Here is a 144,179-nt window from a genome sequence, read left to right on the forward strand (position 1 = left end):
CCACTCCCTATCATTCTGGTGTGCTCCATGTGCCTATCCAATAACTGCTTGAAAGTTCCGAAAGTGTCTGACTCCACTATCACAGCAGGCAGTCCATTCCACACCCCAACCACTCTCTGAGTAAAAAACCTACCTCGTACTTCCCTCCTATCTTCCACCACGAACCTTATAGTTATGGCCCCTAGGAACAGCTACATCCACCCGAGGAAATAGTCTCTGAACGTCCACTCTATCTATCCCTCTCATCATCTTATAAACCTCTATCAAGTCTCCTCTCAACCTCCTCCGCTCCAAAGAGAAAAGCCCAAGTTCCCTCAACCTTTCCCCATAAGACCTACCCTCCAAACCAGGCAGCATCCTGGTAAATCTCCTTTGCACTCTTTCCAGTGTCTCCACATCCTTCTTATAGTGAGGTGACCAGAACTGCACACAATATTCCAAATGTGGTCTCACCAAGGTCCTGTACAGTTGCAGCATAACCCCACGGCTCTTAAACTCAAACCCCCTGTTAATGAACGCCAACACACTATAGGCCTTCTTCACGGCTCTATTCACTTGAGTGGCAACCTTCAGAGATCTATGGATATGAACCCCAAGATTTCTCTGTTCCTCCACATTCTTCAGAACCGTACCTTTGACCCTGTAATCCACATTTAAATTTGTCCTACCAAAATGAATCACCTTGCATTTGTCAGGGTTAAACTCCATTTGCCATTTTTCAGCCCAGCTCTGCATCCTATCTATGTCTCTTTGCAGCCCTCCACCTCATCCACGACTCCACCAATCTTGGTGTCATCTGCAAATTTACTGATCCACCCTTCAGCCCCCTCCTCCAAGTCATTAATAAAAATGACAAATAGCAGAGGACCAAGCACTGATCCCTGTGGCACTCCGCTGGTAACCGGTTTCCAGTCCAAAAATTTTCCATCCACCACCACCCTCTGTCTTGGGACCTCTGCTGTTCGTGATTTATATAAATGATCTGGAAGAAGGTGTAGTTGGGGTGATCAGCAAGTTTGAGGACGACACGAAAATGGCTGGACTTGCAGATAGTGAGGAACATTGTCAGAGGCTACAGAAGGATATAGCTAGGCTGGAAATTTGGGCAAAGAAATGGCAGATGGAGTTCAATCCAGATAAATGCGAAGTGATGAATTTTGGTAGAACTAAAGTAGGGGGGAGCCATACGATAAATGGCAGAACCATAAAGGGTGTAGATACGCAGAGGGACCTGGGTGTGCAAGTCCACAGATCCTTGAAGGTGACATCACAGGTGGAGAAGGTAGTGAATAAGGCATATGGCATGCTTGCCTTTATAGGACGGGGCATAAAAGTTGGGGTCTGATGTTGCAGTTGTATAGAACGTTGGTTCGGCCGCATTTGGAATACTGCGCCCAGTTCTGGTCGCCACACTACCAGAAGGCGTAGAGTGCAGAGGAGGTTTACCAGGATGTTGCCTGGTATGGAAGGGCTCAGTTATGAGGAGAGATTGGGTAAACTGGGGTTGTTCTCACTGGAAAGACAGAGGATGAGGGGTGACCTAATAGAGGTGTATAAAATTATGAAAGGCATAGATAGGGTGAACGGTGGGAAGCTTTTTCCCAGGTCGGTGGTGACGTTCACGAAGGGTCATAGGTTCAAGGTGAGGGGGGGGAGGTTTAACACTGATATCAGAAGGACATATTTTACACAGAGGGTGGTGGGGGCCTGGAATGCGCTGCCGGGCAAAGTGGTGGAGGCGGACACACTGGGAACGTTTAAGACTTATCTGGATAGCCACATGAACGGAGTGGGAATGGAGGGATACAAAAGAATGGTCTAGTTTGGACCAGGGAGCGGCGCAGGCTTGGAGGGCCGAAGGGCCTGTTCCTGTGCTGTTTTGTTCTTTGTTCACCACCACCCTCTGTCTTCTGAGATAGCCAGTTACCTATCCAATCGGCCAAATTTCCCTCTATCCCACGCCTCCTTACTTTCTTCATGAGCCGACCATGAGGGACCTTATCAAACGCCTTACTAAAATCCATGTATATGACATCAACTGCAATACCTTCATCGACACACTTAGTTACCTCCTCAAAAAATTCAATCAAATTTGTGATGCAAGACTTTCCCTTCACGAATCCGTGTTGACTATCCCAGATTAAGCTGCATCTTTCTAAATGGTCGTAAATCCTATCCCTCAGGATCTTTTCCATTAACTTACCGACCACCGAAGTAAGACTAACCAGCCTATAATTACCAGGGTCATTCCTATTTCCTTTCTTGAACAGAAGAACAACGTTCGCCACTCTCCAATCCTCTGGCACTATCCCCGTAGACAGTGAGGACCCAAAGATCAAAGCCAAAGGCTCTGCAATCTCATCCCTTGCCTCCCAAAGAATCCTAGGATACATTTCATCTGGCCTTCAGGTTTTTCGACCTTATCGACCTTCAGGTTTTTCAAAATTGCTAATACATCTTCCTTCAGAACATCTGCCTCCTCCAGCCTATCAGCCTGTATCTCACACTCATCCTCAGAAACATGGCCCCTTTCCTTGGTGAACACTGAAGAAAAGTATTCATTCATCGCCTCTCCTATCTCTTCTGACTCCATGCATAAGTTTCCACGACTGTCCTTGACCGGCCCTAACCTCACCCTGGTCATTCTTTTATTCCTCACATAAGAATCTGTGACACTTTTTGGTGTTTTGCTACTTGCAGTTTTACCACTCAGCACACGTTTCCTTCCTGGCTTCTTTCTCTCAAAATGTACATCTTGCACTGCACTTCATTATTCCAGTTCTTGCAAAATACACTCTTGATTATTATACTTTATGAAGTGTGGTCACTATTGTAAGAAATATGCCTGGAAGGGCATAAATATTCTGGCCGGGAGGTTTGCTAATGTCACATGGGAGGTTTTAAACTCGTTTGGCAGGGGGATGGGAACCAAAGCAAAGGCGCATTAACTGAAGGGGAACCAGAGAGTCGGGCCAGTAAGACTCAGAGAAAGAGCAGGCAGGGTGTGGTTGCGAATCAGAGGGTCTGGTGGACTGATAGAACATAGAACATTACAGCGCAATACAGGCACTTCGGCCTTCGATGTTGCGCCGACCAGTGAAACCAATCTCAAGCCCATCTAACCTACACTATTCCAATATCATCCATATGTTTATCCAATGACCATTTAAATGCCCTTAATGTTGGCGAGTCCACTACTGCTGCAGGCAGGGCATAGATATAGGACAGATGTTAGAGGTAGGTTCTTTACTCAGAAGAGAGTAGTAAAGAACCTACCTCTAACATCTGTCCTATATCTATCACCCCTCAATTTAAAGCTATGGCCCCTCGTGCTAGCTATCACCATCTGAGGAAAAAGGCTCTCACTGTCCACCCTATCTAATCCTCTGATCATCTTGTATGCCTCTATTAAGTCACCTCTTAACCTTCTCTCTAACGAAAACAACCTCAAGTCCCTCAGCCTTTCCTTATAAGACCTTCCCACCATACCAGGCAACGTCCTAGTAAATCTCCTCTGCACCCTTTCCAATGCTCCCACAACCTTCCTATAATGCGGCAACCAGGACTGTACGCAATACTCAAGTGCACCAGAGTTTTGTACAGCTGCAACATGACCTCCTGGCTCCGAAACTCAACCTGTCTACCAATAAAAGCTAACACTCCGTACGCCTTCTTAACAACCCTATCAACCTGGGTGCCAACTTTCAGGGATCTATGCACATGGACACCGAGATCTCTCTGTTCATCCACACTATCAAGTATCTTACCATTAGCCCAGTACTCTATAATCCTGTTACTCCTTCCAAAGTGAATCACCTCACACTTTGCCGCATTAAACTCTATTTGCCACCTCTCAGCCCAGCACTGCAGCTTATCTGTGTCCCTCTGTAACCTGCAACAACCTTCTGCACTGTCCACAACTCCACCGACTTAGTGTCATCCGCAAATTTACTAACCCATCCTTCGACGCCCTCATCCAGGTCATTTATAAAAATGACAAACAGCAGTGGCCCCAAAACAGATCCTTGCGGTACACCACTAGTAACTGAACTCCAGGATGAACATTTCCCATCAACCCCCAACCTCTGTCTTGTTACAGCTCGCCAATTTCTGATCCAAACTGCAAAATCACCCTCAATCCCATGCCTCTGTATCTTCTGCAATAGCTTACCGTGGGGAACCTTATCAAACGCTTTACTGAAATCCATATACACTACATCAACTGCATCACATCAACATGTATACCCTTATCCACCTCTTTGATCACCTTCTCAAAGAACTCAAGGTTTGTGAGGCACGACCTACTCTTCACAAAACCGTGTTGACTATCCCTAATCAAATTGTTCCTTTCTAGATGATTATAAATCCTATCTCTTATAATCCTTTCCAAAACTTTGCCCACAACAGAAGTAAGGCTCACTGGTCTATAATTACCAGGGTTGTCTCTACTCCCCTTCCTGAACAAGGGGACAACATTTGCCAGTCTTCTGGCACTATTCCTGTAGACAATGACGACATAAAGATCAAAGGCTCTGCAATCTCCTCCCAGAGAATCCTAGGATAAATCCCATCCGGCCCAGGGGACTTATCTATTTTCACACTTTCCAGAATTGCTAACACCTCATACTTATTAACCTCAATCCCGTCTAGTTCAATAGCCTGTATCTCAGTATTCTCGACAACATTGTCTTTTTCCTGCGTGAATACTGACGAAAAATATTCATTTAGCACCTCTCCTATCTCTTCAGGCTCCACGCACAACTTCCCACTACTGTCCTTGACTGGCCCTAATCTTACCCTAGTCATTCTTTTATTCCTGACACACCTATGGAAAGCTTTAGGGTTTTCCTTGATCCTACCTGCCAAAGACTTCTCATGTCCCCTCCTGGCTCTCCTTAACTCTCTCTTTCGGTCCTTCCTGGCTAACTTGTAACTCTCAAGCACCCTAACTGAGCCTTCACGTCTCATCTTTACATAAGTCTCCTTCTTCCTCTTCACAAGAGATTCAACTTCTTTAGTAAACCACGGTTCCCTCACTCGACCACTTCCTCCCTGCCTGACAGGTACATACTGATCAAGGACCCCCAGTAGCTGTTCCTTGAACAAGCTCCACATTTCAATTGTGCCCATCCCCTGCAGTTTCCATCCCCAACCTATGCATCCTAAATCTCGCCTAATTGCATCATAATTTCCTTTCCCCCAGCTATAACTCTTGCCCTTCGGTATATACCTATTCCTTTCCATCGTTAAAGTAAACATAACAGAATTGTGGTCACTATCACCAAAGTGCTCCCCTCCCTCCAAATCTAACACCTGGTCTGGTTCATTACCCAGTACCAAATCCAATGTGGCCTCGCCTCTTGTTGGCCTATCTACATACTGTGTCAGGAAACCCTCCTGCACACATTGGACAAAAATTGACCCATCTAAAGTACTCAAACTATAGCTTTTCCAGTCAATATTTGCAAAGTTAAAGTCCCCCATAACAACTACCCTGTTACTTTCGCTCCTATCTGGAATCATCTTTGCAATCCTTTCCTCTACATCTGGGACTTTTCGGAGGCCTATAGAAAACTCCCAACAGGGTGACCTCTCCTTTCCTGTTTCTAACCTCAGCCCATGCTACCTCAGTAGACAAGTCCTCATCAAACGTCCTTTCTGCCACCGTAATACTGTCCTTGACTAACAATGCCACACCTCCACCTCTTTTATCACCTTCCCTGCTCTTATTGAAACATCTAAGCCCCGGAACCTGCAACAACCATTCTTGTCCCTGCTCTATCCATGTCTCCGAGATGGCCACAACATCGAAATCCCAGGTACCAACCCATGCTGCAAGTTCACCCACCTTATTCCGGATGCTCCTGGCGTTGAAGTATTTACACTTCAAACCACCTTCCTGCCTGCCAGTACACTCCCGCGATGTTGAAACCTTATCCATGACCTCACTACTCTCAACCTCCTGTACACTGGATCTACAATTCAGGTTCCCATCCCCCTGCTGAGTTAGTTTAAACCCTCCCAAAGAGCATTAGCAAATTCCCCCCCCCCCCCCCCCCCCCCCCCGGACATTGGTACCCCTCTGGTTCAGGTGTGGACCATCCTGTTTGTAGAGATCTCACCTATCCCAGAATGAGCCCCAATTGTCCAGGTATCTGAATCCCTCCCTCCTGCACCATCTCTGTAGCCACGTGCTCTCTCTCCCTATTCCTCTCCTCACTAGCACGTGGCACGGGTAACAAACCAGAGATGACAACTCTGTTTGTTCTCGCCCTAAGCTTCCACCCTAACTCCCTGAATTTCTGCCTTACATCCCCATCCCTTTTCCTACCTATGTCTTGGGTGCCTATGTGAACCACGACTTGGGGCTGGTCCCCCTCCCTCTTAAGGATCCCGAAAACACGATCCGAGACATCACGGACTCTGGCACCTGGGAGGCAACACACCAGCCGCGAGTCCCTCTCGCTCCCACAGAATCTCCTATCTGTCCCACTAACTATGGAGTCCCCAATGACTAATGCTCTACTCCTCTCCCCCCTTCCCTTCTGAGCAACAAGGACAGACTCTGTGCCAGAGACCTGTACCCAATGGCTTACCCCTGTTAAGTCCCCCCCCCAACAGTATCCAAGACGGAATACTTGTTATAAAGAGGAAGAGGGGATCCAGGGGTTTGCTGCTCTGACTGCTTCTTACCCCTTCAGCTGTCACCCACGTGTCATCATTTCTAGGAGTAGCTACCTCCCTGTAGCTTCTATCTGTAGCTGCCTCTGCCTCCCGAATGATCCTGAATTCATCCAGTTCCAGCCCCAGATCCCTAATACGGTCTTCAAGGAGCTGGAATTGGGTGATCTTCCTGCAGGTGTACTCAGCTGGGACACTGGTGTCCCTCACCTCAAACATCCCACAGGAGGAACATTGCACTGCCTGCACTGACATCCCTGCTAACTTCCCTTACTAAGAAACAAAAGAGAAAAAAAAAGCTTACCTGTTCTCACTCCGAGTCTTTTTTTTTAGGTTAGAGGAGGGTGGGGGACTCTACACGTGTAGAGTCTCGGGTTACCTCCCCGTTCAAATTTGTTGGGCAAAACAAATCCTCCCCAGGCCTCTCCGCGGCCTACTTCCAGTTTCCTGTTTAACTGGGAAAAAAAACTCCGCCAAAAAGTAAGGTAAAAAAAAATCACTCATACCCTCAGCACTCCTGACACGAATCGCTCCCTCTCTGCTTTGCTCTGGTGGAACAATGACTGAAGTGCATTTGTTTCAATGGAAGAAATGTAACAGGTCAGGCAGATGAACTTGGAGCTTAGATGAACTTAAAACTATGATGTTGTTGCTATTACAGAGACTTGGTTAAGGGAAGGGCAGGATTGGCAGCTTAACGTTCCAGGTACAGATGTTTCAGGCGGGATAGAGGGGGATGTAAAATGGGTGGTGGAGTTGCACTACTGGTTAAAGAGAATATCACAGCTGTACTGCAGGAGATCACCTCGGAGGGCTCATATAGTGAGGCAATAGGAAGGGTGTAGTCACAATGTTGGAGGTTTACTATAGGCCGCCCAACAGCCAGCGGCAGATAGAGGAACAGATATGTAGGCAGATTTTGGCAAGGTATAAAAGTAACAAGGTTGTTGTGGTGGGAGATTTTAACTTCCCCCTATATTGACTGGGACTTACTTAGTGCTCGGGGCGTGGATGGGGCAGAGTTTGTAAGGAGCATCCAGGAGGGCTTCTTGAAACAGTGTGTTGATAGTCCAACGAGGGAAGGGGCCATGCTGGACCTGGTATTGGGGAATGAGCCCGGCCAGGTGGTCGACGTTTCAGCAGGGGAGCAGTTCGGGAACAGTGACCACAATTCAGTAAGCTTTAAGGTACTGATGGATAAAGATAAGTGTAATCCTCAAGTGAAGGTGCGAAATTGGGGGAAGGCTAATTACAACAATATTAGGCAGGAACTGAAGAATGTAGATTGGGGGCAGATGTTTGAGGGCAAATCAACATCTGGCATGTGGGAGGCTTTCAAGTGTAGGTTGATAGGAATTCAGGACAGGCATGCTCCTGTAAGGATGAAGGATATGTATGGCAACTTTTGGAAACCTTGGATAACAAGAGATATTGTGAGCCTATTCAAGGAGAAAAAGGAAACTTTTGTCAAAGCTGGGAACACACAAAGCAAATGTGGAATACAAGGAAAGTAGAAAGAAACTTAAACAAGGAGTAAGAAGAGCTAAAAGGGGTCAGGAAAAGTCATTGGCCAGCAGGATTAAGGAAAATCCCAAGGCTTTTTCTACGTATATAGGGGCATGGACAGAGTGGATAGTCAGAGTCAATTACTGGAGGGCATAGGTTTAAGATGCGAGGGGCAAGGTTTAAAAGAGATGTACGAGGCAAGTGTTTTACACACAGGGTGATGGGTGCCTTGTTGTTCTTTGTTCTTTCATAGCCAGGGAGAGGGTTGGCCCACTCAAGGACAGGGGAGGGAATCTGTGCACAGAGCCGGAGGAAATGGGCGAGGTATTAAATGAGTACTTATAAAATAAAGAACAAAGAACAGTACAGCACAGGAAACAGGCCCTTCGGCCCTCCAAGCCTGTGCCGCTCCTTGGTCCAACTAGACCAATCGTTTGTATCCCTCCATTCCCAGGCTGCTCATGTGACTATCCAGGTAAGTCTTAAACGATGTCAGCGTGCCTGCCTCCACCACCCTACTTGGCAGCGCATTCCAGGCCCCCACCACCCTCTGTGTAAAAAACATCCCTCTAATATCTGAGTTATACTTCGCCCCTCTCACCTTGAGCCCGTGACCCCTCGTGAACGTCACTTCTGATCTGGGAAAAAGCTTCCCACCGTTCACCCTATCTATCCCCTTCATAATCTTGTACACCTCTATTAGATCTCCCCTCATTCTCCGTCTTTCCAGGGAGAACAACCCCAGTTTACCCAATCTCTCCTCATAGCTAAGACCCTCCATACCAGGCAACATCCTGGTAAACCTTCTCTGCACTTTCTCTAACGCCTCCACGTCCTTCTGGTAGTGCGGCGACCAGAACTGGACGCAGTACTCCAAATGTGGCCTAACCAGCGTTCTATACAGCTGCATCATCAGACTCCAGATTTTATACTCTATACCCCGTCCTATAAAGGCAAGCATACCATATGCCTTCTTCACCACCTTCTCCACCTGTGTTGCCACCTTCAAGGATTTGTGGACTTGCACACCTAGGTCCCTCTGTGTTTCTATACTCCTGATGACTCTGCCATTTATTGTATAACTCCTCCCCACATTAGTTCTTCCAAAATGCATCACTTCGCATTTATCCGGATTAAACTCCATCTGCCACCTCTCCGCCCAATTTTCCAGCCTATCTATATCCTGCTGTATTGCCCGACATTGCTCTTCGCTATCCGCAAGTCCAGCCATCTTCGTGTCATCCGCAAACTTGCTGATTACACCAGTTACACCTTCTTCCAAATCATTTATATATATCTCAAATAGCAGAGGTCCCAGTACAGAGCCCTGCGGAACACCACTGGTCCAGCCGGAAAAAGACCCTTCGACCACTACCCTCTGCCTCCTATGGCCAAGCCAGTTCTCCACCCATCTAGCCACTTCTCCTTGTATCCCATGAGCCTTAACCTTCTTAACCAACCTGCCATGTGGGACTTTGTCAAATGCCTTACTGAAATCCATATCGACGACATCCACGGCCCTTCCTTCATCAACCGTTTTTGTCACTTCCTCAAAAAACTCCACCAAATTTGTAAGGCACGACCTCCCTCTTACAAAACCATGCTGTCTGTCTCGAATGAGATTGTTCCGTTCTAAATGCACATACATCCTGTCTCTAAGAATCCTCTCCAACAACTTCCCTACCACGGACGTCAAGCTCACCAGCCTATAATTTCCTGGGTTATCCCTGCTACCCTTCTTAAACAACGGGACCACATTCGCTATCCTCCAATCCTCAGGGACCTCACCCGTGTCCAAAGAAGCGACAAAGATTTCCGTCAGAGGCCCAGCAATTTCATCTCTCGTCTCCCTGAGCAGTCGAGGATAGATGCCATCAGGCCCTGGGGCTTTGTCAGTTTTAATGTTCCCTAAAAAACCTAACACTTCCTCTCTTGTAATGGAGATTTTCTCTAACGGGTCAACACCTCCCTCCGAGACACTCTCGGTTAACATGCCCCTCTCCTTCGTGAATACCGATGCAAAGTATTCATTTAGGATCTCCCCTATTCCCTTGGGTTCTAAGCATAATTCCCCTCCTTTGTCCCTGAGAGGTCCGATTTTCTCCCTGACAACTCTTTTGTTCCTAATGTATGAATAGAATGCCTTAGGATTCTCCTTAATCCTGCCTGCCAAGAACATCTCGTGACCTCTTTTTGCCCTTCTAACTCCCCGTTTGAGTTCTTTCCTACTCTCTCTGTATTCCTCCAGAGCTCCATCTGCTTTCTGTTGCCTGGACTTAACGTACGCCTTCCTTTTCATTTTAATCAGATCCTCAATTTCCCTGGTTATCCACGGCTCTCGAATCCTACCTTTCCTATCTTTCCTTTTTACAGGCACATGCCTATCCTGCAGCCTTATCAATAGTTCCTTAAAAGACTCCCACATGCCAGACGCGGACTTACCCTCGAACATCCTCTCCCAATCAACATCCACCAATTCCTGCCTAATCCGGCTATAGTTAGCCTTCGCCCAATTTAGCACCCTGCCCGTCGGACAGCACTCATCCTTGTCCATTACTATCCTAAAGTTAACAGAGTTGTGGTCACTATTTGCCACATGTTCCCCTACCGAAACTTTGACGACCTGACCGGGCTCATTTCCCAGAACTAGGTCCAGTATAGCCCCCTCTCTAGTTGGGCTATCTACATACTGTTCCAAAGAACCTTCCAGTACGCCTTTTACAAATTCCTCCCCGTCCGGACCCTCAGCTCTAAGCACTTTCCAGTCTGTGCCAGTGAAATTAAAGTCCCCCACTACAACAACCCTTTTTTTCTGCACCTATCCAGAATCTCCTGACATATCCTTTCCTCCACTTTCCGTGGACTGTTGGGTGGTCTGTAGTACACCCCCAGCATAGTGACTGCACCCTTCCTGTTTCTGAGTTCCACCCACAGCGACTCAGTACATGACCCCTCTAAGTTGTCTACCCTCTGCACCGCGGTAATATGCGCCTTAACTAATATCGCTACTCCCCCATCTTTTTTAGCCCCTCCTCTGTCTCGCCTAAAACACTTATACCCCGGAATATTCAGCTGCCAGTCCTGTCCTTCTTACCAAGTTTCCGTCACTGCAACCACATCCAAATTCCACATAAGCATTAAGGCCCTAAGTTCGTCTGTTTTACCCGTTACGCTCCTCGCATTGAAGCAGATGCACTCCAGACCTCCAGGCCCCAATCAGGTCATCCTCCTCCAGAGTGCTCCTCTTCTTAGCTAGCCTTGTCCTGGCCCCCAGCTCAACCCCAGCCTCAGTATTTACTGACCGACTGTTTTGTTCCCCACCCCCCTGCCACACTAGTTTAAATCCTGCCAAAACACTCTAGCAAAACTCCCAGCCAGGATATTTGCTCCCTTCCAGTTAAGGTGTAACCCATCCTTTCTGTACAGTTGCCATCCTGACTTGAAGATTTCCCAGTTATCTATGAATTTAAAACCCTCCCTCTTGCACCAGTCCTTTAGCCACACGTTCAACTGTAGAATCTCCCTGTTCCAAGCCTCACTTGCACTAGACACTGGGAGCAGTCCAGAGATTGCTACCCTGGAGGCCTTACTTTTTAGCCTAGCACCCAACTCCCTGAATTTTTCTCGTATGACCCCCCTGCTCTTCCTACCTACATCATAGTCAGTATTCACCAAAGAGAAAGGCTTGGTGGATGGTGCGTCTGGGAAAGGATGTGTAGTCAGTTTGAATCATGTTGAGATCAAAAAGGAGGTTCTTGAGAAACATTAAGGTAGACAAGTCCCCAGAGCCTAACCCAGAATATATAACCCAGAATACTGAGAGAGGCAAGGGCAGAGAGAGGCAAAATTGCTGGGGCCTTGAGAGAAATCTTTGTATCCTCACTGGCTCGAGGGGAGGTCCCAGAGGATGGGAGAATAGCCAGTGTTGTTCCTTTGTTTAAGAAGTGTCACAAGAATAATCCAGGTAATTACAGGCGGTGAGCCTTACGTCAGTGGTCGGGAAATTATTGGGGAGGATTCTTCAAGACAGGAATTACTCCCACGTGGAAATAAGTGGACGTATTAGCGAGAGGCAACATGGCTTTGTGAAGGGGAGGTCATGTCAAACTGGTACAGAAGGTGAAGTCGCACGAGATCAGAGGCAAGATGGATATCATAGAAACCCTACAGTGCAGGAAGAGGCCATTCGGCCATCGAGTCTGCACCGACCACAATCCCACCCAGGCCCGACCCCCATATTCCTACATATTTTTACCCGCTAATCCCTCTAACCTACACATCTCAGGACACGAAGGGGCAATTTTAACATGGCCAATCAACCTAACCTGCACATCTTTGGACTGTGGGAGGAAACCAGAGCACCCGGAGGAAACCCACGCGGACACGAGGAGAATGTGCAAACTCCACACAGGCAGTGACCCGAGCCGGGAATCGAACCCAGATCCCTGGAGCTGTGAAGCAGCGGTGCTAACCACTGTGCTACCGTGCCGCACGGTATATAAAATTTGCTCGGTCATAGAAGACAGAGGGTAGCAGTGGAAGGGTGCATTTCTGAATGAAGGGCTGTGACAAGTAGTGTTCCTCAGGGATCAGTGCTGGGACCTTTGCTGTTTGTAATGTACATAAATGATTTGGAGGAAAATGTAACTGGTTTGATTGGTAAGTTTGCGGACGACACAAAGGTCGTCACAAAGATTTGCGGATAGCGATAAGAACCATCAGAGGATACAGCAGGATATAGATCGGTTGGAGACTTGGGCGGAGAGATGGCAGATGGAGTTTAATCCGGACAAATGTGAGGTAATGCATTTTGGAAGGTCTGATACAGATAGGAAACATACAGTAAATGGCAAAACCCTCGAGTATTGATAGGCAGAGGGATCTGGGTGTACAGGTACACAGGTCACTGAAAGTGGCAACGCAGGTGGAGAAGGTTGTCAAAAAGGCACATGGCATGCTGGCCTTCATCGGCCGGGGCATTGAGTTTAAAAATTGGCAAGTCATGTTGCAGCTTTATAGAACCTTAGTTAGGCCGCACTTAGAATATAGTGTTCAATTCTGGTCGCCACACTATCAGAAGGATGTGGAGGCTTTGGAGAGGGTACAGAAAAGATTACCAGGATGTTGCCTGGTATGGAGGGCATTAGCTATGAGGAGAGGTTGGAGAAACTTGGTTTGTTCTCACTGGAACGACGGAGCTTAAATACATGAATAGGATGGGAATAGAGGGATATGGTCCCTGGAAGGGTTGGGGATTATAGCTCAGTCGGGCAACATGGTCGGTGCAGGCTTGGTGAGCTGAAGGGCCTGTTCCTGTGCTGTAATTTTCTTTGTTCTTTTGAGTATGTTAAAGTCACGACATAAATGCAGATTGTTTTTTCTCCTATGTCCCACAACAACAACATGATAATGATCAGATTATCTCTACAGTAACATTCGTGGTAAAGTGGTATTGTTGCGAGACTAGTAATCCAGAGATCTGGGGACGTGGGTTTGAATCCCGTCATGGCAGATGGTGAAATCTGAATTAAATAAAGATCTGCAATTAAAAGTTTAATGATGACTAATGTCCTTTAGGGAAGGAAATCAGATGTCCTAACCTAGCCTGGCCTACATGTGACTCCAGACCCACAGCAATGTGGTTGACTCTTAAATGCCTTCCGGGATGGGTAATAAATGGTGGTCCAGCCAGCAACGCGCTCATCCCATGAATGAAGAAAAGATAATTAAGTGTTAAGTATTGACACCAGGAAATAATGTCAATGGATCTTTTGCATGCAGTTGAGTGGGCAGATAGGTTTCTATTATAAGACCATCAGAGATAGGAGCAGAATTAGGCCACGCAGCCCATCGAGTCTGCTCCGCCATTCACTCATGGCTGATATTTTTCTCATCCCCATTCTCCTTCCTTTTCCCCAATAACCCCTGATCCCCTTATTAATCAAGAATCTATCTATCTCTGTTTTAAAGACACTCAATGACCTGGCCTCCACAGCCTTCTGTGGCAGAGAGTTCCACAGATTCATCACTCTCTGGCTGAAGAAATCCTCCTCATCTCTGTTTTAAAGGATCGTCCCTTTAGCCTGAGGTTGTGCCCTCTGGTTCTAGTTTTTCCTACTAATGGAAACATCCTCTCCACGTCCACTGTACCCAGGCCTCGGAGTATACTGTGAGTTTCAATAAGGTCCTCTCTCATCCTTCTAAACTTCAACGAGGACATACCCAAAGTCCTCAACCGTTCCTCATACGACAAGCTCTTCATTCCAGGGATCATTCTTGTGAACCTCCTCTGGACCCTTTCCAAGGCCAGCACATCCTTCCTTTGATAAGCCCAAAACTGCTCACAGTACTCCAAATGGAGTCTGACCAGAGCCTTATACAGCTTTAGGCGTACATCCCTGCTCTTGTATTCTAGCCCTCTCGACATGAATGCTAACATTGCATTTGCCTTCCTAGCTGCCGACTGAACCTGCACATTAACCTTAACAGAATCTTGAACAAGGACTCCCAAGTCCCTTTGTGTTTCTGATTTCCTAAGCATTTCCCCATTTCGAAAATAGTCCATGCCTCAATTCCTCCTTCTAAAGTGCATAATCTCACACTTTTCCACATTGTATTCCAACTGCCACTTCTTTGTCCACTCTCCTAACCTGTCCAAGTCCTTCTGCAGCCCCTCTGTTTCCTCAATACTACTGTCCCCTCCATATTTTTCGATCATCTGTAAACTTAGCAATGGTGCCTTCAGTTCCTTTTTCCAAATCGTTAATGTATATTGTGAAAAGTTGTGGTCCCAGCACCGACCCCTGAAGCATACCACGAGTCACTGGCTGCCAACCTGAAAAAGACCCCTTAATCCCCACTCTCTGCCTTCTGCCAGTCAGCTAATCCTCTATCCATGCCAGGATCTTACCCTTAACACCATGGGCACTTAACTATTTAACAGTCTCCTATGCGGCACCTTGTCAAAGGCCTTCTGGAAATCTAAATAAATCATGCCCACTGGTTCTTCTTTATCTAACTTCCTTGTTACCTCCTCAAAGAACTTTAACAGATTTGTCAGACATGACCTCCCCTTGACGAAGCCATGCTGACTCAATCCTATTTTATCATGCACTTCTAAGTACTCCGCGATCTCATCTTTAATAATGGACTCTAAAGTCTTGCCAATGACTTAAATCACACTAACAGGCCGATAATTTCCTTACTGCTGCCTCCCTCTCTTAAACAGAGGTGTTACATTCGCTACTTTCCAGTCCTCTGGGACCCTCCCTCCTCCAGTGATTTTTGAAAGATCACCACCAATGCCTCCACAGTTTCCTCAGCTATCTCTTTTAGAACCCTGGGGTGTAGTCCATCCGGTCCAGGTGATTTATCCACCTTCAGACTTTTTAGTTTCCCCAGAATCTTCTCCTTCGTGATGGCCACTGCACTCATCTGTGCCCCCTGATTGTCTTGGAGCTCTGGGCATCCCACTGGTGTCTTCCACATGAAGACTGATGCAAAGTAACTATTCAGTTCCTCTGCCATTTCTTTATTCCCAATATTACGTCTCCAGCCTCACTTTCCAGTGGTCCAATGTCTATTTTTACCTCTCTTTTATATATTGAAAAAAATACTCTTCCTATCTTCTTTTATATTCCTAGCTAGCTTACACTCATGTTTCATTTCTCCCCCCCTTATTGCTTTTTTAGTCATCCTCTGCTTGCTTTTAAAGGCTTCCCAATCCTCCAGCTTCCCACCAATCCTCAGCACTTTATATGCTTTTTCTTTTGCTTTTATGCTGTCCTTGACTTCCCTTGTCAGCCATGGATGCCTTGCCCTCCTCTCAACATGTTTCCTCCTCCTTGTGATGAATTTCTGTTGTGCCTCCCAAATAATCCCCAAAAACTCCTGCCATTGCTGTTCCACTGTCTTCTCTGCGAGGCTCCCTTTCCAATCAACTCTGGCCCACCCCTCACTCATGTCTTTGTATTTAATTGCAATACTGTTACGTCTGATTCCAGCTTCTCCCTCTCAAATTGCAGGGTAAATTCTATCATATTGTAGTCACTGCTCCCGAAAGGTTCCTTCACCTTAAGTTCCCTAATCAAATCTGCCACATTGCACATCACCAAACCCAGAATTGCCTGTTCCCTCGTCGGCTCTGTCACAAGCTGCTCCAAAAAAACCATCTCTTAGACATTCCACAAATTATTTTTCTTGGGGTCCACTACCTACCTGATTTTACCAGTCCACCTGCATGTTGAAGTCCCCCATGATTATTGTAATATTGCCTTTTTTATATGCCTTTTTTAATCTCCTGATTTATTTTCTGCCCCACATCCTGACTACTGCTCGGGGGCCTGTATATAACTCCCATCAGGGTCTTTTTACCTTGGTGATTCCTCAACTCTACCCACAGAGATTCTATGCCTTCTGATCCTATATTGCTTCTTGCTATCGATTTAACTAAATTGCTTACTAACAATGCAACACCGTCCCCTTTGCCCATCTGCCTGTCCTTTCAATAGGACACATATCCTTGGATATTTAGATGTCAGCCCTGATCCCCTTGCAGCCACGTCTCTGTGATGCCCACAATATTGTACCGGCCAATTTCACGTCTCATTTGAAAATTGGCACCTCTGAGGCTCAGCACTCCCTCAGCACTTTATGTAATGTTAGACTGGCTATTTGCTCCAAACCACACTGACAGCTTACTCCCACTATCATTTTCCTCTGGCCTGGGTCAATCTCGGTTCCTCTGGTCGGTGTTTCTGGAGCAGCCACCACCTCCCCTGTGGCTGTTGAGCAAAAGAACTGCTGGTCCCTACTACTGCTGTAGCTCTTAGTGAGTGGGATGTCCCTACACCTGGTGTCCTGATCTTGTGGAAGACCTGTCAATGGCCTGTTAATTACCTAATTGCTCATAATTTGGTTGACTTTCCCCAAAGTGGGCAATGTGGGTGATGTCAGTTTTCTGGTCAGGTTTTCAAAATATATTTTGGAGCCAAGAAGCGACCTGAAGGTCAGAAGCAGCAATGAGGTGAAAGTGGCCTGACAGTCATGGACTAGGCAGTAGAATTTAGTGTGAGGTACAGTGCTAATCAGTGCATTGTAGGTGTCTAGGACAAATATAAATGAGTTGATCAGGATTATACCATAAAGAGACTTTTGCTCCACTGTTTAAGATGTTTTATTCATGAAAAAAAGAGGCTCAAAATGATGGGAAATTACAATTTAGTTGGATTAGCAGCAGACCCTCTTCACACTTTAACAACCAACAGTTTGTTTCTGGTTTGAGTGATTTTAGGAAACCATAACAATAAAGAGCCAGAGGTTTGGAAACTTTATGTAAAAACAAAATGACATGACCTCTGCACTCTGATTCAAAGAATGAAAGAGGAACCTGAGATCTATGATTTCACCCACAAAAACATCAAACTTTTTAGCACTGAGGTTACTAATTCAGAACCAGTAACGTTGTTTAAAAGGACACTGGATTGTTGTCGAGAGATAACTGATAGAAAGACATATTGCTGAGAAAAAAGAATTGTGTACCAATTTAAGATGATCGGTTGAGCTTGTAACGTGAAGTGATACATTCATACACAGGGACCCATACTCTGTAAATTAAAGGAATATCTTCAATCCTCGAGGCTTTTTTGAATTGCCCAGGAGCTTGGGGATCCCAAATTCTCCATGGCAATGTCTCAGCCAATCGGAGTTGATTTGTTAACTATCAGCTCCTTTTCTCCTGTCATATAAATTGTTGTGATCGTTTGAAATTTGGCATTCTTGTGTTTGTCCTGATGAATGCAAGATGAAAAGCCTCAGCAGCAAGTCTCTCTTTTCAGCAATGTTCAAATTCTGTCATATCAATAGAAGGATAGTGGAGATATGGGATTAAAGGAAATGGTTTCTGGTCTGATAATGTTCCCTTGGTCTTCATTGTGATGCAGCACAGGAAATAATGTATACATCTTACACATGAACATGACGTTTTCTCATTCACACTGTCACTCTCTCCCACCCTTTCTCTCTCTCACACACGTGTTGGGGTTCACAAAGAAAAACAAAGCCAGACTTATTTGCAATATTTATAAACTGGTCCAAGACTATGACTGGTGTATTACATTTTGTTAACCAGTCTCTGATAGAAATTGACAAATTAGGAGAGTGTTTTTGTAAAAAGACAATACTTCCCAGACAAACTGCCAATTATTTACAGGACTCCTGCCAAAATAATTTCTGTTCATTCCTAAGTGGTACTTTATACGGAAGATTCGAGAACCAATTCTGCTTGCGCAGATTTGTTGCCTCTGGTATTGAACATAGTTATAGGAAGGTGTTCTGTTGACTACAGGCCAAAACCTCTAATAATGATGTGTTAAAATGAGGTTGTGGGGTGAGGAAGGTGGAGTGAGTGAATCAGGAATAACCATTTCACAGAAACATGGAATCTTTCTCTGCCCCTCTCAAAGTTGCTACACTCTGCGCTCTCAGGTTTAACCCTAACTTTGTTATTAAACCTGCGGACAAGGGTTGTTGTCTGGTGTGCTGACCTCTACCTTTTAAAGACTGAATGCTAGCTCTCTAACTCTTCTTCCTACCTCTCCTGGATCATGACTCCACTGCTGAACGTCAAGCCATTGTTTCCAGAACTGACCTCATCGACTCTGGAGATCTTCCCTTCGCAGCTTTCAATCTCACAGTTCCCCTGTCATAGACACTTCTACCTCCTTCCCAAAATCTATAAACATTGTTTAAGTCTATTCCTGCTCCAATGAACTTATTTCTTCCTATCTCAACTCTTTTTGTTTGCTTCTCTCTCCCAGTCCCTTCCCATCTGCATCCATGACTCTTCCGATGCCCACTAAGTTTCCTGGCCCTTCACTGTGGATTCCCACTACACCTCCATTCTCCATTGGGACAGTCCCAGAAGTCTCCACTTTTTCCTCAAATGGAGTCCCAACCAGCCCTCATCCACCACCACTCTACTCCCCCAGCTGAACTTAACTCTACTCACTTCATTCAAATAAACGGTTTTGCCATGGTATCTGCCTGGTTGCTATGGGTACCAGCTATGTCTGCCTTTTTATTCTTCGTTTAAATTCTGCTCAGGCCTTGCCCTCATCTATTTTCTCATACATTGACAAATCAGTTTCTTGCTCTAACTCGGAACTGGAAAGTTCCATCAACCTTGTTCCAATTTTTCCCTTCCTTTGCCTTCACGCGGTCCATCTCCCAGTCTTCCTGTGCCTTTCTTGATTCTGACTCTATTCCAGAGGATAGGCTATCCTCCCTCAGCTACCTTGGCTATACTTCCCCATTCCTCACATTTGAAAGGACTTGTTGTGGGAAAAATCCACTAGTAGTCAGATCTCGAGATTCAAAACACAATTTATTCAACGGAGCTCCGTGGAGACAAGGCACATGTCTGTAGCAAACCTTCTCTCAGTAAAATGTCGGGAACAGTCCATCTTTATACTTTTTACACAATAGATGGACCGGTGATTTGAACATTATCACATCGTTATAGGCAGATACAAACAGATACAGACATTTAACATAGTATTGTTCTTATGAATGGGTACATTTCCTATGTCTGTGGCTATCAATGGTTGGTTTCAGCTCATTCAAGTGCTAATCGGTTTCCCTGCATTCATATTTTCCCGCTCTTCCTATGACTAGTCTATTCCCTTTGTCTCGGGTTTTTCCTTATCTAAAAGATGTCTCGATCCTTGGCTTGGCTTCCTGAGGTGTTTGTTTACTTTAAGTCACTGTCTGTGATTTAGAAATGGCTTGTCTGTTGGGTTTGATTTGAAGTGATCTTTGTATAAGTGGAAGCCGGTGTCTGCTTTATGGTTCCTTTCCCAGTTAACTCTTTGTGTGCCAGGCAGCCATTTTAAAGTGTGCTTTCCTTACATTTTCCCCTTACAGACTCCATTCCCTTCTCCAGTTTGTTGGTCTCTGTTGCGTCTGTTCTGATGATGTAAACGTCCACACCAGTGTTCCTCACATGTCTTCCTTTTCCCTCAGCTGAATATTCTGTCCCTCCCTCCCCAAACCCCCTCCAATTTAGTTGAAGAGTGTGACCCATTTCCTGCCCTTCAGCTCTCGACCTTTTCTCTTCATCCCAGAACCATGATCATGTTCCTCTTGTTCTCACCTTTCAGATGAAGCAGCAATTTACTTGTATTCCTTCAACTTTGTCTACTGTATTCACTGCTGATAACACAGCCTCCTCTACACTGTGGAAACAAAACACAGACTGGGTGCCCACTTTACAGAATGCCTCCACTCAGACCCTGAGTTGCCGGGCGGCACGGTAGCACAGTGGTTAGCACTGCTGCTTCACAGCTCCAGGGTTCCAGGTTCGATTCCCGGCTCGGGTCACTGTCTGTGTGGAGTTTGCACATTCTCCTCGTGTCTGCGTGGGTTTCCTCCGGGTGCTCCGGTTTCCTCCCACAGTCCAAAAGATGTGCAGGTTAGGTTGATTGGCCAGGTTAAAAAAAAAATTGCCCCTTAGAGTCCTGGGATGCGTAGGTTGGAGGGATTAGCGGGTAAAATATGTGGGGGTAGGGCCTGGGTGGGATTGTGGTCGGTGCAGACTCGATGGGCCGAATGGCCTCCTTCTGCACTGTAGGGTTTCTATGATTTCTCTGATGACTTGTCATTTTAATTCTCCGCTTGCAGTTTGCATTGAGTTCATCCCGGTTACTCTGATCTTTTACAGAGCGATGATAAAGCTGACACATCTTTCAAGCCAAAAAGAAGTTTCTTTGCTGCCAGAGACTTGTACATGTACCGACATGGCTACCCAGTAAGTGGCCATTTTGCTGTTCCCGGGATTGCATACAATGGGTTCCGTGGGAAATTGTCAATGTCGTTACTGCAAACTAATTCCGTTGTTTCGCACTCCTCCACCCCTCCCACACAACACCCCCTTTTTTGTATTAATTAGTGTCACAAGTAGGCTTATATTAATACTGCAATGATGTTACTGTGAAGTTCCCCTGGTCGCCACACTCCGGTGCCTGTTTGGGTACATTGAGGAAGAATTTAACATGGCCAATGCACCTAACCAGTACGTCTTTTGGACTGAGTGGAAATCGGAGCACCTAATGGAAACCCACGCAGACACAGGGAGAATGTGTAGACTCCACACAGGCCCAAGCCAGGAATTGAATCCAGGTCCCTGGCGCTGTGAGGCAGCAGTGCTAACCACTGTGCCATCTCTCTGATCACAAAGACTGGGGTGGGATTTTCCAGCTGCAGATCCTATAAATGGTCTGGGTCATCTGATGGCCATGTGTTATTCTGGACACCATGTCAATGTCTTGAATAGGATACAAAAGAGATCCACCAGAATGATACCAGTGATGTGGGACTACAATTATGTGAAGAGACTAGAGATGCTAGAATTGTTACCGTTAAAGGGAAATTTGAAAAAGAGGGGTTTTGATAGCTAAATGGAGTGAAACTCTTTTCACCAGAAGGAAGGTGGTAACAACATGTCTCAGATTTCAGATAATTAGCAAAAAGGCAGAGGGAAGATAATTTTTTTTAATGCAACAAATTGCTCTGGAATAAACTGCCTGAAAAAGTGGTTTAAAAAAAACAAATTTGGTTATAACTTTCATAAGGGAATTGTAAATGAGAGGAATTGAAAGTTCTGTCTAAGATGGGCTGAAAGGCCTTGTTTTTGTGCTGTTGTTCTGTAATTTGGGTTTGTGATCTGCTTCAGTATTGGTGGGTTAGTTGTTTGTGGGGCCAATTGTAATTGTGCATTTTTCTCTGTGACACATCCATGAGCCAGCCGGAACAGTGCTTATTCCCCCAGCTTTCAGGAGCTCAGGGTGAGAGCTTGGAATTCAGCACAGAGCAGGAACTCAACTCTGCATTTCAGGGTATGAAGAGCTCCACAGGCCGAGTGTATTGAAAGTCACATAGAGCAGTTGAGGAATCAGATGTGTAAGGTGTGTCAGAGTATTGGGAAGAAACTAGTGTGGCATCTCTATTTAAGAGTGGAGACAAAATAAGTAACTAACTACAGACCAGTTCGTCCAACTTTGGTTGTGGGCAGGATCTGGTATAAAGAAAGGGTTAATTATGGGTTAAATATCTACCCCTCCTACTCCATATGCTCGCATGCAAGATTTGACTGAGGTGAACAAGATTCTGACAGCTTTAGATAAGGTAGACAAAGAAAAGCTGTTCCCATTTGCTGATGGCATACTGATTGCTTATATTTTGGACAAGTGATGAAGGGGGAATGTGAGGAATTACTTTTTTTTTTACCCAGTGAGTGGTAAAGACTTGAAACTATGAGGATGGTGGAAGCATAATCAATTAATGATTTCAAAAGAAAATTGGATGGGCACAGGGAAACATAAATGTACAAACCACAATTAGACTGTGCTGTGTGTCATTGTAGAAAGAATATTAATCATTAGAGAACATACAGTAGAGATTCAGTGGGATAACGTCACAGCTAGAAAACTAGGATTGAAGAGAGAGGCATAAGAAGCTCCCTGACTATTTCCACTGGAGGCTGAGAAGATTTAAGATTTTTTTTTAAAGCGATGAATGCTTTGATATGCAGAATGCTTTGGTAGGTGCAGAAAAATTGGAAAAACGTTTGAAGTGAAAGAATGCAGAGAGAGCAGGACAGTCAGACTGTGTGTCAGGACAGACTTGGGTAAGAATGGTCACACTACAAAGGTCAGAGGATACCTGATGCCCTTCCGACTAGATTTCAGCAACAGCTAATTCCTTCACGAGAAGAGATAAGGAAATAACTGGAATCATCCTCAGCTTGTGCATCTTCCCACTCCCACAGTCCAGAGGTGTGCAGGTTAGTTTGATTGACAATGCTAAATTACCCCTTAGTGCCCCAAGATGTGTAGGCTTGGGGGATGGTAAAAGTGTGTGGTTACGGGGATCGGGCAGGGAGAGGGCCTGGCTAAGATACTTTGTCAGAGAGTTAGTGTAGACTTGATGGACCAAATGGCCTCCTTATGCACCGTAGGGATTCTATGAACTTTCCAGTCATCTCAAGAAGATCTGGGTTCATTGACTGGTTTTGTAGGCACTGTTGGCAAATGGATGTTCAGAATGAGTGGGGGAAGTGGAGAGTGCAGAGGTTGGTGTTTCTGGGTTCGCACTTGAATCCCAGGGGGACCAATATCTTGGCAGGAAGGTTGTCTAAGGCTACTGGGGAGAGTTTAAACTAGATAGGTTGGGGGGAGGGGATCAAGACGAGGTGACTGGGAGCGAGGAAGTTAGCTCGCAAACAGAGAAGGGTTATAGACGGTGCAAGAGGGAGGATGGACGGGGGATAGAGAAGAGGAGAGCTCAGACCAAAGGATTGAGATGTGTTTACTTTAATGCCAGGAGTATAGTGAATAAAGGGGATGAGCTCAGAGCGTGGATCGATGCCTGGGAGTGTGATGTGGTGGCCATTACGGAGACTTGGATGTCTCAGGGACAGGACTGGATACTACAGGTGCCAGGATTCAGATGTTTCAGGAAGGACAGGGAGGGAGGCAAGAGAGGGGGTGGAGTGGCACTGCTGATCAGGAATAGTTTCACAGCTGTAGAGAAGGTGTATGCTGTGGAGGGATTGTCTATAGAGTCTCTGTGGGTGGAAGTTCGGAGTGGGAAGGGGTCGATCACTTTGCTGGGAGTTTTCTATAGGCTGCCCAATAGTGACAGGGAGGTGGAGGAGCAGATAGGGAAACAGATCCTGGAGAGTTGCAATAATAGCAGAGTTGTTGTGATGGGAGACTTTAATTTCCCAAACATAGATTGTAATATCCCGAGGGTAAGGGGATTGGATGGGGAGGAGTTCGTTAGGTGTGTTCAGGAGGGTTTTCTGACACAGCACGTGGACAAGCCTACAAGAGGAGAGGCTGTACTTGATCTGATACTGACCAATGAGCCTGGACAGGTGTCAGATCTCTCAGTGGGAGAGCATCTTGGGGATAGCGATCATAACTCTATCTCCTTTATGCTTGCATTGGAAAAAGAGAGGATCAGGCAAGCTAGGAAAGCGTTTATATGGAGTAAGGGGAAATCATAGAAATCATAGAAACCCTACAGTGCAGAAGGAGGCCATTCGGCCCATCGAGTCTGCACCGACCACAATCCCACCCTGGCCCTACCCCCACATATTTTACCCGCTAATCCCTCTAACCTACACATCCCAGGACTCTAAGGGGCAATTTTTTTTTTAACCTGGCCAATCAACCTAACCCGCACATCTTTGGACTGTGGGAGGAAACCGGAGCACCCGGAGGAAACCCACGCAGACACGAGGAGAATGTGCAAACTCCACACAGACAGTGACCCGAGCCGGGAATCGAACCCGGGACCCTGGAGCTGTGAAGCAGCAGTGCTAACCACTGTGCTACCGTGCCGCCCTTAAATATGAAGACATAAGGCAGCAAATTAGAGGAGTAAGTTGGAAGGAGGTATTCTCGGGGAAATCTACTGAAGAGGGGTGGCAGTTTTTCAAGGAATGTCTGTCTAGGGTTCTACAGGACAATGTTCCGAGCAGACAGGGAGGAGTTGGTAGGTTAAAGGAACCGTGGTGCACAAATGCTGTGTGGGACCTAGTTGAGAAGAAAAGGAAAGCGTACAAAGGGTTCAGAGAGCTTGGCAAAGATAGGGATCTAGATGAGTATACGGCTTGTAGGAAGGGACTAAAGAAGGAAATTAGGAGAGCCAGAAGGGGTCACGAGAAGGCCCTGGAAAGTAGAATTAAGGAAAACCCTAAGGCGTTCTATAAATATGTGAAGAGTAAAAGGATGAGACGTGAAGGAATAGGGCCTATAAAAGGTGAAGGTGGGAAAACCAGTACGGAACCAGTAGAAATGGCAGAGGTGCTTAATGAGTATTTTGCCTCGGTTTTCACAGAGGAGAAGGACATGGGTGGATGTACTGTGGGCTTGCGGTGGACTGAAAAGATTGAGTATGTGGACTTTAACAAAGAGGTTGTGCTGGAATCATTGAATGGCATCAAGATAGATAAGTCGCCGGGTCCGGATTGGATGTACCCCAGGTTACTGTGGGAGACGAGGGAAGAGATTGCAGAGCCTCTGGCGATGATCTTTGCGTCGTCGATGGAGATGGGAGAGGTGTTGGAGGATTGCGGATGTGGTTCCTATTTTCAAGAAGGGGAATAGGGATAGCCCAGGAAATTACCGACCGGTGAGTCTAACCTGAGTGGTTGGTAAGCTGATGGAGAAGATCCTGAGGGACAAGATTTATGAGCATTTAGAGAGGTTTAGTATGCTCAAGAATACTCAGCATGGCTTTGTCAAAGGCAGATCGTGCCTTACGAGCCTGGTGGAGTTCTTCGAAAATGTGACTAAACACATTGACGAAAGGAAAGCGGTAGATGTGGTTTGTATGGATTTTAGCAAGGCGTTCGATAAGGTCCCCCATGCAAGGCTTCTAGAAAAAGTGAGAGGGCATGGGATCCAAGGGGCTGCTGCCCTGTGGATCCAGAACTGGCTTGCCCAAAGGAGGCAGAGAGTGTGTATAGATGGATCTTTTTCTAAATGGAGGTCGGTCACCAGTGGAGTGCCCCAGGGATCTGTTCTGGGACCCTTGCTGTTTGTCATTTTCATGAATGACCTGGATGAGAAAGTGGAGGGATGGATTGGTAAGTTTGCCGACGACACGAAGGTTGGTGGGGTTGTGGATAGTCTGGAGGGATGTCAGAAGTTACAGAGGGACATAGATAGGATGCAAGACTGGGCGGAGAAGTGGCAGATGGACTTCAACCCAGATAAATGCGTCGTGGTCCATTTTGGCAGGTCAAATGGGATGAAGGAGTACAATATAAAGGGAAAGACACTTCGTACTGTGGAGGATCAGAAGGACCTTGGGGTCAGGGTCCATAGGACTCTAAAATTGGCCTCGTAGGTGGAGGAGGTAGTTAAGTAGGCGTATGGTGTGCTGGCCTTTATCAGTCGAGGGATTGAGTTTAGAAGTCCGGGGATAATGATGCAGCTATATAAGACTCTCGTCAGACCCCACTTGGAGTACTGTGCTCAGTTCTGGTCGCCTCATTACAGGAAGGATGTGGAAAAGATTGAAAGGGTACAGAGGAGATTTACAAGGATGTTGCCTGGATTGAGTTGCTGCCTTATGAGGATAGGCTGAGGGAGCTCGGTCTTTTCTCCTTGGAGAGACGTAGGATGAGAGGAGACCTAATAGAGTTATATAAGATGTTGAGAGGCATAGATCGGGTGGACTCTCAGAGGCTTTTTCCCAGGGTGGAAATGGCTGCTACGAGAGGACACAGGTTTAAGGTGCTGGGGGGTAGGTACAGGGGAAATGTTAGGGGAAAGTTTTTCACACAGCGGGTGGTGGGCGAGTGGAATCGGCTGCCGTCAGTGGTGGTGGAGGCAAACTCAATAGGGTCTTTTAAGAGACTCCTGGATGAGTACATGGGACTTAATAGGATGGAGGGTTATAGGTAGGCCTAAAAGTTGTTCGGCACAACTTGTGGGACCGAAGGGCCTGTTTTGTGCTGTAGTTTTCTATGTTCTATGATACAGACTCCTGTCTCAGTGGGCTCACACCCCGAAGGCCTACGCTATTATACTGCCTCCAGCACGTACATTTTGTTTTTACAGAGGAAATCAATGAATCAAATACAATTTCAATGAGTGGTGATAGCAGGAGTGCTGTGTGTATGTTTAATTGTTTGTGATTTATACTCAGGCAAAATCACGAGAAACCAAATTCTTCAGTACTTACGCCAATCTAAAGTTTTATACACAGGAAATTGCCATGAAGCCGGATGGTAAGTGCAGAGTTCTGCAGATCACAGCTCTGTAAAGCAACAGGGTGATTACCAGTTAACTCATATATTTATCAAACGTCTCAACATTCTACCCACTCTAAGTAAAGAGCTTTCACTTGAATTCCCTGCTCGATTTATTAGTAACTGCTTTATATTTTTCACCCCTATTTTTTAATTTCCCATTAGTTGAGACATCTTCTATACATCTAATCTATCAAACCCTTTTATAATCTCTACATCTGCGATATTAAACCCTCATATAACCTTTACATCTGCGATATCAAACCCTTTTATAATCTTTACATTTGCGATATTAAACCCTTTTATAATCGTTACATCTGTTATATAAAACCCTTTTTAAAATCCCTGCATCTACTTCAGCAAGGTCCCTCATGGGAGACGGGTGCAGAAGGTGAAGTCGCTTGGGATCAGAAGTGAGTTGGCAAGGTGGACACAGGACTGGCTCGATCATAGAAGACAGAGGGTAACAGTGGAAGGGTGCATTTCTGAATGGAGGGCTGTGACAAGTGGCGTTCCTCAGGGCTCAGTGCTGAGACCTTTGCTGTTTGTAATATATATATAAATGATTTGGAGGAAAATGTAACTGGTTTGACTAGTAAGTTTGCGGAGACACACAGGTTGGTGGATTTGCAGATAGTGATGCGGACCATCAGAGGATACAGCAGGACATAGATCGGTTGGAGACTTGGGCAGAGAGATGGCAGATGGAGTTTAATCCGGACAAAGGGAGGTAATGCATTTTGGAAGGTCTAATACAGATAGGAAATATACAGTAAATGGCAGAACCTTTAAGAGTATTGATAGGCAAAGGGATCTGGGTGTACAGATACAGAGGTCACTGCAAGTGACAATGCAGGTGGAGAAGGTAGCCAAGAAGATATACAGCGTGCTTGCCTTCATCGGTTAGGGTTTAAAAATTGGCAAGTCATGTTGCAGCTTTATCGAACCTTAGTTAGGCTGAACTTGGAATATAGTGTTCAATTCTGGTTGCCACACTACCAGAGGATGTGGAGGCTTTGGAGAGGGTACAGAAAAGATTTACCAGGATGTTGCCTGGTATGGAGGGCATTAGCTATGAGGAGAGGTTGGAGAAACTTGGTTGGTTCTCACTGGAACGATGGAGGTTGAAGGGCGACCTGATAGAAGTCTACAAGATTATGAGGGGCATGGACAGAGTGTATAGTCAGAAGCTTTTTCCCAGGGTGGAAGAGTCAATTAGTGGGGGGCATAGGTTTAAGGTGTGAGGGGCAAGGTTTAAATGAGATGTTCGAGGCATCTTTTTTACACAGAGGTTGGTGGGTGCCTGGAACTCGCTGCCGGGGGAGGTAGTGGAAGCAGATACGATAGTGACGTTTAAGGGGCATCTTGACAAATACATGAATAGGATGGGAATAGAGGGATATGGTCCCCGGAAGGGTGGGGGTTTTAGTTCAGTCATGCAGCATCGTCGGTGCAGGCTTGGAGGGCCGAAGGGCCTGTTCCTGTGCTGTAATTTTCTTTGTTCTTTGTACTCCATCAAAACCTTTTATAATCTCTGCATTTGCTCGATCAAACCCTTTTATAATCTCTACATCTCCTATTCAAACCATTTTATAATACTCTGCATCTACCCTATCAAACACTTTTATAATCTCTACATCTACTATATCAAACCCTTTCGTAACCTTAAAACCTGAATCTCATCACCTTTCAACTTTATCCCCAGCCTGTTCAAGCTTTCCTGATCATTTTAGTTAATAATTCCTCAATATTTTTTGTTGTGTTTGGCCTGTTTTTTAACGCTTGGCTCCTTTAAATATTTCAGCACTGTCACGCGTGTGGTAACTTAAAGGGACCAATTTGTGAGCAGCCTTTGGTGGCGACCCTCAAGAGATGCTGTGCTTAGAGGGAAAATTAGCTATAACCTTGCATTTCTGGTATCATTTTTGTAAATCTTTCATGTGCCTTCCCCAGTGTCTCTCACAATCCTGTTGCAGACAGTTAAAATGTTGCTTCTTTGTATATTTTGTGTACAGGTGTTTATATCAATGAAATCCTCACCAAGTGGAAAGGAGATTATGACAAGCTCGAACACAACCACACCTATATTCAATGGTTGGCATCATCTTTTTGACTCTTGCAATGTAATTAATTTTTCCCTCATCTTTACATGCAATTTGTAACAAATGTTTTGCAATCATTAACTAGGCTGTTCCCATTGCGAGAACCTGGCCTGAACTGGCATGCTGAAGAACTGACTGCAGAAGAGATTAAGGTAAATTCATGTGCATTGACCTGGTTTGAACTTATTGTCTCTCATTCTCCTCATCCTTGTTCTTTACATCTGTCCCTTCCTCCCTGAGCTGCTGATATATGTTTAAATGAACACCAGTTGCTCCTTGCACCAAAACGTTTGCAATGTGAGCCCAGTTCGGAACGATCAGAGTGCCATATGAGGGCTTACAGTTCAGCCCAATGCTGGTCCTCGTCCAGCATCGAAATAAGTCCATTTTCCAGCAAGGAGGATTGGAACCATTAGTAAGACTGGGGCTCATTAGTGGACTGGGGCTTCCTCTCTCTCTGTCTTTCACCACATTTTCACAGCATCATCATATGCACTGTGACATGAATCACAGTCAACACAAAGTCATGGATTAAATCAGCTTTCTCCAATTTGTATGGTCCATTCACTGAGGAATGGACAGAGCCTGAAAGCACTGTCATTGAAGGGATTAAATATCCATGAACCTTTTCATACACAGGTTAAACATGTCTGCACTTTCACACACATTAAACGTCCCTGCACTCTCACGTATGTTAAACATCTCTGCACTTTAACGTGCATTAAACATTCCTGCACTCTCACCCGTGTGCTAAACATCCCTGCACACTCTCACGTGTGTTAAACGTCCCTGCACTCTCACACGTATGTTAAACATCCCTGCACTCTCACCTGTGTGCTAAACATCCCTGCACACACTCACGTGTGTTAAACATCCCTGCACTCTCACACGTATGTTAAACATCCCTGCACACTCACACATATGTTCCTGCACTCTCACAGATGTTAAATGTCCCTGCGCACTCTCATGTGTAAGATGTCCCTGCACCCTCACACTCTCGCACTCGCATACATATTAATGTCCCCGTGCACTCGCATACATGTTAACACCCCCATGCACTCTCACACAGATTAAATGACCTTGCACTCTCTGAGACGTGTTGAATGTCCCTGCGCTCTCTCGCGTGTTGAACATCCCCGTGCCCCCTCGTGTGTTGAATGTCCCCGTGCGTGCTCTCACATAGAATCATAGAAAAATCATAGAAACCCGACAGTGCAGAAAGAGGCCATGTGGCCCATCGGGTCTGCACCGACCACAATCCCACCCAGGCCCTACCCCCATATCCCTACACATTTACCCACTAATCCCTCTAACCTATGCATCTCAGGACACTAAAGGGCAATTTTAGCATGGCCAATCAACCTAACTCGCACCTCTTTGGACTGCGAGAGAAAACCAGAGCACCCGGAGGAACCCCACGCAGACACAAGGAGAACGTGCAAACTCCACGCAGACAGTGACCCAAGCCGGGAATCGAACCCAGGTCCCTGGAGCCGTGAAGCAGCAGTGCTAACCACTGTGCTACCGTGCCGCATGTTGGATGTTGTCACGCGACGCTCTGGCGCGTTGGAAGTCGCCGCCGGCGCTCTGGTGCATTGGATGTCGCCGCCGCCCGGCGCTCTGGTGGGTTGGCTGCTGGCGCGTTGGCCGCTGCCGCCCGGCCCTCTTGCGCGTTGGACGGTGCTGCTGCCCGGCGCTGCGGTGGGTTGGCTGCTGCCACCTGGCGCGTTGGCCACTGCCGCCTGGCGCATTGGCCGGCGCTGCCCGGCGCGTTGGCTGCCGCTGCCCGGCGCTCTGGCGCGTTGGCCGCCGCTGCCTGGCACATTGGCCGCCGCTGCCTTGCGCTCTGGCGCGTTGGCCGCTGGCGCGTTGGCCGCCGCCGCCCGGCACATTTACCGCCAACGCGTTGGCCGCTGCCGCCTGGCACATTGGCTGCCGCCGCCCGGCGCTCTGGCACGTTGGCCGCCGGCGCCCGGCGCGTTGTTGGCAGCCACCACCCGGTGCGTTGGCCGCTGCCGCCACCACAATGCGCGTTGGCTGCCGGCGCATTGGCCGCCCGGCGCGTTGGCCGCCGCCGCCCGGCGCGTTGACCGCCGCCGCCCGGCGCGTTGGCACTTTGGCCACCGCTGCCCGGTGCATTGGACGCCGCCCCCTGGCGCGTTGGCCGCCGCCGCCCGATATTAGCAATCACTTGGAAACACCTCCTCTATCCAATCAGTAAAATAATTGTTTCTCTCCGCTGCCTGCTCACTCTCTCTTTGCCAGTCAGTTCTATTGCGAACTAATGTGGTACATCCTTTTATAATTTCATATTTACACTTTAACCCCACAGCCTTCATCAACTCTTTCTGTGAGCTCATCACAGAATTTGATGAAGTTAGTCAAACACGATTTGCATATTGCTTCTTGGCCTTTTATCTAACAGACGTCAGATGAAGCCTAGGATGGAGTGCGTTATCTTGTCAGTTTTGATCTTGTTAATCTCTCTTGTGGAGACCGTGAATTGGATTCAATTTGAATTTGAATTGACTTTTGCAGTAAGCGAGAAGATGGATTCGGGTCTTCCAGGTCCAGTCTGAAAAGGCTTTGTAACTTTAAGAATGGAATGAAAATTTTAAAAAAACAAATCCATGTTGAATCATAGAACAATCCCTAAGTGCAGAAGGAGGCCATTTGGCCCAAAAAAGCATCTTAATCGGGCCCATGTCCTCCCCTATCCAGGAAACCCCCATGTATTTACCATGGCCAATCCACCTGACCTACACATCTGTGGACACTAAGGGGCAATTTAGCACGGCCAATCCACCTGACCTACACATCTGTGGACACTAAGGGGCAATTTAGCATGGCCAATCCACCTGAGCTTTCATTGACTGGGCTGTACTTGCCAGATTATCCCCCTGCTGTTTTTTGAAGGAGGTGCAACATTTCCAGTTTTCTGGCATCACTCCCACATTCAGGCCGTGATTCTTCCAAAAGTGCTGAATTCGTGGGAGAACGGTTCTAAATCCCGACTGTTCTGTCAGGTCAGCTTCTCACCTGAATCTCCGCACTCTGTGCGGTGAAGAGGTCCCAGTCGGGAATATCATTAAAAACCCAGGGGGGGGCGGGTCCTATTCACGCCGGAGTTTTACAGTTCTGGAACTGTGCGCATGCGCAGTGTTCCCTATCTGTCAGTCTCCCTGTTTGCTGTCCAGCTCAATCGCTGGCCAGCCCGGGACCTCCACAGTGCTGCCGCCAACTTCCCCACCCACCCACCACCCCCCCACGGCCTGATTGTGGCCCTCACAGCAATTTGCAGCCAGCCCTGACCCTCCGCCACCACCCCGGAGCACAGCCCAGACCCCCCAATCTCCCCCAGCAGTGGCAATCCCCGCACCCCAGCAGACCTCCCCCGGGGTCAGACTCACCCATCCCCTGGGGTGGCCACACCCTCCCAGCAGACCACCACCACCACCACCCCCCCCCCCCCCCCCCCCCACCCCAGCCCACCCCAATCGCTGCCTTCTCTCCATCTCAGATTGATCTTGTCTGCAGAGTGGCAGCAGACCCCCTATCCCCTTGGCACTGATGGGCAATGCCAAGGTCTCCCCTGGGCATGGGCATTTTTCCCCTTGGGCAGTGCCGGGGCACAGGTTTGCACTGTCAGGGTGCCCATGCCCAGGGGGGGCCGCCCCACTGTTGCCCGACCCCCTGGAGTGCCCTGATTGCCCATCCTTCATTCTGATGAGATCTCTTCCACAAGTTTCCCGAACGTGGGGAGCTAGCCTGAACCCCGCTGGAATGAAGTACTCCTGGCGGAGTGAGAGATTCAATCGGGACCTGAAAGATCCCAATAATTAACTGATGAACATATTTAAAATACATGCAGGAAAGATTTAAATGACTTACCTGCCTTCCCGCTGGTTTCCAGCATGGTCTGGCCGGCGACTATTCTCTCCCGGAGCATGCGCAAATCTCTGTTCAAAGGCCGGAGATGCGCGTCTCCCATCGCAACCCAACAGAATAGTTGTGGATGGCGATGGGAAAATCATGGCCCCAATTTCAAGGTGGGTGGCAGGGATTTGTGTCATGAGATGATTAAAGTGAGGTTTCACTAACGTAGTCAAACTTGGTTCTGATTTGGAAGCAAATATATTTATTTATATATTAAAGTTTTATTGTACTTTTCTTTAACAGGAATTTCTTAAAACTAAAAAAGCAAAGAGTAACTATCTCCAAGTCTATGAAATTATGCTGGATTTTTTTGGAATGAAACTTGAGAACAGGATCACTGGGAGACTGGCTCGAGCCTCCAATTGGAAAGAGCGATTTCAGCACCTGAATGAGTAAGTGGAGTTCAATGGCCTCTCGGTGGAAGCTACACATACCCCATGAATGTCAGAGATACCTGGCAGATGTAATAGGGTGTCATCAAGGGCAGAGGCAGGGAAAGGGGATTGGGGAAGAGGAATTGAACAACAGAGGAAACCTGTGATGGGGTGGCAGAGTGTAATGAATATCAAAATAAAGGAATTATGATGCAAGGCAAAGGGGTGATAATGCGCTAAATAAAGAAACTGGTGAGTAGGAACATCAGGACCATGTACAGAAGATTGACAGACTTTTGACTGGTCAATAACGCGTAATAGACATCTGCGATTGCCATGGAAGTTGCTTCCCCACAAGAGACCAGTCTCGCTGAGAGTGGATCATTGGTAGAAAAACATGAAATGGCAGGGTAAAAAAATCAGAAGAAAATGCAGGCTTTGCTGTGAGGAATTCATTGTCGATAATAGAATCCCAACAAATGGTGTGTACCACTGCTCCAATTCTGTACTCCACTCTCGACAAAAGATGAGTTCTATGGGAAGCTTGACACTGCTATCAGCAGAATACCTAAGTCAGAACATTTACTGGGGAATTTCAGCACAGAGTGGGGGGTGATTCATGAGGCATGGTCCTCCTGCTTCGGAAATCATGAACTTAGAATAATAAAGGAGAAAAGACAGAGACTACTTGAGCTTTGTGTAACACTTTCTTTCCGAACAATTCATGACACAAGGTGCCCTGGAGACATTGGCACCAGCTGGATCTTATCATCAACATACATAGAATCCCTACAGTGCAGAAGGAGGCCATTCGGCCTATCGAGTCTGCACTGACCTCAATCCCACACAGGCCTTGCTCCCACATATTTACCTTGCTAATCCCCCGACACTAGGGTAAATTTAGCATGGCCCATCAACTTAACCCGCAAATGTTTGGACTGTGGGTGGAAACTGAAGCACCCAGAGGAAACCCATGCAGACACAGGGAAAATGTGCAAACTCCACACACAGTGGCCTGAGGCCAGAATTGAACCTGGGTCCTTTGCACTATGAGGCAGCAGTGCTAAGCACTGTGCCACTTTATTGCCCATAGGTCTCAGGAAAATATTCTCAACACACACAGACACCACAGTGTGACTGTGATACATTACTCTCAGCTGTACACGAACAAGCACACAGATAACACAGTGCTCACTGTAAAATAGATCACTCCCTGGTGTACAAGTTTACAAGAATGTTGCCAGGTGAGAAAAATGTAGCTATGAGAAGAGATTGGATAGGTTGGGATTATTTTCCTTGGAACAAAGAAGGCTGAGGAGTGACTTGATAGAGATGTACAAAATTATGAGGAGAAGAGATAGAGTGGACAGGATAAAATTGTTGGTTGAGAATTCAGGGGATATAGATTTAAGATAAGAGGCAGTAGGTGCAGAGGGTACATGAGACAAGGCTTTTTTTGCACAAAGGGTGTTTGGAATTTGCAGGACATGGAGGCAGACACCCTATAAACTCTATGGGCCAGGTGCAGGAAGGTGGAATGAATTTGCTATGACAAAACCATCTGTGAAATTCACTCTGCTGTCTGTGGACTTAGAAAAGTACAAAATCAACAGTCTCAGACCAATTGGGCGCGATTTTACCATCAGGTTGTGCCCGTTTTCGGGCGTGAAAACTTGAAGTTGGGCATGAGGCGAGTAGCACGATCTGCGCCCGCCTCCGCACCAGTTCCCCCCTTTACCAAGGCCCGAAAATGGCAGCAATCGGGACCCAGAGGGTTTCCTCTGGGTGCTCCAGTTTCCATCCACAGTCCAAATGTATTTGCATGCATTTAAATTGACTTAATTTAATCAACCTTACCGGCACTTCCTTCTTTACCACTGCGTTCACCCATCCAGAATCAGTGCGAAACAGACATGCTCCACAAAAGTCCAATTCGGGTGCTCCAGTTAGTGAGGAGGTGTGTGCTGAGTATCTGACGGTTCTCTGCTTGAGATCGGTGGGGGGAAGAGGGGTCCGCTGCCACTCTGCCTGAGATCAGTAGGGGGGAGGGGCGTGCGATTGGTCTAAGTGGTGGGAGGGGTGGGGGGATAAGGGGGTCAGTAATGTTGTGGGGGTAGGGCAATGTCTGTGGGGCCAGGCGGAGGCATTATCCAGCATGGGAGTGATGTGGCAGGGGAGCCGCATCCCATCAATTTTTTTCTGCGCATGCGTGGTTGGAGGCGCCGATCAGAGCTGCAGGATTTCGGGTGCGTTAAGCCACACCCACAGGCTTCTGCAGCACGAATCGGAATTGCTGATATTTTTCAGGCAGGGTGCGTGTGGGTGCGCCTGAGAACGGGTCTAAAAGTCGGATCTGAAACACTCCCAGTTTCAAGTCCGCCAAGCATTTAGAATCAAAATGGTAAAATTGTTTCCAAACTTGATTAGCTTAGGGGTTTTTTAAAAAAAGGGCAGCATGGACAAGCTGGGCCAAAGGGCCTGTTTCAATGCTGTAAACATCTATGTCTCTATGACTTGAAACTTAACAAAGAGAAACCAGTTCATCATAAATAGGTGTGAATGCCTCACTGAGTCGCAATGGCTTCTAAATTTGAATCATTTACGTGATGATGGAAGTATTGATCAGGTGGTCATCTGACTTGAAAAACAGATCTTTTTTCCAAGAACCAGAGATGAACAAGCAGTCTGTATTAAAAAAAAAGCAAAGAAGATTCCAATGTATCTCTCTCTCCATCTGCCTATTTAACAAGCTTGAACCACGTCTGCTGTTTTTGATAATCCATTTGCTGCAGGCAACGGTATTTTTAAAAAACTCAGTCCAGAGCTGCTATCTCCAGAAGAACAGATAACTTTTTGGGTGGCACAATGGTTAGCACTGCTGCCTCACAACGCCAGGGACCCGGGTTCACTGCTGCCTCACAACGCCAGGGACCCAGCTTTGATTTCCAACTTGGGTCACTGTCTGTGTGGAGTTTGCACATTCTCCCCGTGTCTGCATGAGTTTCCTCTGGGTGCTCTGGTTTCCTCCCACAGATGTGGAGATGCCGGCGTTGGACTGGGGTAAGCACAGTAAGAAGTCTCACAACACCAGGTTAAAGTCCAACAGGTTTATTTGGTAGCAAATACCATAAGCTTTCGGAGCGCTGCCCCTTCGTCAGATGGAGTGCAAAGATGTATGGGTTAGGCAGATTGGTCATGCTAAATTGCCCATTAGGGGGATGAGCTAGGGTAAATGCATGGGGTTATAGGGATAGGGTTATGAGGATAGAGCCTGGGTGGGATTGTGGTCGGTACAGACTCGATGGACCAAATTGCTTCCTGCACTATAGGATTCTATGATTCTAAATTATCTGTCTGTACCTTTAAACCTTCTCGACAAGCTCAACCTTTGAGAACTGTATCACTTCAGAGCTCATAGAATCCTGACTGTGGGGAAGGTGGCCATTCAGCCCATCAGGTCTGCACCAACTCTCCAATAGAACATTTTACCCAGGTCCACCCCAGCCTTATCCCCGCAATCCCAATTATTTACTCTACTAATCTCCCTGGCCTACACATCTTGGGACACGAAGGCCAATCCACCTAATCTGCACATTTGTGGACTGTAGGAGGAAACCGGAGCACCCAGAGGAAACCTATGTAGACACAGGGAGAATGTGCAAACACTCAAGGCTGGAATTGAATATGGGTCCCTGGCGCTCTGAGGCAGCAGTGCTAACCACTGTGGCACCATGCTGCCCCTATTGGCTTTTAAGACTATCCTTAAATCTATCCTCCCACTTTGTAAAGTTTTCTTTTGTATGTATGAACCTGAATGAGTGTGCACATGGGAAATTTAAGCACTTATATTGTTTTACTTAAACCAGGTTAAATACAATAAAAGCTATCCTCTTGATTTAAAAAAAACTCAAGAAAACCTGCCTGTTTGTATCTTTTACAATCACAGCACATAAACAGTTAAACATTCATTGGCAAGAATGTCCCCCTTAAAAACAAAACTGGCGTCAAATGATTGTAATACGCATCAAATATGGAAAGGTGCACTTCTGCAGCAGCTGCACTTCCCTGTCTATGCTATGGAGAGGGGGCAGTGCTCCAGGGTGTGTGTGATGCAAAGATTGTGACCCTGCACAAGAACAAGGGCAGCTGTAGTAATTGCAACAACTATCAAAGCAGCTCCCTGCTGAGCACTGTGCGGAAAGTATTTACCCTTGTTGACCTTGACGGACTGCAAGATCCTAGCTGAACTCATCTACCCAAATCAGAACTGGAAGATTGTAGAAGATACAAACAGGTTTTCTTGAGATTTTTTTTTATCAAGAGGATAGCTTTTATTGTACTTAACCCAGTTTAAGTAAAACAATATAAATGCTTAAATTGGCATAATCTTCTCAACAGCTGGGAGTGAAATGTGAACAAAGGAAAACACTGGGTACAGAAAGGATTTACCAGGATGTTGCCTGGTATGGAGGGCATTCGCTATGAGGAGAGGTTGGAGAAATTTGCTTTCTTCTCACTGCAACGACGGAGGTTGAGGGGCGACCTGATAAAAGTCTACAAGATTATGAAAGGCATGGACAGAGTGGATAGTCAGAAGCTTTTTCCCAGGGTGGAAGAGTCAATTACTGGGGGACACAGGTTTAAGGTGCGAGGGGCAAGGTTTAAAGGAGATGTACGAGGCAGATTTTTTACACACAGAGCGTGGCGGGTGCCTGGAACTCCTTTCCGGGGGAGGTAGTGGAAGCGGATACGGTAGTGACTTTTAAGGGGCGTCTTGACAAATACATGAATAGGATGGGAATGGGGGGGATATGGTCCCCAGAAGGGTAGGGAGCTTTAGTTAAGTTGGGTAACATGGTCAGTGCAGGCTTGGAGGGCCGAAGGGCTTGTTCCTGTGCTGTAATTTTCTTTGTTCTTTGTTCTGTATGTGACCTTTATCAATCTCTGCAAGCCATGAGACTCCGTGAACAGAGGGGATGTATTTAAGCTGCTGGAGAGAATGGATTGCCCACTGAAGCTGCAGAGTCTGATCTCTTTCCGTGGCAACATGATAGATAAGGTCAGCTATGATGGAGCAACATCAGAACCCATTGAAATCCACAGTGGGATCAAACAATGGTGTGTTTTGCACCAAAACACTCTGACATATTCTCTTTGCTGCTGTCCTTTGCCATTAAGTCATCTGTGGAGGAAGTCCACACAGAAAGCAGAACTGCTGGAAAGTTGTTCACACTTGCTGAATCGTGCTGGGACCAGAGTCCTGGAAAATCGTATAACCAGGGCTGTAAATAGAGCTTTAAACTAAATAGTGGGGAGGGGGGGTGTTGTTCATGGGTATGGGGAATTACAAAATCAAAGGTAAAGGAGAGGGTACGAGTGAGGACATTCATCTAGTTAAAGGAGTCAAGGGCTCAGGCAGAGTAAAAAAGGTGGCAAACACAAGAAGGGAGGTGGTCAACGCAGTGCAAGGAGATGGTCTGGGGAAGGATAACCAGTTTGCGACAGGTAGGGACAGAGCGTGCAATCAAAAGAATGCACTAACAAATCGGGTCCATATAAAGGCGAGCATAAAGACACTTTACCTGAATGCACGCAGCATTCGAAACAAAGTGAATGAGTTGATGGCACAAATCAGTACAAATGGGTATGGTCTAGTGGCCATTACAGAAACGTGGTTGCAGGGTGACGAGGACTGGGAACTGAATATCCAGGGGTATCAGACATTTCAGAAGGATAGACAGGAAGGAAAAAGAGGTGGGATGGCTATGTTAATTAAAGATAACATCAGAGCGGTAGTGAGAGACGATTTGGCTCTGAGGAGCAGAATGGGGAATCGTTGTGGGTGGAGATAAGGAATAGTAAGGGGAGAAAGTCACTGGTGGGTGTGGTCTATAGGCCCCCAAATAATAACTTTGAGGTGGGTCGGGCTATAAACAAGCAAATAATGGATGCGTGCAAAAACGGAACAGCAATAATCATGGGGGATTTTAAGCTGCATATTGATTGGTTGACTCAAGTTGGACGCGGTGGACTTGAGGAAGAGTTCTTAGAATGCTGTCGGGATAGTTTCCTTGAACAGTATGTTACAGAACCTACGAGGGAGCGAGTTATCTTGGATCTGGTCCTGTGTAATGAGACAGGTAAAATTAATGATGATCTTGTGAGGGATCCTCTTGGAATGAGTGATCACAATATGGTTGAATTTCTAATACAAATGGAGGGAGAGAAAGTAGGGTCCCAAACCTACTCTGCTTGAACAGAGGAGAGTACAATAGGATGAGGGCAGAATTGGCTAATGTAGACTGGGAGCTGAGCAACAGTGGCGGATTTTTAAGGAGATTTTTCTCAGTACTCAGCAAAAATATATTCCTGTGATAATAGAGGAATGTAAGAAAAGGGATAACCAGCCGTGGATAACTAAGGAAATAAAGGAGAGTAAGAAATTAAAAACAGATGCGTACAGAGTGGCCAAAACTAGCGGGGAATTAGAAGATTGGGAAAGCTTTAAAAACAACAAAGAACTACTAAGAAAGCGATAAAGAAAGGAAAGATAGATTATGAAACTATGATAGTAAAAGTTTTTAGAAATATATAAAAAGGAAAAGAGTAGCTAAAGTAAATGTTGGACCCTTAGAAGACGAGAAGGGGGATTTAATAATGGGAAACGAGGAAATGGCCGAGGCCTTAAACAAGTTTTTTGTGTCGGTCTTCACGGTAGAGGACACAAATAGCTTACCGAAAATTGATGGTTGTGGGACTGTAGGGGGTGAGGTCCTTAAAACGATTACTATTACTAAAGAGGTAGTGCTTGGTAGGCTATTGGAACTAAAGGTAGACAAGTCCGCGGGCCCGGAGGGAATGCATCCCAGGGTACTGAAAGAAATGGTAGAAGTAATAGCAGATGCGTTGGGTTGTAATTTATCAAAATTCGCTGGACCCTGGGGAAGTGCCGGCTGATTGGAAAACAGCTAATGTGACACCACTGTTTAAAAAAGGAGGTAGACAAAAGGTGGGTAACTACAGGCCGGTTAGCTTAACGTCCGTAGTTGGGAAATTGCTGGAATCCATCATTAAAGAAGAAGTAGCAGGACACCTGGAAAAAAATGGTTCGATCAAGCAGACGCAGCATGGATTCATGAAGGGAAAGTTGTGTTTGACGAATTTACTGGATTTTTATGAAGATGTAACGAGTGCGGTTGACAGAGGGGAACCGGTGGATGTGGTATTTTTGGATTTCCAGAAGGCGTTCGATAAGGTGCCTCACAAAAGGTTGCTGCATAAGATTAGGATACACGGAGTTGGGGGTAAAGTGTTAGCATGGATTGAGGATTGGCTACGTAACAGGAAGCAGAGAGTTGGAATAAAGGGGTGCTTTTCTGGTTGGCAGTTGGTGACTAGTGGCGTGCCGCAGGGATCGGTGCTGGGGCCTCAACTGTTTACCATATACATAGACGATCTGGAGGAGGGGACCAAGAGTAGGGTAACAAAGTTTGCGGATGATACAAAGATGAGTGGGAAAGCGAATTGCGTGGAGGATGCGGAAAGTCTGCAGAGAGATTTGGATAGGCGAAGTGAGTGGGCGAGGATCTGGCAGATGGAGTATAACATTGACAAGTGTGAGGTTATCCACTTTGGAAGGAATAATAGTAAAATTGTCTATTATTTAAATGGTGAAAAATTACAACATGCAGAGGGACCTGGGAGTCTCCCCTCCACCCAATTTTCCAGCCTATCTATATCCTGCTGTATTGTCCGACAATGTTCATCACTATCCGCAAGTCCAGCCATCTTCATGTCATCCGCAAACTTGCTGATAACACCAGTTACACCTTGCAAATCATTTATATATATCTCAAATAGCAGAGGTCCCAGTACAGAGCCCTGCGGAACACCACTGGTCACAGACCTCCAGCCGGAATAAAACCCTTCGACTGCTACCCTCTGTCTCCTGTGGCCAAGCCAGTTTTCTACCCATCTAGCCACTTCTTGTATCCCATGAGCCTTAACCTTCTTAACCAACCTGCCATGAGGGACTTTGTCAAATGCCTTACTGAAAGCCATATAGACGACATCCACGGCCCTTCCTTCGTCAACCGTTTTTGTCACTTCCTCAAAAAACTCTACCAAATTTGTAAGGCACGACGTCCCTCTTACAAAACCATGCTGTCTGTCACTAATGAGATTGTTCCGTTCTAAATGCGCATACATCCTGTCTCTAAGAATCCTCTCCAACAACTTCCCTACCACGGACGTCAAGCTCACTGGCCTATAATTACCCGGGTTATCCCTGCTACCCTTCTTAAATAACGGTACCACATTCGCTATCCTCAGGGACCTCACCTGTGTCCAAAGAAGAGACAAAGATTTCCGTCAGAGGCCCAGCAATTACATCCCTTGTCTCCCTGAGCAGTCTAGGATAGATGCCATCAGACCCAGGGGATTTGTCAGTTTTAATGTTACCTAAAAAACAAAGAACAATACAGCACAGGAACAGGCCCTTCGGCCCTCCAAGCCCACGCCACTCCCTGGTCCAAACTAGACCATTCTTTTGTATCCCTCCATTCCCACTCCGTTCATGCGGCTATCTAGATAAGTCTTAAACATTCCCAGTGTGCCCGCCTCCACCACCTTGCCTGGCAGTGCATTCCAGGCCCCCACCACCATCTGTGTAAAATATGTCCCCCTCACCTTGAACCTCGACCCCTCGTGAACGTCACCACCGACCTGGGAAAAAGCTTCCCACCGTTCACCCTATCTATGCCTTTCATAATTTTATACATCTCTATTAGGTCTCCTCTCATCCTCCGTCTTTCCAGTGAGAACAACCCCAGTTTACCCAATCTCTCCTCATAACTAAGCCCCTCCATACCAGGCAACATCCTGGTAAACCTCCTCTGCATTCTCTCTAAAGCCTCCACGTCCTTCTGGTAGTGTGGCGACCAGAACTGGACACAGTATTCCAAATGCGGCCGAACCAACGTTCTATACATCTGCAACATCAGACCCCAACTTTTATACTGTCCTATAAAGGCAAGCATGCCATATGCCTTCTTCACCGCCTTCTCCATCTGTGACGTCACCTTCAAGGATCTGTGGACTTGCACACCCAGATCCCTCTGCGTATCTACACCCTTTATGGTTCTGCCATTTATCGTACAGCTCCCCCTTACATTAGCTCGACCAAAGTGCATCACTTCGCATTTATCTGGATTGAACTCCATCAGCCATTTCTTTGCCCAAATTGCCAGCCTATCTATATCCATCTGTAGCCTCTGACAATGCTCCTCACTATCTGGAAGTCCAGCCAATTTTGTGTCGTCCGCAAACTTACTGATCACCCCAGTTACACCTTCTTCCAGATCGTTTATATAAATCACAAACAGCAGAGGTCCCAATACAGAGCCCTGCGGAACACCACTCGTCCAGCCAGAAAAAAACCCTCCCTCTACCACCCTCTGTCATCTGTGACCAAGCCAGTTCTCCACCCATCTCGCCATCTCCCCCTTTATCCCATGAAATCCAACCTTTTGCACCAACCTACCATGAGGTACTTTGTCAAACGCTTTACTAAAGTCCATATAGACGACATCCACAGCCCTTCCCTCAAAACCGACATCCCATATAGACGACATCCACGGCCCTTCCCTAAAAACCTAACACTTCCTCCCTTGTAATGGGGACTCTCTCTAACGGGTCAACGCCTCCCTCTGAGACACTCCCAGTCAACAAGTCCCTCTCCTTTGTGAATACCGATGCAAAGTATTCATTTAGGATCTCCCCTATTCCCTTGGGTTCTAAGCATAATTCCCCTCCTTTGTCCCTGAGAGGTCCGACTTTTTCCCTGACAACTCTTTTGTTCCTAACATATGAATGAAATGCCTTAGGATTCTCCTTAATCCTGTCTGCCAAGAACATTTCGTGACCTCTTTTTGCCCTTCTAACTTCCTGTTTGAGTTCTTTCCTACTCTATCTGTATTCCTCCAGAGCTCCATCTGTTTTCAGTTGCCTGGACCTAACGTACGCCTCTCTTTTCTTTTTGATCAGATCCTCAATTTCCCTGGTTATCCACGGCTCTCGAATCCTACCTTTCCTATCCTTCCTTTTTACAGGCACATGCCTGTCCTGCAGCCTTATCAACTGTTCCTTAAAAGACTCCCACATGCCAGATGTGGACTTACCCCCGAACAGCCTCTCTCAATCAACGGCCACCAATTCCTGCCTAATCCTACTATAGTTAGCCTTCCCCCAATTTAGCACCCTATCCTTCGGACAACACTCGTCCTTGTCCATTACTATCCTAAAGCTAAGAGTTGTGGTCACTATTTGCCACATGTTCCCCTACCGAAACTTTGACGACCTGACCGGGCTCATTTCCCAGAACTAGGTCCAGTATAGCCCCCTCTCTAGTTGGGCTATCTACATACTGTTCCAAAGAACCTTCCAGTACGCATTTTACAAATTCCTCCCCATCCAGACCCCCAGCCCGAAGCACTTTCCAGTCTATACCAGGGAAATTGAAGTCTCCCACTACAACAACCCTATTTCTTCTGCACATATCCAGAATCTCCTGACATATCTGTTCCTCCACTTCCCATGGGCTGTTGGGTGGCCTGTAGTATACCCCCAGCATATTGATTGTTTCTGAGCTCCACTCACAGTGACTCATTACATGACCCCTCTAAATTGTCCACCCTCTGCACCGCTGTAATATGCTCCCTAACTAATACCGCTACTCCCCCACCTTTTTTAGTCCCTCCTCTGTCTCGCCTAAAACACTTATACCCCGGAATATTCAGCTGCCAGTCCTGTCCTTTTAACCATGTCTCTGTCACTGCAACCACATCCAAATTCCGCGTAAGCATAAAGGCCCTAAGTTCGTCTGTCTTACCCGTTACGCTCCTCGCATTGAAGCAGATTCCCAAAATCATATTGCCTACCTTTCTGGTGGGCATTAACATAAGAACATAAGAAATAGGAGCAGGAGTAGGCTATCTAGCCCCTCGAGCCTGCCCCGCCATTCAATAAGATCTGAAGTGAATCAGTTCCACTTACCCGCCTGCTCCCCATAACCCTTAATTCCCTTACCTATCACAAATCCATCTATCCGTGACTTAAACACATTCAACGAGGTAGCCTCCACCACTTCAGTGGGCAGAATATTCCAGAATCTCTCCACTTCTACCCTATCCAGCCGCTTCATTATCTTATATGCCTCTATAAGATCACCCCTCAGCCTTCTAAACTCCAACGAGTCCAAACCTAATCTGCTCAATCTCTCCTCATAATCTACACCCCTCATCTCCGGTATCAACCTGGTGAACCTTCTCTGCACTCCCTCCAAGGCCAATATATCCTTTCGCAAGTAAGGGGACCAAAACTGCACACAATATTCCAGCTGTGGCCTCACCAATGCCTTGTACAGATGTAGCAAGACTTCTCTGCTTTTATATTCTATCCCCCTTGCGATAAATGCCAACATCCCATTTGCCTTCTTGATCACCTGTTGTACTTGCAGACTGAGTTTTTGCGACTCATGCACAGGACCCCCAGGTCCCTTTGCACAGTAGCATGTTGTAATTTTTTTCTATTTAAATAATAATCCAATTTGCTATTATTTCTTCCAAAGTGAATAACCTCGCATTTGCCAACGTTATACTCCATCTGCCAGATCCTCGCCCACTCACTCAGCCTTTTCAAATCTCTCTGCAGACCTTCCACTTCCTCCACGCAATTCACTTTCCCACTTATCTTCGTGTCGTCAGCAAACTTTGTTACCTTACACTCAGTCCCCTCCTCCAGATTATCTATGTAAATAGTAAACAGTTGAGGCCCCAGTACTGATCCCTGCGGCACGCCACTAGTCACCATCTGCCAACCAGAAAAGCACCCATTTATTCCAACTCTCTGCTTCCTGTTGGATAGCCAATCCCCAATCCACGCTAACACCCTACCCCCAACTCCGTGTGCCCCAATCTTCTGCAGCAACCTTTTGTGAGGCACCTTATCGAGGGCCTTTTGGAAATCCAAAAACACCACATCTACCGGTTCCCCTCCATCAACCGCACTAGTCACATCTTCATAAAACTCCAGTAAGTTCGTCAGACATGACTTTCTTCTCATGAATCCATGCTGCGTCTGCTTGATCGAACCATTCTTATCCAGATGGCCTGCTCTTTCTTCTTTAATGATGGATTCCAGCATTTTCCCAACTACGGACGTTAAGCTAACCAGCCTGTCGTTACCCGCCTTTTGTCTACTTCCTTTTTTAAGCTCCGAAAGCTTGTGGCTTTTGCTACCAAATACACCTGTTGGACTTTAACCTGGTGTTGTTAAACTTCTTACTGTACTAGCAATGTTTCACAGGGATCAGTTCTGGGAACTTTGTTGCTTGTAGTAAATTTAAATGAATTGGAGGAAAATGTAGCTGGCCTGATTAGTAAGTTCGCAGACGACACAAAAATTGGTGGAGTTGTGGATAGTGAAGAGGATTGTCAGAGGATACAGCAAGATATAGAGTGGTTGGAGACTTGGGCAGAAAAATGGCAGCTGGAGTTTAATTCGGACAAGTGTGAAATAATGCATTTTGGAAGGTCCAATGCATGTAGGAATTATACAGTAAATGGTAGAACCCTTAAGTGTATTGACAGGCAGAGAGATCTGGGCGTACATGTCCACCGATCACAAAGTGGCAACGCAGGTGGATAAGGTAGTCAAGAAAATATACAGCATAATTGCCTTCATCGGTCGGGGCATTGAGTATAAAAATTGACAGGTCATGCTGCAGAGAGAACCTTAGTTCGGCCTCATTTAGAATATTGTGTGCAATTCTGGCTGTCATACTACCAGGAGGATGTGGATGCTTTGGAAAGGATACAGAAGTTTATCAGGATGTTGCCTGGTCTGGAGAGTTAGCTATGAGGAGAGGTTTGATAAACTCAGTTTGTTCTCTCTGGAATGATGGAGGTTGAGGGGTGACCTGATAGAGGTCTACAAGATTATGAGTGGCATAGACAGAGTGGATAGTCAGATGCTCTTTCCTAGGGTAGAAAAGTTGAGTACTAGGGGACGTAGGTTTAAGGTGTGTGGGGAAAAGTTTAGAGGAGATGTGTAAGGCAAGTTTTTTTACACAGGGTGGTGAATGTCTGGAACACGCTGCCTGGGGAGATAGTGGGAGCAGGTACAAAAGCGGCATTTAAGGGGCAACTAGACGAATACATGAATAGGATGGGAATGGAAGGATAGGGATCCGTAAGTGCATACGAACACCTGCAAAAGATGCATTCAGCTGCAGCTGCTAGCAAAGCGTGTTAGGGAACTGGAGAAGGAGCTTGATGACCTCCATCTAATTCGGGAGAATGAGAAGTATATAGACAGTAGCTTTAGGGAGATAGTTACACCTAAGCAGCAGAGCACAGGAAATTGGGTTACTGTAAGGAGAGGAAATGGAAATGTGAAAGGACAGACAACAGCAGGGTTCCCCTGTGGCCATACCCCTCTACAACAGGTATACTAAATTGGATACTGTTGTGGGGGATGCTTTACCTGGGACAAGCTGCGACAGCCGGAACTCTGATACTGAGTCTGGTTCTACAGCGCAAAAGGGTGGGATGAAGAAGAGGAGAGCAGTAGTGATAGGGGACTCAATGGTCAGAGGTACGGACAGGAGGTTCTGTGGTCGGGACAGAGACTCCCGCATGGTTTGTTGCCTCCCAGGTGCCAAGGTCAGTGATGTCTCTGATTGCATGCACAGCGTTCTAAAGTGGGAAGGTGATCAGCCAGATGTCGTGGTACACATCGGTACAAATGACATAGGAAGGAAGAGTGAGGAGGTCCTAAAGAGTGAGTACAAAGAGCTTGGAAGGAAGTTAAAAAGCAGGACCCCGAGGGTAGTAATCTCAGGATTGCTACCTGAGCCACATGCCAGTGAGGGCAGGAGTAGGATGCTTGGGCGGATGAACACGTGGCTGAGGAACTGGTGCAGGGGGCAGGGTTTCCAATTCTTGGATCGTTGGGACCTCTTATGGGGCAGGTGGGACCTGTACAAGAGAGACGGGTTACACCTAAACTACAAGGGGACCAATATACTTGCAGGGAGATTTGCTAGTGTTATTGGGGAGCGTTTAAACTAGATTTGCAGGGGGATGGGAACCAGAGTGCCAGAGCAGATAGAGGAGCAGGGGTAAAAAGGTTAGTTCAAGCAAAATCACAAATGGAAGGGTTGAGCGTAGTGGAAATAATCTTTTGAGGTGTGTCTATTTCAATGGCAGGAGTATTGTGGGGAAGGCAGATGAGCTGAAGGCGTGGATAGACACATGGAAATATGACATTATAGCCATTAGTGAAACTTGGCTACAGGAGGGGCAGGACTGGCAGCTCAATGTTCCAGGGTTCCAATGTTTCAGGCGGGATAGAGGCAGAGGGATAAAAGGTGGGGGGGTGGCATTGTTGGTCAGGGAAAATGTTACAGCGGTACTCAGGCAAGGTAGATTAGGGAGCTTGTCTACAGAGGCCCTATGGGTGGAGCTGAGAAACAGGAAAGGTATGACCACATTAATGGGGTTGTATTATAGACCACCCAATAGTCAGCGAGAATTGGAGGAGCAAATCAGCGGAGAGATAGCTGACAACTGCAAGAAACACAAAGTTGTGATAGTAGGGGATTTTAATTTTCCACATATAGATTGGGACTCGCATACTGTTAAAGGTAGAGTTTGTAAAATGTGTTCAGGAGAATTTTCTACATCAGTATATAGAGGTGCCAACTAGAGAGGATGCGATATTGGATCTCCTATTGGGAAATGAGTTAGGGCAGGTGATGGATGTGAGTGTGAGGGAACACTTTGGATCCAGTGATCATAATGCCATTAGTTTCAACCTGATCATGGATAAGGATAGATCTGGCCCTCGGGTTGAAGTTCTGAACTGGAAAAAGGCCAAATTTGATGAAATGAGAAGGGATCTGGGAAGTGTGGATTGGCACAGGCTGTTCTCTGGTAAGGATGTAAATGGAAAGTGGGAGGCCTTCAAAGGAGAAATTTTGAGAGTGCAGAGTTTGTATGTTCCTGTCAGGATTAAAGGCAAAGTAAATAGGAATAAGGAACCTTGGTTCTCGAGGGAGATTGTAACACTGATTAAGAGGAAGAGAGAGTTGTATGAAATGTACAGGCAGCAAGGAACACATCAGATGCTCGAGGAGTATAAAAAGTGCAAGAAGCTACTTAAGAGGGAAATCAGGAGGGCTAAAAGAAGACATGAGGTTGCTTTGGCAGACAGAGTGAAGGAAAATCCAAAGAGCTCCTAACATAGGTATGTTAGGAGCAAAAGGATAATGAGGGATAAAATTGGTCCTCTTGAAGACCAGAGTGGTAGACTGTGTATGGAACCAAAAGAGATGGGGGAGATACTAAATGTTTTTTTTGCATCCGTATTTACTGAGGAAGCGGGCATGGAGTCTACGGAAATAGGGCAAACTGGTAGGGAGGTCATGGAACCTTTACAGATTAAAGGGGGGGTGCTCGCTGTCTTGAGGCAAATCAGAGTGGATAAATCCCCAGGACCAGACAGGGTATTCCCACGGACCTTGAGGGAAGCTAGTGTTGAACTTGCAGACATATTTAAAATGTCAGTATTCACGGGGGAGGTGCCGGATGATTGGAAGGTGGCTCATGTTGTTCCGTTGTTTAAAAAAGGTTCCAAAAGAAATCCGGGAAATTATAGGCCAGCAAGTTTGACGTCGGTGGTGGGCAAGTTATTGGAAGGTGTGACAAGGGATAGGATCTACAAATATTTGGATAGACAGGGACTTATTAGGGAGAGTCAACATGGCTTTGTGCGTGGTAGGTTTGACCAATCTATTAGAGTTTTTCGAGGAGGTTACCAGGAAAGTAGATGAAGGGAAGGCGGTGGATGTTGTCTACCTGGATTTCAGCAAGGCCTTTGACAAGGTCCCTCATGGGAGGTTAGTTAGGAAGGTTCAGTCGTTAGGTATACATGGGGAGGTAGTAAATTGGATAAGACACTGGCTCAATGGAAGAAGCCAGAGAGTGGTTGTGGAGGATTGCTTCTCTGAGTGGAGGCCTGTGACTAATGGTGTGCCGCAGGGATTGGTGTTGGGTCCATTGTTGTTTGTCATCTATATCAATGATCTGGATGATAATGTGGTAAATTAGATCAGCAAATTTGCTGATGATACAAAGATTGGAGGTGCAGTGGACAGTGAGGAAGGTTTTCAAAGCTTGCAGAGGGATTTGGACCAACTAGAAAAATGGGCTGAAAATGGCAAATGGAATTTAACACAGACAAGTGTGAGATATTGCACTTCGGAAGGACAAACCAAAATAGAACATACAGTGTAAATGGTAGGACTCTGAAGAGTGCAGTTGAACAGAGAGATCTGGGAATACAGGTACAGAATTCCCTAAAAGTGACGTCACAGCTGGATAGGGTCGTAAAGAGTGCCTTTGGTAAATCGGAGTATCGAGTATAAAAGTTGGAGTGTTATGGTAAGGTTATATAAGGCATTGGTGAGGCCGAATTTAGAGTATTGTGTACAGTTTTGGTCACCTAGTTACAGGAAGGATGTAAATAAGATTGAAAGAGTGCAGAGAAGGTTCACAAGGATGTTGCCGGGACTTGAGAAGCTGAGTTACAGAGAGAGATTGAATAGGTTAGGACTTTATTCCCTGGAGCGTCGAAGAATGAGGGGAGATTTGATAGAGGTGTATAAGATTTTGATGGGTATAGGTAGAATGAATGCAAGCAGGCTTTTTCCACTGAGGCTAGGGGAGAAAAAAAACCAGAGGGCATGGGTTAAGGGTGAAAGGAGAAAAGTTTAAAGGGAATATTAGGGGGGGCTTCTTCACGCAGAGAGTGGTGGGAGTGTGAAATGAGCTGCCGGATAAAGTGGTAAATGCGGGGTTTTTAACATTTAAGAAAAACTTGGACGGGTTCATGGATGAGAGGGGTGTGGAGGGATATGGTCCAAGTGCAGGTCAGTGGGACTAGGCAAAAAATGGTTCGGCACAGACAAGAAGGGCCAAAAGGCCTGTTTCTGAGCTGTAATTTTCTATGGTTCTATATTTCCCATGATTCACCGCAACAGAATGATGACAAGTGGAGTCAACCACATCACTGTGGCCCTGGAGTCACATGTAGGCCAGACCAGTTAAGGATGGCAGATTTCCTTCCCTAAAGGACATGAGTGAATCAGATGGGTTTTTTAAGCCTCAATCTGGTAGTTTCATATTCACCATTCCTGAAGCTTGCTTTTTGTGACAGTTTTTATTTTAATGAATTCAATTTAAAATTAGGATTTGAACCTATGCCTCATTAGTCCAGGCCTCTGTATTACTAATCCAGTGACATTAACACTGTGTCACCATACCACAGCATTTGGAAATAGATAGGCCAATAACGAATTAAAACAGTGAATTTGGCAATGGAGAGAAGTGTGAGATGAGTTGGCTGTGCCCCAATACAAAATAAGGATTGAAAGTGCTGCAAGTTTGCCTTTTATTCAATGAGTCGACAACACAAGAGCTTGATGCAGAACTACACTGAATTGTTGGTAAACATTTGAAATTGGAATATGTTTCTTAAACCAAAACAACCATTAACCAGAACTTAGAGGTTTTCTTTTACAATTGCATCAAGTTTAGAGAAATGGCTCATTCATCTCAAGTAGTCTAGGCTGGTTTTGATATCTCACACAAGCCTACGCCCATTTGTGAAGGACCAGAGATGTTGTTATATGTTGTCAAGAATGCTCGCATATTGATTCTGATGGGAGGTCATTGCCCTGAAATGCTAACTCTGTTTTTACCTCCACATCTGAGTGTTTCCAGCATTTTCTGTTTTGATTATTAGTATTTCTGTTCCTGGACTAGTAATCCAGCAAATACAGGGGTTTAATCCCACCACAGCAGCTCGGGGAATTCAGTTAATAACTAATCCTGGAATAAAAAGATTGTGTCAGTCTCGCCCCCCACCCTGGCCCTCGCTCTTGCTCTCGTTTTCTCTCTCTCTCTCTCTGCCGAGAGATGAGAATGTTTTGTGGCAGTCAAGTGTGGCTGCAAATCTGTGGAGGGTGCGAGACTCCGTGAGTGATTGGGCTGACTGAAAGTTTGAGACGAGTGCACTGATTCAGAGGGAGACATACGGGTGGCACAGTGGTTAACACTGTTGCTTTACAGCGCCAGGGATCCGAGTTCAATTGCAGCCTTGGGTGACTGTCCGCGTGGAGTTTGCACGTTCTCCCTGTGTCTGTGTGGGTCTCGTCTGGGTGCCCCGGTTTCCTCCCTCAGTCCAAAGATGTGCGGGTTAGGTGTATTGGCCATGCTAAATTGCCCCTTAGTGTCAGGGGGATAGGGACTGGGTGGGATTGTGGTCGATGCAGACTCGATGGGCCGAATGGCTTCCTTCCTTCTATGACCTATGGTTCCATGATATTCTAAAGAGAGAGATCAAAGAGTGCAAGCTAAATCGATATTGACATCACAAAACAAAGAGAAACACATAGGAGGGACATGGGGAATAAAGATTGGAGAGTGGAAGTCAGCCTGCAAAGAGGGAACTTGTATTGCAACTCTCATCATAGAATCCCTGCAGTGCAGAAGGAGGCCATTTGGCCCACCACACCAACTCTCCTGAGGGGTGAACTTATAGAGATCTATAAAATAATGAGGGGCACAGATCAGCTAGATATTCAATATCTTTTCCCAAAGGTAGGGGAGTCTAAAACTAGAGGGCATAGGTGTAAGGTGAGAGGGGAGAGATACAAAAGTGTCCAGAGGGGCAATTTTTTCACACAAAGGGTGGTGAGTGTCTGGAACAAGCTGCCAGAGGTAGTAGTAGAGGCGGGTACAATTTTGTCTTTTAAAAAGCATTTAGGTAGTTACATGGGTAAGATGGGTATGGGCTAAATGCAGGCAATTGGGATTAGCTTACAGGTTTTTTAAAAAAAGGGTGGCATGGACAAGTTGAACTCCATGTCCTAAAGTACTTTTGAATTGTAGTCACAATGTAAATGTTCACAAATGTGCTCATCAACTTGGCAATGTCCCCAAAAAGGAGTAAATAATAAGATGATTGACCAGATATTTGATTTAGTATTCAAAGTTAGCCAGGACACCAAGTGAATCTGTCTGCTCTCCTCTCCCCCAAACTATTCCCGTGAGTATTTTTCTTCCCTTCTTCGAAGGCAACCTGCTTGTAATAGTTTTACATCTGGTAGACAAGGTAGTAGACCATGCAGCAGTCCCTCAGCACTGCATACCAGTGTTGGCTGAGATTATCAGCTCAAATGTCTGGAATGTCCATTTGTTTGGGAATATGATACTTATTAACTTCCATCTTGTTCTTTGTTTAAGGTCCCAGCATAATTATCTAAGAATCACCCGCATTTTAAAAAGTCTTGGAGAGTTTAAGTTTGAGAACTTCCAGATTCACCTAGTACGCATGCTGCTGCATGAGGCTTTAGTTGAGGAGACTCTGCCCAACACGTTGCACAGTGCTTTGGAATACTTTGTTTACACAATCAAATCCAGGAAGGAGAGGAGGAGGCTCCTGCGATTTGCCAGGCTCCATTATAAGCCAGCAGAAAGCTTTGTCTGGGGGCCTCTAAGGAAGGAAGCAACAGGTGGAAGGAGCCTGGTTGCCAAGTCATCCTCTCTGTCGGAGAAGAGGCCACTTACCCAAGAGAAAAGCAGAGACAACACAGTGAGTGAGGACTTGCCAAGCAGCGTGGCAGCCGCAGTCACGAGAGAGACAGCCCCATGTATTGTGATTGGGACAGGCATGCAGCAGAAAGGTCAAAGCAGCAGTGACATAGTAGAAGCTGATAATGCAAAGAATAAAAGAAGCTTCAAAGGGAAGAGTGACAATCAGGTGGCAAAGCCTTTGACAGAAGCCAAGGACACTGGAAAATCTCAGAGCCTGGATGAGAATGTTGAGGATTCTGATCCAATAGAGACAGAGAGTTGTGTTTCACAAGGACAGCTCTCTTTAAAACAAATATGACCAAAGCCAGAGCCTCAGCATTGGTGCCTCAAGGCAGATTTTGAGGCAGAGCTCTCTAACCTTTTCTCGAATGCTCTTTGCTCCTCCATGCTGTGCCCATGGATGGGCTAATGATTGTATTTTTTAATGTCGAAAAGAGGCTGAATGTTTACATAACAATTTGGACAGTTTGCCCATGTGAACTGTGAACCATGTATCGGGCATTCCATCAACTTTACAAACTGCATTCTTCCTGTTGCGAGACACAGTGTAATGAGGTATATTTGAGATGAAAATAAGGTACAAACCACCAAGTTTAATAATGCATCATGTGACCTTTGTGAAAGGCGTAAAGGCAGGGAAGGCAACCTTTTGCAGTGTATTGATATAAATGTTTATTTCCATTCACACTTCTCTCATAAAATCTGATCATTTAGTAGTTTTTTATGCTTGATGTGAATTAATCAGCCTGACATTTAATGGAGAGCGGCGGTATGTTGCAAATTTTATTTTACTGCTTTCTGGGTAATTGTCTATATAAGGTTGCCAACCCCACCTGTCTTAAGAACAAAGAAAATTACAGCACAGGAACAGGCCTTTTGGCCCTCTAAACCTGCACCGACCAAGCTGCCCGTGTGAACTAAAACCCCCTACCCTTCCGGGGACCATCTCCCTCTATTCCCATCCTATTCATGTATTTGCCAAGACTCCCCTTAAAAGTCACTATCGTATCTGCTTCCACTACCTCCCTCGGCAGTGAGTTCCAGACACCCACCATTCTGTGTAAAAAAAAAAAGAACCTGCCTCGTACATCTCCTTTAAAACTTGCCCTTTGAACCTTAAACCTATTCCCCTTAGTATTTGTCTCTTCCACCCTGGGAAAAAGTTTCTGACTATCCAATCTGTCCATGCCACTCATAATCTTGTATGACTTCTATCAGGTCACCCCAACCTCCATCATTCCAGTGAGAACAAACCAAGTTTCTCCAACCTCTCCTCATAGCTAATGCCCTCCATACCAGGCAACATCCTGGTAATCTTTTCTGTACCCTCTCCAAAGCCTCCACATTCTTCTGGTAGTGTGGCAACCAGAATTGAACGCTATATTCCAAATGCGGCCTAATTAATGTTCTATAAAGCTGCAGCATGACATGCCAATTTTTGAACTCAATGCCCCGACCGATGAAGGCAAGCGTGCCGTATGCCTTCTTGACTACCTTCTTCACCTGTGTTGCCACTTTCAGTGACCTGTGTACCTGTACACCCAGACCCTTCTGCCTACCAGTACTGGGTTCTTCCATTTACTGTATATTTCCCATCTGTATTAGACCTTCCAAAATGCATCACCTGACATTTGTCCGGATTAAGCTCCATCTGCCATCTCTCCGTCCAAGTCTCCAACCGATCTGTAACCCACTGTATCCTCTGATGGTCCTCATCGCTATCCGTAATTCCATCAATCTTTGTGTCGTTCGCAAACTTACTAATCAAATCAATTACATTTCCTCCAAATCATTTATATGTATTACACAACAGCAAAGGTCCCAGCACTGATCCCTGAAGAATGCCACTTGTCACAGTCCACCATTAGAAATGCACCCTTCCACTGCTACCCTCTGTCTTCCATGACCGAGCTGGTTTGGTATCCATCTTGCCAGCTCACCTCTGATCCCATGAGACTTCACCTTCTGCACCAGTCTGCCACGAGGGACCTTGTCTTACTGCAGTCCACATAGCTAACAGCCATTGCCGTACCCTCATCAATCATCTTCATCACTTCCTCAAACTTGATCAAGTTAGTGAGACATGACCTTCATGTTGCCTCTCACTACTACGTCCACTTATTTCCAAGTGGGAGTAAATCCTGTTTCAAAGAATCCTTTCCAATAATTTCGCTACCACTGATGTAAGGCTCACCAGCTTGAAATTGCCTGGATTTTCCTTGCTACCCTTCTTAAACAAAGGAACAGTATTGGCTATTCTCCAATCCTCTGGGAGCTCCCCTCTAGCCAGTGAGGATACAAAGATTTCTCTCAAACATTCTCTCAATTTCCTCCCTTGCTTCTCTCAATATTCTGGGGTATATCCCATCAGGCTCTGGGAACTTGTCTACCTTAATGTCTTTCATGACCCCCAATACCTCCTCCTTTTTGATCTCAACATGACCCAACCTATCTGCACACCCTTCCTCAGACTCATCATCCACCAAGTCCTTTGGTGAATACTGATGTAAACTACTCATTTAATACTTCACGCATTTCCACTGGCTCCAAGCATAGGTTCACCTCACTGCTCTTGAGTAGGCCTACCCTCTCCCTGGCTACCCGCTTGTTCTTTATGTATGTATAAAAAGCCTTGGGATTTTTCTCAATCCTGCTGGCCAATTACTTTTCGTGACCCCTTTTAGCCCTCCTGACTCTTTGCTTAAGTTTCTTTCTACTTTCCTTGTATTCCACGCTTGCTTCATGTGTTCCCAGCTTCCTAGCCTTGACAAAGGCCTCCTTTCTCTTTCTGACTCGACTCACAATATCTCTTGTTCTCCAAGGTTCCGAAACTTGCCATACTTATCTTTCATCCTGACAGGAATGTGCAGGTCCTGAATTCCTATCAAATTACGCTTGAAAGCTTCCTACATGCCAGATGTTGATTTTCCCTCAAACATCTGCCCCCAGTGTACATAAAACTCCATCTGCCATTTCTCCACCCAAGTCTCCAACCGGTCTGTATCGTGCTGTATCCTCTGACAATTCTCTTCACTATCCACAACTCCACCAATTTTTGTCATCTGCGAACATACGATTCAGAACAGCTACATTTTCCTCCAAATAGTTTATATATACTACGAACAACAAAGGTCCCAGAACTGATCCCGATGGAACACCGCTAGTCACAGCCTTGCATTCAGAAAAGCACCCCTCTACTGCTACCCTCTGTCTTCAATGGCCAAGCCAGTTCTGTATCCATCTTGCCAGCTCTCCTCTGATCCCATGTGACTTCACCTTTCATACCAGTCTACCAAGTCTACCTTGTTAAAGGCTTTACTGAAGCTCATGTATACAACATCCACTGCTTTTCCCTCATCTATCATCTTCGTCCCTTGAAAAACTCGATCAACTTTTTGAGGCACAATCTCTCCTTCACAAACCATGAATTCAGAGAAATTCCAGACCATTCCTGGAACGTTGGCAACCCTAGATTGTGTAGGCCAATAACATTTGGATCTCGGGGTCAATTAGCAGTAAATCACATCAGACTCCATGGGCGGAATGTCATAGCCCCGTTGTGGTGGGTGTTGGGCTTGGAAATGTGGCGAGTGGTCCAAAAGTCCTTTGACTTTGACAGGACTGGAAAATCCCACCAAGTGGGAGGTGCTGTAAAATCCACCCAGTAGGCATGGTTGTGAAATCCCACCTCTCCCCGCCCACCCCCCCCCCCCCCCTCCCCGCCTCGCCTCAGTGGGAGGGGCTGTGAAATCCCCAATGGCTTCTGTGTAAAATTAAGCTGCTGGTTTTCTCCCGAGAATAGGAAAGGTTAAAGGGAGATTTGACCGAGATATTCATAATCACAAATCTCTGGTCTTTCTGCTGTATAACTGACCCGATTTCTATTTGGCTCGTTCAAGTTGTAATGGACGATTAATGAGTTAATACCATTGGTTCAAAGCTACACTAGAAAACAGATATTCTAAAATCCCATTTTCAGTTTTCATTTTACATTGGATTTTAGGAAGAGTCCATTGCCAAAATTACAAAAATAACAAGTAGCGAATTAATGACCATTATATCTATTTGAAAATGTGTGTTGGTCTTTTAAACCCCCTGAAATCATTTGACTCTCTATTTTGAGTAATTTTTGTTGATACTGTATTAAGTGAGTGCTTGTGCCAGTCACATGTCAGCATTTGTTGACATTTAAGGATATCGGGTATATGAATTGTTCTGATTAAAATGTACAAGCAATTTAGTTTCCACATTGTTAACTCTTTTTGATGTTTATTTCCAGTTTAATTGTTTTACTATGGGATTGGGGGGGGGAGGGGGGAGTTTGAATATGTCCTTAAACTTGGGGGCAGGCACTGACTTATTCAATTAGACATGATGTGGAGATGCCGGCGTTGGACTGGGGTCCAATTAGAAGCATGGTTTGCATCAGCTCTGTCCATAAAGGAAGACGTGCATTTATCTAGCGCCATTCTTATTCTTAGGGCTTCAGAATAACTTTCGAAGTGTGTGTCACTGTTGCAATGTAGGCAATAGAACAGCCGATATGTACACCGCAAGCTCCCATAAAAGCAATGTTATTACAACCAAATGATTATTTTAGTGATGTTGGTTGAAGGATAAATTGAACAGCATGGAGAACTCTGGAAATTCGCAGGTTCCTACAGCACATGTGAGAAAGAAATGGTTAATCTTTCAGGCAGATGAGCAGAACTATTCTGATAAGGTTATTGGCCTGAAATATTGGTGCAGATCATTCCGTCTCAGGTCCCCCGAAAAATGTGCTTGGGATCTCCTTGTACTTTTACTGTCATTTCTTCCTTGTTCTTCCTTGTCCGTTTGCCTTGTGTCCACTGGATTGGTCTCATGTGCCACCTTGTTGCTCCATCACTTCTCCTCCTTGTTGTGGTTCCTCTTGTATCCCCCCACTGCTACTCTGCTCTTCCAGCTCCCTCATTGGTATCAGTTTCTGAGAAAGGGGTTTATGGAGAAAAAAAATGAAGGGGGGAGGAATGTTTTTGTTGGGTTGATGCATGTCTGAGTCTATTTGTTTTTTTTGTGAAAAGGAAAAATGGTTTTTGTTTTGTGTTCCTCGGGCGAGTCTTCCTTTTTGTCGTGGTTGTCTGGCCTCTGTCATTGGTTGCATCATGGGGGTAGTCTTGGTCAGGCAGTGAGTCGGCTTTGGACATTCTTTCTGTTTTAGGGTAGATATGTATGGTGAGGAGGTAGGTTCACGGTTGGGCCTGGGAGTGGTTCTTTTGTTTAACAATATGTATTTAGGGGTATTACATGAGAGTTGCCCTTTGGGATACAATTATTTAGTGGTACATTCCTGCCTTGAAGTTCTGGTCTTGGTACTCTACTAGGTTTTTTTTCTTCTGCATGTGAGGGAATCCCCAGATTTTAGGGTGGCATAGTGGTTTGTAAATGGTTATTATGTTGTAAGAGGAATATTCTGAATTGTCCCCTGGAGTGCCTCGTATATAGTTGACCTCACTCAACCAATATATAGACTGCGAAAGACAGTATATAGTTAAAGAATGAAAAGGAATTTATTTGCTAATGCATGCATCAGGAGGGAGTCACAGGGTTGACTGTACTCTCAGCTAATATTGCAAAGTAAAATTATTATATTATTCTGAACATTTCAATATCCCACCCAGTCTCGTCAATCAGACTGGAGGGTACAATCACAATTTTAGACATTATTACCTTAGCCAATAACGTTCCACCTGTCAACAGGAATAGGAGATTATTAGCTCCTTGCCTATGTAGGTTTCTCCCCCATTACCTAGGAAACCTAACCCACATCAATTCCGGTAACCAAGGCCATAGCTAACACTTGTGAATTTTATTTGGTGAAAGGAGTCACTCTTTTGCTGGAACCGGGGCCTCCTTTATCAGCTTGAGAGACTGCTCCAGCCTTGCTACCCATGAGAAGTGCGGCCTGCGCTGGAGGCACTGGACTCCGTTGAAGCCGTATCCCAGTGGTAAGCCCCAAGATAGCAAACCTGACCCAGCAACTGAATGATTTATTATAATAGTAAAAATAGAGAGAATCTGATTAGATCAAATTTACTCTGATTGCTAAATTTAAGGTCACGAGGCCATCTGGATTGTATCACAGATTATGTAACCTGCCACAACGACAATCAAGCACAGCTCCATTCAAAATTGACCGGACATCCCCCAACGAAGAAGCAAGTCAAGTCGTGAGCGCATGCAAAGTGTGGCATGGTGATTGTGCAAGTTTTGTAAACAAGCTGACATTGATCAACAATTGTGTTTGATTGTAAGACTGAAGTTGTAGAGGCTACTATATTGAATACATGTGATTATATCTTTTTAGTATTGAATGTACAGATGCTGACTCAGGTGGGACCAGGAACTGAGGACCTTCAGCATTCCCCTCGGGAGGTACGTGTTAGTACTTACCAATATATGGCACATACATATGACCATTCTGGCGAAGTGTTGGGTATGTTCACACATCCCCAAACACGCAGGAGGGGGAATACCATTACAGCCAATGCCCTTAACATGGTCAGAATTAGTAATGCTGGATCAAACAGCTCAGAATTCCAAGTATCCTGGACACCCAATACTAGGATTCATAAGTAGAGTGGTAAGGAAATAATCTTATTACAGTGAGTCTTGTGCAGGGAGGTTAGGTCTTTTAGACACATATACACCTATCTATAACCGAGGGAAACCAGCTCCCAGTTTTGTTTCAAAACAGCCAACACCAAAACCAAATGGGTATATTGTGCTAGAAACATGGAAGGCCAAGGGGAAAACTTAGGCAGGAGTGAATGTGACCACATGGTAGATCGAACTACCCAGCTATGCATGAGTACACCCAGTAATGAGCAATCTTGCAATATTTCTTCTTGCTTTCGAGGAGGCAACACTTACCCAACTCTCAATAGAACATATTGGATTTGTGGGCTTAGGACATATCCTTGACTCCGTCAGATGGAAGGGGTCGTATTACCTTGGATATGTAATCCGCTACACATCTCACACTCCTAAACTCCCTCCCCTGCCAAGACATCAACGAGCTATTACAGAACCAGAATGGTTCTTTGGCATATTGTTTCTCCAATATGGAATAGCTAAAGCGATGCGTGAAATTCTACACTCCATTGTGGAACAAGGCACCAATGATACAGCAAGTGCCCTTGCTAAAGTTAATGATGAGATGGTAGCCATGCGCACTGTGGTACTTCAACACAGATTGACATTGGATTATGTCTTGGCCACAATGGGTGGGACTTGTGCACTGATTGGATCAGTATGTTGAACATACGTACCAGATAGTTCAGGAAACATAACTAATCTGGTTGATCATATCAGGAAAGAGGTGGAGAAATTCAAAGACCCGAACCATTTACTTCAGGTGGTTGGTTCTAAGGCAGGCTGGGCTCCTTGGGAACATCAATCCTCCAAGGGATTGCAATATTCTTCATGGTGATCTTGGCATTGATGGTGCTTGTCAATATAGTTAAGTGTGCCTGTGCATGGTTGTCCAAATCCACAGAAGCGATGGTACCAATGATGGCAGTTAAGTTGAGCAAGCAAGGATACGAAGGGACCAGTCATCTTTCAGGACACAGGAACAAGTATTGGGACACTTCTATTTAGTGGCCTTATCTTGGGCTTTAGCCAAAGGCCGAAAGCAGGGACTGATGGGGGTGGGGGGATAGTACAGCATTCTTAGTATGAGGTCCTTTATTTTCGTTTTACTATAATAAGTAGACTAGGTTAAGGTAATTCTAAAGTGCCATACATAGATGGTGAGAATTCACAATGTGCCTGGAACAAAATATGCAAAGTTATTATAAACTGTAATGGTTATAAACAGTATAACCACAAATTAACCAAGTATTATAAGCTTAAACTGAAATTTCAATCTATATGTATTGTGCGCCTTGGCCAGCTTCGTTCTGAATGCAGCATGATGGGAAACACAGTGGTAGACAGACCAACCTCTTTTAATACAATGGAGCACAGAAAGGTAGCTTCTCTTATCTGTTTTTGGATACACAAAAACAAGTTTAATCATAGGACTGTGATTTAAGGGAGTAAATTCATTAATGGGTAGCAAGGCTGGAGCAGTCTCTCAAGCTGATAAAGGAGGCCCCGGTTCCAGCAAAAGAGTGACTCTTTTCACCAAATAAAATTCACAAGTGTTAGCTATGGCCTTGGTTACCAGAATTGATGTGGGTTAGGTTTCCTAGTTAATGGGGGAGAAACCTACATAGGCAAGGAGCTAATAATCTCCTATTCCTGTTGACAGGTGGAACGTTATTGGCTAAGGTAATAATGTCTAAAATTGTGATTGTACCCTCCAGTCTGATTGACGAGACTGGGTGGGATATTGAAATGTTCAAATCAACCGTGTGCTGAAATGGTGAACTCTCCTTACAACTTTTCAGATGTAACGTAATGCATCTTGAAATTGATTTTCCTTTCCCAACATGGCAGAGCTCAAATCTCTGCCAGTTTCCTATTCTTGAAAATGACTATGGATCGCACAATTACATCCTCTCTCTCTCTGCTATACACAGAGAGTCAGTGCCTGTTTGTTTCTTTTAACCCTTTACTCCCATTTTTGGCCTATGATGCTTCAGACCAACCAATTTAACCTGTCTCTCTCTCTCTCTCTCTCTCACAGGAGACCTCTCCCTGCCCGGTTGTCTCTCACAACCTTGTCTGTTCTCTACCTCCGGACCCCCTCCCTATTGATTCCCTGACAGGAATCAATAGTAACATGGGGTATCCTTGCATCCAAGCCAGCCACCGTCTGTAAGCACGGTCTAGCCCCTTGATGCTTCTCTAGCTACATGGCTTTTCGCTTCACTGCATAGGAGTGTCTGACTGTCTGTCCCGACCCCGGTATGTTTAAGCATAGCTTCTCTTCAAATGCCCCTTCTACCCAAGTGGCTTGTGCTCCGCTCCGTAGGAGATCCAAGTGTCCATCCCCGGCCTCTCTACATTAAGCCTGGGCTCTTTGCATACACAATGCTCTCGCACCTCTTCCTCAGCCCGAGATACTACTCAACTTACGGATTCCGGATGCCAGACCTAACTACTGGGTGGTATTTAAATGTGCTCATTTAGCTTTTGGAAACACCTCTCAACATTGGTCACCTGTGAGTACCCGATAATGCAGTGCCAAATTGTAAGTGGAATTTTTTGAGGTGTCTCCTGGGGTGCCTTGTAAATAGTTGACCTCACTCAACCAATACATAGACTGTGAAAGACAGTATATAGTTAAAGAATGAAAAGGAATTTATTCACTAATGCATGCATCAGAAGGAGTGTAGAAAGATGGAAAAGAAAGGGCTACTATACAACTGCCAGACTCTGCTAGGGTTTTTTGTCTAATCAACTTAGATGTAGAATTCACATTATCAATGGGGAGTAATTGTAATTCGGCGTTTTAAAGGTACATGTGATACCTTTTAATTAGTCCACACATATAAATATATCTTCTATACATTTTAGAAGTTAAACAAAGAAACTTACATACACAGTTACATTGATACTAAACATATGTTAGATTCCTTTAAAGCACCCAACTGTTGAATCACAAGGCCATAAAGGACACAATTGCCTTACCAGAAACAACTGATACAAGAGTGAGTTTTAATGAGACTGCCTTCATAGTTTCTAATCAAAACAGAGTCAGAAGGATATTAATGTCTTATCTAACAAAAGAGTTATGGTAGGAGACTTAGTGGGAACTGACAGGAATCAATAGTAACATGATGACACCCTTTGAATTTGTCAGGCTATAACGGGGAATATCCTGAAGGCAAGTTGAGTGACCACAGCCCTTAGAGGTTCAGTTAACTTCACTGATAAGGCCATAAAATATTAGAATAAAGAATGCCCACGTGAGACTGTTTTCGTGAAGATGCTTTGTGAGGCTGCTATCAAAAATAGAGACATGATGTTTGACGAAGGACGGGCTTAGGGACGATATATTGGGGTATCCCACGAGGTATTGTGATCTCATAGATCAGGGTGGTTCAGTATTTTCATTCTATTGGATCAAGACGTAAAGTATGTCATTTGTGACACTTTGGATTGTGTCCAACTGACTGAGCTGCAGAATTGTATAAACCAGGATGATTTTCTTTGTCCGGTGTCGTGCTGTCTCTGACCCATTGTGTCAATACTCTCCATCTGCAGTAAATTAAGACAATCTGTCAGTTAAGTATCTTGTGTTAATGTGTGTTTGTGTTAAAGTCAAACTTGGAAGTTAAGATTTTGACAGGAGTCACAGTCAATGTGGATTGTCTGTACTCTCAGAGCTAATATTGCAAGGTAAAATGATTATATTATTCTGAACATTTCAATTTCTCACCCAGTCTCATCAATCAGACTGGAGGGTCCAATTACAACATTCAACATTATTCTCTTAGCCAATAAGCTCCTTGCCCATGTAGGTTCCTCCCCATACCGAGGAAACCTAAATTCTGGGAACCATGGCCATAGCTAACACCTGAGAATTTTAATTGGTGAACTCTTTCACTGGAACCGGGGCCTCCTTCATCAGCTTGAGAGACTGCTCCAGCCTCGCTACCCATGAACGAATTTACTCCCTTAAATAGCAGGCCTATGATTAAACTTGTTTGTATCCAAAAACAGATAAGAGAAGCTACCTTTCCATGCTCCGCTGTGTTTCCCATCATGCTGCATTCAGAACGAAGTTGGCCAAGGCGCACAATACATATATATTGAAAATACAATTTAAACTCATAATACTTGGTTAATTTGTGGTTATACAGTTTATAATACCTTTGCATATTTTGTTTTAGGCACATTGTGAATTCTCATTTTTTATATATGCATATGGCACTTTAGAATTGCCTTGAACTAGTCTACTTATTATAGTAAAACTAAAATAAAGGGCCTCACTAAGAATTCTATATTCTCCCCTACCCCCCGCCCCCCCAATCATATGTGGTTCTCTCTTGTCCTGTGACCCATGTTTGTTATGATTTCCCAGTTGTGTATTCTTACAGCATGGAGACAGGCCCTTTGGCCCAAACTGGTCCATGATGACCAAAAAACCCATCTAAGCTAACCCCATTTACCTGCATTTGGTCCATATCCCTCAAAAACTTCCCTATCAATGTATCTGTCCAAATGCCTTTCAAATGTTGTCAATGTCCCTGCCTCAACCACTTCCACCGGCAGCTCATTCCACATACATACCACACTTCTGATACATACGTACCACCACTCTTTTTCATTACTCCTTTCAGTAGTGTTTGCTTGGATGTGTAATTGGTTTCCGTTAGTTATTTATCGTTTGCTATGGTTTTGGATCACTGTGGTCTGGGTAGTTCACCTTTTTAGATCTGTATCTATTCCTGTTCCCGTGTGGGTTGTGTGTTCCCGTTTTCTGGGTTTAGGCCATTGAGGATAAAGTTTTCATTTTATAGATCTACACCTTCACATCTTGTTTTCTTTCTGCTGTGGTCCAACGGAAATTTGTATCTAGCCCTTTGATATTTCAGGCTTCAGTGCCATGTTGCATGAGATGTCTGTTTATGGTCTTGTTTTCCTTTATTTGTCCTAATCCCATTTAGGTTCCTGAGAGTCTTTCCCTTAGTGTGTTGCCTGTTTCTCCTATGTATATTATCTTGCATGCCTTACATTGGGTGGCTTTCGCCACATTGTGTTGGTCGCATCTGATTTTTGATTTTGGCATTTGCTGGTGTTAGTGTTGTAGTTTTTTATTTCCTCTGGTGTTACCAGATATTTGCAGGTCGTGCCGTTTTTACTTCTGCATTTCTCGTTCTTGTGCTGTTTTATCCTTGCTATTCTGACTATCATGTCCCTCAGATTTTGTGTCGTTATCAGCTGCCACTATGTTGTAGTTCTCTAAGGTTTTGTTGTTCTTTTTTAAGTTTTCAAAGTTGTTTATGACTGTTCCATTTATTTCTCTACTCTGTGGGCTGAATGTGTTGCCTTTCCAAAGTCTGTTTCTTTGCTGCATATGTGGTAAAAGTGGGATAGTTGTGATTTTATTAATCCCCTAAATGTTTGTCATGGGTGATGGCCCAGTGTACGTAGGAATGTGTGTGTGTCTGTGGTCTTGAAGAATACTCTCGTGGCCAGTTTGCAAGTGCTTGCATTATTGTGTGGTGATTAACATTCTGTCATGTCCAGAAAGTCTATTTGGTCCTTATGTATTGTCATTTTGATTCTAATTGACGGGTGGTTTTTGTTTGTTGTTGGTGAAGGCCTTTATCTCCACCTCGGTGTGTGACCATACTCCCCAGATATTGTCTAGATATCTGTAGTAATGTTGTGGTGTTTGGGGCATCTCGTCGAGTCACCTCCCTTTCTCCCTTTAAGTGTTTCATTGATTGGGGTTTCATTGATTGATGTCTGTTGTTTCTCGTGCAGGTACCTGTATCCTTGGCTTCCAATTTTATTATGTTCCTGTCTGTTTTCTTGTTCTATTCGGGGTCTTTTTTCCGGGGGTGGGAGGTTGTGGCCTTCTTTCTGGGGGGATAAGTGGCTTGGGTTCTGTGTTTTCCCAGTCCCATGTTGTTCTCTGTTTTTGCGCAATGGGTTGTTGGGCTACTCTTGGTTTGGTGGAGTGGTCAGTGATGTCATGTTTTCATCCTTGCTATCTGATTCGTCTGTATCCCTGTTATGCCATGTTGTTTGTGTTTCCCTGGTCGGTGAGTCCTGCTTTGTTGGTTTTCCTGTGTTGTCACCCACATTCCCCACCCACACCCCCACCCACACACACACCCCCACCCCCACCCACACCCACACACACACCCACACCCCCACCCACACCCACACACACACCCACACACACACCCCCACCCACACCATGGTGTTCCCCATGATATATATGCCTTTGCTGTGTTTCGTTCTACTATTGCTAATGGCTGTCTCCCTATTATTGTTACTTCCTGCATTCTCCCCCATGTGCCTCCCCAGTGTGCCAGTTCACCTTGAGTTGATCCTTTGTGTTTTATTCCTTTCCCTGTAATATGCTGGATGCATTTCCTGATTCTCTGGAATGTTTTAGGTGTTGCCCTGTCCCCCATGTTTCTTCTATTCTGCCTAAATGCTGTGTTAGGACCTCTCAGTGCAGTCTGTCCTTACTCTCCCTTCCCATTCCGTGCTCCACCTTTCTAGATTGTTTTCATAATGGGATTTTAAGACCTCCATGGTGTGTCCTATCCAATTTTTCGCATTTATTTTTAATTGTTTCTCTGCGTCTTGGTGGTCGTGTACTGCGCGCCTTCCTCCGGCGAGAGCTTTCAGATTCGCGTCAGTGATTGTATTTTATGAAGTGGCGTGTGTTTGCGGACGGTGGCCGGGAAATAAGAAACCCGGAAACTGAACCGAGCTGTACTTGCGGCAGTGATCGGGAGATGGCGGTCCTACTGCGCAGGAAAGAAATCATGCGAACTGCTGCATTTACTGGCAATGGTCGTGAGATGGCGTTTGTACTCCACGAATAAATTCCACCAAATGCAGGCGGGCAGAATTTGAGGGCGGTGGCCAGGCTCCGGGTGCCATCCCCGTGCGTGAGCATTCAGATTCATAGAATCCTCACTGTAGAGAAGAAGTCCATTCGGCCCATGGAGTTTGCACCGATGGCAATCCCACCCAGGCCTTATTCCCCCGCACATTCGGGGTCTTTTTTCTGGGGGTGGGAGGTTGTGGCCTTCTTTCTGGGGGGATAAGTGGCTTGGGTTCTGTGTGTTCCCAGTCCCATGTTGTTCTCTGTTTTTGCGCAGAGGGTGGTGGGCGAGTGGATTCGGCTGCCGTCAGTGGTGGTCTTTTAAGAGACTCCTGGATGAGTACATGGGACTTAAGAGGATGGAGGGTTATAGGTAGACCTAAAAGGTAGGGATATGTTCGGCACAACTTGTGGGGCCGAAGTGGTTGGGGTGTGGAATGGACTGCCTGCAGAGATAGTGGAGTCAGAAACTTTAGGAACATTTAAGAAGCTATTGGATAGGCACATGGAGTACTTCGGGATGATAGGGAGGAAATAGCTTGATCTGGGTTTCAGACAAAGCTCGGCACAACATCGTGGGCCGAAGGGCCTGTTCTGTGCTGCACTGTTCTATGTTTGGTGGTCTGCACACAACTCCCACTAACGTTTTTCATCTTTTGATGTTCTGCGGCTCCATCCATACAGATTCCACATCGTCCAGGCTTATGTCCTTCCTTACTATTGCGTTAGTCTGCTCTTTAACCAGCAACGCTACCCCACCCTCCTTTTATTTTTTCCCTATCTTTCCTAAATATTGAATACCCCTGGATGTTGAGCTCCCACCCTTGGTCACCCTGGAGCCAGGTCTCTGTGATCCCAATTACATCATATCCGTTAATGACTGTTAATCCATTTTATTACAAATGATCCTAGCATTGAGATACAGAGCCTTCAGGTTTGTTTTTTTGGCATTTTCAGTCCTCTTAGAATTATGATATAATGTGGCCCTCTTTGATTTTTGTCTTTGGTTTCTCTGCCTTCCACTTTTCCCCTTACTGCCTTTTGTTTTCTGTCCCCATTTTGTCATTCTTATGTGGTCTGGCCTACATGTGTCTCCAGAGCCTCAGCAATGTTGTTGACTCTCAACTGCCCTTGGATAATTAGGGATGGGCAATAAATGCTGGCCAGCCAATTAATGGCCCACAAATTAATAAAAAAAGATCTAGATCATCAATATATATCAGGAAAAGCAAAGGCTCCCAAAACCAACCCCCAGGGAACACCACTACAAAGCGACAGAGAAGGAAAGAAGAGGGTGCAGAATTTAGAGTTGCAGTCATAGCTGGTGTAGAGAAAGATGAACTTAATATAAGGTGGCAGCAGGGAAGAAGCTGTTCCCGAGTTGGTTGGTATGTGACCTCAAACTTTTATATCTTTTTCCCAGTCAATGGATGGGAGGCTGGTTTGCATGATGGACCGGGCTTTGTTCACAACCCTTTGTAGTTTCTTGCAGTCTTGGTCAGAGCAGCAGTCATTCCAAGCTGTAATACATCCAAAACGAATGCTTTCCATGGTGCCTCTGTAAAGGTTTGTGAGAGACGTAGCGGACATGCCAGATTTCCCTAGCCTCCTAAGAAAGTAGGGGTATTGGTGGGCTTTCTTAAATATAGCAAAACTAGAGTGAAATTTAGTTTTCACTGGACCAGGAAAATACGTTTCCCAGACTTGATCATCAGCCCTGTATTGTGATAACTGTAAGCTGGATTTGATTTAGAATCTTAGAAACCCTACAGCACAGAAAGAGGCCATTCGGCGCATCGAGTCTGCACCGACCACAATCCCACCCAGACCCTACCCCCATATCCCTAGATATTTACCCACTAATCCCTCTAACCTATGCATCCCAGGACACTAAGGGCAATTTTTTTTAGCATGGCCAATCAACCTAACCCGCACATCTTTGGACTGTGGGAGGAAACTGGAGCACCCGGAGGAAACCCACGCAGACACAGGGAGAATGTGCAAACTCCACACAGACAGTGACCCAAGCCGGGAATCAAACCCAGGTCCCTGGAGCTGTGAAGCAGCAGTGCTAACCACTGTGCTACCGTGCCGCCCTAAGTGGAGAATGTGGGCATCGATCCCACTGCCTCTCACATGCTAAGCGAGCACTCTGCCATTTGAGCTAATTCTCCCAAGATTTACAGGTTTATTTAATTTGAATGTTGTTTGGGAAAGGGAAGTCCAGGGATCTTAGATATATTTTGGAATAAGTGGGTAATTTCTACATAAACTATGTGTTTAAAGTTCATCATTAGTGTCACAAGTAGGCTTACATTAACACTAGAATGAAGTTACTGTGAAAATCCCCTAACCGCCACACTCCGGCGCCTGTTTGGGTGCATTGAGGGAGAATTTAGCATCGTTAATGCTAACCAGCATGTCTTTTGGATTGTGGGAGGAAACCAAAGCACCTTGGAGGAAACCCATGCAGAACAGGAAGGACGTGCAGACTCCGCAGACAGTGACCCAAGCCAAGAATTTAACCTGGGTTCCTGGCACTGTGAGGCAGCAGTGCTAACCACTGTGCCACCGTGTATGTGTTTAGTTATTCATGCACTTAACTGTTTTAGAGTATTGTAGTTCTTTTTGTGTGTATTTTCCTTTCTTTAAGTTAATAAACTTTCTTTAATAATTTTATTCGATGGCTGGACTGGTTCCTCAGTGAGGTTTTACATGAAACTTCACAATATTCCAAAAAGAACAATACACCACCATGAACCAGTGTTTCAAGTTGGGACACCCTCTCAAGTAATGTCAGCGTGGTTCGTGACAAACGCTGGTTATATAGCAGCAGGATGAAGAGGAAGATGATGGGATGGATAAGGGCAGTGATTCACCAGCTCCAATGCAACAACTATCATACAATGTTACCATTGTCCATTACTCCTTTCTTCAGTCCAACATTTGAATCATAGAATCTCTTGGCCCTGACACAGCTTCTGATTTCTCTCATTCTTTCACCATGTGCTTGAGGTTTTCCCCCCTTCATTTTTATCCATTTTGAATTTTTCTTTTGAACATCCTTTCTATTTGTTTATAGCATGTGGGCGTCACTGGCTAGGCCTGAATTTCCTGCCCATCCCTAATTGTCCTTATTCAGAGGGCATTTAAGAATCAACCACATTACTGTGGGTCTGGAGTCACATGTAGGCCAGACCAGGTAGGGATGGCAGATTTTCTTCCCTAAGCATCTCAGTCTGTGAATTCCAAATCTTAACAATTTGCTGGCTTCTTTTACCAATTATGTTAAATCTGTGTCCAGTTGATTGTTCTGTGAGTGGAAACAGTTATTTACCCTTGCAAAATCCTTGATAATTTTGAACACCACTATCAAATCGTCCCCTCAAAAATCTCTTCTGTATCCTTTCAATGATTTCAATTTCTGTTTAAAATTGTGCACAATAATCACAATTGAATTTTGTGATAGGAGAACAATTCCAGCTTTTATCCTTTTCATAACTGAATCTCTAATCCCCAATTCTATCCTTGTAAACCTCCTCTATATTCTCTCCAATATCAGGGTGGACTTGGGTACTGATCAAGTATATTGGGAATTCTGCTCTGAGATAATCATCAGAAAGTAAACAAGATTTAGAATCTTACTTTGTTTTCTATGAATGCACAGGTTTGATGTTGGAGAGCTGTATCAAGTAAACTTTACAGCTGCAACTACATTGCTAAAGTGTATAATGACTAAAGTGCTACTGACATTCTGTGGCCATGGGAGGTGTTTTATCAATGCCAGTTTTTCTCTTTGTGGTCAATTTAAATAGCCACAAATTATCCCTTTTCAGGTAGCAAATTTAATGGATTGTAAAGAAAGCTCAACCAGGAGGAGGATAAACAACCTATTTATCCTCCTCCTGGTTCAGCTTTATTTATAATCCATTAAATTTGCTACCTAAAAACGGATAGTTTGTTTGTGGCTATTTAAATTGACCACAAAGAGAAAAACTGGCATTGATAAAACACCTCCCAGACTGAACAAAGGGGTCACCCATTTAAAGTGGAGATGAGGCAAAATCTTTTCTCTGAGGGATGTGAGCCTCTGTAACATTATCTGGAAAGGTGGTGGAAGCAGAGTCTTTGAATATTTTTAAGGCAGAGGTGGGTAGGTTCTTGGTAAGCAAGGGGGTAACAGACAATCGAAGATAGCAGAATGCAGCTGCAAGGTTACTATATCAGATAGGCTATGATCTTATTAAATGGTGGAGCAGGTGTGAGGGGATGATGGCCTATTCTTGCTCCTCACTCTTTTGTTTGTATGTGAACCCTAAAAGCATGGTTCAGTGGCCCATTTTTCAGGGTACCTCCCTGAACTTATCATCATAAGCAAGATTGAAATTGAAATCCTTGTTGTGACCAACCCAGAAATTTGTGCAGAAGGGAGCCAGTTCACCCCTTTCCCCTGGTGATAACAGGGTCATGTCACCATTGATTTGGTTTTGGTTATTAAATGGGGCATTTCTAAAATATAAATTTAATTATTTTGCAGCTCCTTATGTCAAAGTGTACCTGCTGGAGAATGGTGTGTGCATAGCCAAAAAGAAGACAAAAATCGCACGGAAAACACTTGATCCACTCTATCAACAGTCATTACTGTTTGCAGAAAGTCCACAGGGTAAAGTGTTGCAGGTCAGTATTTTGTTGATATGCTTTGGCCACTCTATTACCCAAAGTCAGTGAATACTCAACCCTCAAAATTATGTTCATTTTAAATGTCTTCCTGAAAGTCACAGCAAGTGATGGACATGTAGGTAACAATGTATGAACTCAACTGATTTGGAAATCTGATCGCCAATCATCTTTACGTGGCCACATAGATTTTTTTTAGAAGAAACTTGCATCTAAGAAGCAACTTCAGTATTCTGGAATGTTTTTTTATAGAGAGTGAGATTTAATGAAATCATTCAATTCTTCAGACTTCACTCTGTGTTCCATCACCATTTCTGATGACAACAGCAAACCTGATGCAGAAACAAGTATAAACTCCAGATTAAATTGATGAATTAGTTCTTGCTTAAATGCACCTCTATCCTTTCTTTGTCTGGAATATAAAGTCTTAAAGAAACCACAATTTGCCCCTCTGGACCCTTTTACCTTAAATGGAATTTAATTTAGATAAATGCGAGGTGATGCATTTTGATAGATCGGACCAGGGCAGGACTTATTCAGTTAATGGTAGGGCGTTGGGGAGAGTTATATCAGTTTGGGTTTAATCGCAGTTGTTTGGGTTTAATCTCAGTTGTTTGGATTTAATATCAGTTGTTTGGATTTAATATCAGTTTGGGTTTAATCTCAGTTGTTTGGATTTAATCTCAGTTTGGTTGGATTTAATGTCAGTTGTTTGGATTTAATGTCAGTTGTTTGGGTTTAATGTCAGTTGTTTGGATTTAATATCAGTTGTTTGGATTTAATATCAGTTGTTTGGATTTAATATCAGTTTGGGTTTAATCTCAGTTGTTTGGATTTAATATCAGTTGTTTGGATTTAATATCAGTTTGGGTTTAATCTCAGTTGTTCGGATTGAATATCAGTTTTGGATTTAATCTCAGTTTGGTTGGATTTAATGTCAGTTGTTTGGATTTAATGTCAGTTGTTTGGATTTAATATCAGTTGTTTGGATTTAATATCAGTTTGGGTTTAATCTCAGTTGTTCGGATTGAATATCAGTTTTGGATTTAATCTCAGTTTGTTTGGATTTAATCTCAGTTGTTTGGATTTAATATCAGTTGTTTGGATTTAATATCAGTTTTGGATTTAATCTCAGTTTGTTTGGATTTAATCTCAGTTGGAGCAGCCTGGGAAGGTTTAAAAAGGGCTAATTTAAAAAGGAGGTTTTTTTTCAAAACAGGGAGTAGGCCCAGGAGCAGCCTGGGGAAGGTTTAAAAAGGGCTAATTTAAAAAGGAGGGGTTTTTTTCAAAACAGGGAGTAGGCCCAGGAGCAGCCTGGGGAAGGTTTTTTGGAGGGTTTAAAAGCAGGCCGCACTTTTGAGCGGGCAGCGTCTGGAGCGGGCAGTGGAGTGAGCAGGGAGCAGAGTGTAAGCTGTAAGGGCTTTGGCGTCAGGGCTTCGGCAAAGGCAAGGAAGGTTGTTTGTTTTTCTTCTGTTACACCCCCTTTTTTGTTTTATCTCCCAAAAACTAAAAAGGACATGGCTGGTATGAGTGGGAGGCCAGTATACAGCATTCGGTGTGGGATGTGGGAGTTCCTGGAGACAACTTGCCTCCCGGAAGTCCATATCTGTGCCAGATGTGTGGAACTACAACTCCTGAAGGATCGTGTAAGGGAGCTGGAGCTGAGGCTCGATGAACTCAGTTTAGTTAGGGAAAATGAGAGATTAATAGATAAAAGTTATAGTCAGGTAGTGACACCAGGGTCTCGGAAGGAAGACACGTGGGTCACAGTTAGGAGGGGTAATAGTCAGAAGGGTGATGTGCCAGAAAGTACCCCAGTGGCAGTCTCCCATAAAAGAAAGGGATGGGCAACAGATGGGAGAAGAGAAGGGAGTGAGCAGTCTGTGGAGGGATCCCCTGTGGTTGTCCCCCTCCAAAATAGGTATATTGTTTTGGATTCTGTGGAGGGGGATAACCCTCCAGGGGTGAGCCACGAGGACCAGATCGCCTCCACGGAGACAGGCTCAGGGGTCCGGAAGGGAAAGAAGGGGTTTAGGAGAGCGATAGTTGTGGGGGACGCAATGGTTAGAGGCACGGACAGGAGTGAACGAGAATCCAGGATGGTAGTCTGCCTCCCTGGTGCCGGGGTACTGGATGTCTCCGAGAGGGTAGGAAGCATATTTAAAAAGGAAGGTAGTCAAACGGATGTGATTATACACATTGGTGAAAATGATGTAGGTAGGAAGAGCAGGGGGGTCATACGAGAGAAATTCAGGGAGTTGGGTGCTAGGCTAAAAAGTAAGGCCTCCAGGGTAGCAATCTCTGGACTGCTCCCGGTGTCTAGTGCAAGTGAGGCTCGGAACAGGGAGATTCTACAGTTGAACGCGTGGCTAAAGGACTGGTGCAAGAGGGAGGGTTTTAAATTCATAGATAACTGGGAAATCTTCAAGTCAGGATGGCAACTGTACAGAAAGGATGGGTTACACCTTAACTGGAAGGGGGCAAATATCCTGGCTGGGAGTTTTGCTAGAGTGTTTCGGCAGGATTTAAACTAGTGTGGCAGGGGGGTGGGGAACAAAACAGTAGGTCAGTAAATACTGAGGCTGGGGTTGAGCTGGGGGCCAGGGCAAGGCTAGCTAAGAAGAGGAGCACTCTGGAGGAGGATGACCTGAGTGGGCCTGGAGGTCTGGAGTGCATCTGCTTCAATGCGAGGAGCGTAACGGGTAAAACAGACAAACGTAGGGCCTTAATGCTTATGCGGAATTTGGATGTGGTTGCGGTGACGGAAACTTGGTTAAAAGGACAGGACTGGCAGCTGAATATTCCGGGGTATAAGTGTTTTAGGCGAGACAGAGGAGGGGCTAAAAAAGGTGGGGGAGTAGCGATATTAGTTAAGGAGCATATTACCGCGGTGCAGAGGGTAGACAACTTAGAGGGGTCATGTACTGAGTCGCTGTGGGTGGAACTCAGAAACAGGAAGGGTGCAGTCACTATGCTGGGGGTGTACCCAACAGCCCACGGGAAGTGGAGGAAAGGATATGTTAGGAGATTCTGGATAGGTGCAGAAAAAATAGGGTTGTTGTAGTGGGGGACTTTAATTTCCCTGGCACAGACTGGAAAGTGCTTAGAGCGGGGGTCCGGACGGGGAGGAATTTGTAAAATGCGTACTGGAAGGTTCTTTGGAACAGTATGTAGATAACCCGACTAGAGAGGGGGCTATACTGGACCTAGTTCTGGGAAATGAGCCCGGTCAGGTCGTCAAAGTTTCGGTAGGGGAACATGTGGCAAATAGTGACCACAACTCTGTTAACTTTAGGATAGTAATGGACAAGGATGAGTGCTGTCCTACGGGCAGGATGCTAAATTGGGGGAAGGCTAACTATAGCCGGATTAGGCAGGAATTGGTGGATGTTGATTGGGAGAGGATGTTCGAGGGTAAGTCCGCGTCTGGCATGTGGGAGTCTTTTAAGGAACTATTGATAAGGCTGCAGGATAGGCATGTGCCTGTAAAAAGGAAAGATAGGAAAGGTAGGATTCGAGAGCCGTGGATAACCAGGGAAATTGAGGATCTGATTAATATGAAAAGGGAGGCGTACGTTAAGTCCAGGCAACTGAAAACAGATGGAGCTCTGGAGGAATACAGAGAGAGTAGGAAAGAACTCAAACGGGGAGTTAGAAGGGCAAAAAGAGGTCACGAGATGTTCTTGGCAGGCAGGATTAAGGAGAATCCTACAGCATTCTATTCATACGTTAGGAACAAAAGAGTTGTCAGGGAGAAAATCGGTCCTCTCAGGGACAAAGAAGGGGAATTATGCTTAGAACCCAAGGGAATAGGGGAGATCCTAAATGAATATTTTGCATCGGTATTCACGAAGGAGAGGGGCGTGTTAACCGGGAGTGTCTCGGAGGGAGGTGTTGACACGTTAGAGAAAATCTCCATTACAAGAGAGGAAGTGTTAGGTTTTTTAGGGAACATTAAAACTGACAAAGCCCCAGGGCCTGATGGCATCTACCCTCGACTGCTCAGGGAGACGAGAGATGAAATTGCTGGGCCTCTGACGGAAATCTTTGTCGCTTCTTTTGGCACGGGTGAGGTCCCTGAGGATTGGAGGATAGCGAATGTGGTCCCGTTGTTTATGAAGGGTAGCAGGGATAACCCGGGAAATTATAGGTCGGTGAGCTTGACATCCGTGGTAGGGAAGTTGTTGGAGAGGATTCTTAGAGACAGGATGTATGTGCATTTCGAACGGAACAATCTCATTAGTGACAGACAGCATGGTTTTGTAAGAGGGAGGTCGTGCCTTACAAATTTGGTGGAGTTTTTTGAGGAAGTGACAAAAACGGTAGATGAAGGAAGGGCCGTGGATGTCGTCTATATGGATTTCAGTTAGGCATTTGACAAAGTCCCACATGGCAGGTTGGTTAAGAAGGTTAAGGCTCATGGGATACAAGGAGAAGTGGCTAGATGGGTGGAGAACTGGCTTGGCCATAGGAGACAGAGGGTAGTGGTCGAAGGGTCTTTTTCCGGCTGGAGGTCTGTGACCAGTGGTGTTCCGCAGGGCTCTGTACTGGGACCTCTGCTATTTGTGATATATATAAATGATTTGGAAGAAGGTGTAACTGGTGTAATCAGCAAGTTTGCAGATGACACGAAGATGGCTGGACTTGCGGATAGCGATGAGCATTGTCGGGCAATACAGCAGGATATAGATAGGCTGGAAAATTGGGCGGAGAGGTGGCAGATGGAGTTTAATCCGGATAAATGCGAAGTGATGCATTTTGGAAGAAATAATGTAGGGAGGAGTTATGCAATAAATGGCAGAGTCATCAGGAGTATAGAAACACAGAGGGACCGAGGTGTGCAAGTCCACAAATCCTTGAAGGTGGCAACACGGGTGGAGAAGGTGGTGAAGAAGGCATATGGTATGCTTGCCTTTATAGGACGGGGTATAGAGTATAAAAGCTGGAGTCTGATGATGCAGCTGTATAGAACGCTGGTTAGGCCACATTTGGAGTACTGCATCCAGTTCTGGTCGCCGCACTACCAGAAGGACGTGGAGGCATTGGAGAGAGGGCAGAGAAGGTTTACCAGGGTGTTGCCTGGTATGGAGGGTCTTGGCTATGAGGAGAGATTGGGTAAACTGGGGTTGTTCTCCCTGGAAAGACGGAGAATGAGGGGAGATCTAATAGAGGTGTACAAGATTATGAAGGGTATAGATAGGGTGCACAGTGGGAAGCTTTTTCCCAGGTCGGAGGTGACGATCACGAGGGGTCACCGGCTCAAGGTGAGAGGGGCGAAGTATAACTCAGATATCAGAGGGACGTTTTTTACACAGAGGGTGGTGGGGGCCTGGAATGCGCTGCCAAGTAGGGTGGTGGAGGCAGGCACGCTGACATCGTTTAAGACTTACCTGGCTAGTCACATGAGCAGCCTGGGAATGGAGGGATACAAACGATTGGTCTAGTTGGACCAAGGAGCGGCACAGGCTTGGAGGGCCGAAGGGCCTGTTTCCTGTGCTGTACTGTTCTTTGTTCGTTGTTCTTTATGGAACAAAGAGATCCGGGGGTACAGTTTCATAGCTCCTTGAAAGTGGAGTCACAGGTGGACAGGGAGGTGAAGAAGGCATTCGGCTTACTTGGTTTCATTGGTCAGAAAATTGAATACAGGAGTTGGGACGTCTTGTTGAAGTTGTACAAGACATTGATAAAGCCACACTTGGAATACTGAGTACAGTTCTGGTCACCCTATTATAGAAATGATATTATTAAACTAGAAAGTGTAGAAAGTATTTACTAGGATGCTACCAGTACTTGATGGTTTGAGTTATAAGGAGAGGCTGGATAGACTGGGACATTTTTCTCTGGAGCATAGGAGGCTTAGGGGTGATCTTAGAGGTCTATCAATAATAAATAATGAGGGGCATAGCTCAGCTAGATCGTCAATATCTTTTCCCAAAGGGAGGGGAATCTAAAACTAGAGGGCATAGGTAAAAGGGTCCAGAGGGGTAATTTTCTCACATACAGGTGGTGAGTTTCTGGAACAAGCTGCCAGAGGTAGTAGAGGCAGATACAATTTTGTCTTTTATAGAGTATTTAGACAGTTACATGGGTAAGATGGGTATAGAGGGATATGGGCCAAATGCGGGCAATTGGGACTAGCTTAGTGGTTAAAAAAGGGGCGGCATGGACAAGTTGGGCCGAAGGGCCTGTTCCGTGCTGTAACGCTTATTTGGCACTGTTCTTGCTGTGAGAAGCATAGAAACGTAGAAGATAGGAGAAGATCACCCTCCCATCCAACTTGGTATCATCTGCAAACTTTGAGACGTTATATTTTGTTCCCTCATCCAAATCATTAATATATATTGTGAATAGCTGGGGTCTCAGCTCCGATCCCTGTGGCACTCCACTAGTTACTGCCAGCCAATTTGAAAAGCACCCATTCATTCCTACTCTTTGTTTCCTCTCTGCCAACCAGTTTTCTATCCATCTCAATACACTTCCCCCAATCCCATGTGCTTTAATCTCTTGTGAGGGACTTTGTCAAACGCTTTCTGAAAGTCCAAAGAGACCTCATTGACTAGTTCCCCCTTGTCAACTCGACTAGTGAGGGCAAGTCAAATTACTTCACAAAGTATTACTTAAGTTATTTTGTGGGCAGACATATGGATAACTGGTACACAGCAATGTTCAACAAAAATTAGACAAACAACGAGTTTTGTTTTTTGTTCATCTGAACAGTAGGTTTTGTCACCTCCAGCGATGATATCTCAAGGGATTGGCAATCACCAAGTTTAGTAACTGAACAAACTATTTATTGTAACAAATATACTATGTACAGTGTGCAAGAAATATGATACAAACCACATACAACCACAGACTGACTGGGAACGTCACATGACAAACCCAAAACCTCACTCCTTAAAAGAGGCTCACTATTACATCCCTGTCCCTTAAGTCTCTTATTACCATATACAAACAAAAGTTAAAGTATTTACAATAAAACAACAATAAACAAGTTCTTTAACACAGTCCATCATAATTAGCTCAATCTGTCAAGGGTCTTTCTCTTCCTCTGGGAGTGATGTAGGTGGTGTCTCCACAGCAGAGATGGCTTCAGTTTGATTTTCAGAAATTGGACTCTCACCTTGTTAAGGTACATCTATGCTTGTTAATTCGTCAGTTCCTGCAGGAATGCTAATTGACCCTTCCTCAGGTTGACTTGTTCATAGAGTCATAGACTCATAGAGGTCTACAGCATGGAAACAGGGCCTTCGGCCCAACTTGTCCATGTCACCCTTTTTTAAAAACCCCTCAACTAATCCCAATTGCTTGCATTTGGCCCATGTCCCTCTATACCCATCATACCCATGTAACTATCTATTTTAAAAGATAAAATTGTACCCGCCTCTACTACTACCTCTGGCAGCTTGTTCCAGACACTCACCACCCTCTGTGTGAAACAATTGCCCCTCTGGACACTTTTGTATCTCTCCCCTCTCACCTTAAACCTTTGCCCTCTAGTTTTAGACTCCCCTACCTTTGGGAAAAGATATTGACTATCTACCTTGTCTATGCCCCTCATTATTTTATAGACCTCTATAAGGTCACGCCTCAGCCTCCTATGCTCCAGAGAAAAAAGTCCCAGTCTATTCAACCTCTCCTTATAACTCAATCCATCAAGTACTGGTAGCATCCTAGTAAATCTTTTCTGCACTCTTTCTCGTTTAATGATATCCTTTCTATAATAGGGTGACCAGAATTGCACACAGTATTCCAAGTGTGGCCTTACCAATATCTTGTACAACTTCAACAAGACGTCCCAACTCCTGTATCCAATGTTCTGACCGATGAAACCAAGCATGCCGAATGCCTTCTTCACCACTCTGTTCACCTGTGACTCCACTTTCAAGGAGCTATGAACATGTACCCCTTGACCTCTTTGTTCTATAACTCTCCCCAACACCCTACCATTAACTGAGTAAGTCCTGCCCTGGTTCAATCTACCAAAATGCATCACCTCGCATTTATCTAAATTAAACTCCATCTGCCAATTCGTCAGCCCACTGGCCCAATTGATCAAGATCCCGCTGCAATTGGAGATAACCTTCCTCACTGTCCACCATGCCACCAATCTTGGTGTCATCTGCAAACTTACTAACCATGCCTCCTATATTCTCATCCAAATATTTAATATAAATGACAAAAACAGCGGGCCCAGCGCTGATCCCTGAGGCACACCGCTGGTCACAGGCCTCCAGTTTGAAAAACAACTCTCTACAACCATCCTCTGGCTTCTGTCAAGAACAGCAAGATGTGTCGCTCTGTGCGATCTTCTTGGAGATCCTCTCCACTTGGAGCCGGCAGTTTGCGGTGTCGATGGTAGTCATGATGTGGAGATGCCGGCGTTGGACTGGAGTAAACACAGCTGTGTTTACCCCAGTCCAACGCCAGCATCTCCACATTCTGTCAAGAAGCCAATTTTGTATCCATTTAGATACCTCGCCCTGGATCCTGTGAGATTTAACTTTATGCAACAACCTACTATGCGGTACCTTGTCAAAGGCCTTGCTGAAGTCCATGTAGACAACATCAACTGCACTGACAACATTACTGGCAGGTATAACTGGAGCAGTCATCTGTGAATCCCTTCTTCTCAAGTGATCAAAATGCTTTTTTAGCATTTTACCTTGAACTTCCACCTCTTTGATCTGCAGCACAGACACAGGTAATTTATGAAGGAAATTCATGGCTAACAAGATAATTTCTTGTGGCACTGCTGCAGACAGCCTACTTTCTGACAATGGGAGAAGGTTCAAGCTGTCTGCATTTGTGTCCCTGGTCGGTGTTGGAAGGTGTATTCATAGGTTACCAAAAATAAAGCTGCATCTTTGCAGACATTATTGGAGGGATTGCCTTATTTTCTCTAAACAGCCCTATGTTTATAATCAGTGATTACGGCAAAATGCCACCCATAAACAATCTGTTTTATCCTGAAGCTGACAAATCCAAATAGTCTTTCTTGATTTGTGTGTATGCCTTCTCTACATAAGTTAAGGTCCCTGAAGTGTTGCCAATGGGTGTTTCTGACCAATCATGCATTTTATGGGTCCTCCAATATAGAGGTGTCAGTATCATGTAAAAGTTTGTAATGAATCATCTATAATAATTTATCATTGCAAGGAAGGACTCTTTGGATGTATTCTTTGGGTTGGTGTAATCGGGTGTAATCCGTATGCATCCATCAAATCCAAACACTTCTCTCTCTTTAGTGAAGGGCCATTCAGACTCAAAACATTGGCTCTATTCTCTCTCCATTGATTCTGACAGACCTGCTGAGATTTTCCAGCATTTTTTGTTTTTGTTTCAGATTCCATCATCCGCAATATTTTGCTTTCTTCCCTCTTGTCTTACTCCAGCTTTTTGGAACCTTTTTAAAACCTCTTCCAGGTTAGTTAGATTCTCCTCTTCTGTGGCTTCTGTGATCATCATCCAAATAAATGACTAGAATCCTACAGTGCAGAAAGAGGCCATTCGGCCCATCAAGTCTGCACCAACCACAATCCCACCCAGGCCCTATCCCTATATCCCTACATATTTATCCACTAATCCCTCTAACTATGCATCCCGGGACACTAAGGGGCAATTTAGAATGGCCAATCAACCTAGCCCGCACATCTTTGGACTGTGGGAGGAAACCGGAGCACCTGGAGGAAACCCACACAGACACAGGGAGAATGTGCAAACTCCACACAGACAGTGACCCGAGCCGGGATTTGAACCCAGGTCCCTGGGTGAAGCAGCAGTGCTAACCACTGGGCTACCGTGCCGCCCCTACTTTAGGCAAATCTTGCAAAAAAATTTCCATTGTGCATTGAAAAATTGCACAAGACGACAAAACTCCAAATGGCAATCTGGTGCACTGATACAGGCTCTTATGTGTGTTAATAGTGACAAATTTCCTGGAAATTTCCAGTTCCAACTGACTTGTGTCTAACTTGTTGTATATTAGATCCCCAGCCAACTTTGCATACAAGTCCTTTATTTTAGGTATACGGTACCTATCTAATTTCACTGCCCAGCTTACCGTTACTTTGTAGTCTCCGCATATTTGTAAGGTCATATCGAGTTTGACCACTGGCACAATGGAAGCTTCCCACTCCACAAATTGCATTTGATGCCCAAATCTTCTAATCTAAGTTCAGTCTCTACCTTCACATGAAATGAATAAGGCATTTTTTCCAGAATGAACATTGGCTTTCAAGCCTTGAAATTTGCCCAATTCATCTTGAAATTCCTCCTTGTGAAGACTTCATGTAGGTCTCTGTTGTGGGAAAAATGCCACTATTTGTCAGACCTCAAGGTTCCAAAAATACAGTTTATTCAACTGAGCTCCGTGGAGACAAGGCACAAGTCAGTAGCAAACCTTCTCTCAGTAAAATGACGGGAACGGTCCATCTTTATACTTTTTAGACAATAGATGGACCAGAGATTTGAACATTATCACATCGTTATAGGCAGATACAAACATTTAACATAGTATTGTTCTTATGAATGGGTACATTTCCTATGTCTGTGGTTATCAATGGTTGGTTTCGGCTCATTCAGGTGCTAATCGGTTTTCCTGCATTCATATTTTCCCGCTCTTTCTATGAGTAATCTACTCCCTTTGTCTCGGGTTTTCACTTATCTAAAAGATGTCTCGATCCTTGGCTGGCTTCCTGAGGTGTTTGTTAACTTTAAATCACTGTCTGTGATTCTAAATGACTTGTCTGATGGGTTTGATTTCAAGTGATCTTTGTCTAAGTGGAAGCCGGTGTCTGTTTTATGGTTCCTTTCCCAGTTAACTCTGTGTGTCAGGCAGTCATTTTAAAGTTTTTCCCGTTACAGTCCCTCCTTTTGGTCGGATTATAGCGTCAACAATCCCTCGACCAACAATTATACATTCACATATACAAATTTTCGTTCTTCTCTCCTTCTTCGTTTCTTCTGATGTCTTCGGGGATCTTCATGAGGGGCTCTTCTTCGATGTACACACTGGCTCCTGGCACAATTCTCGTCAACATTATTTTAAAACAGACTTTAAGGCATCCAATAGTCAGACAACAGACAATTATAATTGCAATGAGTATGACCAATCCATGTAACAGGTGGATCATATCCACTAGCCATGCCAGCCAACTACTTCCTCTCTTGGATCCCTGTCTGAAGCTATCAAGTTGTTTCCTGATGTCATTGATGACCTGTGTAATGTTGTAAGACTCATCTGTGACATGGATGCATTTATTGCATATGATTGCACATACTCCCCCTTGTTGTATATTAGATCCCCAGCGTATCGTGTCTGCTGTGCCATTTCTTGGTTAACAGCCTCCAGTGCTTTTGAAGTGCTGTTTCCCAGGACTGTTAGTCCACAAACAATCTTTTACCCCGGCTGAACCCCCCCCCCCCCCCCGCCCCCCCCCAAACAGAGATAAAGCTCCAAGGAACACAGATCCCAGTGAGGATCCCATTGTGCCCGCAGTTTCCCAGTCAGCGCAGAATTCCTTGCTAATAGCCCGAGTTACTATTCTGCATTTCCACCAAGGTGTGTTTGGTGTGAAGGATTATATTCCCTGCCATGATTACTGGCTCGCTAATCTCTACGGCCCAGGTGGCACAATCCAAGGCGGCTATGCACCTTGGCAGCCCGGTGACTAGCGGCCCTTCTGCGGTGGAATAATACCCTATGGGTCTCTTTCTGTCGCCATGGTCCTGTGTTACGACTGCGGAATAGAACCCTTCCTCATTATTACAATGAATGTGGAAGTCCTTGTTAAGATCGGGTAATCTTAGTCCAGGGGCTGATATTAGTTCTGTTTTTAGTTTATTGTAAGCCTCTTCTTGCTCGGGTCCCCAGTCTACGGGATCTAAAGCTGGCTTCCCCCCTTTAACGAGTCTCTGTATGGGTTCTGCGAGTTTTGAGAACCCTTGGATGAAACTCCGACTGTAGTTGAATAGTCCTAGCACCTTTCTAACCCCTCTTATGTTAACGGGTCGCGGCATCTGTTGTATTGCCTCTTTCCTGTCCACCGGCATTTCTTTAAGTCCTTGGGATATAAGGTGCCCTAGGTATAGGACCTGTGATTTCCCGATCTGCGCCTTTTTGGGGCTGACCTTCAACCCCGCGGCTTTTAATTCGTTCAGCACTAAATATAAGGCTTCTTGATGTCCTGACTTGGACTCTGAAGTTATTAGGATGTCGTCTACATATTGTAGGGTCGTGCTACCCTCTGGCAGTTCTACCCTGTTTAGGATGTCACTCATCACTCATAGTGGGGCTGTTGTGGAATCCCTGTGGTAAACGGGTCCTGTCTCCCACTGTAAATGCGAATTTGTCTTGGGATTCAGGGTCCAATGGTAAGGACCAGAATCCATTAGCTATGTCCAGTACTGTAAATATTTTATGCTCCTGTGACAGTCCATTCAGGATTGTCGAAGGGCTTGCTACAATGGGGTGCAGCTTGGACGTGACTTTATTATGTCCGGTGTAATCTATTGTGAGCCTATAGCTTCCGTCAGGTTTGTTCACTCTCCATGTTGGGGAGTTAGTGGTGCTTGTGGTTTCTCTCAGGATCCCTCTTTCCACTAACCCTTTAACAATCTCTACTACACGTTTCTCTGCTTCTGGTTTGATTGGGTATTGTCGGTGTGGCTTATGCTCTGGTCCCGGTACCTTTATTGGGTCCGTTTTGGTCAAACCGGTATCTAACTTTGTTTCAGCCCATACTCTGGGAACGGAAGCACAGATGGCTCCGAACCCTCCTGTCTCTAACTCCCATTTTCTGGTGGTGACTGTGGCCACCTCAATGGTTTCGAGGTGACTTGTGAGTTTCCCTATTCTAGTTTTTCGACCGTCCTGTCTTGGCCAAATTAATTCTCCCTTCCCACAGTCTATCAAGATCTCAGGCACTACCTTGTCCTTTTGTCGAACAGCACAAATCACAGTTACTTATTACTATCAGCAGTTAGTACTTATCACTATAACAAATACACAGTACAAATATTTCCCCCTTGTAAACTGTATTTTCTGATCCAGTCTGACTCTCAGATTCCGCGATCTCTACCCCGGTTGCGATCGTGGCCAATCGATCTCACCAGTAATAGGATCCTAGCCGACTACGCCAATTTGTTGTGGGAAAAATCCACTAGTAGTCAGACTTCGAGATTCAGAGAACACACTTTATTCAACGGAGCTCCGGGAGACAAGGCACAAGTCAGTAGTAGACCACCTCTCGGTAAAATGTCGGGAGCGGTCCATCTTTATACTCTTTACACAATGGATGGACCGGTGATTTGAACATTATCACATCGTTTAGGCAGGTACAAACAGATATAGACATTTAACATAGTATTGTTCTTATGAATGGGTACATTTCCTTATGTCTGTATCTATCAATGGTTGGTTTCAGCTCATTCAGGTGTTAATTGGTTTCCTCGCATTCATATTTTCCCGCCCTTCCTATGGCTAATCTATTCCCTTTGTTTAGGGTTTTCCTTATCTTAAAAGATGTCTTGACCCTCGGCTTGGTTTCCTGAGGTGTTTGTTTACTCTGAGTCACTGTCTGTGACTTAGAAATGACTTGTCTGTTAGGTTTTGATTTAAAGTGATTTCTGATAAGTGGGAGCCGGTGTCTGCTTTTTTGGCTCCTTTCCCAGTTAACTCTATGTGCCAGGCAGTCATTTTAAAGTGTGCTTTTCTTGTATTTTCCCCTTACAATTACAAAGCTGTACTGCATGACAAGCTGGAATAAAAATAGAACATAACGAACGCAACATAACATTTATACTGTTTTATAAATATATCAATGAATGTGGAGGGGTGGTGTAGTGGTATTGTCACTCGACTAGTAATTGAGAGATCGAGGGTAATTCTCTGAGGACCCACCATGGCAAAAAACAAATTTTAAATTTAAAAGCCGGAATTAAATGATCATGAAATCATTGCCGCAAAAAACCCAACTGGTTCCTTTTGGGATGATAACCTGCTGTCCTTACCTGGTCTGGCTGACATAAGACTCCAGGAGCATGATTTCCCTGTCATGCTGCGCTGCTCGAGTAGCACAGCTGGCTGGGAAATATCTGCAGGAGGGCTGAAATGAGAATCACGACCAGCATCCAGCCACTTTTCCAGGCCATCTTTTATGGTGTAATCAGTCTCATACTGTTTCCTGGAGCGAGATCGAATGCAATATTGAAATCGTCATTTGAATCTCATTCGGGAGCTCAGGTCTGTATCATCTGGGCTCGCTCATGTTTCTGACCCTGCTAAGGGAGGTTCCCACCAGCGGGGGTTAAAGCATCTCGGGGGAGCCAGGCATGATGGCCTCACTGGTGGGGGCAGAGACCATTGAGGCCCCCCTTGGGTGGTCGGTGGGTGCGGGGGGGGGCACTGCCAGCCACTGGGCACTGGGCAGTGGTTCAGGGGTGGGGCCTAGGGCAGCAGGACCTTTTGGGCTGGGGCCAGGCCAATCAGTGGTGGTGGGGGACGGCGGGAGGGGGGGATCCGGACTGGTGATCGGGGGTGGGGGGGGGAGGGGTTGTCAGGGCTGGCGATCGGGGCAGGGAGAGTGTTTGAGGTTGGTGCTCGGCTGGGAGAACGGGGAAACCATCAGGAGGGCGGTGATGGGGAATGGTCCAAAAGAGAAAATGCTGGAAAATCTCAGCAGGTCTGGCGGCATCTGTAAGGAGGGAAAAGAGCTGACATTGAAAGTCCAGACGACCCTTTGTCAAAGCTGCCAGACCTGCTGAGATTTTCCAGCATTTTCTCTTTTGGTTTCAGATTTCACATCCGCAGTAATTTGCTTTTGTTTATGATGGGGAAGGGTCAGTGCGCTTGCGCCAATCTCCCCACTCGGATATTGGCGCATGCGCAAGAGGTCCCCCTCAGCTTGCAGATGCTGACGTCTTGGATGGAGTTAGGCCCCGCGCCCCACTACCAGCGTGAATTCCCCGGTGAACTCTGTGAAGTACAGAGTGCCGGAAATTCAACCAACTAAGTTCGCCTCCCGTTTTTCTGCCCGTTGGGCACATCAAATTTTTTTTTGAAAATCACAGATCCGCAGCAACGTGTTTTACTCTAAAATGCCCTCTGAAACGGCTATGCCTGCCACTCAGGCTAAGGGCAATATTCTTATTAAACGTCACCGGCAACATATCCATCCTATATATTTTCTGAATTGTTTCCTTTCACACCCTCTTTGATTTTTATTCTTGTTTTCTCTATATCATCAGATAAAATTCTCTGTAATTAACACCAGAGAGAACAATTACATTCTTAAACCCTGCATCCTTCCCAGCTCTCATCAGTAGAAAAAGCTGCCATTGTCATTTTTATTTTTTGTAAAAACCATGTTTCCCTGCTTTTCACCCCTCTCACTTTCTGATATTTTGAAGGCTCTATTGCCTATGTTCAGACAAATCCATCCCAACAAATTATTTTTAACTGATATGTAGCTGTTGTTGGGCATTTTCAGTAATTTGAATGGGCTATGGAACCAAAAGGTTTGACGTTCCCTTTGACGTATCTTGAATCCAATGTCCCTTTATTTGCAGCTGTTGGCCATTGCCAGCAGTAAATTTAAATGACATCCTCATTACTGGAGTACTTGCAATTGTTACGCCTTATTTATAATCATGGTAAGATTGCACAGCAACCAAAATATATAGGTCTGTCAATAAATGAATATTGGAAAGTTATTTGCGTATCCTCACTTTGTTTCTTTATTATTTTACAGGTGATAGTCTGGGGAGATTATGGCCGTATGGACCACAAATGTTTTATGGGAGTGGCACAGATTCTGTTGGAAGAGTTAGATCTATCCAGCATGGTGATTGGTTGGTACAAACTGTTTCCAACATCTTCATTGGTGGACCCCACCTTGACTCCCCTCACACGTAGAGCTTCCCAGTCATCTCTTGAGAGTTCAGGTGGACCTCCTTGTGTTAGGTCATAGTGAACTGATCACAAACGGGACAAAAATCACAAGCTGACTATAGATATGATCAAGACTATAGATATGATGCCAGACAATCACTCTTGTTTTGCCAATAGTACTGTTTCAAAAACAAAAATAGGGCTTCATAACTCATAAAAGGTACATAGATATCTGTGTATGTATTTATGTATGCTGGCATGAATTGGCAAACACACATGACAAATACTGAATGGAACCATAAGAGGCTAAATGATTGAGACCAGAACTCTGACCTAAAAAAATGTTAAATGTTTTCAATTAGATAACAGCAAACTGGAAAGATAACAAGAATCAGAAAAAATGAATTGTTCATTGATGTTTCTGTCGAAACTTTAAACAGTGTTACCCTCACAGTGTTACATTTTGTTTCTCTGCGCACACTTTGTCCACTGCTGTCTGTTGTATTGAAACCTCGCCAAACTTCTGCAACTGTTCCCCCACTCCAATGCTGGCAGGGTCCCTTCCTGTTGTCCCTTTATTAAAGGGTGCATAGTTATGTGAGCCTCACAAAAGATGTTCAACAGAACAGTGCAAAAAATGCCAGTATCTAGATATCACTGACAACCTTGCCAAACTTCTGCAACTGTTCCCCCACTCCAATGCTGGCAGGGTCCCTTCCTGTTGCCCCCTTATTAAAGGGTGCATAGTTATGTGAGCCTCACAAAAGATGTTCAACAGAACAGTGCAAAAAAATGCCAGTGTCTAGATATCACTGACTCTCAGTTAATATTGATTTATTTTGAGTTACTACAGAAAACTCAAATTCAAATTTGATCAGCACCAATTATACTTGTAAGCAAAGATTCTCAAATTGTTGTTTGCCATTTGCCACATAATTGCCATTGTTTTTCTCTTTGTAAACCAGGTACACGTTTGCATTATGAATTAATATTTTTATGTTTTCTGATGTTTTGCATGAAAATACAAGTTTTGAAACTGCGATCAGTGCTGGGGACTGTTAAAAACAGCTTCAGACTTGATATTCTGCAGAGATTGTGGCACTAAGATGTTTCTGGTAATGCAATTCTTTTCCTATAATTACAAGCAGTTGAGATAACCTCTGTATAAAATTGTACATTTGACTTCCCAAAGTGTTGATCAATAATGGATAAGCTGTTTGAGCTTTACCTGGGAATTTTCCTGATCACGTGTCACAAGGCACTCTGATTTGCCCCAGTTAGAGCATGATGCAAGTAGTTTGATAATTGCTGGAAATTACAGTTGAAGTTTCCTGCACATGTTAGTGTTTTTTAATCTGACTTCAGTTTACATTATTTCAGAATTACTGCAAGCACAGTGCTTGATTTTTTTACAGTGAGATGTATTATTTTTTGAAAGAAAAGCAAACTTTCGATTTGCTTTTTTTAAAAAAAATCATTTTTCCTTAAGTCCCATTAGCCTTGAAATCCCATTGATGCAGATGGTAATTCTCTTCCTTCTTCCTCCTGCTCTCATGGACCATTTTGATTTTCAGATCACTGATGTGGAACAGCATGACTCTGGAACTGTTCAATTACTGCATGCATGTTTTGTAGGGGGGAAACAACACAGGAGTTAATTAATATGTATGTTAGTTCCACATAGGCCAGCTTGTATGTTGCATGTACTTGTACAGTTTGCTTGTTATTAATATAAAGAAATAATTAAGAAATCAAAGCCATTAATTTATGTTAACAAAGTTTTGCTGATTTGAACTAGGCTCAGGTCTGGTATGAATGTTTATTGAAATAATTTTTTGTACCCTCTCTGAAAAATAATTGCTGATGTAGTACAGAAAAATAACCCTATTTGGATTTTGGTGTAAGCTCTCACTAACAGATGTTAGAAGCATTACGTATACACAAAAAATGGACCTTTAGGTACTCTGCCTGCATAGAGTGAATTGACCAGATCTTTAATTCATCTGTTGTCCTCCAGGGTGGATAAGATTGATTACTGCCTGACCTGCTGAGCAGGAATAATTGAAGAAATAGTTTAAATAGGTCCCATTCCATTTATTGTGGCCAAATGCAGCTGATTTGGGTTGTATCTTCCTAACTGCAACAGTTGTCTGAACATTCCCCTGTGCTTTTAAATGAACTTCAGACTCATATTATGTAAACATGTTTAATAAAATTTACTTTTCATGTCAGCTTTAGACGTTTTCTTTTTTCATTAATCAAGCTCTATATGGAAAGTACAGAGGAAATCGAATAAAACAGGAAAGAAGAGAAGCAAAGAGAGAACTTCAGAAGGACAAGTTGGTGGAGTGGGCAGATAGTTGGCAGATGAAGTGGCAGATGTGTAAAAGGGTAAGGTGATGCATTTTGGTAGGAAAACAATATAAAATGCGTAAAATTCTTAAAGAGCTGCAGAAGCAGAGGGCATTGAAGGATGTGAATGCATTGGAGAGATTGCAGAAGAGGCTGACAAGAAAAGTTTCAGGGATGAGAATTTTAGTTATGAGGAAAGATTGGAGAAGTTGGGACTGTTCTCCTGGGAGAGAAGAAAGCTAAGAGGAGATTTGGTAGAAATGTTCAAGATCATGAGGGGACGAGACAGTAGATAAACAAATGAAATTTAAATAATTAAATATTTTTTAACCGCCTTCTTCGGTGGGTAGGAAGACAACAAAGTATTTTTCAAGATAGAAAATATTCCTCTTTGTAAAACAATAGGGCACCAATTCAAAGTAATTTGCAAAAAACAAATGTGACTGTTGTGGGAAAAATCCACCAGTAGTCGGATCTCAAGGTTCCAAAAATACAGTTTATTCAACGGAGCTCCGTGGAGACAAGGCACAACAAGTCAGTAGCAAACCTTCTCTCAGTAAAATGACGGGAACGGTCCATCTTTATACTTTTTACACAATCGATGGACCGGAGATTTGAACATTATCACATCATTATAGGCAGATACAAACATTTAACATAGTATTGTTCTTATGAATGGGTACATTTCCTATGTCTGTGGCTATCAATGGTTGGTTTAGGCTCATTCAGGTGCTAATCGGTTTTCCTGCATTCATATTTTCCCGCTCTTTCTATGAGTAATCTACTCCCTTTGTCTCGAGTTTTCCCTTATCTAAAAGATGTCTCGATCCTTGGCTTGGCTTCCTGAGGTGTTTGTTAACTTTAAATCACTGTCTGTGATTCTAAATGACTTGTCTGTTGGGTTTGATTTCAAGTGATCTTTGTCCAAGTGGAAGCCGCTGTCTGTTTTATGGTTCCTTTCCCAGTTAACACTTTGTGTGCCAGGCAGTCATTTTAAAGTGTGCATTCCTTACGTTTTTCCCCTTCACAATATACAATCACCGATCCGAATCTGAAAGCTGAAGATTTTATTTTCTGATGGAAGTGTGGAGGAGTTGCGGGTGCCTTCCGCGGGCGTCCGCTATCAGATTGGGGTCAGTGATTTACATTGTGGGCAGGGGGTGGGATGGATTAGCGGATGGTGGACGTTTTACGGGTGCATTCCGCGAGCGTCAGCTTTCAAATTCGGGTCGTATTTTTATTTTGTGAAGGCATTTGCGGACTCTGGCCGGGGTCCCGGGTGATGTCCCTGGCCAAGGGTTTTCAGAATAGGATCAGTGAATTAATTTGTGAAGGGGGCAGGATTGATTTGCGGGCGCTCTCCGCTTCCGGGTGCCTTCTCGGGGCATGAGCATTTATCCTTGTGTTTTGTTCAGGCAGTGAGCAAATCCACCCCGCCACTGAACAGAATTAAAGCACCAACCCCAATCTGAAAGCTGACGCCCGTGAAAAGTCCCCAGAACCCGACCACCGCCCGAAAATTCTCCCCGCCTCCTGCACGAAATAGAATCATCGACCCGAATCTGAGGGCTCAAGCCCACGGAAGACACCCAGAACCCGGCCACTGCTAGAAAATTCATCCCACCCCCTTCACTAAATTAATCACCGACAGGAGCCTGAAAGCTATCGCCCGGGGCAAGGCACCTTCAAATCGTCCACCGTCCACAAATCCATTCTGCCCCCGCTCACAAAGTAAATCACCGACCCAAATCTGAAGGCTCACGCCCGGATAAGGCACCCGGAATACGGCTGTTGTGGGCAAAATCCACCAGTAGTCAGATCTCGAGATTCCAAAACACAGTTCATTCAACGGAGCTCCATGGAGACAAGGCAGAAGTCTGTAGCAAACCTTCTCTCCGTAAAATGATGGGAACGGTCCATCTTTATACTTTTGTTGTGGGAAAAATCCACTAGTAGTCAGACTTCGAGATTCAGAAAATACGATTTATTTAACGGAGCTCCGGGAGACAAGGCACAAGTTTGTAGAATACCTTTTCTCACTAGAATGTCGGGAGCGGTCCATTTTTATACCCTTTACACAATGGGTAAACCGGTGATTCGAACATTATCACATCGTTTAAGCAAGTACAAACAGATATAGACATTTAACATAGTATTGTTCTTATGAATGGGTACATTTCCTCATGTCTGTATCTATCAATGGTTAGTTTCGGCTCATTCAGGTGTTAATTGGTTTCCTCGCATTCATATTTCCCCGCTCTTCCTATGGCTAATCTATTCTCTTTGTTTCGGGTTTTCCTTATCTTAAAAGATGTCTTGACCCTTGGCTTGGCTTCCTGAGGTGTTTGTTTGCTATGAGTCACTGTCTGTGATTAAGAAATGACTTGTCTGTTACGTTTTGATTTAAAGTGATTTCTGATAAGTGGGAGCCGGTGTCTGCTTTTTGGCTCCTTTCCCAGTTAACTCTTTATGTGCCAGGCAGCCATTTTAAAGTGTGTTCTCCTTGTATTTTTCCCTTTACAGTCCCTCCTCTTTGGTCGGATTATAGCTTTAACAATCCCCAGACCAACAATCATACATTCACATATACAAATCTTCGTTCTTCTCTCCTTCTTTGCTTCTTTTGATGTCTTCATTTCTTCCAGTATCTTCATTTCTTCCGATGTCTTCAGGGATCTTCATTAGGGCCTCTTCTTCAATGTACACACTGGCTCCTGGCACAATTCTTGTCAACATTATTTTAAAACAGACTTTAAGGCATCCCACAGTCAGACAACAGACAATTATAATGACAATGAGTATGACCAATCCATGTAACAGGTACGACTCCCAGGACTCCCCCACCAGACATGCCAGCCAACTACCTCCTCTCCTGGGTCCCTGTCTAAAGTTATCAAGTTGTTTCCTGATGTCATTGTTGACCTGTGTAATATTGTAAGACATGGGTTATGCTTTTGTTGCCTATGATTGCGCATACTCCCCCTTTTTGTGCTAACTGGTAGTCCACTGCGTCTCGTGCCTGCTGTGCATATAATCTTAGTTCAGCCATTTCTTGGTTAACAATGCTTTTGAAGTGCTGTTTCCCAGGATTGTTCGTCCACAAACAATATGGTTTCTATTCTTTGCTCCAATCACTCCGGCTGACCCCCCCCCCCCAGAGATAAAGCTCCAAGGAACCCATACCCCAGTGAGGATCCCAGTGTACCCCGGGCTTCCCAGTCAGCGCAGAATTCCCTGCGAATAGCCCGGGTTACTATTCTCCTCCGAATGTACCCCTTCTGAGTGGCCTGATTGTTCCTACCGCAAAACGGTTTGGGAGGTTTGGTGTTTCTGTCATGTAGGTACCATTGAAGAGGAATACATATCCCTTCTTAGCCCGGTAACACTTTAGTGTCCCGATTGTGAGTTTGCTCATACTGCCAATTGTTCAGTTTATTTGGCTTCCCGTTTGATCCCACCACCTGGTAAGTATCAAAGGGGTATGTCCATTTGGCTGAGCTTACGTGAGTCCCATTACATTGCCCGCAAATAAGTTGTCTTCCCGTGGTTATATTTAAACATTTCCGTTCGTCACAAATACAAGTAATCTGTCCCTTATTAATCCGATAATGTTGACGGACACACTGTGTCTGTACACAAGAATCTTTCTTGGGGACTAAGGCATAGGCACATCCCCATCCCTGCCCCGTGAAACAAAGCGGATAGCTTGCAGTATCTGGACAAGCTTTTCCACCCTCTTTTTGGGACCCCTCGCATGCAGGATCTGTGGGGTTTAGAAGTCCCACACATCTCCCCTGTAAACCTCTTTTATATTTGCCAATTTGTCCCTTATGTCTCTGATGTATCTACAGTATATAAGTCATGAGGGGTCCACCCAGGGGTGGCTACAAATAGGGCTTCTACAGATTGTGTTAACGGGTAGCATACAGTTCGATTCCCGTGTAAATGTATGTGAGCTTTGTAAAACAAGTTATCTTCCAGCCCAGTCAAATTTACAGTTGCCACAATGCAAAATAATAGTTACATACGCGATTACATACATATCCGCAACAGTCATAAAACTTAACACTATAATTCCATTTTTACAAGTTATTTTATTTATTAACCCGCGCACCTTGCTTGCAGTCTTTGCCTGTGTTGAGGAAAGCAGTTCTGTTAGTTCCTTTGTATAATTTCAGCTGCATCCAGTGCTTCCAGACACCTTTCCCTCTTATACAGGCACAGGTGTCCTCACTAATTATAATTTCATGTGGCCCATTCCACTTTGGTGCAAACCCTGGTTTGTCGGGTAGTGTTTTCACTAGGACGCGACTTCCCGCTGTTGGGACGTCAGGGAGCATTTCAAGCTCTCTCTCTGCGTCTTTTATTTCCTGATTGTCTTTTACCAATTTGCGCATCCCTTTTAGCTGGGTGCTCAGGTCGAGAACGTATCTCTTGATTTTATCTTTTAGTGGACCGACATCGGTCCCACCTGTTATGATGCTTTCTGGTAATTGCATCGCCCGTCCTGTCATTAGCTCATAAGGGGTTAATCTGGTTGTCCGGTTTGTGGTAGCTCTTAATTTCATTAGTATAGTGGGCAATACCTCTGTCCACCTTCTCCCTGATGTCTGCATGGCTTTAGCTAGTGCATTTTTTAGTGTTCCACCATTCCAGAGCTCTGTGGGTGGTAGGGGATGTGAAATTTTGTTTTATCCCCATTAATTGGCATACTGTTTTTATCACCTTTCCAGTGAATTGCGTTCCCTGGTCCGAATCAATTTGTAGGGGGACTCCCAATCTTGGGATTACCTCCTCTGCCAATATCCTAGCCACTGTGGTAGCAGTGCAGTTTGAAGTAGGGAACGCTTCTACCCACCTGGTGAACTGGTCTATGATAACCAGACAGTAAGTTTTGCCATGGGACTGTGATAGTGGTCCTGTGAAATCTAGTTGTAGATGTTCCCAGTGTCCCTTTGGTCTCGGCTGGTGTCCCATTCTAATTTTTATGGGTCTACCAGGGTTGTGTTGCGCGCTCGTCACGCATCGGTGACAGTGTCGGGCAATATCTTTTCCCATTCCCTTCCACCACCACTCCTTCCCGATATTAGTTATCATGGCCTCTCTACCCACATGTGAGAGTCCATGATGTAACTCCAGTCGGGTGTTTTGTATGCACTCTGGTGCTATTACCTTATCCTCTCGTCTCCAAATGTTATCGGTCCCCTTAACTGATCCCTGAGCTTCCCATTTCTCCTTTTCTTCCCTTGGGGTATCCTAATGCAAGCCCTGAATGTCTACTTCGGCTCCTGTCTGTTCTATTGCTGCTATTGGCAATTCGTCAATTATTTCCTGTTCTAGGGCTAACTGTGCCGCCCTATCTGCGGCTTGGTTTCCTTTGAAATTTAACCAGTCTGGGTTATCTCTTCCGGGCTCTTTCTGGTGTGCTTTAATTTTTATTACTGCGGCTTCTCTAGGTCTCTCGCTAGCTCTCAATAATGCCTCAATTCTCTGTTGGTGCTTGATAGGGGTTCCCCCCGTGGTTATGAACCCTCTCCTTCCCCAAGCTGTCATATAATCATGTATGACTCCGAAGGCGTAGCGGCTATCTGAATAAATGTTTACCGCTTTACCCTCAGATAACTCAAGTGCCTGGGTGAGTGCCACCAGTTCTGCCACTTGTGCGGACAAGCCTCCGTCAATTCTACCTGACCTTACTGTTTCTAATTTATCATTTGCTACTGCCCATCCTGTCCGTGGTGATCCTTCCACATATTTGCATGACCCATCCACAAAGAGGGTCTCGTCAGCTGTTACCAGGGGCATATCCTTTATCCTACCTTCCCCTTCTCCCACATCCACATCCCCACAATTGTGGGGTTCTTCTTCATCTAAAATCCCTTCTGCTAGGTTATTTCCCGTATCCCTTATTATTGTTCCGGACTTGCTGGGAGGTAGGAGGACAGCTTCCCATTTAGCCCTTCTCATGTTTGAGACTGACTTTAGTTTTCCTGTGTTCAGCTTTTCCACCAAGGTGTGTTTGGTGTGAAGGATTATATTCCCTGTCATGATGACTGGCTCGCTAACCTTTACGGCCCAGGCGGCGCAATCCAAGGCAGTCCGGTAACTACCGGCCCTTCTGCGGTGGAATAATACCCTATGGGTCTCTTTCTGTCGCCATGGTCCTGTGTTACTACTGCGGAATAGAACCCTTCCTCATTATTACAATGAATGTGGAAGTCTTTGTTAAGATCGGGTAATCCTAGTCCGGGGGCTGATATTAGTTCTGTTTTTAGTTTATTGTAAGCTTCTTCTTGCTCGGGTCCCCACTCTACGGGGTCTAAAGCTGGCTTCCCCCCCTTAACGAGTCTCTGTATGGGTTCTGCGAGTTTTGAGAACCCTTGGGTGAAACTCCGACTGTAGTTGAATAGTCCTAGCACCTTTCTAACCCCTCTTATGTCAACGGGTCGCGGCATCTGTTGCATTGCCTCTTTCCTGAACGCCGGTATTTCTTTAAGTCCTTGGGATATAAGGTGCCCTAGGTATAGGACCTGTGATTTCCCGATCTGCGCCTTTTTGGGGCTGACCTTTAACCCTGCGGCTTTTAATTCGTTCAGCACTAAATATAAGGCTTCTTGATGTCCTGACTTGGACTCTGAAGCTATTAGGATGTCGGCTACATATTGTAGGGTTCTACCTTGTTTAGGATGTCACTCTTTACTCGATGGAATATAGCGGGGCTGTTGTGGAATCCCTGTGGTAAACGGGTCCAAGTGTACTGCCTGTCTCCCACTGTAAATGCGAATTTGTCTTGGGATTCAGGGTCCAATGGTAAGGACCAGAATCCATTAGCTATGTCCAGTACTGTAAATATTTTATGCTCCTGTGACAGTCCATTCAGGATTGTCGAAGGGCTTGCTACAATGGGGTGCAGCTTGGACGTGACTTTATTAAGTCCGGTGTAATCTATCGTGAGCCTATAGCTTCCGTCAGGTTTGCTCGCTCGCCATGTTGGGGAGTTAGTGGTGCTTGTGGTTTCTCTCAGGATCCCTTTTTCCACTAACCCTTTAACAATCTCTACTACAGCTTTCTCCGCTTCTGGTTTGAATGGGTATTGTCGGTGTGGCTTATGCTCTGGTCCCGGTTCCTTTATTGGGTCCGTTTTGGTTAAACCGGTATCTAACTTTGTTTCAGCCCATACTCCGGGAACGGAAGCACAAATAGCTCCGAACCCTCCTGTCTCTAATTCCCATTTTCTGGTGGTGACTGTGGCCACCTCAATGGTCTCGAAGTGACTTGTGAGTTTCCCTATTCTAGTTTTTCGACCATCCCGTCTTGGCCAAATTAATTCTCCCTTCCCACAGTCTATCAAGATCTCATATTCTTTCATTAAATCATTCCCCGTTATTGTACCCTCGTTATTTCTGCACACATAGAACTTCATTGGTATACACAGATTATTTATTTCTACTAACGTGGTCTCACTCAGGTAGGCGGGTGTTTTGTTCCCTCCTATGGCGGGCGGGCGGGCGGTGGTCGGGTGGCGGGCAGCCGGGCGGCGGGTGTGCGGCCCGGCCGGACGGGCGTCGGGCGGGCGGTCGGCTGGCCGGCGAGCGGATGGGCGGCCGGCCAGCCGTCTGGCGGGCGGGCGGAGGGCAGGTGTGCTGCCGGCCGGTTGGGCGGCCGGCCGGCCGGTGGGTGGGTGGCTGGCCTGACAGCGGGTGGGCGGCCGGTCGGGCGTGCGGCCGGCCGGGCGGCGGTCGGGCGGCCGGCCTGGCAGCGGGTGGGTGGCCCAGTCGGTGGGCGGCCGGCCGGCCGGCTGGCCTGGCAGCGGGTGGGCGGCCGGGCGTGCGGCCGGCCGGGTGGTGGTCGGGCGGCCGGCCTGGCAGCGGGTGATCCTGATTTCCAACGTTTCTATCAGCGACGTTCTGTATTTGTCAAGGCAATGTGCACATCTCGATGAATTAAACACTTTGAGTGAATCCACATTGGTTTCCAAAGTTTGTGTCAGCGCCATTCAGTATTATGCGCCCACCATCGGGCAATGTGGCAATGCGCACAATTCGATGAAGTATGCATTTTGAGTGAATCCACATTGATTTTCAAAGTTTCTGTCAGCGCCATTCATTATGTTTCGTCCATAAACTGGTCATGCGGCAATGCGAACAACTTGATGAAGTATGCATTTTGTGTAATTCCATCCTGATTTCCAACGTTTCTATCAGCGACATTCTGTATTTGTCAAGGCAATATGCACATCTCAATGAATTAAACACTTTGAATGAATCCACATTGGTTCCAAAGTTTCTTGTCAACGCCATTCAGTATTATTCGCCCACCATCGGGGAATGAGGCAGTGAGTAAATCCCTACTGATTCCCAAAGTTTCTATCATCGTCATTCTGTATCTGTCAAGGCAATGTGCACAAATTGATGAATTAGACACTTTGAGTGAATCCACATTGGTTTCCAAAGTTTCTGTCAGCGCCATTTATTCATTTTGAGCAAATCCATGTTGGTTTTCATATTTTCCTGTTCGCGCCATTCAGTATTATTCGCCCACCATCGGGTAATGTGGCAATGTGCACAATTAATCACTTTGAGTGAATCCACATTGATTTCCAAAGTTACTTGTCAGCACCATTCATTCATTTTGAGTAAAGCCATATTGGTTTTCAAACTTTATTGTCAGCGCCATTCAGTATTATTCGCCCACCATCGGGTAATGCGGCAATCTGCACAATTCGATCAATTAAGCATTTTGAGTGAATCCACATTGATTTCCAAAGTTTTTTGTTAGCACCATTCATTATGTTTCGTCCATAAACTGGTAATGCGGCAATGTGCACAACTTGATGAAGTATGCATTTTGAGTAAATCCCTACTGATTCCCAAAGTTTCTATCAGCGACATTCTGTATTTGTCAAGGCAATATGCACATCTCGATGAATTAAACACTTTGAATGAATCCACATTGGTTGCCAAATTTTCTTGTCAACTCCATTCAGTATTATTCGCCCACCATCGGGGAATGAGGCAATGTGCACAATTTGATGAATCCACATTGGTTTCCAAAGTTTCTTGTCAGCGCCATTCAGTATTATTCGCCCTCCATCTGGTAATGAGTCAGTGTGCACAACTCGATCGAGTAAACACTTTGAGAGAATCCACATTGGTTTCCAAAGATTCTTGTCAGCGCCATTCATTCATTTTGAGTAAAGCCATATTGGTTTTCAAACTTTATTGTCAGCGCCATTCGGTATTATTCGCCCACCATCGGCTAATGCGGCAATGTGCACAATTCAATGAATTAATCACATTGGGTCAATTCACATTGATTCCCAAAGTTCCTTGTCAGCACCATTCATTATGTTTCGTCCATAAATTGGTATTGCGGTAATGTGCACCACTCGATCAAGTAAACACTTTGAGAGAATCCACAGTGGTTTCCAAAGATTCTTGTCAGCGCCATTCATTCATTTTGAGTAAAGCCATATTGGTTTTCAAACTTTATTGTCAGCGCCATCCAGTATTATTCGCCCACCATCGGGTAATGCGGCAATCTGCACAATTCGATCAATTAATCACTTTGAGTGAATCCACATTGGTTTCCAAAGTTTCTGTCAGCGCCATTCATTATGTTTCGTCCATAAATTGGTATTGCGGTAATGTGCACCACTCGATGAAGTGTGCATTTTGAGTAAATCCCTACTGATTCCCAAAGTTTCTATCATCGTCATTCTGTATCTGTCAAGGCAATGTGCACAAATCGATGAATTAGACACTTTGAGTGAATCCACATTGGTTTCCAAAGTTTCCTGTCAGCGCCATTCATTCATTTTGAGCAAATCCATGTTGGTTTTCAAATTTTCCTGTTCGCGCCATTCAGTATTATTCGCCCACCATCGGGTAATGCGGCAATCTGCACAATTCGATCAATTAAGCATTTTGAGTGAATCCACATTGATTTCCAAAGTTTTTTGTTAGCACCATTCATTATGTTTCGTCCATAAACTGGTAATGCGGCAATGTGCACAACTTGATGAAGTATGCATTTTGAGTAAATCCATACTGATTCCCAAAGTTTCTATCAGCGACATTCTGTATTTGTCAAGGCAATATGCACATCTCGATTAATTAAACACTTTCAATGAATCCACATTGGTTAATTGATCGAATTGTGCACATTGCCTCATTACCAGATGGAGGGCGAATAATGCTGAATGGCGTCGACAAGAAACTTCGGAAACCAATGTGGATTCACTCAAAATGCTTAATTGATCGAATTGTGCAGATTGCCGCATTACCCGATGGTGGGCGAATAATACTGAATGGCGCGAACAGGAAAATTTGAAAACCAATATGGATTTGCTCAAAATGAATGAATGGCGCTGACAAGAAACTTTGGAAAGCAATGTGGATTCACTCAAAGTGTCTAATTCATCGATTTGTGCACATTACCTTGACAGATACAGAATGACGACGATAGAAACTTTGGGAATCAGTAGGAATTTACTCAAAATGCACACTTCATCGAGTGGTGCACATTACCGCAATACCAATTTATGGACGAAACATAATGAATGGTGCTGACAAGTAACTTTGGAAATCAATGTGGATTCACTCAAAGTGATTAATTGATCGAATTGTGCACATTGCCACATCACCCGATGGTGGGCGAATAATACTGAATGGCGCGAACAGGAGAATTTGAAAACCAACATGGATTTGCTCAAAATGAATGAATGGCGCTGACAGAAACTTTGGAAACCAATGTGGATTCTCTCAAAGTGTTTAATTGATCGAGTTGTGCACATTGCCTCATTACCAGATGGAGGGCGAATAATGCTGAATGGCGTTGACAAGAAACTTCGGAAACCAATGTGGATTCACTCAAAATGCTTAATTGATCGAATTGTGCAGATTACCGCATTACCCGATGGTGGGCGAATAATACTGAATGGCGCGAACAGGAAAATTTGAAAACCAATATGGATTTGCTCAAAATCAATGAATGGCGCTAACAAGAAACTTTGGAAACCAAAGTGGATTCACTCAAAGTGTCAAATTCATCGATTTGTGCACATTGATTCATTACCAGATGGAGGGCGAATAATGCTGAATGGCGTTGACAAGAAACTTCGGAAACCAATGTGGATTCACTCAAAGTGTCTAATTCATCGATTTGTGCACATTGCCTTGACAGATACAGAATGACGACGATAGAAACTTTGGGAATCAGTAGGGATTTACTCAAAATGCACACTTCATCGAGTGGTGCACATTACCGCATTACCAATTTATGGACGAAACATAATGAATGGTGCTGACAAGTAACGTTGGAAATCAATGTGGATTCACTCAATGTGATTAATTCATTGAATTGTGCACATTGCCGCATTAGCCGATGGTGGGCGAATAATACCGAATGGCGCTGACAATAAAGTTTGAAAACCAATATGGCTTTACTCAAAATGAATGAATGGCGCTGACAAGAATCTTTGGAAACCAATGTGGATTCTCTCAAAGTGTTTACTCGATCGAGTTGTGCACACTGCCTCATTCCCCGATGGTGGGCGAATAATACTGGATGGCGTTGACAAGAAACTTTGGAACCAATGTGGATTCATTGAAAGTGTTTAATTCATCGAGATGTGCATATTGCCTTGACAAATACAGAATTTCGCTGATAGAAACATTGGGAATCAGTATGTATTACTCAAAATGCATACTTCATCAAGTTGTGCACATTGCCGCATTACCAGTTTATGGACGAAACATAATGAATGGTGCTAACAAAAAACTTTGGAAATCAATGTGGATTCACTCAAAATGCTTAATTGATCGAATTGTGCACATTGCCGCTTTACCAGATGGAGGGCGAATAATACTGAATGGCGTTGACAAGAAACTTCGGAAACCAATGTGGATTCACTCAAAGTGTCTACTTCATCGATTTGCTCACATTGCCTTGACAGATACAGAATGCTGACAATAAAGTTTGAAAACCAATATGGCTTTACTCAAAATGAATGAATGGCGCTGACAAGAATCTTTGGAAACCAATGTGGATTCTCTCAAAGTGTTTAATTGATCGAGTTGTGCACATTGCCTCATTACCAGATGGAGGGCGAATAATGCTGAATGGCGTTGACAAGAAACTTCGGAAACCAATGTGGATTCACTCAAAGTGATTAATTGATCGAATTGTGCACATTGCCACATTACCCGATGGTGGGCGAATAATACTGAATGGCGCGAACAGGAAAATTTGAAAACCAATATGGCTTCACTCAAAATGAATGAATGGCGCTGACAGAAACTTTGGAAACCAATGTGGATTCACTCAAAGTGTTTAATTGATCGAGTTGTGCACATTGCCTCATTACCAGATGGAGGGCGAATAATGCTGAATGGCGTCGACAAGAAACTTCGGAAACCAATGTGGATTCACTCAAAATGCTTAATTGATCGAATTGTGCAGATTGCCGCATTACCCGATGGTTGGCGAATAATACTGAATGGCGCGAACAGGAAAATTTGAAAACCAATATGGATTTGCTCAAAATGAATGAATGGCGCGAACAAGAAACTTTGGAAACCAATGTGGATTCACTCAAAGTGTCAAATTCATCGATTTGTGCACATTGATTCATTACCAGATGGAGGGCGAATAATGCTGAATGGCGTTGACAAGAAACTTCGGAAACCAATGTGGATTCACTCAAAGTGTCTAATTCATCGATTTGTGCACATTGCCTTGACAGATACAGAATGACGACGATAGAAACTTTGGGAATCAGTAGGGATTTACTCAAAATGCACACTTCATCGAGTGGTGCACATTACCGCATTACCAATTTATGGACGAAACATAATGAATGGTGCTGACAAGTAACGTTGGAAATCAATGTGGATTCACTCAATGTGATTAATTCATTGAATTGTGCACATTGCCGCATTAGCCGATGGTGGGCGAATAATACCGAATGGCGCTGACAATAAAGTTTGAAAACCAATATGGCTTTACTCAAAATGAATGAATGGCGCTGACAAGAATCTTTGGAAACCAATGTGGATTCTCTCAAAGTGTTTACTCGATCGAGTTGTGCACACTGCCTCATTCCCCGATGGTGGGCGAATAATACTGGATGGCGTTGACAAGAAACTTTGGAACCAATGTGGATTCATTGAAAGTGTTTAATTCATCGAGATGTGCATATTGCCTTGACAAATACAGAATTTCGCTGATAGAAACTTTGGGAATCAGTATGTATTACTCAAAATGCACACTTCATCAAGTTGTGCACATTGCCGCATTACCAGTTTATGGACGAAACATAATGAATGGTGCTAACAAAAAACTTTGGAAATCAATGTGGATTCACTCAAAATGCTTAATTGATCGAATTGTGCAGATTGCAGCATTACCCGATGGTCGGCGAATAATACTGAATGGCGCGAACAGGGCAATTTGAAAACCAATATGGATTTGCTCAAAATGAATGAATGGCGCTGACAAGAAACTTTGGAAACCAATGTGGATTCACTCAAAGTGTCAAATTCATCGATTTGTGCACATTGATTCATTACCAGATGGAGGGCGAATAATGCTGAATGGCGTTGACAAGAAACTTCGGAAACCAATGTGGATTCACTCAAAGTGTTTAATTGATCGAGTTGTGCACATTGCCTCATTACCAGATGGAGGGCGAATAATGCTGAATGGCGTTGACAAGAAACTTCGGAAACCAATGTGGATTCACTCAAAATGCTTAATTGATCGAATTGTGCAGATTGCCGCATTACCCGATGGTGGGCGAATAATACTGAATGGCGCGAACAGGAAAATTTGAAAACCAATATGGATTTGCTCAAAATGAATGATTGGCGCTGACATGAAACTTTGGAAACCAATGTGGATTCACTCAAAGTGTCTAATTCATCGATTTGTGCACATTGCCTTGACAGATACATGATGACGATGATAGAAACTTTGGGAATCAGTAGGGATTTACTCAAAATGCACACTTCATCGAGTGGTGCACATTACCGCATTACCAATTTATGGACGAAACATAATGAATGGTGCTGACAAGTAACGTTGGAAATCAATGTGGATTCACTCAATGTGCTTAATTCATTGAATTGTGCACATTGCCGCATTAGCCGATGGTGGGCGAATAATACCGAATGGCGCTGACAATAAAGTTTGAAAACCAATATGGCTTTACTCAAAATGAATGAATGGCGCTGACAAGAATCTTTGGAAACCAATGTGGATTCTCTCAAAGTGTTTACTCGATCGAGTTGTGCACACTGCCTCATTCCCCGATGGTGGGCGAATAATACTGGATGGCGTTGACAAGAAACTTTGGAAACCAATGTGGATTCACTCAAAATGCTTAATTGATCGAATTGTGCAGATTGCCGCATTACCCGATGGTGGGCGAATAATACTGAATGGCGCGAACAGGAAAATTTGAAAACCAATATGGATTTGCTCAAAATGAATGAATGGCGCTGACAAGAAACTTTGGAAACCAATGTGCATTCACTCAAAGTGTCTAATTCATCGAGATGTGCATATTGCCTTGACAAATACAGAATGTCGCTGATAGAAACTTTGGGAATCAGTAGGGATTTACTCAAAATGCACACTTCATCAAGTTGTGCACATTGCCGCATTACCAGTTTATGGACGAAACATAATGAATGGTGCTAACAGAAAACTTTGGAAATCAATGTGGATTCACTCAAAATGCTTAACTGATCGAATTGTGCACAATGCCGCTTTACCAGATGGAGGGCGAATAATACTGAATGGCGTTGACAAGAAACTTCGGAAACCAATGTGGATTCACTCAAAGTGTCTACTTCATCGATTTGCTCACATTGCCTTGACAGATACAGAATGCTGACAATAAAGTTTGAAAACCAATATGGCTTTACTCAAAATGAATGAATGGCGCTGACAAGAATCTTTGGAAACCAATGTGGATTCTCTCAAAGTGTTTACTCGATCGAGTTGTGCACACTGCCTCATTCCCCGATGGTGGGCGAATAATACTGGATGGCGTTGACAAGAAACTTTGGAACCAATGTGGATTCATTGAAAGTGTTTAATTCATCGAGATGTGCATATTGCCTTGACAAATACAGAATTTCGCTGATAGAAACTTTGGGAATCAGTATGTATTACTCAAAATGCACACTTCATCGAGTGGTGCACATTACCGCATTACCAATTTATGGACGAAACATAATGAATGGTGCTGACAAGTAACGTTGGAAATCAATGTGGATTCACTCAATGTGATTAATTCATTGAATTGTGCACGTTGCCGCATTACCCGATGGTGGGCGAATAATACTGGATGGCGCTGACAATAAAGTTTGAAAACCTTTATTTACTCAAATTACCTTTATTTACCTTTATTTACTCAAGTTACTCAAAATGAATGAATGGCGCTGACCAGAATCTTTGGAAACCAATGTGGATTCTCTCAAAGTGTTTACTCGATCGAGTTGTGCACACTGCCTCATTCCCCGATGGTGGGCGAATAATACTGAATGGCGTTGACAAGAAACTTTGGAACCAATGTGGATTCATTCAAAGTGTTTAATTCATTGAGATGTGCATATTGCCTTGACAAATACAGAATGTCGCTGATAGAAACGTTGGAAATCAGGATGGAATTACACAAAATGCATACTTCATCGAGTTGTTCGCATTGCCGCATGACCAGTTTATGGACGAAACATAATGAATGGCGCTGACAGAAACTTTGAAAACCAATGTGGATTCACTCAAAATGCTTAATTCATCGAATTGTGCATTACCAGTTTATGGGCAAAACATTGAATGGTGCTGACAAGGAACTTTGGGAATCAATGTGAATTGACCCAATGTGATTAATTCATTGAATTGTGCACATTGCCGCATTAGCCGATGGTGGGCGAATAATACCGAATGGCGCTGACAATAAAGTTTGAAAACCAATATGGCTTTACTCAAAATGAATGAATGGCGCTGACAAGAATCTTTGGAAACCAATGTGGATTCTCTCAAAGTGTTTACTCGATCGAGTTGTGCACACTGACTCATTACCAGATGGAGGGCGAATAATACTGAATGGCGCTGACAAGAAACTTTGGAAACCAATGTGGATTCATCAAATTGTGCACATTGCCTCATTCCCCGATGGTGGGCGAATAATACTGAATGGAGTTGACAAGAAACTTTGGCAACCAATGTGGATTCATTCAAAGTGTTTAATTCATCGAGATGTGCATATTGCCTTGACAAATACAGAATGTCGCTGATAGAAACTTTGGGAATCAGTAGGGATTTACTCAAAATGCATACTTCATCAAGTTGTGCACATTGCCGCATTACCAGTTTATGGACGAAACATAATGAATGGTGCTAACAAAAAACTTTGGAAATCAATGTGGATTCACTCAAAATGCTTAATTGATCGAATTGTGCAGATTGCCGCATTACCCAATGGTGGGCGAATAATACTGAATGGCGCGAACAGGAAAATTTGAAAACCAACATGGATTTGCTCAAAATGAATGAATGGCGCTGACAAGAAACTTTGGAAACCAATGTGGATTCACTCAAAGTGTCTAATTCATCGATTTGTGCACATTGCCTTGACAGATACAGAATGACGATGATAGAAACTTTGGGAATCAGTAGGGATTTACTCAAAATGCACACTTCATCGAGTGGTGCACATTACCGCAATACCAATTTATGGACGAAACATAATGAATGGCGCTGACAGAAACTTTGGAAACCAATGTGGATTCACTCAAAGTGATTAATTGATCGAATTGTGCAGATTGCCGCATTACCCGATGGTGGGCGAATAATACTGGATGGCGCTGACAATAAAGTTTGAAAACCAATATGGCTTTACTCAAAATGAATGAATGGCGCTGACAAGAATCTTTGGAAACCACTGTGGATTCTCTCAAAGTGTTTACTTGATCGAGTGGTGCATATTACCGCAATACCAATTTATGGACGAAACATAATGAATGGTGCTGACAAGGAACTTTGGGAATCAATGTGAATTGACCCAATGTGATTAATTCATTGAATTGTGCACATTGCCGCATTAGCCGATGGTGGGCGAATAATACCGAATGGCGCTGACAATAAAGTTTGAAAACCAATATGGCTTTACTCAAAATGAATGAATGGCGCTGACAAGAATCTTTGGAAACCAATGTGGATTCTCTCAAAGTGTTTACTCGATCGAGTTGTGCACACTGACTCATTACCAGATGGAGGGCGAATAATACTGAATGGCGCTGACAAGAAACTTTGGAAACCAATGTGGATTCATCAAATTGTGCACATTGCCTCATTCCCCGATGGTGGGCGAATAATACTGAATGGAGTTGACAAGAAAATTTGGCAACCAATGTGGATTCATTCAAAGTGTTTAATTCATCGAGATGTGCATATTGCCTTGACAAATACAGAATGTCGCTGATAGAAACTTTGGGAATCAATGTGGATTCACTCAAAATGCTTAATTGATCGAATTGTGCACATTGCCGCTTTACCAGATGGAGGGCGAATAATACTGAATGGCGTTGACAAGAAACTTCGGAAACCAATGTGGATTCACTCAAAGTGTCTACTTCATCGATTTGTTCACATTGCCTTGACAGATACAGAATGCTGACAATAAAGTTTGAAAACCAATATGGCTTTACTCAAAATGAATGAATGGCGCTGACAAGAATCTTTGGAAACCAATGTGGATTCTCTCAAAGTGTTTAATTGATCGAGTTGTGCACATTGCCTCATTACCAGATGGAGGGCGAATAATGCTGAATGGCGTTGACAAGAAACTTCGGAAACCAATGTGGATTCACTCAAAATGCTTAATTGATCGAATTGTGCAGATTGCCGCATTACCCGATGGTGGGCGAATAATACTGAATGGCGCTGACAATAAAGTTTGAAAACCAATATGGCTTTACTCAAAATGAATGAATGGTGCTGACAAGTAACTTTGGAAATCAATGTGGATTCACTCAAAGTGATTAATTGTGCACATTGCCACATTACCCGATGGTGGGCGAATAATACTGAATGGCGCGAACAGGAAAATTTGAAAACCAACATGGATTTGCTCAAAATGAATAAATGGCGCTGACAGAAACTTTGGAAACCAATGTGGATTCACTCAAAATGTCTAATTCATCAATTTGTGCACATTGCCTTGACAGATACAGAATGACGATGATAGAAACTTTGGGAATCAGTAGGGATTTACTCAAAATGCACACTTCATCGAGTGGTGCACATTACCGCATTACCAATTTATGGACGAAACATAATGAATGGTGCTGACAAGTAACGTTGGAAATCAATGTGGATTCACTCAATGTGATTAATTCATTGAATTGTGCACGTTGCCGCATTACCCGATGGTGGGCGAATAATACTGGATGGCGCTGACAATAAAGTTTGAAAACCTTTATTTACTCAAATTACCTTTATTTACCTTTATTTACTCAAGTTACTCAAAATGAATGAATGGCGCTGACCAGAATCTTTGGAAACCAATGTGGATTCTCTCAAAGTGTTTACTCGATCGAGTTGTGCACACTGCCTCATTCCCCGATGGTGGGCGAATAATACTGAATGGCGTTGACAAGAAACTTTGGAACCAATGTGGATTCATTCAAAGTGTTTAATTCATTGAGATGTGCATATTGCCTTGACAAATACAGAATGTCGCTGATAGAAACGTTGGAAATCAGGATGGAATTACACAAAATGCATACTTCATCGAGTTGTTCGCATTGCCGCATGACCAGTTTATGGACGAAACATAATGAATGGCGCTGACAGAAACTTTGAAAACCAATGTGGATTCACTCAAAATGCTTAATTCATCGAATTGTGCATTACCAGTTTATGGGCAAAACATTGAATGGTGCTGACAAGGAACTTTGGGAATCAATGTGAATTGACCCAATGTGATTAATTCATTGAATTGTGCACATTGCCGCATTAGCCGATGGTGGGCGAATAATACCGAATGGCGCTGACAATAAAGTTTGAAAACCAATATGGCTTTACTCAAAATGAATGAATGGCGCTGACAAGAATCTTTGGAAACCAATGTGGATTCTCTCAAAGTGTTTACTCGATCGAGTTGTGCACACTGACTCATTACCAGATGGAGGGCGAATAATACTGAATGGCGCTGACAAGAAACTTTGGAAACCAATGTGGATTCATCAAATTGTGCACATTGCCTCATTCCCCGATGGTGGGCGAATAATACTGAATGGAGTTGACAAGAAACTTTGGCAACCAATGTGGATTCATTCAAAGTGTTTAATTCATCGAGATGTGCATATTGCCTTGACAAATACAGAATGTCGCTGATAGAAACTTTGGGAATCAGTAGGGATTTACTCAAAATGCATACTTCATCAAGTTGTGCACATTGCCGCATTACCAGTTTATGGACGAAACATAATGAATGGTGCTAACAAAAAACTTTGGAAATCAATGTGGATTCACTCAAAATGCTTAATTGATCGAATTGTGCAGATTGCCGCATTACCCAATGGTGGGCGAATAATACTGAATGGCGCGAACAGGAAAATTTGAAAACCAACATGGATTTGCTCAAAATGAATGAATGGCGCTGACAAGAAACTTTGGAAACCAATGTGGATTCACTCAAAGTGTCTAATTCATCGATTTGTGCACATTGCCTTGACAGATACAGAATGACGATGATAGAAACTTTGGGAATCAGTAGGGATTTACTCAAAATGCACACTTCATCGAGTGGTGCACATTACCGCAATACCAATTTATGGACGAAACATAATGAATGGCGCTGACAGAAACTTTGGAAACCAATGTGGATTCACTCAAAGTGATTAATTGATCGAATTGTGCAGATTGCCGCATTACCCGATGGTGGGCGAATAATACTGGATGGCGCTGACAATAAAGTTTGAAAACCAATATGGCTTTACTCAAAATGAATGAATGGCGCTGACAAGAATCTTTGGAAACCACTGTGGATTCTCTCAAAGTGTTTACTTGATCGAGTGGTGCATATTACCGCAATACCAATTTATGGACGAAACATAATGAATGGTGCTGACAAGGAACTTTGGGAATCAATGTGAATTGACCCAATGTGATTAATTCATTGAATTGTGCACATTGCCGCATTAGCCGATGGTGGGCGAATAATACCGAATGGCGCTGACAATAAAGTTTGAAAACCAATATGGCTTTACTCAAAATGAATGAATGGCGCTGACAAGAATCTTTGGAAACCAATGTGGATTCTCTCAAAGTGTTTACTCGATCGAGTTGTGCACACTGACTCATTACCAGATGGAGGGCGAATAATACTGAATGGCGCTGACAAGAAACTTTGGAAACCAATGTGGATTCATCAAATTGTGCACATTGCCTCATTCCCCGATGGTGGGCGAATAATACTGAATGGAGTTGACAAGAAAATTTGGCAACCAATGTGGATTCATTCAAAGTGTTTAATTCATCGAGATGTGCATATTGCCTTGACAAATACAGAATGTCGCTGATAGAAACTTTGGGAATCAATGTGGATTCACTCAAAATGCTTAATTGATCGAATTGTGCACATTGCCGCTTTACCAGATGGAGGGCGAATAATACTGAATGGCGTTGACAAGAAACTTCGGAAACCAATGTGGATTCACTCAAAGTGTCTACTTCATCGATTTGTTCACATTGCCTTGACAGATACAGAATGCTGACAATAAAGTTTGAAAACCAATATGGCTTTACTCAAAATGAATGAATGGCGCTGACAAGAATCTTTGGAAACCAATGTGGATTCTCTCAAAGTGTTTAATTGATCGAGTTGTGCACATTGCCTCATTACCAGATGGAGGGCGAATAATGCTGAATGGCGTTGACAAGAAACTTCGGAAACCAATGTGGATTCACTCAAAATGCTTAATTGATCGAATTGTGCAGATTGCCGCATTACCCGATGGTGGGCGAATAATACTGAATGGCGCTGACAATAAAGTTTGAAAACCAATATGGCTTTACTCAAAATGAATGAATGGTGCTGACAAGTAACTTTGGAAATCAATGTGGATTCACTCAAAGTGATTAATTGTGCACATTGCCACATTACCCGATGGTGGGCGAATAATACTGAATGGCGCGAACAGGAAAATTTGAAAACCAACATGGATTTGCTCAAAATGAATAAATGGCGCTGACAGAAACTTTGGAAACCAATGTGGATTCACTCAAAATGTCTAATTCATCAATTTGTGCACATTGCCTTGACAGATACAGAATGACGATGATAGAAACTTTGGGAATCAGTAGGGATTTACTCAAAATGCACACTTCATCGAGTGGTGCACATTACCGCATTACCAATTTATGGACGAAACATAATGAATGGTGCTGACAAGTAACGTTGGAAATCAATGTGGATTCACTCAATGTGATTAATTCATTGAATTGTGCACATTGCCGCATTAGCCGATGGTGGGCGAATAATACCGAATGGCGCTGACAATAAAGTTTGAAAACCAATATGGCTTTACTCAAAATGAATGAATGGCGCTGACCAGAATCTTTGGAAACCAATGTGGATTCTCTCAAAGTGTTTACTCGATCGAGTTGTGCACACTGCCTCATTCCCCGATGGTGGGCGAATAATACTGAATGGCGTTGACAAGAAACTTTGGAACCAATGTGGATTCATTCAAAGTGTTTAATTCATTGAGATGTGCATATTGCCTTGACAAATACAGAATGTCGCTGATAGAAACGTTGGAAATCAGGATGGAATTACACAAAATGCATACTTCATCAAGTTGTTCGCATTGCCGCATGACCAGTTTATGGACGAAACATAATGAATGGCGCTGACAGAAACTTTGAAAATCAATGTGGATTCACTCAAAATGCATACTTCATCGAATTGTGCGCATTGCCACATTGCCCGATGGTGGGCGCATAATACTGAATGGCGCTGACACAAACTTTGGAAACCAATGTGGATTCACTCAAAGTGTTTAATTCATCGAGATGTGCACATTGCCTTGACAAATACAGAACGTCGCTGATAGAAACGTTGGAAATCAGGATCACCCGCTGCCAGGCCGGCCGCCCGACCACCACCCGGCCGGCCGCACGCCCGGCCGCCCACCCGCTGCCAGGCCAGCCGGCCGGCCGGCCGCCCACCGACTGGGCCACCCACCCGCTGCCAGGCCAGCCACCCACCCACCGGCCGGCCGGCCGCCCAACCGGCCGGCAGCACACCTGCCCTCCGCCCGCCCGCCAGACGGCTGGCCGGCCGCCCATCCGCTCGCCGGCCAGCCGACCGCCCGCCCGACGCCCGTCCGGCCGGGCCGCACACCCGCCGCCCGGCTGCCCGCCACCCGACCACCGCCCGCCCGCCCGCCATAGGAGGGAACAAAACACCCGCCTACCTGAGTGAGACCACGTTAGTAGAAATAAATAATCTGTGTATACCAATGAAGTTCTATGTGTGCAGAAATAACGAGGGTACAATAACGGGGAATGATTTAATGAAAGAATATGAGATCTTGATAGACTGTGGGAAGGGAGAATTAATTTGGCCAAGACGGGATGGTCGAAAAACTAGAATAGGGAAACTCACAAGTCACTTCGAGACCATTGAGGTGGCCACAGTCACCACCAGAAAATGGGAATTAGAGACAGGAGGGTTCGGAGCCATCTGTGCTTCCGTTCCCGGAGTATGGGCTGAAACAAAGTTAGATACCGGTTTAACCAAAACGGACCCAATAAAGGAACCGGGACCAGAGCATAAGCCACACCGACAATACCCAATCAAACCAGAAGCGGAGAAAGCTGTAGTAGAGATTGTTAAAGGGTTAGTGGAAAAAGGGATCCTGAGAGAAACCACAAGCACCACTAACTCCCCAACATGGCGAGCGAGCAAACCTGACGGAAGCTATAGGCTCACGATAGATTACACCGGACTTAATAAAGTCACGTCCAAGCTGCACCCCATTGTAGCAAGCCCTTCGACAATCCTGAATGGACTGTCACAGGAGCATAAAATATTTACAGTACTGGACATAGCTAATGGATTCTGGTCCTTACCATTGGACCCTGAATCCCAAGACAAATTCGCATTTACAGTGGGAGACAGGCAGTACACTTGGACCCGTTTACCACAGGGATTCCACAACAGCCCCGCTATATTCCATCGAGTAAAGAGTGACATCCTAAACAAGGTAGAACCCTACAATGTGTAGCCGACATCCTAATAGCTTCAGAGTCCAAGTCAGGACATCAAGAAGCCTTATATTTAGTGCTGAACGAATTAAAAGCCGCAGGGTTAAAGGTCAGCCCCAAAAAGGCGCAGATCGGGAAATCACAGGTTAACATAAGAGGGGTTAGAAAGGTGCTAGGACTATTCAACTACAGTTGGAGTTTCACCCAAGGGTTCTCAAAACTCGCAGAACCCATACAGAGACTCGTTAAGGGGGGGAAGCCAGCTTTAGACCCCGTAGAGTGGGGACCCGAGCAAGAAGAAGCTTACAATAAACTAAAAACAGAACTAATATCAGCCCCCGGACTCGGATTACCCGATCTTAACAAGGACTTCCACATTCATTGTAATAATGAGGAAGGGTTCTATTCCGCAGTAGTGACACAGGACCATGGCGACAGAAAGAGACCCATAGGGTATTATTCAGCCGCAGAGGGGCCGGTAGTCACCGGACTGCCTTGGATTGCGCCGCCTGGGCTGTAAAGGTTAGCGAACCAGTAATCATGGCAGGGAATATAATCCTTCACACCAAACACACCTTGGTGGAAAAGCTGAACACAGGAAAACTAAAGTCAGTCTCAAACATGAGAAGGGCTAAATGGGAAGCTGTCCTCCTACCTCCCAGCAAGTCCGGAACAATAATAAGGGATACGGGAAATAACCTAGCAGAAGGGATTTTAGATGAAGGAGAACCCCACAATTGTGGGGATGTGGATGTGGGAGAAGGGGAAGGTAGGATAAAGGATATGCCCCTGGTAACAGCTGACGAGACCCTCTTTGTGGATGGGTCATGCAAATATGTGGAAGGATCACCACGGACAGGATGGGCAGTAGTGAATGATAAATTAGAAACAGTAAGGTCAGGTAGAATTGACGGAGGCTTGTCCGCACAAGTGGCAGAACTGGTGGCACTCACCCAGGCACTTGAGTTATCTGAGGGTAAAGCGGTAAACATTTATTCAGATAGCCGCTACGCCTTCGGAGTCATACATGATTATATGACAGCTTGGGGAAGGAGAGGGTTCATAACCACGGGGGGAACCCCTATCAAGCACCAACAGAGAATTGAGGCATTATTGAGAGCTAGCGAGAGACCTAGAGAAGCCGCAGTAATAAAAATTAAAGCACACCAGAAAGAGCCCGGAAGAGATAACCCAGACTGGTTAAATTTCAAAGGAAACCAAGCCGCAGATAGGGCGGCACAGTTAGCCCTAGAACAGGAAATAATTGACGAATTGCCAATAGCAGCAATAGAACAGACAGGAGCCGAAGTAGACATTCAGGGCTTGCATTAGGATACCCCAAGGGAAGAAAAGGAGAAATGGGAAGCTCAGGGATCAGTTAAGGGGACCGATAACATTTGGAGACGAGAGGATAAGGTAATAGCACCAGAGTGCATACAAAACACCCGACTGGAGTTACATCATGGACTCTCACATGTGGGTAGAGAGGCCATGATAACTAATATCGGGAAGGAGTGGTGGTGGAAGGGAATGGGAAAAGATATTGCCCGACACTGTCACCGATGCGTGACGAGCGCGCAACACAACCCTGGTAGACCCATAAAAATTAGAATGGGACACCAGCCGAGACCAAAGGGACACTGGGAACATCTACAACTAGATTTCACAGGACCACTACCACAGTCCCATGGCAAAACTTACTGTCTGGTTATCATAGACCAGTTCACCAGGTGGGTAGAAGCGTTCCCTACTTCAAACTGCACTGCTACCACAGTGGCTAGGATATTGGCAGAGGAGGTAATCCCAAGATTGGGAGTCCCCCTACAAATTGATTCGGACCAGGGAACGCAATTCACTGGAAAGGTGATAAAAACAGTATGCCAATTAATGGGGATAAAACAAAATTTCACATCCCCTACCACCCACAGAGCTCTGGAATGGTGGAACACTAAAAAATGCACTAGCTAAAGCCATGCAGACATCAGGGAGAAGGTGGACAGAGGTATTGCCCACTATACTAATGAAATTAAGAGCTACCACAAACCGGACAACCAGATTAACCCCTTATGAGCTAATGACAGGACGGGCGATGCAATTACCAGAAAGCATCATAACAGGTGGGACCGATGTCGGTCCACTAAAAGATAAAATCAAGAGATACGTTCTCGACCTGAGCACCCAGCTAAAAGGGATGCGCAAATTGGTAAAAGACAATCAGGAAATAAAAGACGCAGAGAGAGAGCTTGAAATGCTCCCTGACGTCCCAACAGCGGGAAGTCGCGTCCTAGTGAAAACACTACCCGACAAACCAGGGTTTGCACCAAAGTGGAATGGGCCACATGAAATTATAATTAGTGAGGACACCTGTGCCTGTATAAGAGGGAAAGGTGTCTGGAAGCACTGGATGCAGCTGAAATTATACAAAGGAACTAACAGAACTGCTTTCCTCAACACAGGCAAAGACTGCAAGCAAGGTGCGCGGGTTAATAAATAAAATAACTTGTAAAAATGGAATTATAGTGTTAAGTTTTATGACTGTTGCGGATATGTATGTAATCGCGTATGTAACTATTATTTTGCATTGTGGCAACTGTAAATTTGACTGGGCTGGAAGATAACTTGTTTTACAAAGCTCACATACATTTACACGGGAATCGAACTGTATGCTACCCGTTAACACAATCTGTAGAAGCCCTATTTGTAGCCACCCCTGGGTGGACCCCTCATGACTTATATACTGTAGATACATCAGAGACATAAGGGACAAATTGGCAAATATAAAAGAGGTTTACAGGGGAGATGTGTGGGACTTCTAAACCCCACAGATCCTGCATGCGAGGGGTCCCAAAAAGAGGGTGGAAAAGCTTGTCCAGATACTGCAAGCTATCCGCTTTGTTTCACGGGGCAGGGATGGGGATGTGCCTATGCCTTAGTCCCCAAGAAAGATTCTTGTGTACAGACACAGTGTGTCCGTCAACATTATCGGATTAATAAGGGACAGATTACTTGTATTTGTGACGAACGGAAATGTTTAAATATAACCACGGGAAGACAACTTATTTGCGGGCAATGTAATGGGACTCACGTAAGCTCAGCCAAATGGACATACCCCTTTGATACTTACCAGGTGGTGGGATCAAACGGGAAGCCAAATAAACTGAACAATTGGCAGTATGAGCAAACTCACAATCGGGACACTAAAGTGTTACCGGGCTAAGAAGGGATATGTATTCCTCTTCAATGGTACCTACATGACAGAAACACCAAACCTCCCAAACCGTTTTGCGGTAGGAACAATCAGGCCACTCAGAAGGGGTACATTCGGAGGAGAATAGTAACCCGGGCTATTCGCAGGGAATTCTGCGCTGACTGGGAAGCCCGGGGTACACTGGGATCCTCACTGGGGTATGGGTTCCTTGGAGCTTTATCTCTGGGGGGGGGGGGGGGGGTCAGCCGGAGTGATTGGAGCAAAGAATAGAAACCATATTGTTTGTGGACGAACAATCCTGGGAAACAGCACTTCAAAAGCATTGTTAACCAAGAAATGGCTGAACTAAGATTATATGCACAGCAGGCACGAGACGCAGTGGACTACCAGTTAGCACAAAAAGGGGGAGTATGCGCAATCATAGGCAACAAAAGCATAACCCATGTCTTACAATATTACACAGGTCAACAATGACATCAGGAAACAACTTGATAACTTTAGACAGGGACCCAGGAGAGGAGGTAGTTGGCTGGCATGTCTGGTGGGGGAGTCCTGGGAGTCGTACCTGTTACATGGATTGGTCATACTCATTGTCATTATAATTGTCTGTTGTCTGACTGTGGGATGCCTTAAAGTCTGTTTTAAAATAATGTTGACAAGAATTGTGCCAGGAGCCAGTGTGTACATTGAAGAAGAGGCCCTAATGAAGATCCCTGAAGACATCGGAAGAAATGAAGATACTGGAAGAAATGAAGACATCAAAAGAAGCAAAGAAGGAGAGAAGAACGAAGATTTGTATATGTGAATGTATGATTGTTGGTCTGGGGATTGTTAAAGCTATAATCCGACCAAAGAGGAGGGACTGTAAAGGGAAAAATACAAGGAGAACACACTTTAAAATGGCTGCCTGGCACATAAAGAGTTAACTGGGAAAGGAGCCAAAAAGCAGACACCGGCTCCCACTTATCAGAAATCACTTTAAATCAAAACGTAACAGACAAGTCATTTCTTAATCACAGACAGTGACTCATAGCAAACAAACACCTCAGGAAGCCAAGCCAAGGGTCAAGACATCTTTTAAGATAAGGAAAACCCGAAACAAAGAGAATAGATTAGCCATAGGAAGAGCGGGGAAATATGAATGCGAGGAAACCAATTAACACCTGAATGAGCCGAAACTAACCATTGATAGATACAGACATGAGGAAATGTACCCATTCATAAGAACAATACTATGTTAAATGTCTATATCTGTTTGTACTTGCTTAAACGATGTGATAATGTTCGAATCACCGGTTTACCCATTGTGTAAAGGGTATAAAAATGGACCGCTCCCGACATTCTAGTGAGAAAAGGTATTCTACAAACTTGTGCCTTGTCTCCCGGAGCTCCGTTAAATAAATCGTATTTTCTGAATCTCGAAGTCTGACTACTAGTGGATTTTTCCCACAACAAAAGTATAAAGATGGACCGTTCCCATCATTTTACGGAGAGAAGGTTTGCTACAGACTTCTGCCTTGTCTCCATGGAGCTCCGTTGAATGAACTGTGTTTTGGAATCTCGAGATCTGACTACTGGTGGATTTTGCCCACAACAGCCGTATTCCGGGTGCCTTATCCGGGCGTGAGCCTTCAGATTTGGGTCGGTGATTTACTTTGTGAGCGGGGGCAGAATGGATTTGTGGACGGTGGACGATTTGAAGGTGCCTTGCCCCGGGCGATAGCTTTCAGGCTCCTGTCGGTGATTAATTTAGTGAAGGGGGTGGGATGAATTTTCTAGCAGTGGCCGGGTTCTGGGTGTCTTCCGTGGGCTTGAGCCCTCAGATTCGGGTCGATGATTCTATTTCGTGCAGGAGGCGGGGAGAATTTTCGGGCGGTGGTCGGGTTCTGGGGACTTTTCACGGGCGTCAGCTTTCAGATTGGGGTTGGTGCTTTAATTCTGTTCAGTGGCGGGGTGGATTTGCTCACTGCCTGAACAAAACACAAGGATAAATGCTCATGCCCCGAGAAGGCACCCGGAAGCGGAGAGCGCCCGCAAATCAATCCTGCCCCCTTCACAAATTAATTCACTGATCCTATTCTGAAAACCCTTGGCCAGGGACATCACCCGGGACCCCGGCCAGAGTCCGCAAATGCCTTCACAAAATAAAAATACGACCCGAATTTGAAAGCTGACGCTCGCGGAATGCACCCGTAAAACGTCCACCATCCGCTAATCCATCCCACCCCCTGCCCACAATGTAAATCACTGACCCCAATCTGATAGCGGACGCCCGCGGAAGGCACCCGCAACTCCTCCACACTTCCATCAGAAAATAAAATCTTCAGCTTTCAGATTCGGATCGGTGATTGTATATTGTGAAGGGGAAAAACGTAAGGAATGCACACTTTAAAATGACTGCCTGGCACACAAAGTGTTAACTGGGAAAGGAACCATAAAACAGACAGCGGCTTCCACTTGGACAAAGATCACTTGAAATCAAACCCAACAGACAAGTCATTTAGAATCACAGACAGTGATTTAAAGTTAACAAACACCTCAGGAAGCCAAGCCAAGGATCGAGACATCTTTTAGATAAGGGAAAACTCGAGACAAAGGGAGTAGATTACTCATAGAAAGAGCGGGAAAATATGAATGCAGGAAAACCGATTAGCACCTGAATGAGCCTAAACCAACCATTGATAGCCACAGACATAGGAAATGTACCCATTCATAAGAACAATACTATGTTAAATGTTTGTATCTGCCTATAATGATGTGATAATGTTCAAATCTCCGGTCCATCGATTGTGTAAAAAGTATAAAGATGGACCGTTCCCGTCATTTTACTGAGAGAAGGTTTGCTACTGACTTGTTGTGCCTTGTCTCCACGGAGCTCCGTTGAATAAACTGTATTTTTGGAACCTTGAGATCCGACTACTGGTGGATTTTTCCCACAACAGTCACATTTGTTTTTTGCAAATTACTTTGAATTGGTGCCCTATTGTTTTACAAAGAGGAATATTTTCTATCTTGAAAAATACTTTGTTGTCTTCCTACCCACCGAAGAAGGCGGTTAAAAAATATTTAATTATTTAAATTTCATTTGTTTATCTACTGTCTCGTCCCCTCATGATCTTGAACATTTCTACCAAATCTCCTCTTAGCTTTCTTCTCTCCCAGGAGAACAGTCCCAACTTCTCCAATCTTTCCTCATAACTAAAATTCTCATCCCTGAAACTTTTCTTGTCAGCCTCTTCTGCAATCTCTCCAATGCATTCACATCCTTCAATGCCCTCTGCTTCTGCAGCTCTTTAAGAATTTTACGCATTTTATATTGTTTTCCTACCAAAATGCATCACCTTACCCTTTTACACATCTGCCACTTCATCTGCCAACTATCTGCCCACTCCACCAACTTGTCCTTCTGAAGTTCTCTCTTTGCTTCTCTTCTTTCCTGTTTTATTCGATTTCCTCTGTACTTTCCATATAGAGCTTGATTAATGAAAAAAGAAAACGTCTAAAGCTGACATGAAAAGTAAATTTTATTAAACATGTTTACATAATATGAGTCTGAAGTTCATTTAAAAGCACAGGGGAATGTTCAGACAACTGTTGCAGTTAGGAAGATACAACCCAAATCAGCTGCATTTGGCCACAATAAATGGAATGGGACCTATTTAAACTATTTCTTCAATTATTCCTGCTCAGCAGGTCAGGCAGTAATCAATCTTATCCACCCTGGAGGACAACAGATGAATTAAAGATCTGGTCAATTCACTCTATGCAGGCAGAGTACCTAAAGGTCCATTTTTTGTGTATACGTAATGCTTCTAACATCTGTTAGTGAGAGCTTACACCAAAATCCAAATAGGGTTATTTTTCTGTACTACATCAGCAATTATTTTTCAGAGAGGGTACAAAAAATTATTTCAATAAACATTCATACCAGACCTGAGCCTAGTTCAAATCAGCAAAACTTTGTTAACATAAATTAATGGCTTTGATTTCTTAATTATTTCTTTATATTAATAACAAGCAAACTGTACAAGTACATGCAACATACAAGCTGGCCTATGTGGAACTAACATACATATTAATTAACTCCTGTGTTGTTTCCCCCCTACAAAACATGCATGCAGTAATTGAACAGTTCCAGAGTCATGCTGTTCCACATCAGTGATCTGAAAATCAAAATGGTCCATGAGAGCAGGAGGAAGAAGGAAGAGAATTACCATCTGCATCAATGGGATTTCAAGGCTAATGGGACTTAAGGAAAAATGATTTTTTTTAAAAAAAGCAAATCGAAAGTTTGCTTTTCTTTCAAAAAATAATACATCTCACTGTAAAAAAATCAAGCACTGTGCTTGCAGTAATTCTGAAATAATGTAAACTGAAGTCAGATTAAAAAACACTAACATGTGCAGGAAACTTCAACTGTAATTTCCAGCAATTATCAAACTACTTGCATCATGCTCTAACTGGGGCAAATCAGAGTGCCTTGTGACACGTGATCAGGAAAATTCCCAGGTAAAGCTCAAACAGCTTATCCATTATTGATCAACACTTTGGGAAGTCAAATGTACAATTTTATACAGAGGTTATCTCAACTGCTTGTAATTATAGGAAAAGAATTGCATTACCAGAAACATCTTAGTGCCACAATCTCTGCAGAATATCAAGTCTGAAGCTGTTTTTAACAGTCCCCAGCACTGATCGCAGTTTCAAAACTTGTATTTTCATGCAAAACATCAGAAAACATAAAAATATTAATTCATAATGCAAACGTGTACCTGGTTTACAAAGAGAAAAACAATGGCAATTATGTGGCAAATGGCAAACAACAATTTGAGAATCTTTGCTTACAAGTATAATTGGTGCTGATCAAATTTGAATTTGAGTTTTCTGTAGTAACTCAAAATAAATCAATATTAACTGAGAGTCAGTGATATCTAGACACTGGCATTTTTTTGCACTGTTCTGTTGAACATCTTTTGTGAGGCTCACATAACTATGCACCCTTTAATAAGGGGGCAACAGGAAGGGACCCTGCCAGCATTGGAGTGGGGGAACAGTTGCAGAAGTTTGGCAAGGTTGTCAGTGATATCTAGATACTGGCATTTTTTGCACTGTTCTGTTGAACATCTTTTGTGAGGCTCACATAACTATGCACCCTTTAATAAAGGGACAACAGGAAGGGACCCTGCCAGCATTGGAGTGGGGGAACAGTTGCAGAAGTTTGGCGAGGTTTCAATACAACAGACAGCAGTGGACAAAGTGTGCGCAGAGAAACAAAATGTAACACTGTGAGGGTAACACTGTTTAAAGTTTCGACAGAAACATCAATGAACAATTCATTTTTTCTGATTCTTGTTATCTTTCCAGTTTGCTGTTATCTAATTGAAAACATTTAACATTTTTTTAGGTCAGAGTTCTGGTCTCAATCATTTAGCCTCTTATGGTTCCATTCAGTATTTGTCATGTGTGTTTGCCAATTCATGCCAGCATACATAAATACATACACAGATATCTATGTACCTTTTATGAGTTATGAAGCCCTATTTTTGTTTTTGAAACAGTACTATTGGCAAAACAAGAGTGATTGTCTGGCATCATATCTATAGTCTTGATCATATCTATAGTCAGCTTGTGATTTTTGTCCCGTTTGTGATCAGTTCACTATGACCTAACACAAGGAGGTCCACCTGAACTCTCAAGAGATGACTGGGAAGCTCTACGTGTGAGGGGAGTCAAGGTGGGGTCCACCAATGAAGATGTTGGAAACAGTTTGTACCAACCAATCACCATGCTGGATAGATCTAACTCTTCCAACAGAATCTGTGCCACTCCCATAAAACATTTGTGGTCCATACGGCCATAATCTCCCCAGACTATCACCTGTAAAATAATAAAGAAACAAAGTGAGGATACGCAAATAACTTTCCAATATTCATTTATTGACAGACCTATATATTTTGGTTGCTGTGCAATCTTACCATGATTATAAATAAGGCGTAACAATTGCAAGTACTCCAGTAATGAGGATGTCATTTAAATTTACTGCTGGCAATGGCCAACAGCTGCAAATAAAGGGACATTGGATTCAAGATACGTCAAAGGGAACGTCAAACCTTTTGGTTCCATAGCCCATTCAAATTACTGAAAATGCCCAACAACAGCTACATATCAGTTAAAAATAATTTGTTGGGATGGATTTGTCTGAACATAGGCAATAGAGCCTTCAAAATATCAGAAAGTGAGAGGGGTGAAAAGCAGGGAAACATGGTTTTTACAAAAAATAAAAATGACAATGGCAGCTTTTTCTACTGATGAGAGCTGGGAAGGATGCAGGGTTTAAGAATGTAATTGTTCTCTCTGGTGTTAATTACAGAGAATTTTATCTGATGATATAGAGAAAACAAGAATAAAAATCAAAGAGGGTGTGAAAGGAAACAATTCAGAAAATATATAGGATGGATATGTTGCCGGTGACGTTTAATAAGAATATTGCCCTTAGCCTGAGTGGCAGGCATAGCCGTTTCAGAGGGCATTTTAGAGTAAAACACGTTGCTGCGGATCTGTGATTTTCAAAAAAAAATTTGATGTGCCCAACGGGCAGAAAAACGGGAGGCGAACTTAGTTGGTTGAATTTCCGGCACTCTGTACTTCACAGAGTTCACCGGGGAATTCACGCTGGTAGTGGGGCGCGGGGCCTAACTCCATCCAAGACGTCAGCATCTGCAAGCTGAGGGGGACCTCTTGCGCATGCGCCAATATCCGAGTGGGGAGATTGGCGCAAGCGCACTGACCCTTCCCCATCATAAACAAAAGCAAATTACTGCGGATGTGAAATCTGAAACCAAAAGAGAAAATGCTGGAAAATCTCAGCAGGTCTGGCAGCTTTGACAAAGGGTCGTCTGGACTTTCAATGTCAGCTCTTTTCCCTCCTTACAGATGCCGCCAGACCTGCTGAGATTTTCCAGCATTTTCTCTTTTGGACCATTCCCCATCACCGCCCTCCTGATGGTTTCCCCGTTCTCCCAGCCGAGCACCAACCTCAAACACTCTCCCTGCCCCGATCGCCAGCCCTGACAACCCCTCCCCCCCCCACCCCCGATCACCAGTCCGGATCCCCCCCTCCCGCCGTCCCCCACCACCACTGATTGGCCTGGCCCCAGCCCAAAAGGTCCTGCTGCCCTAGGCCCCACCCCTGAACCACTGCCCAGTGCCCAGTGGCTGGCAGTGCCCCCCCCCGCACCCACCGACCACCCAAGGGGGGCCTCAATGGTCTCTGCCCCCACCAGTGAGGCCATCATGCCTGGCTCCCCCTAGATGCTTTAACCCCCGCTGGTGGGAACCTCCCTTAGCAGGGTCAGAAACATGAGCGAGCCCAGATGATACAGACCTGAGCTCCCGAATGAGATTCAAATGACGATTTCAATATTGCATTCGATCTCGCTCCAGGAAACAGTATGAGACTGATTACACCATAAAAGATGGCCTGGAAAAGTGGCTGGATGCTGGTCGTGATTCTCATTTCAGCCCTCCTGCAGATATTTCCCAGCCAGCTGTGCTACTCGAGCAGCGCAGCATGACAGGGAAATCATGCTCCTGGAGTCTTATGTCAGCCAGACCAGGTAAGGACAGCAGGTTATCATCCCAAAAGGAACCAGTTGGGTTTTTTGCGGCAATGATTTCATGATCATTTAATTCCGGCTTTTAAATTTAAAATTTGTTTTTTGCCATGGTGGGTCCTCAGAGAATTACCCTCGATCTCTCAATTACTAGTCGAGTGACAATACCACTACACCACCCCTCCACATTCATTGATATATTTATAAAACAGTATAAATGTTATGTTGCGTTCGTTATGTTCTATTTTTATTCCAGCTTGTCATGCAGTACAGCTTTGTAATTGTAAGGGGAAAATACAAGAAAAGCACACTTTAAAATGACTGCCTGGCACATAGAGTTAACTGGGAAAGGAGCCAAAAAAGCAGACACCGGCTCCCACTTATCAGAAATCACTTTAAATCAAAACCTAACAGACAAGTCATTTCTAAGTCACAGACAGTGACTCAGAGTAAACAAACACCTCAGGAAACCAAGCCGAGGGTCAAGACATCTTTTAAGATAAGGAAAACCCTAAACAAAGGGAATAGATTAGCCATAGGAAGGGCGGGAAAATATGAATGCGAGGAAACCAATTAACACCTGAATGAGCTGAAACCAACCATTGATAGATACAGACATAAGGAAATGTACCCATTCATAAGAACAATACTATGTTAAATGTCTATATCTGTTTGTACCTGCCTAAACGATGTGATAATGTTCAAATCACCGGTCCATCCATTGTGTAAAGAGTATAAAGATGGACCGCTCCCGACATTTTACCGAGAGGTGGTCTACTACTGACTTGTGCCTTGTCTCCCGGAGCTCCGTTGAATAAAGTGTGTTCTCTGAATCTCGAAGTCTGACTACTAGTGGATTTTTCCCACAACAAATTGGCGTAGTCGGCTAGGATCCTATTACTGGTGAGATCGATTGGCCACGATCGCAACCGGGGTAGAGATCGCGGAATCTGAGAGTCAGACTGGATCAGAAAATACAGTTTACAAGGGGGAAATATTTGTACTGTGTATTTGTTATAGTGATAAGTACTAACTGCTGATAGTAATAAGTAACTGTGATTTGTGCTGTTCGACAAAAGGACAAGGTAGTGCCTGTCTCAAAACCTCTGCCTTAGACTGGCTATTAAGAGCAGAAATCTGCCACGTGAAGGTCAGGAATTGAAGTGAGTGAGAGACACTAAGGGCACTAAAGAATTGTGAAGCACAAAAGGGCAGAAGTCGGTTTAACATCAAACTCTGTAGTGGCGAACAGACGCAGAGTTGCCATCTGACTGCATGAAAGTATTGAAAAGTTGAGAACTGTACTGTCAATATTGTGAAAAGCGGGGCGGAATAGGAGTTTGATCAACTCTGACCTAAACCAGACTCCGGTGGAGAAGCACATTGCCGAAGTGGTAATCGTGGAAGCCGTGAGTATAACTTGAAACCCTGTAACGGCAGTGAAACACGGTGTGAGAATAGTAATAGTGGCCGGGGGTAGTAAAGTCCCTACGGTAGAGAGCACACTTTACTAAAGAATAATCGTGGCCGGGGTTAGTGAAATCTGCGAAATGGCAGATAGTGGAGTTAAAAGGGGATCTGCAGGTTCCCTGATTGAAATTTACATGACAGACAGGAAGGAGTTAATAAAGAGAATGCAAAAGGATGGCTGGGATACTTCCCAAACCTTAGAGCAGCAGAGAGAGTGGATAGATAAAGAAAAAAGAAACAAAACAAAGAAAATAGGAGTAATGTTAACACATCAGTTAGCAGGTCTAATTGAACAAGTAGTTGCCTCTACTAAGAAATGGAGGGAAGATAAAGAAAGAATTAGAGAATTAGAATCCCGAGTGAGGGAACTGGAAAAGCAAAATCAGGTTTTAGAAAGGCAATGGGGAGGAGAAACTGATCCTCTACCTTCTTATGAGTCTACCCATTCTCCGTCTTTCCAGGGAGAACAACCCCAGTTTACCCAATCTCTCCTCATAGCCAAGACCCTCCATACCAGGCAACACCCTGGTAAACCTTCTCTGCCCTCTCTCCAATGCCTCCACGTCCTTCTGGTAGTGCGGCGACCAGAACTGGATGCAGTACTCCAAATGTGGCCTAACCAGCGTTCTATACAGCTGCATCATCAGACTCCAGCTTTTATACTCTATACCCCGTCCTATAAAGGCAAGCATACCATATGCCTTCTTCACCACCTTCTCCACCCGTGTTGCCACCTTCAAGGATTTGTGGACTTGCACACCTAGGTCCCTCTGTGTTTCTATACTCCTGATGACTCTGCCATTTATTGTATAACTCCTCCCTACATTATTTCTTCCAAAATGCATCACTTCGCATTTATCCGGATTAAACTCCATCTGCCACCTCTCCGCCCAATTTTCCAGCCTATCTATATCCTGCTGTATTGCCCGACAATGCTCATCGCTATCCGCAAGTCCAGCCATCTTCGTGTCATCTGCAAACTTGCTGATTACACCAGTTACACCTTCTTCCAAATCATTTATATATATCACAAATAGCAGAGGTCCCAGTACAGAGCCCTGCGGAACACCACTGGTCACAGACCTCCAGCCGGAAAAAGACCCTTCGACCACTACCCTCTGTCTCCTATGGCCAAGCCAGTTCTCCACCCATCTAGCCACTTCTCCTTGTATCCCATGAGCCTTAACCTTCTTAACCAACCTGCCATGTGGGACTTTGTCAAATGCCTAACTGAAATCCATATAGACGACATCCACGGCCCTTCCTTCATCTACCGTTTTTGTCACTTCCTCAAAAAACTCCACCAAATTTGTAAGGCACGACCTCCCTCTTACAAAACCATGCTGTCTGTCACTAATGAGATTGTTCCGTTCTAAATGCACATACATCCTGTCTCTAAGAATCCTCTCCAACAACTTCCCTACCACGGATGTCAAGCTCACCGGCCTATAATTTCCCGGGTTATCCCTGCTACCCTTCATAAACAACGGGACCACATTCGCTATCCTCCAATCCTCAGGGACCTCACCCGTGCCCAAAGAAGCGACAAAGATTTCCGTCAGAGGCCCAGCAATTTCATCTCTCGTCTCCCTGAGCAGTCGAGGGTAGATGCCATCAGGCCCTGGGGCTTTGTCAGTTTTAATGTTCCCTAAAAAACCTAACACTTCCTCTCTTGTAATGGAGATTTTCTCTAACGTGTCAACACCTCCCTCCGAGACACTCCCGGTTAACACGCCCCTCTCCTTCGTGAATACCGATGCAAAATATTCATTTAGGATCTCCCCTATTCCCTTGGGTTCTAAGCATAATTCCCCTTCTTTGTCCCTGAGAGGACCGATTTTCTCCCTGACAACTCTTTTGTTCCTAACGTATGAATAGAATGCTGTAGGATTCTCCTTAATCCTGCCTGCCAAGAACATCTCGTGACCTCTTTTTGCCCTTCTAACTCCCCGTTTGAGTTCTTTCCTACTCTCTCTGTATTCCTCCAGAGCTCCATCTGTTTTCAGTTGCCTGGACTTAACGTACGCCTCCCTTTTCATATTAATCAGATCCTCAATTTCCCTGGTTATCCACGGCTCTCGAATCCTACCTTTCCTATCTTTCCTTTTTACAGGCACATGCCTATCCTGCAGCCTTATCAATAGTTCCTTAAAAGACTCCCACATGCCAGACGCGGACTTACCCTCGAACATCCTCTCCCAATCAACATCCACCAATTCCTGCCTAATCCGGCTATAGTTAGCCTTCCCCCAATTTAGCATCCTGCCCGTAGGACAGCACTCATCCTTGTCCATTACTATCCTAAAGTTAACAGAGTTGTGGTCACTATTTGCCACATGTTCCCCTACCGAAACTTTGACGACCTGACCGGGCTCATTTCCCAGAACTAGGTCCAGTATAGCCCCCTCTCTAGTCGGGTTATCTACATACTGTTCCAAAGAACCTTCCAGTACGCATTTTACAAATTCCTCCCCGTCCGGACCCCCGCTCTAAGCACTTTCCAGTCTGTGCCAGGGAAATTAAAGTCCCCCACTACAACAACCCTATTTTTTCTGCACCTATCCAGAATCTCCTGACATATCCTTTCCTCCACTTCCCGTGGGCTGTTGGGTACACCCCCAGCATAGTGACTGCACCCTTCCTGTTTCTGAGTTCCACCCACAGCGACTCAGTACATGACCCCTCTAAGTTGTCTACCCTCTGCACCGCGGTAATATGCTCCTTAACTAATATCGCTACTCCCCCACCTTTTTTAGCCCCTCCTCTGTCTCGCCTAAAACACTTATACCCCGGAATATTCAGCTGCCAGTCCTGTCCTTTTAACCAAGTTTCCGTCACCGCAACCACATCCAAATTCCGCATAAGCATTAAGGCCCTACGTTTGTCTGTTTTACCCGTTACGCTCCTCGCATTGAAGCAGATGCACTCCAGACCTCCAGGCCCACTCAGGTCATCCTCCTCCAGAGTGCTCCTCTTCTTAGCTAGCCTTGCCCTGGCCCCCAGCTCAACCCCAGCCTCAGTATTTACTGACCTACTGTTTTGTTCCCCACCCCCCTGCCACACTAGTTTAAATCCTGCCGAAACACTCTAGCAAAACTCCCAGCCAGGATATTTGCCCCCTTCCAGTTAAGGTGTAACCCATCCTTTCTGTACAGTTGCCATCCTGACTTGAAGATTTCCCAGTTATCTATGAATTTAAAACCCTCCCTCTTGCACCAGTCCTTTAGCCACGCGTTCAACTGTAGAATCTCCCTGTTCCGAGCCTCACTTGCACTAGACACCGGGAGCAGTCCAGAGATTGCTACCCTGGAGGCCTTACTTTTTAGCCTAGCACCCAACTCCCTGAATTTCTCTCGTATGACCCCCCTGCTCTTCCTACCTACATCATTTTCACCAATGTGTATAATCACATCCGTTTGACTACCTTCCTTTTTAAATATGCTTCCTACCCTCTCGGAGACATCCAGTACCCCGGCACCAGGGAGGCAGACTACCATCCTGGATTCTCGTTCACTCCTGTCCGTGCCTCTAACCATTGCGTCCCCCACAACTATCGCTCTCCTAAACCCCTTCTTTCCCTTCCGGACCCCTGAGCCTGTCTCCGTGGAGGCGATCTGGTCCTCGTGGCTCACCCCTGGAGGGTTATCCCCCTCCACAGAATCCAAAACAATATACCTATTTTGGAGGGGGACAACCACAGGGGATCCCTCCACAGACTGCTCACTCCCTTCTCTTCTCCCATCTGTTGCCCATCCCTTTCTTTTATGGGAGACTGCCACTGGGGTACTTTCTGGCACATCACCCTTCTGACTATTACCCCTCCTAACTGTGACCCACGTGTCTTCCTTCCGAGACCCTGGTGTCACTACCTGACTATAACTTTTATCTATTAATCTCTCATTTTCCCTAACTAAACTGAGTTCATCGAGCCTCAGCTCCAGCTCCCTTACACGATCCTTCAGGAGTTGTAGTTCCACACATCTGGCACAGATATGGACTTCCGGGAGGCAAGTTGTCTCCAGGAACTCCCACATCCCACACCGAATGCTGTATACTGGCCTCCCACTCATACCAGCCATGTCCTTTTTAGTTTTTGGGAGATAAAACAAAAAAGGGGGTGTAACAGAAGAAAAACAAACAACCTTCCTTGCCTTTGCCGAAGCCCTGACGCCAAAGCCCTTACAGCTTACACTCTGCTCCCTGCTCACTCCACTGCCCGCTCCAGACGCTGCCCGCTCAAAAGTGCGGCCTGCTTTTAAACCCTCCAAAAAACCTTCCCCAGGCTGCTCCTGGGTCTACTCCCTGTTTTGAAAAAAACCCCTCCTTTTTAAATTAGCCCTTTTTAAACCTTCCCCAGGCTGCTCCTGGGCCTACTCCCTGTTTTGAAAAAAAACCTCCTTTTTAAATTAGCCCTTTTTAAACCTTCCCAGGCTGCTCCAACTGAGATTAAATCCAAACAAACTGAGATTAAATCCAAAACTGATATTAAATCCAAACAACTGATATTAAATCCAAACAACTGAGATTAAATCCAAACAAACTGAGATTAAATCCAAAACTGATATTCAATCCGAACAACTGAGATTAAACCCAAACTGATATTAAATCCAAACAACTGATATTAAATCCAAACAACTGACATTAAATCCAAACAACTGACATTAAATCCAACCAAACTGAGATTAAATCCAAAACTGATATTCAATCCGAACAACTGAGATTAAACCCAAACTGATATTAAATCCAAACAACTGATATTAAATCCAAACAACTGACATTAAATCCAAACAACTGACATTAAATCCAACCAAACTGAGATTAAATCCAAAACTGATATTCAATCCGAACAACTGAGATTAAACCCAAACTGATATTAAATCCAAACAACTGATATTAAATCCAAACAACTGATATTAAATCCAAACAACTGACATTAAACCCAAACAACTGACATTAAATCCAAACAACTGACATTAAATCCAACTAAACTGAGATTAAATCCAAACAACTGAGATTAAACCCAAACTGATATTAAATCCAAACAACTGATATTAAATCCAAACAACTGAGATTAAACCCAAACAACTGAGATTAAATACAAACAACTGAGATTAAATGCAAACAACTGAGATTAAACCCAAACAACTGAGATTAAACCCAAACAACTGCGATTAAACCCAAACTGATATAACTCTCCCCAACGCCCTACCATTAACTGAATAAGTCCTGCCCTGGTCCGATCTATCAAAATGCATCACCTCGCATTTATCTAAATTAAATTCCATTTAAGGTAAAAGGGTCCAGAGGGGCAAATTGTGGTTTCTTTAAGACTTTATATTCCAGACAAAGAAAGGATAGAGGTGCATTTAAGCAAGAACTAATTCATCAATTTAATCTGGAGTTTATACTTGTTTCTGCATCAGGTTTGCTGTTGTCATCAGAAATGGTGATGGAACACAGAGTGAAGTCTGAAGAATTGAATGATTTCATTAAATCTCACTCTCTATAAAAAAACATTCCAGAATACTGAAGTTGCTTCTTAGATGCAAGTTTCTTCTAAAAAAAATCTATGTGGCCACGTAAAGATGATTGGCGATCAGATTTCCAAATCAGTTGAGTTCATACATTGTTACCTACATGTCCATCACTTGCTGTGACTTTCAGGAAGACATTTAAAATGAACATAATTTTGAGGGTTGAGTATTCACTGACTTTGGGTAATAGAGTGGCCAAAGCATATCAACAAAATACTGACCTGCAACACTTTACCCTGTGGACTTTCTGCAAACAGTAATGACTGTTGATAGAGTGGATCAAGTGTTTTCCGTGCGATTTTTGTCTTCTTTTTGGCTATGCACACACCATTCTCCAGCAGGTACACTTTGACATAAGGAGCTGCAAAATAATTAAATTTATATTTTAGAAATGCCCCATTTAATAACCAAAACCAAATCAATGGTGACATGACCCTGTTATCACCAGGGGAAAGGGGTGAACTGGCTCCCTTCTGCACAAATTTCTGGGTTGGTCACAACAAGGATTTCAATTTCAATCTTGCTTATGATGATAAGTTCAGGGAGGTACCCTGAAAAATGGGCCACTGAACCATGCTTTTAGGGTTCACAGACAAACAAAAGAGTGAGGAGCAAGAATAGGCCATCATCCCCTCACACCTGCTCCACCATTTAATAAGATCATAGCCTATCTGATATAGTAACCTTGCAGCTGCATTCTGCTATCTTCGATTGTCTGTTACCCCCTTGCTTACCAAGAACCTACCCACCTCTGCCTTAAAAATATTCAAAGACTCTGCTTCCACCACCTTTCCAGATAATGTTACAGAGGCTCACATCCCTCAGAGAAAAGATTTTGCCTCATCTCCACTTTAAATGGGTGACCCCTTTGTTCAGTCTGGGAGGTGTTTTATCAATGCCAGTTTTTCTCTTTGTGGTCAATTTAAATAGCCACAAACAAACTATCCGTTTTTAGGTAGCAAATTTAATGGATTATAAATAAAGCTGAACCAGGAGGAGGATAAATAGGTTGTTTATCCTCCTCCTGGTTGAGCTTTCTTTACAATCCATTAAATTTGCTACCTGAAAAGGGATAATTTGTGGCTATTTAAATTGACCACAAAGAGAAAAACTGGCATTGATAAAACACCTCCCATGGCCACAGAATGTCAGTAGCACTTTAGTCATTATACACTTTAGCAATGTAGTTGCAGCTGTAAAGTTTACTTGATACAGCTCTCCAACATCAAACCTGTGCATTCATAGAAAACAAAGTAAGATTCTAAATCTTGTTTACTTTCTGATGATTATCTCAGAGCAGAATTCCCAATATACTTGATAAGTACCCAAGTCCACCCTGATATTGGAGAGAATATAGAGGAGGTTTACAAGGATAGAATTGGGGATTAGAGATTCAGTTATGAAAAGGATAAAAGCTGGAATTGTTCTCCTATCACAAAATTCAATTGTGATTATTGTGCACAATTTTAAACAGAAATTGAAATCATTGAAAGGATACAGAAGAGATTTTTGAGGGGACGATTTGATAGTGGTGTTCAAAATTATCAAGGATTTTGCAAGGGTAAATAACTGTTTCCACTCACAGAACAATCAACTGGACACAGATTTAACATAATTGGTAAAAGAAGCCAGCAAATTGTTAAGATTTGGAATTCACAGACTGAGATGCCCTCTGAATAAGGACAATTAGGGATGGGCAGGAAATTCAGGCCTAGCCAGTGACGCCCACATGCTATAAACAAATAGAAAGGATGTTCAAAAGAAAAATTCAAAATGGATAAAAATGAAGGGGGAAAACCTCAAGCACATGGTGAAAGAATGAGAGAAATCAGAAGCTGTGTCAGGGCCAAGAGATTCTATGATTCAAATGTTGGACTGAAGAAAGGAAGTTGTACAGTGGAGTAATGGACAATGGTAACATTGTATGATAGTTGTTGCATTGGAGCTGGTGAATCACTGCCCTTATCCATCCCATCATCTTCCTCTTCATCCTGCTGCTATATAACCAGCGTTTGTCACGAACCACGCTGACATTACTTGAGAGGGTGTCCCAACTTGAAACACTGGTTCATGGTGGTGTATTGTTCTTTTTGGAATATTGTGAAGTTTCATGTAAAACCTCACTGAGGAACCAGTCCAGCCATCGAATAAAATTATTAAAGAAAGTTTATTAACTTAAAGAAAGGAAAATACACACAAAAAGAACTACAATACTCTAAAACAGTTAAGTGCATGAATAACTAAACACATACACGGTGGCACAGTGGTTAGCACTGCTGCCTCACAGTGCCAGGAACCCAGGTTAAATTCTTGGCTTGGGTCACTGTCTGCGGAGTCTGCACGTCCTTCCTGTTCTGCATGGGTTTCCTCCAAGGTGCTTTGGTTTCCTCCCACAATCCAAAAGACATGCTGGTTAGCATTAACGATGCTAAATTCTCCCTCAATGCACCCAAACAGGCGCCGGAGTGTGGCGGTTAGGGGATTTTCACAGTAACTTCATTCTAGTGTTAATGTAAGCCTACTTGTGACACTAATGATGAACTTTAAACACATAGTTTATGTAGAAATTACCCACTTATTCCAAAATATATCTAAGATCCCTGGACTTCCCTTTCCCAAACAACATTCAAATTAAATAAACCTGTAAATCTTGGGAGAATTAGCTCAAATGGCAGAGTGCTCGCTTAGCATGTGAGAGGCAGTGGGATCGATGCCCACATTCTCCACTTAGGGCGGCACGGTAGCACAGTGGTTAGCACTGCTGCTTCACAGCTCCAGGGACCTGGGTTTGATTCCCGGCTTGGGTCACTGTCTGTGTGGAGTTTGCACATTCTCCCTGTGTCTGCGTGGGTTTCCTCCGGGTGCTCCAGTTTCCTCCCACAGTCCAAAGATGTGCGGGTTAGGTTGATTGGCCATGCTAAAAAAAATTGCCCTTAGTGTCCTGGGATGCATAGGTTAGAGGGATTAGTGGGTAAATATCTAGGGATATGGGGGTAGGGTCTGGGTGGGATTGTGGTCGGTGCAGACTCGATGCGCCGAATGGCCTCTTTCTGTGCTGTAGGGTTTCTAAGATTCTAAATCAAATCCAGCTTACAGTTATCACAATACAGGGCTGATGATCAAGTCTGGGAAACGTATTTTCCTGGTCCAGTGAAAACTAAATTTCACTCTAGTTTTGCTATATTTAAGAAAGCCCACCAATACCCCTACTTTCTTAGGAGGCTAGGGAAATCTGGCATGTCCGCTACGTCTCTCACAAACCTTTACAGAGGCACCATGGAAAGCATTCGTTTTGGATGTATTACAGCTTGGAATGACTGCTGCTCTGACCAAGACTGCAAGAAACTACAAAGGGTTGTGAACAAAGCCCGGTCCATCATGCAAACCAGCCTCCCATCCATTGACTGGGAAAAAGATATAAAAGTTTGAGGTCACATACCAACCAACTCGGGAACAGCTTCTTCCCTGCTGCCACCTTATATTAAGTTCATCTTTCTCTACACCAGCTATGACTGCAACTCTAAATTCTGCACCCTCTTCTTTCCTTCTCTGTCGCTTTGTAGTGGTGTTCCCTGGGGGTTGGTTTTGGGAGCCTTTGCTTTTCCTGATATATATTGATGATCTAGATCTTTTTTTATTAATTTGTGGGCCATTAATTGGCTGGCCAGCATTTATTGCCCATCCCTAATTGTCCAAGGGCAGTTGAGAGTCAACAACATTGCTGAGGCTCTGGAGACACATGTAGGCCAGACCACATAAGAATGACAAAATGGGGACAGAAAACAAAAGGCAGTAAGGGGAAAAGTGGAAGGCAGAGAAACCAAAGACAAAAATCAAAGAGGGCCACATTATATCATAATTCTAAGAGGACTGAAAATGCCAAAAAAACAAACCTGAAGGCTCTGTATCTCAATGCTAGGATCATTTGTAATAAAATGGATTAACAGTCATTAACGGATATGATGTAATTGGGATCACAGAGACCTGGCTCCAGGGTGACCAAGGGTGGGAGCTCAACATCCAGGGGTATTCAATATTTAGGAAAGATAGGGAAAAAATAAAAGGAGGGTGGGGTAGCGTTGCTGGTTAAAGAGCAGACTAACGCAATAGTAAGGAAGGACATAAGCCTGGACGATGTGGAATCTGTATGGATGGAGCCGCAGAACATCAAAAGATGAAAAACGTTAGTGGGAGTTGTGTGCAGACCACCAAACATAGAACAGTGCAGCACAGAACAGGCCCTTCGGCCCACGATGTTGTGCCGAGCTTTGTCTGAAACCCAGATCAAGCTATTTCCTCCCTATCATCCCGAAGTACTCCATGTGCCTATCCAATAGCTTCTTAAATGTTCCTAAAGTTTCTGACTCCACTATCCCTGCAGGCAGTCCATTCCACACCCCAACCACTCTCTGCGTAAAAAACCTACCTCGGACATCCTTCCTATATCTCCCACCATGAACCCTATAGTTATGCCCCCTAGTTACCGCTGCATTCACCAGAGGAAATAGTCTTTGAACGTTCACTCTACCTATCCCCCTCATCATCTTATAAACCTCTATCAAGTCTCCTCTCAACCTCCTCCGCTCCAAAGAGAAAAGCCCAAGTTCCCTCAACCTTTCCTCATAAGACCTACCCTCCAAACCAGGCAGCATCCTGGTAAATCTCCTTTGCACTCTTTCCAGTGTCTCCACATCCTTCTTGTAGTGAGGTGACCAGAACTGCACACAATATTCCAAATGCGGTCTCACCAAGGTCCTGTACAGTTGTAGCATAACCCCACGGCTCTTAAACTCAAACCCCCTGTTAATGAACGCCTTCTTCATGGCTCTATCCACTTGAGTGGCAACCTTCAGAGATCGATGGATATGAACCCCAAGATCTCAAACAGCAGCAGTGAGGTTGGGGATGGCATCAAGCAGGAAATTAGAGATGCGTGCAGTAAGGGTACAGCAGTTATTATGATTGGGCTCACCAAACTGGTAGCGATGGGATGAAGGAGAATTTCCTGGAATGTATAAGGGATGGTTTTCTCGACCAATATGTCGAGGAACCAACGACAGCAGGCCATTCTAGACTGGGTATTGTGTAATGAGAGGGGATTAATTAGCAACCTTATGGTGTGAGATCCTTTGGGGGAGCTTGACCATAATGTGGTAGGATTCTTCATTAAGGTGGAGAGTGACACAATTAAGTCTGAGACTAGGGTCCTGAAATTAAGGAAAGCTAACTTTGATGGTATGAGATGTGCATTGGCTAGGATAAGCTGGCAAAGGATACTGAAGGGGTTGACAGTGGATAGCAATGGCAGAAATTTAAAGAACACATGGATGAACTTCAACAACTGTACACCCTGTCTGGTGTAAGAGTAAAATAGGTGGTTCAACCATGGGTTCCTCAACAAGGGAAATCAGGGATAATGTTAAAGGAGGCAGAAATTGGCCAGAAAAAGCAGCTGAGGATTGGAAGAAATTTACAACTCAGCAGAGGATGAAGGGTTTAATTTGGAAGGGGAAAATAGAATACGAGAGTAAGCTTGCAGAAAACAGAAAAACTGACTGCAAAAGCTTCTATAGATATAAGAAGAGAAAAACGCTGGTGAAGATAAATGTAGGTGTCTTACAGTTAGAATCAGGTGAATTCATAATGGGCAACAAAGAGATGTCAGACCAGGAGAACAAATACTTTGGATCTGTCTCCACGAAATAACCTTCCAGGAATACAAGGAGGCAGAGGGTCTAGCATGAAGGAGGAACTGAAGGAAATCCTTATTAGTCAGGAAATTGTATTGGGGAAATTGCTGGGATTAGAACATAGAACATAGAAAAACTACAGCACAAACAGGCCCTTCAGCCCACAAGTTGTGCCGAACACATCCCTACCTTCTGGACCTACCTATAACCCTCCATCCTATTAAGCTCCATGTACTCATCCAGGAGTCTCTTAAAAGACCCTATAGAGTTTGCCTCCACCACCACTGACGGCAGCCGATTCCACTCGCCCACCACCCTCTGTGTGAAAAATTTACCCCTAACATCTCCCCTGTACCTACCCCCCAGCATCTTAAACCTGTGTCCTCTCGTAGCAGACATTTCCACCCTGGGAAAAAGCCTCTGAGAGTCCACCCGATCTATGCCTCTCAACATCTTATACACCTCTATTAGGTCTCCTCTCATCCTTCGTCTCTCCAAGGAGAAAAGACCGAGCTCCCTCAGCCTATCCTCATAAGGCATGCCACTCAATCCAGGCAACATCCTTGTAAATCTCCTCTGCACCCTTTCATTCTTTTCCACATCCTTCCTATAGTGAGGCGACCAGAACTGAGCACAGTACTCCTAGTGGGGTCTGACGAGGGTCTTATATAGCTGCATCATTATCCCCGGACTCCTAAACTCAATCCCTTGATTGATAAAGGCCAGCACACCATACACCTTCTTAACCACTTCCTCCACCTGCGGGGCCGATTTTAGAGTCCTATGGACCCGGACCCCAAGGTCCTTCTGATCCTCTACCGTACCAAGAGTTCCCTTTATATTGTACTCCTTCAGCCCATTTGTCCTACCAAAATGGACCACGACGCATTTATCTGGGTTGAAGTCCATCTGCCACTTCTCCGCCCAGTCTTGCATCCTATCTATGTCCCTCTGTAACTTCTGACATCCCTCCAGACTATCCACAACCCCACCAACCTTCGTGTCGTCGGCAAACTTACCAACCCATCCCTCCGCTTCCTCATCCAGGTCATTTATGAAAATGACAAACAGCAAGGGTCCCAGAACAGATCCCTGGGGCACACCACTGGTGACCGACCTCCATTTAGAAAAAGACCCATCTATACCCACTCTCTGCCTCCTTTGGGCAAGCCAGTTCTGGATCCATCGGGCAGCAGCCCCTTGGATCCCATGCCCTCTCACTTTTTCCAGAAGCCTTGCATGGGGGACCTTATCGAACGCCTTGCTAAAATCCATATAAACCACATCTACCGCCTTCCCTTCGTCAATGTGTTTAGTCACATTTTCGAAGAACTCCACCAGGCTCGTAAGGCACGATCTGCCCTTGACAAAGCCATGCTGAGTATTCTTGAGCATACTAAACCTCTCTAAATGCTCATATATCCTGTCCCTCAGGATCTTCTCCATCAGTTTACCAACCACTGAGGTTAGACTCACCGGTCGGTAATTACCTGGGCTATCCCTATTCCCCTTCTTGAAAATAGGAACCACATCCGCAATACTCCAATCCTCCGGCACCTCTCCCGTCTCCATCGACGACGCAAAGATCATCGCCAGAGGCTCTGCAATCTCCTCCCTCGCCTCCCACAGTAACCTGGGGTACATCCCATCCGGACCCGGCGACTTATCTATCTTGATGCCATTCAAAGATTAAAACCCAATAAGTCTACATTTGGAAAGCAGTGACAGGATCGGTCCAAGTCAGCATGGATTCACGAAAGGGAAATCGTGCTTGACCAATCTTCTGGAATTTTTTGAGGATGTGACCAGTAGAGCGGACAAGGGTGAACCAGTGGATGTTGTGTGTCTGGACTTTCAAAAGGCAAGGGCCCACACAAGAGACTAGTGAGCAAAATTAAATCTCGTGCTATGGGGATAATGAATTGACGCGGATAGAGAACGAGTTGGCAGACAAGAAGCAGAGAGTGGGAATAAATGGGACCTTTTCAGAGTGGCAGGCAGTTACCAGTGTGGTACCGCAGGGTTCAGTGCTGGGACCCCAGCTATTCACAATATCCATTAATGATTTGGACAAAGGAATTGAATGCAATATCTCCAAGTTTGCAGACAACATTAAGCTGGGTGACAGTATGTGTTGTGAGGAGGATGCTAAGAGGCTGCAGGGTGACTTGGACAGGCTGGCTGAGTGGGCAAATACTTGGCAAATGCAATATAATGTGGATAAATGTGAGATCATCCATTTTTGTTGCAAAAACAGGAAGGAAGATTATTATCCGAATGGTGGCAGTTTAGGAAAAGGGGAAATGCAACGTGACCTGGATGTCATGGTAAAACAGTCGCTGAAGGTTGGCATGCAGGCAGTGAAGAAAGCTAATGGCATGCTGGCTTTCATAGCAAGAGGATTGAGTATAGGGGTGTGGTGAACCATCGTTGGTTCCCACTAGATAGTACTGAGCCAGGGTCTGGCCAGTACTACGAGTATGTATATATGTTGCTGTTGGGGTTAGGGATGGGTTGTTCTACTTGTTGCTGTTGGGGTTAGGGTTGGGCTGTTACACCTGTATTATAGTTATTATGGTACATCCCAGTCGGGCTCCGCCTCCTGGGAGAGGTATAAAGGTCACTGCTCTGTCTGGGACCCCTCAGTCTGGGATCGTGTACTATACATGGTAGCTTCGTTGTAACAGTAAATAAAAGCCTTTATTTCCTTGAGCCTCTCAAGCCTCGTGTGTGATAACGCGCATCAAGGGGTAGGGATGGCTGCTGCAGTTATACTTTGGTTAGGCCACACCTTATTGTGTGCAGTTTTGGTCTCCTAGTCTCCTAGCATTTGGGGGATAGTAATCATAACTCTATCTCCTTTACATTAGCATTGGTGAGAGATAGGATCAGTCAAGCTAGGAAAGTGTTTATTTGGAGTAAGGGCAATTATGAGGCTATTAGGCAGGAAATTAGAGGCATAAATTGGAAGGAGGTTTTCTCAGGGAAATGTACAGAAGAAATGTGGCAAATTTTCAAGGAAAATTTTGTCTGGAGCTCTGCACAGCAGCGTTCCAATGAGACAGGGGAGTTATGGTAGGTTACAGTAACCATGGTGCACGAAAGCTGTAATGAATTTAGTCAAGAAGAAATGAAAAGCCTACAAAAGGTTCAGGGAGCTATGTAATGTTAGAAATCTAGAAGAGTATACGACTAGTAGGAAGGAACTTAAGAGGGAAATTAGAAGGGCAAGAAGGGGTCATGAGAAGGCCTTGGCAGACAGGATAAAGGAAAACCCCAAGGCATTCTACAAGTATGTTAAGAGCAAGAAGATAAGATGTGACGGATAGGACCTATCAAATGTGACGGTGAGAAAGTCTGTATAGAACTGGTAGAAATAGCAGAGGTACTCAATGAATACTTTGCTTCAGTATTTACAGTGGAAAAGGATCTTGGTAGTTGCAGTACAGACTTGCAGTGGACTGAGAAGATTGAGCATGTGGACATTAGGGGAGAGGATGTGTTGGAGCTTTTGAAAAGCATCAAGTTAGATAAATCGCCGGGACCAGATGGGATGTACCCCAGGTTACTGTGGGAGGTGAGGGAAGAGATTGCTGAGCCTCTGGCGATGATCTTTGCGTCATCAATGGAGGCGGGAGAGGTTCCGGAGGATTGGAGGATTGCGGATGTGGTTCTGTTATTCAGGAAAGGGAGAAGAGATAGCCCAGGAAATTATAGACCAGTGAGTCTAACCTCAGTGGTTGGTAAGTTGATGGAGAAGATCCTGAGAGGCAGGATTTATGAACATCTGGAGAGGAATAGTATGATCAGAAATAGCCAGCACGGCTTTGTCCAAGGCAGATCATGCCTTACGAGCCTAATTGAATTTTTTGACGATGTAACTAGACACATAGACGAGGGAAGAGCGGTAGATGTGGTTTATATGGATTTCAGCAAGGCGTTTGATAAGGTGCCCCATGCAAGGCTTATTGAGAAAGTGAAGGGGCATGGGATACAAAGGGACATTGCTTTGTGGATTCAGAACTGGCTTGCCCACAGAAGGCAAAGAGTGGTTGGAGGTGGGTCTTTTTCAGCATGGAGGTCGGTCACCAGTGGAGTGCCCCAGGGATCTGTTCTGGGACCCTTGCTCTTTGTGATTTTTATTAATGACCTGGATGAGGAAGTGGAAGGATGGGTTGGCAAGTTTGCTGATGACACAAAGGTTGGTGGTGTTGTGGATAGTGTAGAGGGATGTCAGCAGTTGCAATGAGACATAGATAAGATGCAAGACTGGGCGGAGGTGTGGCAGATGGACTTCAACCCAGATAAGTGTGTGGTGGTTCATTTTGGCAGGTCGAATAGGATGAAAGAATATAATATTAAGGGTAAGACGCTTGGCAGTGTGGAAGAGCAGCAGGATCTTGGGGTCCAGGTTCATAGGACACAAAGCAGCGTCGCAGGTAGAGGCTGTAATTAAGAAGGCGTATGGAATACTGGCCTTCATCAATAGAGGAATGGAGTTTAGAAATCGGGAGATAATGCTGCAGCTGTATAGGACCCTGGTCAGACCCCACCTGGAGTACTGTGCCCAGTTCTGGTCGCCTCATTACAGAAAGGATGTGGAAGCCATAGAAAGGGTGCAGAGGAGATTTTCAAGGATATTACCTGGATTAGATGGCATGCCTTATGAGGTTGAGAGAGCTAGGTCTTTTCTCCTTGGAGAGGCGAAGGATGTTAGAGGTGTATAAGATGTTGAGAGGTATTGATAGAATGGATTCTCAGAGGCTTTTACCCAGGGCTGGAATGGTTGCCACAAGAGGTCACAGGTTTAGGGTGCTGGGGAGTAGGTACAGAGGAGATGTTAGGGGTAAGTTTTTCACTCAGGGTGGTGGGTGTGTGGAATCGGCTGCCAGTAGTGGTGGTGGAGGCGGATTCGATAGGGTCTTTTAAGAGACGTTTGGATAAGTTCATGGAAGTTAGTAAGATAGAGGGTTATAGGTAAGCCTAGTAGGTAGGGACATGTTCGGCGCAACTAGTGGGCCAAAGGGCTTGTTTATGCTGTAGCTTTTCTATGTTCTAGTCTGAGGAAGGACATTCTTGCTATTGAGGGAGTCCAGCAAAGGTTCACAAGACTGATTCCCAGAATGGCAGGACTGACTTATGGAGAATGACTGGATCGACTTGTGTTCACTGGAATTTAGAAGAATGAGTGGGAATCTTATCGAAGCACATAAAATCCTGATGGGACTGGACAGGCTAGTTGTGGGAAGAATGTTCCCAATGTTTGGGAAGTCCAAAACTAGGAGTCAAAGTCTAAGAATGAATGGTAAGCCAGTCTCTACCACTGTTGGGGCCAGTTTGTTCGATATGTTCAAGGGGGAGCTGGACAGGGCTCTTGCGGCTAAAGGGATTAAGGGAAGTGAAAGTGGGAGTGGGATATTAAAAGTGTATGATCAGCCATGATAATACCACGAGTGAGTGAGGGATCACTTTGGAACCAGTGACCATAATTCCATTTTAAGATAGCTATGGAGAATGATAGGTCTGGCACAAAAGTTAAAATTCTAAATTGGGGTGCATTTTGATGGTATCTTACAAGAACTTTCAAAGGTTGATTGGGGGAGTCTGTTGGCAGGCAAAGGGACATCTGGTAAGTGGGAGGCTTTCAAAGTTGCATTAACCATGCTTCAGGGTAAGCACATTCCTTTTAGAGTGAAGGGCAAGGCTGGTAGAAGTAGGGAACCCTGGTTGACTTGGGATATTGAGGCCCCGGTCAAAAAGAAGAGACATGCATAGGCAGCTGGAATCAAGCGATCCCTTTAAGAAATCATAGAAACCCTATAGTGCAGCAGGAGGCCATTCAGCCCATCAAGTCTGCATCGACAACAATCCCACGTAGGCCCTACCCCGTAACCCCACATATTTACCTCCCTAATCCCTCTAACCTACACATCCCAGGACACTAAGGGGCAACTTAGCATGGCCAATGCACCTAAACCACACATCTTTGGACTGTGGAAGGAAACCGGAACACCCAGAGGAAACCCATGTAAACATGGGGAGACCGTGCAAACTCGATAGCGACCCAAGCCAGGAATTGGTCCCTTGAGCTGTGAGGCACCACTGTGCCTCACCCGTGAGTATAAAGGGTGTCAGAGTAGAGTTAAGAGAGAAATCAGGAGGGCAAAAAGGGGACACGAAATTGCTTTGGCAGATAAAGCAAAGGAGAATCCAAAGAGCTTCTACATAAAGGGCAAAGGAGTAACTGGGGAAAGAATAGGGCCTTTTAAGGATCAACAAGTGCGATCCACAAGAGATGGGTGAGGTCCCAAATGAATATTTCTCATCAGTATTCACTGTTGAGAAAGGCATGGATGTTCGAAGAGGAGGTGTTGGAAGTCTTCAAGCATATCAAGATAGATAAGTCCCCAGGAGTATCCCAGGTCATTGTGGGAGGCTAGGGAGGAAATTGTGGGTCCCCCCGCAGAGATATTTGAATCAATCATCGACAGCCACAGGTGATGTGCCCAAAAATTGGCGGGTGGCAAATGTTGTGCTTTTGTTTAAGGGCTGCATGGAAAAGCCTGGGAACTATAGGTCAGTGAGCCTAATGTCTGTAGTGGGTAAGTTAGAATAGAATTGAATCCCTACAATACAGAAGGAGGTCATTTGGCCCATCGAGTCTGTACCGACCACAATTCCACCCAGGCCCTAACCCCGTGACCCCTTACATTTACCCTGCTAATCCCCCTGACACTGGGGTAAATTTAGCATGGCCAATCCACCCAACTCACACATCTTTTGGACTTGTTGTTAGAAGGTATTCTGAGAGACAGGATCCATAGGCATTTAGAGAGGCAAGGACTGATTAGAGACAGTCAGCGTGACTTTGTAAGTGGAAGATGATGTCTCACTGAATTTGAGTGAATTTTTTGAAAGGGTAATCAAGAAGATAGATGAGGGAAGTGCAGTTGACGTTGCCTACTTGGACTTTTTTGACAAGGTACCGCATTAGGTTAAACCTCATGGGCTCCATACTGATGTAGCCAATTGGAAATTGGCTTCATGACAGAAGACAGAGGGTTGTTGTAGAGGGTTTTTTTCAAACTGGAGGCTTGTGATCAATGGTGTGCCTCGGTGCTGGGTCCAATGTTATTTGTCATTTATATTAATGATTTGGATGGGAATTTAGGAGGCATAGTTAGTAAGTTTACAGATGACATCAAGATTGGTGGCATAGTGGACAGTGAAGAAGGTTATCTAGGATTGCAACTGGATCTTTATCAATTGGGCCAGTGGGCTGATGAATGGCAGATGGAGCTTAATTTAGATAAATGCAAGGTGATGCATTTTGGTAGATTGAACCAGAGCAGGACTTACTCAGTTAATGGTAGGGCATTGGGGAGAGTTGTAGAACAAAGAGATCTAGGGATACAGGTTCATAGTTCCTTGAAAGTGGAGTCAGAAGTGGACAGGGTGGTGAAGAAGACATTCAGCATGCTTGGTTTCATTGGTCAGAACATTGAATACAGGAGTTGGGACGTCTTGTTGAAGTTGTACAAGACATTGGTAAGCGCACACTTGGAATACTGTGTACAGTTCCAGTCACCCTATTATAGAAATGATATTACTAAACTAGGAAGAGGGCAGAAAAGAATTACTAGGATGCCACTGGGACTTGATGGTTTGAGTAATAAGGAGAGGCTGGATAGACTGGGACTTTTCCTCTGGAGCGTAGGAGGCTGAGGGGTGATCTTATAGAGGTCTCGAAAATAATGAGGGGCATAGATAAGTCAACATGTGTTCCCAACGGAAGGGGAGTCTAAAACTA

General features: G+C 44.5%; 3 protein-coding genes across 4 annotated transcripts in view; 2 read left to right on the forward strand and 1 right to left on the reverse strand.

The window, feature by feature from the left end:
• The first annotated feature begins 13,891 nt into the window (after positions 1-13,891).
• LOC144493792 (opioid growth factor receptor-like protein 1) lies at positions 13,892-56,820 on the forward strand. The gene is made up of 7 exons (XM_078213287.1): positions 13,892-13,919; positions 20,906-20,992; positions 26,908-26,989; positions 29,026-29,104; positions 29,198-29,264; positions 33,292-33,440; positions 52,790-56,820. Exons 2-7 carry the CDS (start codon positions 20,972-20,974, stop codon positions 53,436-53,438), a joined length of 1,047 nt encoding a protein of 348 aa, XP_078069413.1. The 5' UTR covers positions 13,892-13,919; positions 20,906-20,971; the 3' UTR covers positions 53,439-56,820.
• LOC144493793 (regulating synaptic membrane exocytosis protein 3-like) lies at positions 33,315-89,446 on the forward strand. Its single transcript, XM_078213288.1, has 3 exons — positions 33,315-33,440; positions 71,185-71,324; positions 87,077-89,446. Exons 1-3 carry the CDS (start codon positions 33,437-33,439, stop codon positions 87,293-87,295), a joined length of 363 nt encoding a protein of 120 aa, XP_078069414.1. The 5' UTR covers positions 33,315-33,436; the 3' UTR covers positions 87,296-89,446.
• A 30,129-nt stretch (positions 89,447-119,575) lies between these two features.
• The window catches only part of LOC144493794 (regulating synaptic membrane exocytosis protein 1-like), a 259,737-nt gene continuing 235,133 nt past the window's right edge, over positions 119,576-144,179 (reverse strand). For both annotated transcript variants that reach the window (XM_078213289.1, XM_078213291.1), the window contains 2 exons: positions 130,901-131,040; positions 119,576-121,939 (listed from right to left, as the gene is read on the reverse strand). In XM_078213289.1, coding sequence (XP_078069415.1) covers positions 121,721-121,939; positions 130,901-131,040 — 359 coding nt within the window. In that variant the 3' untranslated portion in view covers positions 119,576-121,720. The remainder of the gene's footprint in view (positions 121,940-130,900; positions 131,041-144,179) is intronic.

Source organism: Mustelus asterias, chromosome 5 (assembly GCF_964213995.1).
Source record: "Mustelus asterias chromosome 5, sMusAst1.hap1.1, whole genome shotgun sequence".
Taxonomy (NCBI): Eukaryota; Metazoa; Chordata; class Chondrichthyes; order Carcharhiniformes; family Triakidae; genus Mustelus; species Mustelus asterias.

What these genes read in the sequence shown, in the direction of transcription:
- LOC144493793 (XM_078213288.1), top strand. An exon ending in CACAGGGTAAAGTGTTGCAG is followed by an intron (nt 71,325 to 87,076) that starts GTCAGTATTTTG and finishes ATTATTTTACAG; the next exon opens with GTGATAGTCTGGGGAGATTA.
- LOC144493792 (XM_078213287.1), top strand. Translation starts at nt 20,972, where the DNA reads ATGTACCGACATGGCTACCCA. An exon ending in AATTGCCATGAAGCCGGATG is followed by an intron (nt 26,990 to 29,025) that starts GTAAGTGCAGAG and finishes TTTTGTGTACAG; the next exon opens with GTGTTTATATCAATGAAATC. An exon ending in CGATTTCAGCACCTGAATGA is followed by an intron (nt 33,441 to 52,789) that starts GTAAGTGGAGTT and finishes TCTTTGTTTAAG; the next exon opens with GTCCCAGCATAATTATCTAA.